This window comes from Enhydra lutris, unplaced genomic scaffold (genome assembly GCF_002288905.1).
Source record: "Enhydra lutris kenyoni isolate GAN:26980312 unplaced genomic scaffold, ASM228890v2 scaffoldscaffold25, whole genome shotgun sequence".
Lineage (NCBI taxonomy): Eukaryota > Metazoa > Chordata > Mammalia > Carnivora > Mustelidae > Enhydra > Enhydra lutris.
Genome location: NW_019154109.1, coordinates 24,151,446 through 24,262,171, shown reverse-complemented (window position 1 = coordinate 24,262,171; position 110,726 = coordinate 24,151,446). Strand labels below are relative to the sequence as shown.

At 48.3% G+C, this 110,726-nt stretch overlaps 1 protein-coding gene across 1 annotated transcript; it reads left to right on the top strand.

Annotated features, from left to right (window-relative positions):
- Window positions 1-22,731: 22,731 nt before the first annotated feature.
- On the top strand, window positions 22,732-91,872 carry LOC111151023 (uridine-cytidine kinase 2). Its single transcript, XM_022508729.1, has 7 exons — window positions 22,732-22,847; window positions 75,782-75,941; window positions 77,008-77,104; window positions 81,839-81,981; window positions 87,998-88,095; window positions 90,242-90,290; window positions 91,564-91,872. The coding sequence occupies exons 1-7, from the start codon at window positions 22,749-22,751 to the stop codon at window positions 91,701-91,703; spliced, it is 786 nt and encodes a 261-aa protein (XP_022364437.1). The 5' UTR covers window positions 22,732-22,748; the 3' UTR covers window positions 91,704-91,872.
- The last annotated feature ends 18,854 nt before the right edge of the window (window positions 91,873-110,726 follow it).

Sequence of the window (110,726 nt, the reverse complement as noted above, 5' to 3'; positions counted from 1 at the left end):
CCCATGTCGGTCTCCCTGCTCCTCCATGCTCCTTTAGAAACCTGCTTCTCCCTCTCCCACTTGTCCTGCTTGTGTTCCCTCTATCGCTGTGTCTCTCTCTCTCTGTCAAATAAATAAAATCTTTTTTTAAAAATATGGCAAAATCAAAATAGGATCAAAATTAGATACAAAAGTGAATACTTATTTGAAAGGGGCTAGTTCAAGTGAGGATCCCAGAAACTTAATTTCATTAACTTCTTGGCAAATATGTCTCTGGGCTTTAACCTGTATGGGGACAAATCTGACACAGTGGCCGGAAGTACAGTCTTTTAAGAGAGGAAAATATAAAAACTTCAGTCTTGGTAATAAACTTCTGTAATATTAGCTAGAAGGGGTCTTTGAAAAAAAAAAAAAATGCCAGAACAAAGCCACCTTCCTTTTCCCATGTGCAAATCTGGCTCATCTTAATAGAAGCCTAAAATCTGATGTGATTTTCCCTATTACAAATGCACACTGTCATGCTTACTCAGCATGCCTCTATCATTGGCCAGTAATTCACTTTTACTCACTATTTAGACTCTTACCCTTCACCTTAGTGGTTCACTTTGCTGCCCAAAAGACGTTGATTTCATTAACGGAGAAACATAAATAGCATAAGTGATACTGTTGACTGCCCACAGCTTCATTTCCCTGACTTTGGTCCTTTTTAGGAGCCCAGTCTTCAACTGACTCATGTACCTGGCAAAGGGCCTGTTTAGTGGGTACTTTCTTTTCTCATTCTCTCTCTCTTTTTTGTTTTTTAGAGAATGTATTTATTTGTCAGAGGAAGGGAGAGAGCACGGGAGGAGGGGGGGTTTAGACAGGAAGAAGCAGGCTCCCTGCTGAGCAAGGAGCCTAATGTTGGATTCAATCCCTGTGTCTGAGCCAAAGGCAGCTGTTTAACTGAATGAGCCACCCAGGTACCCCTGTCTTAAGATATTTTTTAAATTTTCTTTCATTTTTTACTTTGACCATTGGTTGCTCAGTAGTATGTTGTTTAATCTCCGCATATTTGTGAATTTTCCAATTTTCTTCTTGTAATTGATTTCTAGTTTCATACACTGTTTCAGAAAAGATGCTAGACATGATACTAATTTTCTTAAATTTATTAAGGCTTATTTCGTGACCTAACATATGATCTCTCCTAGAGAATCTTCCATGTGCACTTAAGAAGAGTATGCATTCTGCTGCTGTTGGATATAATGTTTTCTAAATGTCTACGCCTACCTGGTATAACATGTCGTTTAAGTGCAATGCTTTCTTAATGGATTTTCTGTCTCAATAATCTACCCATTGTTGAAAGGGTTATTGAGGTCCCCTACTGTTACTATATTGCTGTTTCTTCCTACAGGTCTGTTAATATCTTTTGTATATATTTAGATGCTTCTATACTGGGTACATAAATATTTACAAATGTTGTACCCTCTTTTGGGTATATTATATAATGACCTTTTTTTTTTTGTTTCTTGTTACAGCCTTTGCCTTAAAGTCTATTTTACCTGATTTTAAGTATAGCTACTCCAATTTTCTTTTTATCTCCATTCGCATGGAATACCTTTTTCCATCCTTTCAGTCCACATGTATTTATTTATTTGAGAGAGAGCATGAGTGGGGTGAGGAGCAGAGGGAGAAGGAGAAGCAGACTCCCTGCTGAGTAGGGAGCTTGACACGGGGCTCAATCCCAGGACTCCAGGATCATGACCTGAGCCAAAGGCAATGCTTAACCGATTGAGCCTCTCAGGTGCCCCAGTCCACATGTATTCTTAAAGCTCAACCGAGTCTCTTATAGATAGCATATAGTTGGGGTTTTTTAAAAATTGATTTAGAGGGACGCCTGGGTGGCTCAGTTGGTTAAGCAGCTGCCTTCGGCTCAGGTCATGATCCCAGCGTCCTGGGATCGAGTCCCACATCGGGCTCCTTGCTCATCAGGGAGCCTGCTTCTCCCTCTGCCTCTGCCTGCCATTCTGTCTGCCTGTGCTTGCTCTCTCTCCCTCTCTCTCTGACAAATAAATAAATAAAAAATCTTTAAAAAAAAAAATTGATTTAGATACTTTATGTCTTTTCCTTGGAGAATTTAGTCCATTTACATTTAAAGTAATTATGGATAGGTATGAACTTACTGTTGTCATATTGTTCATTATTTTCTGGCTATTTCATGAGTCCTTTATTCCTTTCTTCTCTTGTTCTCTTTGTGATTTGATGATTTTCTATAGTTTAGAGTCTTTTGTCACTAACTTTTGTGAATCTGCTTACAGATTTTTGATTACTGTGAGGTTTACATAAAACAAAGATATTTTGCTTTTATATCGTTTTCCATTCAAATAATTTTCTTATGAAATGTCTGTTATACCACTCCCCCTGTTGTTTTTTTCTTTCCCAGTTATTAACTGCTGTACTTCCACAACACCCTTATTTTTGTCAGTAGCTTATAATTAGAGAGGTTCTCCCCTATTATTTTCTATGACTTTATGAAAGTCCTACATCTTTTACAAGAGATTTGCAATTTCACTTTCCAGACACTTTGGACTGAATTTGCAAATAAACTGATGGAGTCTGCTCAGATATGTCAAATGAGTCTGCTCAGATATGTTAAATGAGGAGGGATATTTGATGATTTATTTTATAAATGACTGGTTCATTGGTAAATATACGATAGGGAAACTTTTGCATCCCAGTACAGTCTCTTAACTGTGAGGACCTAGGTAATGAAACCCTGACTATTAAGGATCCCTTGCAGGCGTTTAGTGGGGTTCCAGTGAGTCTCATCAGAGATAATGGATGTGAAATGCTTAGCATCTGTTCCTGGCACAAGCAGAATTGATTACTTAATTCTTTGTGTTGCCAAGGCATACTATAATATCACATCACACAGTATTATGATTATCTAATTGTTTAAGTGTATTTCTTGATAGTCTTTGACTCCAAGAAGGTAGAAATTATTTCTTTTTTTTTTTTAAGATTTTATTTATTTATTTGACAGAGATAGATCACAAATAAGCAGAGAGGCAGGCGGAGAGAGAGGAGGAAGCAGGCTCCCTGCTGAGCAGAGAGCCCGATGCGGGACTCAATCCCAGGACCTTGAGATCATGACCTGAGCCAAAGGCAGAGGCTTAACCCACTGAGCCACCCAGGCGCCCAGAAATGATTTCTAATTCATCTTTCGCTCGTGATACTCAGTAAGTGCCTTGTACATGGCAAACATTCAAAACATGTTGAATGAGTAGGTAAAGGAATGAATGAATGGATATCTTCCTTGTCTTTTTGTTTTGTTTTGTTTTACTATTTTTTCCATTATTTTATTTTCTTTTCAGTGTTCCAAAATTCATTGTTTATGCACCACACCCACTGCTCCATGCAATACGTGCCCTCCTTAATATCCACCACCAGGCTCACCCAACCCCCCACTCCCCTTCCTTGTCTTTTTCTTCTTATGATAACATATCTCAGATTATCTATTAGCCTTCCACAAAAGAAATTTATTTTAGGCCATGAAGCTATTTTATTTTGTGCCTTTAATTAAAAAAATTTTTAACAAGGCAAATACCCTTGTACTGATACGGAATGTTCTCCAAGATACAATTATAAAAACAAAATGTAGAACAGTTTGTAGCATATGCTACTTTTTTTTAAAAGAAGATTTTATTTATTTATTTGACAGAGGGAGGGGGAGTGCACAAGCAGGGGAAGCAGCAGGCAGAGGGAGAAGGAGGAGCAGGCTCCCTGTGCGGCAGGGAGCCCTACGTGGGGCCCAGTCTCAGGACCCTGAAATCATGACATGAGCCAAAGGCAGATGCTTAACCAGCTGAGCAACCCAGGCGCCCCTAAGGATAGACTATTGTTTTTTTTCCTTTTTAAAGATTTTATTTATTTATTTGACAGAGATCACAAGTAGGCAGAGAGGGGGGGTGGGATGCAGACTCCCCGCTGAGCAGAGAGCCCGATGCGGGACTCGATCCCAGGACCCTGGGATCATGACCTGAGCCGAAGGCAGAGGCTTAACCCACTGAGCCACCAAGGCACCCCATGCATAGACTATCGTAAGCATATGTGAGAAACCAGTAAGAGTGACTGTTTTGGGGTAGCAACACTGGGAATACACATAGTAAAGATTTACTTTTTGGGGTGCCTGGGTGGTTCAGCTGTTAAACATCTGCCTTCAGTTCAGGTCATGATCCCACGGTTCTGGGACCAAGCCCGGCATTAGGCTCCCTGCTCGGTGGGAAGTCTGCTTCTCCCTCTCCGACTCCCTCTGCTTGTGTTCCCTCTCTCACTGTGTCTCTCTCTGTCAAATAAATAAATCTTAAAAAAAAAAATTTACTTTTTTACTGTATGCTCTTTCAAATTGCTTATTTTTTTTAAACTTTGTGTCTATACTACCTATTTTATATAGGTATAGATATATAGATATAAATTTTATTTTACAAAGTTTGTACCATTTCTGAAACCTAAAATAAAGGGTAAACAGAGAGGCTGAAATGATGTTGGGATATTACTAATTCAAGTTAGAAAAGTATGTAAAAATGCATATACACAAGAATGTAAGAGTTTAAAAATATTTTTTCAGGGTGCCTGGGTAGCTCAGTCAATTGGGTGTCTGCCTTCAGCTCAGGTCATGATCTCAGGGTTCTGGGATTGAGCCCCACATCAGGCTCCTCTGCCTCTCTCCCCTGCTCATGTGCACACACACTCTCTTTCTGTCTCAAATAAATAAATCTTTAAAAAATAATAAAGTAAAATAAAGATATTTTTCTTTGTCCTCATCTACCTGAAGGCTTACATATTGCATACTTCGGGTTGGCCCAAACGTCACAGATATGTAAAAATTGGATGGGATTTAACACTTAACTATTTTTCTAAGTGATTTCCCCACACTTTGTCATATAATTTGGTTTTTCTGAGAGAACCTTTCACCTCTGGCCATACTAAGTTTTGTTTCTGTGCCTTTTCGTTCATCGTGGGGGTTTTTTGTGTATGTTTTTGAAGGTTTTTTTTTTTTAAAGATTTTATTTATTTGACAGAGATCACAAGTAGGCAGAGAGGCAGGCAGAGAGAGAGGGGGAAGCAAGCTCCCCGCTGAGCATAGAGCCTAATTCGGGGATGCGGGGCTAGATCCCAGGACCCTGAGATCATGACCTGAGCCAGAGGCAGAGACTTTAACCCATTGAGCCACCCATGCGCCCCTGAAGGTTTTATTTTTAAGTAATCTCCATATCCAACATGGGGCTCAAACTCACAATCCCAGGGTCAAGGGACGCACAGTCCACTGACTAAGCCAGCCAGGCGCCCCTCATTTATCACGGGTTTTATGGTTACTCTTTCACATACACCTAAAATATGCCAAAGTACCCCAAATTAAATTATCTATATACAGTTTCTTCCTAAAGCATAATAGATTCTGCCAGGGTTCTGTTCGCCCTTGAGTCTAACCTGTTGTATTCACTCTCCCAGCATCCGGCTGCCTGATGTTTTCTGGCACCAAGAGCCTCTGCCATAGGAGCCTAAATGGGTTTAAACTTTAAAGGCAATTTGTCAATGTATCAAAGCCCTTAAAGGTATGCATACTCTTTGATCCAGCAATAGGAAAAAGTCGGGATGGGCCAAGAAGCGTTTTTAAGGATGTTTTCATAACATTAAATTTAAACATTTTTAAAAAGCAAAATATCTAAATGCTAAAAAAAAGAGGACTGTTTAATACATTATAAAAAATGTATGCAACGGAATACCGTTCAGTATTTAAAATTATATAAATGTATATTGAGGGGTGCCTGGCTGACTCAATGGATTAGAGCCTCTGCCTTCAGCTCAGGTCATGATCTCGGGGTCCTGGGATGGAGCCCTGCATTGGGCTCTCTGCTCAGCAGGGAGCCTGCTTCCCTTCCTCTCTCTGCCTGCCTCTCTGCCTACTTGTGATCTCTGTCAAATAAATAAATAAAATCTTTTTTAAAAAGTATTTTGATTTCACTGCAAGTTTACAATATATTATGTGACTCTATTGGTTCATTGGTAAATATGTATTAGGGCAAACTTAGAATTTTATTTTATTTTAAGATTTTATTTATATATTTGACAAAGAGAGCACAAGCAGGCAGAGTGGCAGGCAGAGGGAGAGGGAGAAGCAGGCTGTCTGCTGAGCAGGGAGCCCAATGTGGAGCTCCATCCCAGGACCCTGGGATCATGACCTGAGCCAAAGGCAGATGCTTAACCTACTGAGCCATCCAGGCGCCCAAACTTAGCATTTTAGTGTAATCTCTTAGCTATGGGGACTTGGCTAATAGGATTTTAGCTAAGGGGCACCTGGGTGGCTCAGTCGGTTAAGGGTCTGCCTTCCGCTCAGGTCATGATGACAGCACCCCCTGTGGTTGGTCTCCCTGCTCAGTAGGGCATCTGCTTCTCCCTCTCCCTCTGCCCACTCCTCCCGCCCATCTTTTTTTTTTAAGATTTTATTTATTTATTTGACAGAGAGATCACAAGTAGGCAGAGAGAGGGGGAAGCAGGCTCCCTGCTGAGCAGAGAGCCCGATGCGGGTCTCAATCCCAGGACCCTGAGATCATGACCTGAGCCAAAGGCAGAGACTTAACCCACTGAGCCACCCAGGCACCCCCTTCCTCCCATCTTGTGTGCTTGCACGCACGCACTCTCTCACACTCTATGTATATATGAGAAAAATATATACATATATAATGCATATATATATATATAATGCACAGGAAAACATTTCAAATATTGGCAGTAACTTGTGATTTATAGTCAATATTCTAGATCTTGCATAGGGTAGCGGATGTTTATTAGCCTATTAAATAAATAATAAATAAAGAGGGTCAATGATGAGAATGTTATAAGGGTCATGATCATTTCAAATCTGCACAGTTGAAAGCTGTTAAAGAAATGAAAGGGGGGAACAGCCCAGAGGTTTTACACTGGACTGTTAATAGTTATCTCTGACTTAAACTTTAAGACTGATTGTTTTCTTTTTTACTCATTTAAGGATTTCTCATTTGTTTCTAACTCTATATTATGTAATGAAGATACTAAAAAGTCAAAACCATTGTGTTTAAAATTTAAAGGTATTCAGCAGGGGCACCTGGGTTGCTAAGTCGATTAAGCCTCTGCCTTTGGTTCAGGTTATAGTCCCAGGGTCCTGGGATCGAGCCCTGTTTCAGGCTTCCTGCTCAGTGGTGAACCTGCTTCTCCCTCTCCCTCTGCCCCTCCCTCCGCGCATGCAGCACTCTCTCTCCCTCTATCTCAAATAAATAAAATATTTTAAAAAAAATAAATAAAAGTATTCAGCAATAACAGCAACAGTGAAGCCTTACTCTCCTAAATATACAAAACACTGTTGTCGGTATTGGCCAATTCTGTTCCTTTGTAGGGAATGCAGTACACTGGTTTGTGGGGTAGTTCACGTAGAATACAGCTAAAATATTTCTGTGAACGGTGGATAAGTTGTATTGGATTTGATTCATTTTACCTGTGTCAGGGCACTTTTGCACAACAGTTGGAGAAAATGTTTTGTTGTTTACTACCTACCATAGGAAAAGAAGGAAGCAGTTCCCAGCAGTTAGGAAATACAAAGCCATTTGGGAAATCTCCTGGGTTGTAAGGTATTACTGATATAGTGATGCTGGAGTGTAGCCACTTTTCTAAAGAAAGGAGAAATTATAAATCTTATTGCTTAGTTAAATTGCTTTATATTAAAGTAGAACTGCAGATGTAACTTATTTAAATTTTCCCAGTTTCTGGGTGCCTGGATAGCTCAGTTGTTAAGCGTCTGCCTTTGGCTCAGGTCATGATCCGGGGGTCCTGGGATGGAGTCAACATCAGGCTCCCTGCTCTGTGGGAAGCCTGCTTCTCCCTCTGCCTGTCTCTCCCCCTGCTTGTGTTCCCTCTCTTGCTGTGTCTCTCTCTGTCAAATAAATAAATAAAATCTTTTAAAAATAAATAAATTTTCCCAGTTTCTAATAGTGAAGCCAAGGTTTTTTTTTTTTTTAAGATTTATTTGACAGAGATCATAAGTAGGCAGAGAGGTAGGCAGAGAGAGGGAGGGAAGCAGGCTCCCCGCTGAGCAGAGCCTGATGCAGGAATTTGATCCAGGACCCTGAGATCATGACCTGAGCCAAAGGCAGAGGGTTAACCCACTGAGCCACCCAGGTGCCCCAGCCAAAGGTTATTTTGGCTTCAACTGGAGTGGTTAGATGTCTCTTCTATATATTCCTTAGTACTTTCCTTAGCATCACATTTTTTGTCATGGCTTATTCAAGGACTTGTTTTTCTTTTCTTTCTGGATTGTAAGCTCAGTTAGAGTAGGAATGATATCTGTCTTACTGGCACATAATAGAAACTCAGTTTTTTTTTTTTTAAGATTTTATTTATTTGACAGAGAGAGATCACAATTAGGTAGAGAGGCAGGCAGAGAGAGATGGGGAAGCAGACTCCCCACTGGGCAGAGAGCCTGATGCGGGACTTGATCCCAGGACTCTGGGATCATGACCTGAGCTGAAGGTAGAGGCTTTAACCCACTGAGCCACCCAGGCGCCCCTAGAAACTCAACATTTAATGAAAGAATGTATAAATGAAGGGATGGATACAGTTCCAACTTAGAGCTAGGACATAAAGAGCAGGGGCTTTAAAAGCATAATAGAGACATTCCTTACACATTGATAGAGAAGTGTATGTTACATTTAAGGTTTAAGTGCTTGTTACATTTAAGGTATATTTGGATTTAAGGTGAAATATTAATGTTTGTAGTTGACACCAATTGCAGTAAGTGAAATGCCAAGATAAGAATATTCTAGTAAAAGTCCCTGTGAGGAGTAAGAATGTAAAGAAAGTGATAGGCTACAATGTCACAGTTATATAAATTCATCAATTAAAAGATGAATAGGGGCACCTGGGTGGCTCAGTGGGTTAAAGCCTCTGCATTGGGCTTGGGTCATGATCTCAGGGTCCGGGGATCAAGCCCTGCATCGGGCTCTCTGCTCAGCGGGGAGTCTGCTTCCTCCTCTCTCTCTGTCTGCCTCTCTGCCTACTTGTGATCTCTCTCTGTCAAATAAATAAATAAAATCTTTTTTTAAAAAAGATGAATAAATTGAAATCATACAATTTAAATAACCGATAAGGTTACAGAGTTCATTATTGGTCATTCCAGACTGTGAGCCAGGTCTCCTGATTTGCTAGTCTAGTTCTCTCTCCACCAGACTACAAGAAAGATTGACTATCACCTAAGTTTAGGGGAAGAAGCACAGAGATAATCTTGTTCTTCAAACATGCTGGTCCAGAGTCGTCCTCCAGCCACAAAGACCAACAGAAATGGGAGATCATTAGGAATGGCCTTGTAGATGAAACAAAACAAGACTTCACATTTGGAGTACTATCTGCAGGTCTGTGTCCGTACCACGGGAAAAATACACCGAAGCCAAAGAAGAGCCTTAAGAGGAAGTGAAATTGACCTGACGGAAGGATGGAGAACAGGATAAAAGACATGATGTTTTAGACTGAGCTGTCACAAGAAAGTCTAGCTGTTGGCACTGCACCTGAGACTTTGAAGTTGTCAGCATAGAGGAAAATGAGATCCTTCCACAAAATAGCCAGGGCTGCTGCTGTCGGACTTTCTGCCGTGAATTACATGATCCATGAAACTGATCCGGTATGTTCATTCATATAGTTTTTTTTTTTTTTAAAGATTTTATTTATCTATTTGACAGAGAGATCACAAGGAGGCAGAGAGGCAGGAAGAGAGAGAGGAAGGGAAGCAGGCTCCCCGCTAAGCAGAGAGCCCGATGCAGGGCTCCATCCTATGACCCTGGGATCATGACCTGAGCCGAAGGCAGAGGCTTTAACCCACTGAGCCACCCAGGCGTCCCCATGCATACGGTTTTGTTTACAAAACTCTTTTTCTTCTCATTTAAAGCCCCCTTTATCCCTAAAATCACCACCATGGAGAGGAGAACATGAATGCCTAATTGTTTCCTTCTCTGGTGACAAACGGTGGAGCTTTGGGTAATAGAATGACACACTTAGAGGCCAGTCCTCTATTGATCTTCATTTCATTCCAAGTCCTGTGTTGTTAACAGAAGAGAGATCCCTCCCCCACAGTTACAACTATCAACTGCCCGTGTCTTTTATTCATTTTCTCTTTTGGGCCTGTGAATATTTTTCTGTGTAAGCGCATTTTGATTTATAATACCCATTGTGGAAACTGTTTTGCGATACTGTCAGAGCATTCAAAAGATACATATTTTAAGTATCCTAAAATAAACAAATAAATTATCCCTTTGTTTCACATCTGTGTTGTGTCCTATTTCTTGTTGAAAGTTATCAGATGTCAGCCTTCAGCCTTTTTTTGAGGATTTGTTTCTTCTTTAATCTTTTGTGTTTAACTTTTAATATTCTTCTTTCCCACATATTTTTTCAAAGCTCTAATATTTATTTCATATTTATTTGAAAGCTTAAGCTATTTTGCAATATTAATATGTGCATTTTTCAAGAGATAGCAAAAACTGACCCAACTCTTCCGTAGGTGAATAGTTATTCTAAAAAAACTTTGCAAAGAATATTCAAAACTGAATAATAACACTAAATTGCTGTTAATGATTAGCTCATAGGGAGGGAATTAAAGAGGATATTCACATTCTATAAAAAAATCTCTGCATTGTTTCATATTTTTGTACTAAATACAACTTTTTAAGCCAGGAAACAATTATAATAAGTTATTAATGACTGTATATTAAACATGAGACATCTATCTAATATAAAGCTGAAGTCAATAAATATCCTGCTCCATATAAATAGGTCTCTTAGGACCTTCTCCAAGGTAGTGAAATACTGTTTATTTCCTTGTAAGAGACAATTTCTTGTTTTGACACTTGGTTACTATAGAGAAACATTTCTTAGGGTGTGTTCCACAATACACTGGTTCTGCCCGTTAGTGACAGGCAAACTGGAAAAAAAAATGATTCTCTGGTTTGGTAAGTTTCTTAAGTGCAGTAATTCCAGGGCGCTAAGCATGCTGATGGACATTGGGACTCTCCAAGAAGTTAAGTGGGAACATAGCAGTGCACAGGTTTTTCCAAACTTATGTGTTCCCAGTATCATTTTTCCTCCTAGAACCACTGTTTCAAGTCATATATTTTGGGAAATGCTGCTTTATGGTGTTCAAGAAAGAGTTCTTTTTTTTTTTAATGACTTTTTCTTTTTAAGATTTTTTTTTTGCGGGGGGGACAGTGACAGCATGAGCAGGAGTGGTGTGTGGAGGGGAGAGGCAAAGAGAGAAGCAGACTCCCTGCTGAGCAGGGAGCCCTATGTGGGGCGATCCCAGGACCCTGAGATCATGACCTGAGCCGAAGGCAGACACTTAATGACTAAGCCACCAAGGTGCCGCCCCCCCTTTTTTGACAGAGAGATAGCACAAGCAGGCAGAGGAACAGTCAGAGAGAGAGGGAGAAGCAGGCTCTCTGCCAAGCAGGGAGCCGGATTCAGGCCGATCCCAGGACCCCAGGACCATGACCCGAGCTGAAGGCAGATGTCCAGGAAAGAGTTCTTTTCATAGTGAGGGGTAATGAGGAGCTCTGCCCCTTCTTACTTAGCATAGGATTTATCCATATCTAAAGATACAACGATTGGGGCGCCTGGCTGGTTCAGTCCCTTAAGCATCTGCCTTCAGCTCAGCTCATGATTTCAGGGTCCTGGGATCCAGCCCTGAGTGGGCCTCCCTGTTCAGTGGGGAGTCTGCTTCGCCTCTCCCTCCGCTCCTTCCCCTGCCCACCCCCCCACTCGTGCTCTCTCCCTCCCTCCCTCTCTCAGTCTCTCTCAAAATCTTAAAAAAAAAAAAAAGAATAATCATTGCACATTGTTTTTGAGAGACCTAGATTATTTAAAGTATAGATTTTTCAAATATTAAACTGACCTTACTTTTTGTTTTGTTTTGTTTTGACAGACAGAGATCACAAGTAGGCAGAGAGGCAGGCAAAGAGAGAGGGGGAAGCAGGCTCCCTGCTGAGCAGAGAGCCCTATGTGTGTGTGTGGGGGGGGGGCTCTATCCCAGGGATCATGACCTGAGCTGAAGGCAGAGGCTTTAACCCACTGAGCCACCCAGGAGCCCTGTGACCTTACTTTTTTTAAATGAACAAAACTGGGACTGTGGTGTAATATTAGATTTGGTTTGTCAAAATCGTGTTCGGGATTTTTACATGTTCTCATAAGAGACTCTGGCCTTTAATTTTCCGTTTTTGTAGCATGTTGTCAGACATTCGTGTTATAGAGATGCTGGTCTCGTAAAATGAGTTGTGAAGTGTTCCATGGTTTTCTTCTCTCTGGTGGGTCTGTGTAATCTTGGTATTAACCTTCCTTTGAATGTTGGGGAGAATTCACTGCGGAAAGTATCAGAGCCTGGAATCTCATTTTGTTGGGTTTTATTTCACTGGGAAGTTTTCAATTTTGCAAGACGAGTCAGAGTCCGTTGGGTGTGGGGGCCAAAGCCCCCCCCCCACAGGTTTGCCAGCAATGAGCAGGGGACTGAGGCACAGATGAGGGGAAATCCTTCACGCAGCTCTGGCAGCCCGAAGATGAGGGTCTCCTTCAGAACAAGAGGTGAAGCAGCCAGAAATTTAGTAGGGGTTCCTGGAAGTGAGAGAGACACAGAGTGGCTCAGGTAAACTCCCACATTCTTGGCTGACTCAGATATTACACATGGGTCGAGGGGACCTCAGAGACCCAAGAGAGCCCAGGGAAAAGCAAAAGACAGCCTTTTGGCCAGAACTGCCATCTTCCAGCAATTCACCAAAAAGATCAATACAAAGGGAAAGAGGAGAGGTACCTGCTGCGTATTCTCGAGACCTTTTAGAAAACACAGAGCTGTTCCTTTGGCCGCATACATGTGAATCAACAAGGGGATACTGTGGATGGCGAGAGAATGGGCACTGTTCAAAAAGGAACGCCCACAAGTGGCACCGTGACAAAACTGGAAGGGTCCACAGTGTTGCCCAGCGTGCTGTTGGCATTGCTGTAAACAAGCAAGGGAAAGGCAAGATTCTTGCCATGAGGATGAAGGTACGTCTGTAGCGTATTAATCACTCAAAGAGCCAAGCTAGCTTCCTGAAGCGGTGAAGGAAAATGATCAGAAAAAGAAGGAAGGCCAGGAGAAAGGTACTTGGGTACAAGTATCCAACGTGTTGGGTACAACAACAACGTAGGGGCGCCCGGGTGGGCTCAGTGGGTCAAGCAACCAACTCTTGATCTTAGCTCGGGTCTTGGTCTCAGGGTTGTGAGTTAAAGTCCCGAGTTGAGTTCCACACTGGGCATGGAGCCTACTTTAAAAAAAAATAATAAGACCTCAAGATTGTTCAAAAAAAAAAAAAAAAAAAAAAGACAAGGGAGACTTGAGAGCTGGCTGGATCTTTGAATGCATCCCGCAATAGATAATTCAACAATTTCAGTTGGATATTTTAGTACTTCACTATCAGTATTCGATGGCCTGAAGATATACCTCCAAGAACTCTGCCTACAAAGAATATCGACCAAGAGCCCAGCTCTTGTGCCTGAAATACATGGCTGCCTTTGTTCCCTGGCCATGCTTCCACTGGGCTACTCAGAGCCACCGACTGTGTGTCGTTGGACTACTAAGGTGGGGCCATTTCTAGAGATAGGAGGTTCTTATGTTTGCTAACAAGTTTGACTCAAGGACTCACAACAGGTTGGCTGAAACTTCTTAGTCTCTGTGGTAGTCTAGAATGCTTCGGCCCAGCCTTCCATGTATCTGTCTCTCCCATACTCAGGGTCAAGCCCATATTGTGGTCTGAAGGATCTCTCTCCCAGGCTCTTCTGGCTCCTTCCTATTTCCTCTCACAGCCATTTCCTCTCACAGGCAGTCCCCCGTCTTTAATCCTATTGGCACGGGCTTCTTAGGGTGCCCAGATTACCACAAATGGTATGAAGAGTGGTCCAAGAAAATGGGTGGTCAGATGGGGATTTAGGACTGGCTCATCTCTGACCAACCGAAGAGTAGAATGCTGTCCCGGTTGGGACACGGCACAAGGTGGTGACCCAGCTGGTAGATTTCCCTAGCGGTGACCTGGGAAGATGTCCTGGTAGAAGAGAGAGCTTGTAGCAGGTGCAAAGGCTAAGGCCTTTCAAAATATGGGGACCCGGGGCACCTGGGCGGCTTAGTCAGTGAAGCATCTGCCTTCTGCTCAGGTCATAATCCAAGGTGATCCATAATCCAATGTGAGTCCCATATTGGGCCCCCCGCTTAGTGGGGAGTCTGCTTCTCCCTCTGCCTGCTGCTCTCCCTGCTTGGGCTCTCTCTCTGTCAAATAAATAAATGAAATCTTAAAAAATATATATGGAGGACCAAAGCCTCCAAAGACAGTGGAGTTGGCTTGTTTTAAAGTTGTAGTGATACTCTTCTGTTAGCAAGGAGTCAATGGTTAAGTGAGAGTCAGAACTCTTCTGGTAGCTTCCAAAGAGGCCCTGATCTCTTGCAGTAGAAGGGCAGGGACGTTTGAGTGGCACGCTAAAAAACTAACCGTGAGACCCTTAGGGCTCCATAGCCGTTTGCATTGGTCAGCTAAGGCAGGAGGGTTAGGAGAACGTCAGGGCCTTCATGACAAAAATCGAGGGTCCTAAAATATGGGATATCCGGATGGACGCCCTTGAGCATACCGCCTGTGCAACAACTGTGCCCCCAGACCCTCTGTGCTTGCAGAGGTGGCCCATATTCCCTAAGAAGAGCTAACACTTCTGAGACGCTCTCCTCGGAAGCTGCCCTCACCTCTACTTCCTCTCCTGGCTACCAGACTGACAACTGGGGTGACGTAGGGTCTGAGTAAGTTATACTCAAGATTCTACTTGTGTGCATGCGTGGGCACATGTTTTCCTGGGGAATCTGTTGCTTTTGTTAGTTTTTTTTAGTCTGTGACTAAAAATATTTCTGAAACACTAGCTTTCCTCCCATTAAGCCTTAGGCCTCCTTCCCCCCTGGGAACAGCTGTAATTTCATTACAAAGCAGAATTGAACTAATTTTCCTCCTAATGACCTGGGGAGAGTTCACTTTGGCACACCAAAATAACTGTACAAAGAAATACCACTTAAGAATAAAGAAAGAAAGAAAGAAAGAAAAAGAAAGAAAGAAAGAAAGAAAGAAAGAAAGAAAGAAAGAAAGGAAAAGGGAGAGAGAAAGAAAAAGAGAAAGAGAAAGAAAGACAGACCAGTTGAACCCTGAGCAAAGACTAATTTGCCGGATCTGTTCATCTCCTTTGGCCTCCAACACCAGTTGGAGCTTCAGGCCATCATCTCAAGGACAGTCAGACCGACCATCCTGGGCCACCCGTCTCATACAAGCCACCAGACCAGAGTTAACTACTCCTTTGAGATGGTTGCCATCAGCCACACCACCCTCTGCTTCACTTTTGGCTACTCACCGGGATTGGGACTGGGGTGAAGCAAGGAGGGCTCTCAGAGTCAACCCATAAGGAGGGGCTCGTTCTCAAGGCTGCCCCTACACCGGCTCTTGGTCCCTCTGGAAGAGCTTCCTTACGTTTTGCACCGTTGGGGTCTCCCTTGTCAAACCCTCGTCCCACCCTTGTTCATCCCCAACTCCAGTGCATCACTTATGGTGTGACGGAAAGAGCGTCAGTGCCAGGGTGAGGCGGGGGCCCCGGGGTGGGGGATGGGGCATTTACAGAGAAGATGACCTGGGAGCTCACTGGGGGAGGTGAAGGAAGTCACTGCAGAAGAGCAGGAGAGCAAAGGTTTAGTCTGGGGACAGGAAAAGAAAGGAAGGGTCAGACGCAGGTCTGGGAGAAGCCCTGGGGACAGGATGAAGCTAAAAGGCTTAGAACACGGAGAGTGAACGAAATGGGGTTGCCAGGAGCTTGCTCTTACTGGGCGCCTGGTAGCGTCTGGGCGAGACCCCTAAATCCCTGATGATATCCCAGTCCTACTTTCATAGCATCTTGTTAGAAAATATATCCTAGAATGGGGACCGGAGGCAAAAATTGGAAAATCTCTATGGAACGAAAATCTGTATGTTAACAGTTCTAAGTCTGGGACTCTCAATTTCGGCTCAGGTTGTGATCTTGGGATCATGACATTGATTGAGCCCCATGTTGGCTCTGTACTGGGAGTAGAGCCTGCTTCAGATACTCTTTCCCTCTGCCCTTCCCCCTCCCCCCCAAAATAAAGGCCCTCATATGACTATTATCTTTGCAGGGGAAAGCTGTATGCACAAAAATCAATATGTTGAATATAATGAAATTAACAAAATTTGCATTTATGTAACATCTCAGAGGTTATAAAGTCTTCTGATACTCTTTTTTTTAAAAGATTTTATTTATTTATTTATTTATTTATTTGACAGAGAGAGATCACAAGTAGACAGAGAGGCAGGCAGAGAGAGAGGGAAGCAGGCTCCCTGCCGAGCAGAGAGCCCGATGTGGGGCTCGATCCCAGGACCCTGGGATCATGACCTGAGCTGAAGACAGAGGCTTCAACCCACTGAGCCACCCAGGCGCCCCTCTGATACTCTTTTTAATTCTTAGTCTCTCTGTGCCTTTGCTCATTTCTGCTCCCAGTTCCTAAAAATCTCTTTCCTCTTCTAGCCTACTGGTTGAAACCTAATTTTTAAACAGCTTTATTGAGATACAATTCACATACCATATAATTCATCAATATAAATTCTACAATTCAGTGGTTTTATGAAAATCAAAGTTGTGCAACCACTAAGATAGTCAATTTTAGAACATTTACCTAAAAAGAGGGGGACACATGGGTGGCTCAATCAGTTAAGCATCTGACTCTTGATTTTGGCTCAGGTCATGATTTCAGGGATGTGGGACAAAGCCCCATATTGGGACCCATGCTGAGCATGAAGCCTGCTTAAGCTTCTCTCACTCTGTCCCACCCCTGCTTGTGCTCTCCTTGTCTCTCTAAAAGAAATTTTAAAAAGAAGAATAAAGAGAGGGATGCCTGGGTAGCTCAGTGAGTTATATGCAGACTCCTGATTTTGGCTCGGGTTGTGATCTCAGGGTTGTGAGAAGGAACCCCACATTGGGCTCTGCACCCAGGAGGGAGTCTGCTCGAGATTCTCCTGCCCTTCCTCTGCTCTTCCCTGCATTCTTTCTCTAAAAGAATAAGTAAATAAATCTCTAAAAAATTTAAAAAATTAAAAAGAAATCCTGGGGGCACCTGGCTGACTCCATCAGTAGAACACTGACTGTTGATGTCAGCATCCTGAGTTCAAGCCCCACTTTGGGCGTGGAGGCTATTTGAATAAATAAATAAATAAAAAGAAATCCTGGACTCTTTCAGCAGCCACGCCCCATTTCCTTCCTAACCTCCCTAGCTGTAGGCAACTACCAATCTACTTTCTATCTGTAGATTTGCGTGTTCTGGATATTACCTTTTTTTGTTTGTTTTTCGTTTTTTTTTTGTTTGTTTATTGTTTTTTTACCTTAAAGTGACCTTGGGGATTAGGAATTCTTATCTTTGGAGCTCCTAATTCCTAAATGGTGGGACTTCTACAGGAAGAGCTGTGATCTGTGATTGAATAGAAGGGGAGAGAAATGGCATTTCACAACTGCTGTAGACCCAGATAGACTCTTTATTGTAGCAAGCATCCTACAAGCCCTATTCATTTAAAGGCTGAAGAAACTGAAGTCCATAGAAATGAAGTAACTTGCCAAAGGTTACAAAGTAGCAACAAAGCAGGGGTGTAAACCTTGCCTTCCCAACTAGAGGTCATTGTCTTCTTTCCACTACATCAGTGATTCTCAACCTTAGGTGGGTGCTAAGAGGTACCAGGAGGGCTTATCCAACCCAGATTGCTGGGCTCCGCCCATGAAGTTTTGGATTCTTTTTTTTTTTTTTTTTTTTTTTGCTAAAGAAGGATGAAATTTATTTAAAATGTTAAGTATCTGTGATTTGTGATTTTTTAAACAATCAGCATGAACTCCCTCTCCCATAATTCTAACTGGGAGATGTTCTCTCATTAACAAGGTTACAAAGGAGTACACACCGACTGTGGAAACTTCAGTGGAAGGCACTTAGTCCTTGAGAGTGGGACACAATTCTTTAATGTGACAATTGGAAACGTCATCCTGCCTCTTAGGGGTAGGTTTATAAACATTTTTTTAATTTTAATTTTATTTTTTATAAACATATAATATATTTTTATCCCCAGGGGTACAGGTCTGTGAATCGCCAGGTTTACACACTTCACAGCACTCACCATAGCACATACCCTCCCCAATGTCCATAACCCCACCCTCCTCTCCCAACCCCCCTCCCCCCATCAACCCTCAGTTTGTTTTGTGAGATTAAGAGTCACTTATGGTTTGTCTCCCTCCCAATCCCATCTTGTTTCATTTACTCTTCTCCTACCCCCTTAACCCCCCATGTTGCATCTCCTCTCCCTCATATCAGGGAGATCATATGATAGTTCTTTCTCCGATTGACTTATTTCGCTAAGCATGATACCCTCTAGTTCCATCCACGTCGTCGCAAATGGCAAGATTTCATTTCTTTTGATGGCTGCATAGTATTCCGTTGTGTATATATACCACATCTTCTTTATCCATTCGTCTGTTGATGGACATCTAGGTTCTTTCCATAGTTTGGCTATTGTAGACATTGCCGCTATAAACATTCGGGTGCACGTGCCCCTTCGGATCACTACGTTTGTATCTTTAGGGTAAATACCCAGCAGTGCAATTGCTGGGTCATAGGGTAGTTTTATTTTCAACATTTTGAGGAACCTCCATGCTGTTTTCCAGAGTGGTTGCACCAGCTTGCATTCCCAGAAGTTTTGGATTCTTTAGCTGTGGGATGGGGTCCAAACTTGAATTCCCAGCTGCTGCTGCTGCTGCTGCTGCTAGGGTTTGAGCTGGCTCCATCTTGGCAGCCAACAGCATCTAAGAATGTGATTAAGATCACAGTGCTAGATGTAAGCAGCTCCCCTGTATCACCTGGTCGTCTTTTCAGAACAGTATTTACGATCTGTCCAAGCAATTACTGATTGATAAAAGGCAATACAGGCAACTACAATGTTTCAGAGACAAGCTAAAGTTTTGATAACCTTTTTTTTTTTTTTCCTGGTTTGGAAATGGGATAAGCAATTAGAGAATTAGCCATGGTTTGTGAGGCACCTAGAGGTAGAACTTTTCCAATGGAGATAAAATGTAGGGTTCCCTGTCTGGTGCGGACCTACAGCCACTGAGAGGGAAGGCGGGCAGATGAGGCCTGTGAGCGGCCCTGTCTCTCATCCCTGTCTCTCGTTCTTCGGCTATAGCTGCACACTCATGCTGATTTCATTGCCTTATGTGGACTAGGCCAGAGCTTGATCAGACAGAAATCTAAATATAAATGAAAATGATCACAGATACCTAGAAAATAGTATTTCCTTGAATCTATTCTAACTCTGGATTTTATTGAACACATTTGATTTTTTTCCTGGTGGGAGGGGAGGGAGGACAGTTGGAAATCACTTAATTCAGAATCTGCAGTGGAATTTCTCTAGGAGACTCAAATGTGATTTGAACGTCCCCAGCTATGGGATTTGGTGACCAGGCTCCTGAGAGAGGATGACACAGCACAGGGAATAGCACAGACAGCCTGGCTGGCTTTATAGAGAGCAGAGATGCAAACGTCCTTGTTGAGGTCACCAGTGCTCAGGATACTCTTAATTTAAATGGACTAGGGTAACTTCCTTACCTGTAGGTAAGGCAGCCCTAGGGACAGAAGAGAGTGAAAACAGGGAGTGCAGAGTGCAGCTGGATGTCCTTGCTAATTAGGCCTTACCTTTATATAGACAGCTTTTGTGTTTTTTTTTTTTTTTTTTCAGGGCACTCTCATGTATATTAACTTACGCACAGAGGTCAGAATTATTAAACAAGGTACAGAAGGGGTGCCTGGCTGGCTCGGTACCGCATGTGACTCTTGATCTTGGTTGAGGCTGTGAGTTCAAGCCCCACATTGGGAGTAGAGATTACATTAAAGAAATAAATAAAATCTTGAAATGAATAAATAAAATCTTTAAACAAGGTACAGATAAGTGTAACGAGTTAGCTCAGTTAATGGGTTGGTTCAAGTAGTTCACAGACGCATAATCAAGACCAGTGGTAGACAGTCACTTGGAATGCCAGGAAAAGAGAATATTTGGAATTAAGAGTAGTAACCATGTAAATACTATCGAGGGAATACCACCTTTCATTCCAAAACGGTGGCAGTGAACTTTACTTGTTGGTACTTTTGACCTCTTCCGTAGTCTTCATTGATTCATTCTCAGTGAACACGTCATAAGTGCTTCCTGCCGGCCTGCCATTCTGCTCAGGGGGCCTCGGGAATGTGGAAACGAAACATGGCGTTTCTTCATTTGTTCGACAAATATTTGTGAAGGCCCTACATGTGCCAGAAACTGTTCTAGGTGCTGGGAATATAGTAATTAAAAAAAAAAAAAAAACAAAGAAAGTATAAACCAGTTTGGAGTAAGCCACTTCCAATGAACAAGGGAAAGGCAAAAAAGTACTCCAGGCAAAATGTGCCGGATAGAGGGATGGGTAGATGACTAGTGTGATGAGTATGGTCCAGTGTTCACGGCAGAATCCAGTTGGTGGTTATATCAGTGTTTCCTGTAAAATATTTCAATGTTTGAAAAATTTTTTTTTTCAATGTTTGAAAAATTTTGTGATGAAATATCATGGAAAAAAAGCTAGAGAAAGAAGGAAGGTGGAGATTGGGGCAAAGTTCATAAAGGATGCGGCATTATCTTACCCTCCTCTTCTTTTTCTATCTCCTTAGCTCTGGGTCCATCCCGTTGTCCAAGTTCCAACAGGCTTTATCTTGGGCTATAAAGAGCTCTGCAAAAGTGTTTGAAGACTGTTAGATCTCTTTGGTGGAGAAAAGACATTGGGGAGAAGAGGCAGCCTTATGAATCCGCTAAAACCCACCCATCCACAGCCAGGTGGTAAGGCGCCCTCCTTCTAGCTGACCTCTCCCAACCAGGTAGCCACTCTCTCCATCTTAGCCTCCTGTCTGAGCTTCTGTGCAGTTTGGTTTTGGGTGGGGACACGAAATATTTCAGAAGTGAAAAGAACATTTGTGCTTTCTAATGTTCTTAATTTTCTTTAGCAATTAAAAAATTCTGAATTTAAGGTACCTAAGTTTGAAAATAATGCTGTTGACTTAAGCTCTCTTTTAGCCTGTAGGAGCACATCAGCTCATCAGTTCCAGATTCACAGGGGCAGAGGCCAGAAGCTACTGATCTAGTCCTACCTCTCCCCCTCTGTACCCCAACAAAAGTTCCCTCTGGGGTCCCCAGCCTTGTAGGAGCCTGTTTTCTTCCATCTCTTGCATAGGGCCTAGACTGTGACAGCAGCTATCTTAAGAACTTTTTTTTTTTTTTTTAAGATTTTATTTATTTGGCAAAGAGAGACTGCGAGAGAAGGAACACAAGCAGGGGGGAGTGGGAGAGGGCTAAGCAAGAGCCTGATGCGGGGGCTCCATTCCAGGACACTGGGATCATGACCCCAGTGGAAGGCAGATGCTCAAGAACTGAGCCACCCAGGCGCCCCTATTCTAAGAACTTTATCTGTAAGAATTCATTTAATGCAACAATCCTAGGACGGAGGTGCCATTATTATTCCCATGTAACAGATGAGAACACTGAGGCACAGGGAGATTATGTAACTCACTTGTGCAACTGCATGTGAATGGAGAAATCCGCCCAGAGGTGGCGGCTGCTCTGAGTTCCTGTCGGATCCGGCCTTTCTCATCAAATCACTAATGGCCCATCTCTGAAAAACCAGTTCACTTAAGGGTATTAATGGGTCAAAATAGCATTAATTACTATTTCAATGTTTCCATAAATCCTAATTCCACAGGAACCTCAGTCTTTGTGATTTCAAACTATGGTTTGAAAGGGCCTTGCTTTTTGGAGGGAGTGCGCCCTTCAGATACCCCCCACCCCCAATACCCTTCTCTAGGGACAAGGACTCTAGGGAGTCGCCTACTAAGGAGGATGGTGTTTCCAAGAGAGGAAATATTTAAAGCCAGAGTCTGACATATTTTGGCAAACGGGCGGGGGAAAATTTTTTATTTGGGGAAAACACAAGTTTTTAGCCTGAATAATGGGCAAATGACCTTAACTCTTTGTTTCGTCTTAACCTTCCATGCTTGTTCGAATTTTGCTTCCCAAACCTGGGGCGTTGGCATTCCGCCCTGCTAGCTCTGTGGCCCCTTTGAAAGAGGGGGGCAGCGCACCCAATTAAAGCGCCGAGCGCTTGTTTCTCTGCCCTCGGTCAGCCCGAGGTCCCCGGGGAAAGGGTTAACCCGGCGGGGGGCGGAGGGGGAGGGGGAGGGGGAGGGGAGGGAGGGCCGGGCTCACACCTCTCCGGGAGACCTCGGGCGGCGGCGGGGCCGGGGAGGGGCGGAGGCTGGGGCCGGACGCCTCGCCGCCTGCGCCTCGGCGAATAGCAGCGCGCTGCCCGCCCGGATTGGAGCAGCGGCATCACGCTGACCCCCGCCTGGGCTGTAAACCGAGCCGGCCGCTGCGGGCAGAGGCAGGCTGTCGGCGCCTCCGGGAAAGGCAGCCCCACGGCCGAGCTCCGGGCGGCTCACAGGCAGCCGGGCAGCGCCCAGCCGCGGCCGCGGGGAGCGGGGGAGCCCGACGCGGGCGCGGGCGCGGGCGCGGGCGGGGAGCGTGCGTCGGTCGGCAGCAGCGGGAGGAGGGGCGGCGCCAGCCATGGCCGGGGACAGCGAGCAGACCCTGCAGAACCACCAGCAGCCCAACGGCGGCGAGCCCTTCCTGATCGGCGTCAGCGGGGGCACGGCCAGCGGCAAGGTACGGCGGGGTCGCGGCGCCGCGCTGCGGGGCCCGGGCGGCGGAGCATGTGGCTCGGCCGCGGGCCGTGTCAGTTGCTGCAGCCACCGCGTGGCCCGCGCGCCTCCGCTCCTGGCCGCGTCCAGCGCCCAGTCTTCCCCGCGCCGACTGCGGGCCGGGCGGGCGGGGGTTCCGGTCCTCGGGGGGCCCGGGGAGGGGGCTGCAGCCGACCACCCGTCGCGGGGCTGGCGCGCTCCCGCTCGCTCTTCTTCTCCGCTGCGGTAACTCGTGGCCCGGCTCCTATGGGGGCACCGGCCGGGAAGGCGGATGCTTACTCCGCGGGTCGGACGGTGGGGGAGAGGGCTTTAGGCACGGTCGCCGGCGAGCCCCCGGTGCGCCCCCTAGCCCCCAGCCCCGCCTGGAGGTCCCGGGGATCCGGGGCGGGGCGAGCCGGGGAGCCGGACCCGGCGGGCTGCGAGAACGCGCGAGGCGGCGTCCCGGGGCCGGGAGCCGGTCGTGGGCTGGGGATTGCAGGGCTTTCTGGGGAAAATCCCGAGCGCCGGCTAGGTGCGGTGACATCAACGGAATGCTAATCGCCGGGGCTTCTGGTGTTCCACGGTTCTGAGAGGAAACGTGGCCGGCTTCAATGAGAAAGTTGCACCGGCTCCAGGCCCCTCGGTGTCCGGGGCTTGCGCGTCTCGGGTCCACGGAAAGGGGTCATCCTCTGGGTGTCCGACTCCCCTACGTGCCTTTCTTTGTTTTATCGGCCAGGCAAGGAGAAACTAGGGAAATGGTTTTTTAGCTTTCCCGGGGCTTTTTCTGCAGGTGAAGGGTGGAGTCCTCCCAGATGTTTCTTTCTCTGCTCCCCTGATGCCCCTGAGATGTGGATGCTTGTTTCCCAGGGCGGTTGGCGACCTCGGGGTGCGGCGGGAGCACGGGCTCCCTCCACCAGCCGAGCCTGCGGGCTGGGGCTGTGCGCGCCGCGTCTGGCGACGTGGGATGCTGCCTCCCAGGGCCGGGGAGAGCCGAGCAGGAAGGCTGCTTGGCGCCATGAGGAGCGAGCCACGAGGTTCTCGCGCCCGAGCTGACTCCTCCAGCCCCTCCTCCATTTTGGCTTCGCATTTTCCCCTCCAGGTCTGGACTCCCTTGGCGCGTGGGGCCCGGACCCGGCCGCTGGCTCTCGGAAACTTCTTTATTGATCAACTTAATCTCTTGTCTCTAGCTCCTGGGGCTGGGAATCTGGCAGCGTTAGGCCCCAAAAGCTGATGTGGCATTTGCCCCAGGCTGAATACATTTTTTTTTTTTTTCCAAATAGTACTTAAAAGCAAAACCCACGATGCCCAGCCCTTTGAGGAAGCTTTCCGTGTTCTTTTAGGATTACCTTTCCTCCCCTCTTTCCATAGCACATGCCTGTTGTACGGGACCTTTTTGTTTTTCATGGCTGTCCCAGCTCACCTAGCATGAAGTCTGACACATAGTTGGTCCCAAATACTTACCTGAGGTCCGCCCTCCTGGGGGCAGGGAGACTTGAATTGGCAGATGACCGTGGCATATAGAAACAGTGTCCTTGGCAATCATCTAAATGGTAAAGTCATTATAGAGGGGAAGCTGAGACCCTAAAGGGGGAAATCAGTCCATTCTCCTTGCTTTTGTGGCCCTCAGTCATTTCCTGGTCTCAGTTGATACTCAGTGTTAAGTCCTAAGTGTTACTTCTGTAATGTGTCAAGTGGGAGCTGGTAGTGAGCCATGATGGGAGTAGTAACCGCTGTCCCTGGGATTCTCATCAAGGGGGAAGATTATAGAAACTCTCAAGAAAGGGTCTGTCTTCAAAACCAGATTCTTGTATTTCCTCCAGAAGGACAGGTCTAGAAAGAGCAAGAAGTCAGCTGGAAGAGAAAAAAAGCAAACAGCATAAAGCATATTGTACACTTTGGGCACTGATAAATACTATATCGTTGTCTAAGACTAACCAATTTTTTTAGTTATTATAAAAGAAGTCCAAAGGAGCATTGGACTTCTGGAATTCCATATTGTAGTCCATTTGCTGCAATTTTATCTTGGTTCTCTTATTCCAGTCCTTAGTGCCTTTCCTGCAAGGAATTAAAAAATTAGAAGTTTTTTTTTTTCCCTTTTAGAGGATAATCAGCATCAACAGGCTGGACCTCCTTTGGAAGTCTGAGCATAGTAGGGCAAGAGGATCTGGAAGCCAGATTGATCCTCTGTTCCCTGGGTTTTTATTATGCGCCTGTTTAAAGAATTTGGAGGAAGCCAGAGGATCCAAGAACATCATCAAAACTGACAATTTTAGAGCTAGAAGGAACATCAGAGTCCCAACACTTAGTCCAACACTTAGTCTCATCACTTACAGATGAGGCAAATAATGTATTCAGGTCATATTTTAGGGTTCTAGGCTGGTGCTCTCTGTTGCCTGCTGTTGCTTTGTTAGGGAAGACTTAACTAAGGAAAAGTAAGGCTAAGGTGCTAGGGGCGGGGAGGGACACATGTTTACAACCTTCAACTTGGAAAAGGGCTGCTTGGAAATGACTGGGGAATGGTTTCAGAAGTGTTTGATTCAAAGGGAAATGGAAATGCAGATTGCTTTGTACCCTGGGCCCAGCCCTGTAGATCTGGAGCCCCCTCCCCCATCCTTCCTTTATAAGAAAAAACAGCCCCCAGTTCAGTTTCTCTTGAGGGCTCTAATTTGTGTTAATGTTGTGACTGCCCTAAGTACCAGGATTGTCTCTCAGACTACATTATTTTGGTTGTACAAGGTGAAAATAGTGATTGCGGCTCCGTAGATCACATTTTCCAGTTTGTTTTATAAGTGAGCATGCATTAGAACTGGAGATAAGCTTCACCAGGCTGACATGGCAAGTCATTGTTTAAAAACTCGTCTAAAAATTGTAGTGGGTTGAGAAAGTTGTTCTGATCTGTGTTAAAAACCAGGTTCTCACCTTTCCCCTAAAAGATAGGTGTGGAGAGAGCAGAAAGTCACATTGAAAGAGGGGAAAAAATAGTGTAAACTTCTCTGCTTGCCTGTATGGCTGTGACAGTGGGGGCCATTCCCTCTTCTTGCCGTGACTTCTTCCTTGGCAGACTAAAATAGCTTCTCCATCTGCTTCTTCACACTGCCACGAGAGTGGGCTTCCTTGGCTCTAGTTCTGACTGTGTCACTGTCTTGTCTGGAAACCTTGGGCCGCTCTCCGTCACCCAGACAGCTGGTCAAACATTTTAGCACAGCGCACATGCCCTTGACCCCCCAATGTGGTCGCAGACTGTTTAGTGAACGTTTCCCCCTCCCCTTGTCACCCCCTCCCCGCCATGCACACAAACACATCTGTAGAGCTGCTTTCACTTAAACTTTTGCTGTGGGTCTTGTCCAGAATGACCTATCACCCTTTTAAGCCTTCACTTGTGCAAATATGTCCTCCAGGGAACTCTGTACTCAATTCCTTAGTCAGAATTAACTTTGTGTCTCTAATACTTCCTATAGTTTCACCACATTTTGCCTTGTAATGTGGTTGTGTAGTAGTATAGTTACCTGCTGACTCCTTCCCCCCACCCAAAAAGAAGTTCTGTAAGAGCATCTCCGATATTCGTTATCTGTGCCTTCTGCCCATTTCGGTGTTTGATAACAACATTGGTGTTTGGTGTTTGTTGGGCTGAGTTAGGCAGACCAAAATTTGTAATGACTCTTTTATTATTTAATTCACAAAACTATTTGAACTAGGATTTGAAGCCACAGTGGAAACCCTGTTTAACTCTGTTATTCATGTTGCAATGACCCAAATATTAAGAGCTCCCAAACCCTAATACATTGGTATTGCTTATTCAGAGCCTAGTAGTTATCTAATATGTACTAAGTAGGTCCTTGATAAATGAATGTCATTGTGCAGAATACTGTATTAAGTGGGTTTGTTTTTTTTTTTAAGATTTTATTTATTTGAGAGAGAGAGAAAGAGGGAGCATGGAGTGGGGGGAGCCCGATGTCACGTGGGGCTCAATCCCAGGACCCCGGGATCATTTGAGCTGAAGGCAGACGCTTAGCTGACTGAGCCACCCAGGCATCCTATATTAAGTGCTTTTGAGGAGAAGTTGGGATATGAGGATACCTGAGAGAAAGTCTCTTGGTATTTACAGTTAAAACTTGCTTAAACCACTTTCACCATCAAGCCAGTTTATTTATTTATTTTTAAAAGATTTCTCCCTCTCTCTCTCTCTTTTTTTCTTTTTGGAAGTAATTTCTATACCCAAGTTTGCCCTCAAACCTGTAACCCTGAGATCAAGAGTTGCTCCGCTGACTGAGCCAGCCAAGTGTCCCCAGGCCAGTTTATCTTAAAAGCGTTGGATTCTCTCTCCTTTGAGGCCAGGCAGGTGTGTTCCCCATTCATGGAAAATGGTGGAAGATGAGGTTAGGAGAATTTTTTGTTTTTAAGATTTTATTTATTTATTTGACAGACAGAGACCACAAGTAGGCAGAGAGAGAGAGAGAGAAGCAGGCTCCCTGCTGAGCAGAGAGCCCGATGCGGGACTCGAACCCAGGACCCTGAGATCATGACCCGAGCCAAAGGCAGCGGGCTTAACCCACTGAGCCACCCAGGCGCCCGAGGTTAGGACAATTTTTGACTTGCCTCACCTCACGGGCTGGTAAGTGATACGACTTGGATGGGAAGCCAGAGTTTTCCGAAATCTGTGCTGTTCTGAGCTGTCTCCACAAGCAGCAAGTCCTCTGAGGTATTTTGGGGGAGGTTGGTCTGAGTGTGTATGAGTAATACAGACCAAGAGGGGAAAACTGCAGTCCCCTGGAGGTGTGGGCTGTCGCCTCGGCTCGGCTTGGCTGTGACTCAGCATCTGCTTTTGGAGCCCTCTGGAATGTGCTGTGGGCCTGCCTCTCCTTGGCTCCATCACCCTGTTCCTGAGACCTCAGCAGCCATCCCCATCTGGCCAGCCTGTTTGTTCCACACCCTCCTTCCGTGAGGTACTCCCCAAACCAAGGGACTGGTTTGGTCCTGCTGTTTTACTCGGAGCTGGTGCTGTGTGCTTTCTGTCACCCCAGACTGCTGCCATGATGTGACCTGGCCCTGCAGACCTCTTGCCCCTCTCCCCCTTGCTCCCTCTGTTGCAGCCATATTGGCTGCCTGGTGCGCCTGGCTTTCCCCCTGCCCCAGGAATTTCGGCTCTGCAGGAAATTGTCCTGTTTGGTGTGCCAGCACCTAGTACCGTGCCTGGCAGAGGGAAGAAGAAACAGCAGGTCCCGAGGAGTCAAGTGTGTTCCTCTTCTGCTGCTTGTCTTCCCCCAGCTGTGCCTGTGTCAGCTGCCTTCTCTTTTATTCCTTGCCTAGCATGTCTTTGAAGTGTGGCTTCTGATGCTTGCTTTCTGTGGTCACCCGACTCCAGCTCTGTGGCATTTGCCGAGATCTTCTGCCTGGATGTCCTCATTTCCTTTGTTGAGTCTTGCTTTTATGAAGTTCTGGGCTGGGGACAGATTGTTGGGGGAGTTTCACTGTTGAGGGCCTGACTCTTCTTGCCAGTGGGCTCTGAGATTGTGCTGTTGGACTGTTCTAGATCTGGGAGGTCTTTTAGATGTGTGTCTCAATGTTTGAAACCAGTGAGAAAGCTTGGAGGGTATACTCTAGGTCTGTGCACACGTGCTTGCTTTCTTATCCGTCAAACCATTTTTATGATTAAGCCAACTTACTGAAGCATGTGATCATCTCTTTATCATCATAAGTCATGTATACGTATATATGAATTATATAAGTATAATTTCTCTAAAACAAAAATTGGAATTATAAAACTGAGAAAAATGAAATAAACACTGAAAATGGTGGTTTCTGGGGTGCTGGGTGGCTCAGTCATTGACCGTCTGCCTTTGGCTCAGATCATGATCCCAGGGTCCTGGGATCAAGTCCTGCATCGGGCTCCCTGCTCTGCTCGGGAGACCTCCTTCTCCCTCTCCCATTCCCCCTGCTTGTGTTCCCTCTCTCACTATGTCTCTCTCAAATGAATAAATAAAATCTTAAAAAAAAAATAAAATGGTGGTTTCTTTAATGGTATAAAACCTTTTGATTTTTTTTAAAGATTTTTAAAAAAAATTTATTTGACAGAGAGATACAGAGCACAAATAGACAGAGTAACAGGCAGGAGAGGGGGAAGCAGGCTCAGCAGGGAGCCGGATGTGGGGCTCGATCCCAGAACCCTGGGATCATGACCTAAGCCAAAGGCAGCAGCTCAACCGACTGAGCCACCCAGGCGTCCCAACCTTTTGATTGTTATTAAAATGTTCTTTATTTGTGACTGAAGAGTGTTTTATTTTTACAAATTTTGTTTCATACATGGTGATTCATGGAAACTTAGAAGATCTTCGTGGTATTAGTCTTGGTGACTACAAGGCTGAAGGTTTAGTTCTATGTTTAGTCCTTTTGATCCGGATTTAAAGATCATCACCTTTGAAAAAGTTATCTCCTTAAAAGATCCAGGAACAAGAAACTCCCCAGTTTGCAGTGTTTACCAAATCACAACAGTCCCATCCCCCAAAACCATCTAGAAAATTTTTGTCCTCTATCAGCTGTTTCTGCAAATCAAGATACTCCCTTCAAAGGTTTTTAACTAGTGGATTCAAACTCTATGGAAAGTCCTTATTTGGAATATTTTACAAGTTTTTACAAGTTTCTGTTTACAAGTTTTGTAGGTGCACACATAAGTTTTGGCAACAGAGTTGCTTAACAGTGGAAACATTTTCAAATCTCTAACATAATTTGGTCATCTGACTTTAATAAATGTATTTGTTTTCTTTCACTCCAGTGTAAAGCCAGAATGTAAAAACTTTATTTACTTGTTTTCTTTAAAGATTTTATTTATTTATTAGAGAGAGAGAGAGCAGGAGCAGGCAGAAAGGGAGAGGGAGAAGCTCTGTTGCAGGGTTCATTCCCAGCACCCTGGGATAATGACCTGAGCCAAAGGCAGATGCCTCATGGACTGAGCCACCCAGGCACCAGTCAGAACCTTATTTTTGAAAGAGAAGTATTTCTAAATGAACAAATAACTGCAAAGTTTACATGAAAATAAAAAGGGAAAGATAGGAGTTTTTAGCTTGCCCTTTTTTTTTTTTTTTTTTTTGGACACAGGGAGAGAGCACAAGCAGGGGGAGTAGGAGAGGGGGAAGCGGGCTCTCTGCTGGGCAGGAAGCCTGATGCAGGGCTCAATCCCAGAATCCTGGGATCATGATCTGAGCCAAAGGCAGACACTTAACAGACAAAGCCACCCAGGCGCCCCAAAGAGAGGAGTATCTAAAAGACAAAAGGTCTAACAGTTGTCAGGTGTTGACCAAAAAATACTAATCCGTGTTTAGGTCACATGCATGCAGAAGTGAAGTAAACAGGAAAGTGCACACAGAGAAAGCCAAAGCGTTTACAGTCCTAAAATTACCATCAGTAGACTACTTAACATAATAACCGGAAAAGTCTGAAGAATCCTAGAAAGCGTAGGGGTGCCTGGGTGGCTCAGTTGTTAAGCGTCTGCCTTCGGCTCAGGTCATGATCCTAGGGTCCTGGGATCGAGCCCCGCATCGGGCTCCCTGCTCGGTGGGAAGCCTGCTTCTCCCTCTCCCATTCCCCCTGCTAGTGTTCCCTCTGTCAAATAAATAAATAAAATCTTTAAAAAAAAAAATCCTAGGAAGCATTGAAACTTCCAACCTCTCCTAAGCAGTAATTTGATTAGATATGGGGGCATTGGTTCTAAAGTGGATCACAGGTGCTTTGAGAAATTTTGAATGATGATGGGAAAAAGTGATAATTCCAAAAAAATCGGTTTGCTCTGTTATCTGGCTATTAAAAATGGCCTTTCCATAGTACAAGGAAAAAGCTGTTATTTCCATAGGGTTACAAGCTGTGAAACTGCAGGAAAAGTATCAGGAGTGTCTCTGAACCTCCTATACTTCCTACAGTGACCTTGACTCCCCTGCATAGTAGCCTTTAGTATCCTGTGGAGCAGGTGGACTGCAGGTTTATTCCTGCCCAGTGTGGTCCCCATCTCATTTTTGTGGTATTCCTTTTCACAGGAGTAGTGATACAAGGTTCGGCCACATGCCCTTTGTGTGACTTGTGAAAACATTGGAGGACTTTGGAAGAGTTTTATGTGTGCAGGTGAAGTAGGGTAGTGCTTCTTTATTGTTTTGATCAGTCCCTAACTGTGCTCTCTTGTCTGAAATTTTGGCCTTTTCCCCTTAGCTGAAGGGCCATTCTGTCATTTCCCAACACACATCTGCTGTCAGCCTGTCCTCTGGGAAGCCCCAAGTCTTGCAGATGTCTCTAGCATGGCCTCCATCCGTGTGGTGTAGGGGGAGCTCTGTCTCTGCAGAGCTCTGTCCCGTGCAGGTTGGTTAAGTCTCAGGCTGTAGAGACCGAGCTTGAGGTAGAACAGGATACTAAGAGTCCTGACTTGGAATTGCTCTCTGCTCTTCAAACCTGTTTGCATCTCAACAGCTAAAAGAAGTTCTGGAGAATCCTTTATCCCATCGGGTACTTTTGCCATAAGTTTTTCACCCCGATTAAAGAGTTGCAAAGGATATATTTCTGATATATTGTAAATATGGACACTCTGAAATAATGGTTGTTTCAATCTTCTAGTGTATCTAGTGGGCTCTGCATACTGTAATAATTTGGCCTGTTGTTACCCATTAAAAAATACATGAAAAGGCTCTTATTTGAGCCAGAAAGCTTCGTTGTTTTTTTTTTTCTCTACGAAATCAGACTTTCAATTCCACTTTACCCACAAAATACTAGCTTAATCTCATCTGTTTTTATGCTTGAAAATCTTCTGTTGATCATTCTATCATCCTTACGCAACAAAAATGCATGTGTACATTGGAATGGTTTATTTCCTGTTCTAAGTCTCTTCAGTGTTAATTTCTTTCAGATTATATTACTGTTGTTACTGCCATCAGCTAATCAGAACAGGTAGACAAACATTTTGATGAATTCTTAGACATAAAAGGTAGACATTGGTTGGAAAACAACTTGATGAGATAGATGAAACTCTCCCACCCACTACAACTCATGTGTACTTGTGGGTTATTATGACTTAATGCTAGAGTAAGGTTTTTCTCTCATAGAGATAGAAGCTTTGAGAAGCCATGCTGACATAAGTGGATGGGAATGGAAGGGCTTTTGTTATGTCAAGGTCACTCAGTTTGTACCTTTCAAAATACATGTCAGAACCCAGTATTTTTTGATGAATAAGCCTTGCCACCCACCTCCTGTAATTTGGTCAAAAGCAGGAAGCTGGAGACCTCCAGATTTGTAAAAGGATTTTGTTACCTCATTAGCCATTCACTTTTTAGTACCAGCACTTGTATTTCACATTGCCCCTTCGTATGGCCACCGATGTAGGGAACATGGGTTCTGGCCTAGCTTTGTCATTACCGACTAGCTGTCTTGTTAATATGCATCTCCAGGAGAGGCTCCTGTCATCCCTTGACATTTCTCAGTTCCGTAGCTAGCCTCACGTATTCTCTGTTTTCTCACCATTGGTCACACACCAAGTACTTCTTCCATCCGTACCTGCATAACGCACTTGGTATTTGTGATCTTGTGGTGGGGTCCGGAAAGGCTGTTTCCCTGCCTGGTGCCAGCATCCACTTCAACTGGATATTAACTGGGTTTCTCGTCGATCCTGGGACCCTAGATCTCCCTCTCATAGACGTTGCCGCTCTTCCTAGCGTCCCTCCCTTTTCCTTACCTGGGTAACCCCTGCTTATCTTTCTGTATGTGTTCTCGCGTGGTCTCTCTCGGGAAGTCCTCCCGGGCACGCTAGGATGTCCCTCTTCTTTGTGGCTGAAGCATCCTAGTAGACCTCAGTCGTAGGATTTCAGTCCTCCTGGCTTGCCCAGTCTGTCTTCCTCTCTCCACTGAGTCTCAGCGTCAGAGACTTTGTTTTCCCTCACTGTTCCCTGAGGCTGGCACACGGGCCAAAAAGCCTAGGTAGGTCCTCAGTAAATATTTGTTGACTAGCCAAATATTAAGGACCCCTTTCTCAGACTCCTTGCCATTTTCTCTTGGGATCTCAACCGGAATCTCAGTATGGCCAGTATTTAACTCTGATCTTGCCCTCCCGTGGGTTCAACCTGCAGCCTTCCCAGCTCAGCTGCTGACAGCTTCATCCCTCCGGTTGCGCAGACCTAAATCTTGGGAGTCATTCTTGACTCTCTCTTCTATTGGTTTCCAGTCCATGAAGAGGGCATGCTGGTTCTCCCATCACAGCAGGTCGCCAGTCTGCCCCTGTTCGCTGTCACTGCTTCCCCCTGGTCCAAGCCACCAACAGCTCAGAGTTGGGTCATTTGCCGGCTCCCTCTCCTGCCTCTGTCCTTGTACATTCTGCTGTCCTCATAGCAGCTGGAATGTTCAAGTCAAGGTTGGAGAATAATTGCTCTGCTCTGCTTAAAACCCTGCAGTAGTTTTCCTATTTTACTCCCAACAGAGAAGCTAGAGTCCTTGCAGAGTTCCACAGGGTCCTCAGGACGGCTTTGCATGGGCTGTTCCTTCTGCCAGGATAGCCCTTCCCTCAGATACCAGTATGGTTGGGTCGCTCACCTCCTCATGGTCACATTATATAAAATTGCAGGGGGTCCTGTGTAGCTCAGGTAGTGGAGCGTCTGCCTCTTGGTTTGGGCTCAGGTCCTGATCTCAAGGTCGTGGGATCGAGCCTCATGTGGGGCTCTGCGTTCAGTGTGGAATCTCTCAGAGTCTCCCTCTCCCTCCTGCTTGTGCGCTCTCTCAAATAAGTAAATAAATAAAATCTTAAAAAAAAAAAATCACACACAGTAGGCACTCAGTTACTTGTTGAATAAATGGTTGAAGAATGCATTCCTCCTTTGCTCAATTATCTCTCCTAATACTGGTTTTCATTGTTCAAACCTGCTTGCTTTGGCGGTTGCCGGGAGATGTGGATAGTTGTCTCTTGGCTGTTCCTGTTTGTACTTCTTGAAGTCCCTTTATGTGGGTAGGATTCCTGGCACATTGCCAGTCTCAGAGCTCAGTGTAGGCTTAGGTTCCTGTTTAATGGTGCATTTGTAAAAATATGAAATCAGCTGGAGGGTAACTTTTACATCTTACCAAATTCTTATTATGGATGTCACATTAGATGCTTGTTAATATGAACTGGATCTTTACTTTAACTCAAGAAATGCTGTAAAAATACTTACTTGAGAGAGAAACAGCATGAGTGGAGAGGAGAGGAGGGCGCAGACTCCCCACTAAGCAGAAAGCCTGACGTGGGGCTTGATCCCAGGACCCTGGGATCATGCCCTGAGCCGAAGGCAGACGCTTAACTGACTGAGCCACCCAGGCACCCCGAGAGGACTTGATCTTTTAAGCCAAAATGATCATCTTCCCTATGTTAGGGGAAGACAGATCTATCATCTCTGGAGAAAAGTTATCTCTACTGGGGGCAGCTCGCCTTAGTGTGACGACCAGGCCTTCTGTAGCTTGGGTTGGAGCTGGGAAGTGCTGAGGAAAGCTACAGGTGGGGGCATGGGCGCTTCTCAGCTTCTGAGTTTAGTGTGACTTGTAGGCAGTAGGATATATCCTAATTGAGTTGTAGAGATCCAACTGGACAAAGACACTTTCCAGGGCGCCTGGGTGGCTCAGTGGGTTAAGCCTCTGCCTTCGGCTCAGGTCATGATCTCAGGGTCCTGGGATCGAGGCCCGCGTGGGGCTCTCTGCTCAGCAGAGAGCCTGCTTCCCCAGGCTCTCTTTGCCTCTCTCTCTGCCTACTTGTGACCTCTCTCTCTGTCAAATAAATTAAAAAAAAAAAAAAAAAAAAAAAAGACACTTTCCGAAGCTGTTGTCCTGTTGGGATTATTAATGTTCTTCTTCCTCCACACAGATGATACATAATTACACGTATTATAAAACTTCAGTTTCTGTTATAAAACAGCAGTATTAAGAGCTGCGATGCTGCCATTTAAAACTTTTTTTTTTTTTTTTGGACCAAAGGAATGCAAACACGGTGAACTGGAGTTATTAACGGTCTTAACTGTTCAGGTTGGTTTATGACGGGATCGGCAATGAGAAGCAGTTCTGAGCAGGACTAGAACTCAGAACCTGGGGCGTATACCCAGGGGGGCCGCTGGGGGTCACCATCTGGGTACTCCGGGGTTGGCATCTCCACCAACAGCGGCCTTGGAATCAGTGGCCGCTCACCAGAGCAGCTGTGGCATGACTGCTTTTGTCTCTGGGGGGGCTTCCCAGGGTGTGTTTCTCTCGGATGGCCCTGCTGGTTGTCTGAGAGAACTTTCCCCATGCGTTGAGTCTGGTGAGGAGATTGGCCAAGAGCCTTGCTGTTCAGGGTGAGACCTGTCTCCCGATGGCCTACTGACTTTTCTATAGTTTTTGGCTTTATTTTTCTCCACTTCCTTGGTAGAGAGAGTAGATATTTGAAGACAGACAGGACAGAATAGTATTTGACACATAGTATCAACACAAGAGTATTTGAACGAGAGAGGCAGTGAGTTCTCTTCTGGAAGGAAATGCGGGCCTTAACGCTCTGCTTGGTTCCTGATGAAGGACACAGCCCTGAGGGCCTGCGTGCTGGATGGGCCATTTGGTTTCTAGAGGTTTCTAGAGGCCGGGATCAGGAGACGTCTCGCTTGAGGTGCAAAAGCTTGTGTTGTACAGGTATCCTCTGAGAAGGGCTACATCAGGCCTGCTAGGAGTCTCCTTTTGTGGTCTTGGTGGGGTTTAAGGTCTGAATGGTGTGACAGCATGTTATGAGGCCTCGTCTGGAAAATGCTTTCTTGCCGTAAGTCTAGACAGCTTGATGGGGTGGGATGGAGACAGATTTCAGAGTCCGCCACGCTTGTATCAAACATCCCAGCTCGACCACTTTTTTTTTTTTTTCGTTTTATTTATTTGAGACAGAACGTAAGAGAGCAAGAGCGGGGAGGAGGGGCAGAAGGAGAGACAGAGGCAGACTCCCCGCTGAGCAGGGAGCCCCATGTGGGGCTCGATCCCAGGACCCTGGGATCGTGACCTGAGCCGAAGGCAGACGCTTAACTGACTGAGTCACCCAGTTGCCCCCACTTTAATCTGTTTTCTCCTGAGCCTGTTTCTACATCTGTGAAAAGCAGATACTGTCTGGTTTGGAGAGTGGCTGGGAGGACGCAGTGAGAAAATTCGCACAAGCTTCCCCATTGTGACGTTTCTGCAGCTGGTGGGACCGCAGTCTGTGCTCTGGGCTGGTGTGTGGCCGTCCTGCTGTCTGTCCTTCTAACCAGCTCGGCTTCCTGGACATGTGAGCCTGGTGTGTCCCAGTGTGGTATCACTGATAGTGATGAGAACCTGTTAGGACAGTTTGATTTCCACTCACGGTTTGATTTCCACTCACGCTTGTGATGTTACTTGCTGGAGGCAATGGCCCTTCTTTGCTGATAGTGGGCGCTGAGCTGGTCAGATACTGGCCACTCCCTGCCAGGGGCCGAGGTCACTCTTCTCTCCTTACCAGCTTGCTGGAGGCCTTACCAGTCCTTTTCTGCACTTGTCAAGTTGGAGCTTTTCTTGAAAAGAGTTAAGTGAACTTGTTAGGGGTAGAACGGGTTGCTTCCTAACACTCCTTTTTTAAAACCCTCCTAATGAAAAATGGAACCCGTGGGAAAGTTGCACATTTTAAGTGTATTAAATGGTTCAGTGGATTATTCCAACGTGAACACACCTGTGGAAGTCCTCACCGAGTCCAGGACTCGAGTGTGCCCAGCACCGTGGGCAGCCCCCATGCTCATCACTGCCCTCACTGATGACAAAGCCTGTTTTATGGCTCTGAGGTCACAAAGACTTGTGTGATTCTAGGAACTTGGTCTTGTATGGAAGAAACATTATAAAAAATTCAGTCATCATGTGCCCAGCAGAATCCTGCTGCTTGTCAAATCCAGATCACAGATGTCTCCTAAAGGGTTTACCCTTGGGGATGCCTGGGTGGCTCAGTGGGTTGAGCTTCTGGCTCTTGGTTTTGGCTCAGGTCATGATCTCGGGGTTCCTTGGGTGGAGCCCCGTGTGGGGCTATGCGCTCAGCAGGGAATCTGCTTGAGATTCTCTCCCTCTGCCCCTGCCCCTGCTTGTTTTCTCTTTCTCTTTCTTAAATAAATCTCTTTAAAAAAAAAAAAAAAAAGGCTTTACCGTTATCTGCCCCCGGAAACAATAGGTCGTGTCCTCCTCCATTCATTTGTTCATCCAGTAAATGCTCGGTTGCTTACGAAGTGTCAGGTGCTCTGCTAGGTGCTGGGAATAGGGCAGTGCAGTAGATAAAGCCCGTGACCTCATGGGGCTCCGTGGCTGGGTCTGACTCATGTCTGCTAACCCAGGGTCCAGCATAGCTCCTGACCACGTGGTGGGTGTTTAATGCAACGTCTGCCAAGCCCGACCAAACAGTCCCTCCTCACTCTCCGGTAGCATTCGTCCGTGGGCGGCTGGCGGATCGGTGACTGGATCCCCGGGTCCTGCACAACAGGCCACTCCCATCTGGGTATCCTTAGCCTTGTGCGCAGAAAGGACATCGTTCTGGTTATCGAAGGCATGACGAGGGCCCTGTAAGTGTGTAGTCAGTAAGCAGTCAGAGGCCAAGAGGAGGAAATGTGTTAACAGCTGCTGTAAAGCTTTTCTTGCCAAAGTCACCAGTAAGTCCCCAGTCCCCAAGTCCTGTTAAAGTCCTTGATAGGGAGGTCACTTTTCTGTAACATTTGACAATGACCATTTCCTCCAGGAAACTTTATTTTCTTCCCCACTCTTGACTGGCTTTCTGCCTCGTTCCCTATTTTTTCTCTCTGGGTTCTTGTCTACCTGTGGATGTGTCCTGCCTCAGGACCTCCTGCTTGGGTCAGTGGTTTTCTCCAGCTCCATCTCTGGGTCCTCCCTCTCTCGATGACTCCCACATTATTTCCTGGCCCGAGTTCTTTCCTGGGCTCCTCTCCCATTCATCCAGCGGTCCTGTGTCACCTCACCTGGTAGCATGCAGAGACCTGGCACTGTCTATGTTATGTCTCGGACAAAGGCACGGCTCGGAAACCCGGGGTCCTGCCAGCGCTTCTGCATCTTCTCTCATCCATCCTGGCCCCCCCTGGGGTCCGGTCAGTTCCACTTTCTCACTTTCTCCTGAAATTCACTTCTCTTCCCTACATCCATCATTTCTTGGCCCGGTAACTCTCCATTGGCCAATTTCCCAGCTGCCGGTCTGGACCTTTTTCAAAAACATTCTCCACCTTGCTGTTGGAGCAGAGCAGTCTTTTGAGACAATGCAGCTATGATCAAGCCTGTCACTCCCCTAAACTTCTCTGGGTGGTTCTCCTTCACCTTCGGTCTTGTCATCAGCACTGCCTGGCCCCCCCACTCCCCCACGCCCGTGCCAGCCTTCTAGCTTAGTCTCTCCAGCCTTCCTTCTTGCCGCCCTCCCTGTGCCATCCTGTCCTTTCCCAAAACTCATTGTCAGCTCCTTCCTATTCCCAGATGTCAGAGCGCTCACCTCCATACCTCTGGACATGTTGCTGCTTCTGCTTCATTGACATGCTGTCCCCTCCTCTTTTGTCTGGTCACTTCAAAGCCCGAGGAAGTGTGTCTGTCAGTCCCCTGCTATCTGAACCCAGGTGCCTATCCTGTGTTTCCCCCCGCTGCAGCCCTAAGTGTTGCTGGCCACTGTTTGTCTTTCCAGGAGACTGAGAGTTTTAAGAGCAGCTGCCTTCTTTTTTTTTTATTTTTAAAATTTTTTAAAAAAATTTTATTTGGGGCGCCTGGGTGGCTCAGTGGGTTATGCCTCTGCCTTCGGCTCAGGTCATGATCTCAGGTTCCTGGGATCGAGCCCCACATCAGGCTCTCTGCTCGGAAGGGAGCCTGCTTCCTCCTCTCTCTCTCTCTGCCTGCCTCTCTGCATACTTGTGATCTCTCTGTGTCAAATAAGTAAAATCTTTAAAAAAAAAAATTTTATTTGGGGCACTTGGGTAGCTCAGTGGGTTATGTACCTCTGCCTTCGGCTCAAGTCATGATCTCAGGGTCCTGGGATTGAGCCCTGCATAGGGCTCTCTGCTCAGTGGGGAGCCTGCTTCCCCCTCTCTCTGCCTGCTTCTCTGCCTACTTGTGATCTCTGTCAAATAAATAAATAAAAATCTTTTTAAAAAAATTTTATTTATTTGAGAGAGAGTGAGCAAGAGAGAGAGAGAATAAGCAGGGGGAGAGGAAGAAGGAGACTACCCTTTTGAGCAGGGAGCCCGATACGGGACCCGATCCCAGGGCCCTGGGCTCATGGCTGGAGCTGGAGGCAGTCACCGAACCGACTGAGCCTCCCAGGTGCCCCAGGAGTAATGTCTTTTGGGCGCCTGGGTGGCTCAGTGGGTTAAAGCCTCTGCCTTCGGCTCGGGTCATGGTCCCAGCGTCCTGGGATCGAGTCCCTCATCGGACTCTCTGCTCAGTGGGGAGCCTGCTTCTCCGTCTTTCTCTGCCTGCATCTCTGCCTGCTTGTGATCTGTTTGTCAAATAAATAAATAAATAAATAAAAATCTTAAAAGAAAAAAAAAAGAGTTGTGTCTTTCATCTCTACCCTCCGTGCTTAGAATATCATAGGTGCTCAGAAATACTTGAGGGAGGGTAAAGAAGTGTTTTTGTTTTCTTTTTTTGCCATGAGCTGCAGGATGGGGGTCACATATGGAATTCATCTGGCTTTCTTTTTTTTTTTTTGGTGGTTTTCTTTTTTTGTTTTTTGTTTTTTGCTTTTATTTTGTTTGTGTCAGGCTTTTCATCTGAATTTGAGATCTGAAAAGTTAATCTCACATCTGCGGTTCTTGGTGGGTAATGCTTCTGATCGTCACGGTGGTGGTTCTCCCCGGAGCTGAACATGAGGCTAGCGTGGGTGAGAAGGGTTCTGGCGGGAGGCACACCTGTTTATGTTGGGAACGGTCTACCCTCTGCCTTGATTGTCTCCTGAGTTGGGCCCCACGAGTGTGTAGGTGTGTGGAGGGTTGGGGGGGGTAGGCGTGGGTGGAGGGACGGCAGACGGACTTGTCTGTGTTGCTTTGGAACACAGGACTAGTGCAGAAAGACTTTGCCCTTGTGAGGTTAAAAACTATTAGTTTACGTGAAGAGTTAGAGTATTTCAGTGTGGAATACTCAGCTTTAAGTGAACCCTGCATTTATAGCAAAAACCAGAGCTGTCGGACTTTTAGGCAGATGTTTGAGTTTCAGGTTTGAATGGAGGTGTTTTGAGGGGTGGTGCAGATTTTTAATTTAGTGGAAATAACTTGCATCGTGTTTTGCCTGTTTTCTTTCTCAATCAAAAGTGATATATGCTCTTGCAAAACGTTGACGTCATACTAGTGGATCCCCTCGGCATCCCACTGCCTTATTTTATTTCCTTATTTAATGCCTCCCGAGATTATTTACATAATGTTCATTACCTGTTTCCTTTCAAGATCCGTCTACTACTAACAGCTCACTCCCTGCGCACCCACCCTGTCCTTGGTGCCATTCTCCCGCATTCTAGCTCCTTTAATTCCTCAAAAGCTCCAACGGCTAAATTACTAGGATGGTCTCCAGTTCCCAGATGAGGCGATTGCAGCACAGGGAAGCGAAGCAGCTGTCTGGCGCGGGCAGCCCTAAGTGGTGGGACTGGGATTTAGACTGGAGCCGTGTCGCTTGCTGAGTCCACTCCCCTCTACTGAGTCTGCGTGTAACCTCCCGTCTCAGATCCTCAGACAGTCTGGTTGTCTTCCCCAGCCCAAAGCTCTTTCTTTTCAATTACAAACATATGCCTACTCACAGATAGAGTCTTGCCCCTCTTGGGAAACAGTTTTTTCCCTCCATGACCCCCTGGGGGGCCCTTCCCTAGAGGTATGACATTATCTGAACTCTGCAAAATGAACAGGATCCAAGGTCAATTTATGTTACCGAAATGTCAGTCTCCTTGACATTTGGGAAACATTTAGCCTCATCAGCAGTGTCCTGGGGAGAGGGCTGGGCTTCAGAGGGCGGTGGCCAGGTCTTGCTGTTGATTTTTACTGGTAGGTAAGATGTCATCCCTGTAAAGAAAGTCCGTGTCACTGAATTCTAAGCATGTGGCTGACTTGGAATTCTGAGCACCCTGGTTACTGACTGTGATCTTTTTTCTAGGTTCCTAGAATTGGGCTGATGAGGAAAAAGACCGCTTAAAAATTTTTCTGTATTATTTTATGGTAATAAATAAATAATTGGAAGGTGGTTAAGTCTTGGCTTTCCTTTTCTTCCCCTCCAGCAGGAGCACGGGGTTGTCCTATGGGGCAGGAGTTCTTAGATCAGCCTGGGGGGTCCGTGGATGGGCTTCAGAAGGGTGTCAGGCTCTCGAGACGTGCGTGCAGATTTTTGTCAAGGGTGCACGTTTTGCTGGGGCAGCATTCCAGCCCAGAACCGTGAGGACAGCAAAGAGCCGTCTTCGATATGAGCATTAACACACTCTCCGTCCCAGGCTGCAAGAATCCTGGAAACGGGCTCAATTTAAAGGTTAGAAATCTTCCCCCCCCCCCAGTCTCAGAAAATGAGGCGGTGTGACTAAAACTCTGGAGAGGGCAGTTCAGACTTTTCTTCATTAGGACACAGGAGTTCTCACTAATTGGGTGGATATATGGGCTCAGCCTGTTCCGGGGGCGGGGCACCTATTCAAATTAAATAATCACGTTTTGGTGTGGCCCTCCTGCTAGGCTTCCTATGTCTGCATCTGAGTTTTCTGTCACGGGGACTGGAAATAGCTCCCACCCTCATTGTAACTGGCTCCTCTTATTTCCACTTGCCGCTGCTTGTGTGCAAGTACATGATTAAAAATTTAACCTGGGGGGTGCCTGGGTGGCTCAGTGGGTTAAGCCGCTGCCTTCGGCTCAGGTCATGATCTCAGGGTCCTGGGATCGAGTCCCGCATCGGGCTCTTTGCTTGGCAAGGAGCCTGCTTCCCTCTCTCCCTCTCCGCCTGCCTCTTTGTCTACTTGTGATCTCTCTCTGTCAAATAAATAAATAAAATCTTAAAAAAAAAAAATTAACCTGGGGGCACCTGGGTGGCTCCGTTGGTTAGGTGTCTGACTCTTGAATTTGACTCAGGTCATGATGTCAGGATTGTGAGATCGAGCCCCATGTCGGGCTCTGTGCTGAGCATGGAGCCTGCATGATATTCTCTCTCCCGCTCTGCCCCTGCCTCTTAAAAAAAAAGATTTAACTTTTATACTATTACCTTGGTAGACATTTTTAAAAAGTATATGGTGGGATGCCTGGGTGGCTCAGTCACTTAAGTGTCTGCCTTCGGCTCTATTGCAGGGTCCTGGGATCAAGCCCCATGTCAGGCTTCCTGCTCAGTAGAGTGTCTGCTTCTCCCTCTCCCAATACTCCTCCCCCCGCGTGTGCTCCCCCACCCTCAGATAAATATATAAAATCTTTGGTGGGCGCCTGGGTGGCTTAGTTGGTTAAGTGTCTGACTTTGGCTCAGGTCGTGATCTCAGGGTCCTGGGATGGAGTCGCACATCGGCTCCCCTCTTAGCAGGGAGTCTGCTTATCCCTCTGTTCCTCCCTCCACTTGTTCTCTCTCAAATAAATAAAATCTTTAAATAAATTAAATAAATAAAATCTTTTTAAAAATAAAAAATTTAAAAAGTATATGGTGTCAAAAGATAGTATTGGGTGGCTCTGTTGGATAAGTGTCTGCCTTTGGCTCAGGTCATGATCCCAGGGTCCTGGGATGGAGCCCTCCTGCATCGGGTTCCCTGCTTGGTGGAGAGCCTGTTTCTCCCTCTCCCTCTGCCTGCCACTCTGCCTGCTTGTGCTCTCTGTCAAATAAATAAAATGTTAAAAAAAAAGATAATATTGTCTCAGCTCTGCCACTTCTAGTGCAAGTAACTTGGCTGTGTGCCCCATTTTCCTCATCTGTAAGATGGGTACAGAATAGTAGCCTGCCTCTCAAAGGGTTGGAAGGATTATATGAAGTAATACAGAGAAAGCAGTTGACATGCTGTTTGGTCAATGGGAAATAGCCAGTGTTAGTTGTTATGAAGATCATGAGAGTCAGGACTCTACCCACCCCTTCACTGTGAGGCAAGAAACCAGTCGGCCCTCCTTCATCCCATCCCATTTTCCAGATACTGCCACTTTCCGCTGTTTTGTTCTTTCCTCCTTTTATTTGTTTCCATATCACATGGCATTCTGACCCCCCTTATTTATTTATTTATTTATTTGACAGAAAGATACAGTGAGAGGGAACGCAGCAGGGCGAGTGGGAGAGGGAGAAGCAGACTCCCCGCTGAGCAGGAAGCCGGACACAGGGCTCAGTCCCAGGACCCTGGGATCAGGACCTGAGCCCAAGGCAGACGCTTAACCGACTGAGCAACCTGGGTGCCCCTGATTTCCCTCTCTCAATACCAGGCATTCATTATTGACTTCCTGTGGGAGGTGATTAGGTTTAAGGGCCAACTTTTCCCTTCCCCACATGTCATCCTCTTAGTCTGCTATGATTCTGTCACGGCGGGTTAGAGCGACATGCAGTGTGCTACATTACGGTCACATAAACACTGTTCACAGCTGAGTCACGGGATCACACATGCAAGAGTGTTGGATGTTATCGAACATTCGAACTGCAGCTCTGAGTTGAAGAAAGCCGGAATGGGGAATCGTTGATTTGCCTTTAATTACAAGTGAAGTTAAAGCCGGCCATGTGGTTGCTGTCTCTTCAGGTTTATTCTGTGACACGCTCGTTGTTCTCCTCTAGTGATCAGTTTGTTCGTTCTAGAATCTTAGAAGAACTGGTAGAAGTTAAGCTCCTAGAAGAAATGCGACAGTAAGACAGACCTGGAATTTGGGGTAGCGCTGCACGATCCTTAGGTCTGTGTTAGCTTTCGGGACTGGCGGCCCTTCATGTTCTTACCCTTAGGCTGCTGTCGTCTGCGGCTAGAAAGCTCCACGGTGGGTCACAGTAAGGCACAGAGAGGGGACTGCTGTCTCCGTGGAGGTGGAACAAAGTAAGCCCAGTGTGAGAAAAGGCAGAATGAACGTGGTTATGGAAAGTAAGAACGATAATGGGGAAGAGCAATTTTCTTAAAAGTGCCCTCATCGGGAAGACTAGGCAGATTCCCGTTGGTGGAAGTCAGGATTGATTTACTTGGTACACATTACCAGGGTGGGGGGAGGGGCGGGGAATAAGGAAAAAGGTGGAGTTTGTGGTTTTGTGGTTCCCTTGTGTTTACCAGTGAACCCGATAGAGGAGGTCAGGTGTCCTGCTCCAGGAGGTGTCCTGCTCTGAGAGTCACAACGGGAGGCAAAGCCTTGTGTTCCGGATCCGGGAAGGAGTGGGGAAACCCAGAACAAAGTGGAGTTTCTCTCTGGAGCCACAGTAATGGTCCTAATGTCCGTGGTGGTCCTCGAGGCAACTTGGTTCTGGGACTTTCTGGCCTCGGAGATTTCCAGGGAAGGGAGCAGGGTATGGTGGTTGGGAGGTGGTACAGAAGTGGGAGGAGGAAACCCAGTGCTTGCATACTGGCTATAGTTAAATTAAATTAAATTAACTAACTAATTAATTAATTAATTATTTTTAAAGATTTTATTTATTTATTTGTCAGAGAGAGAGAGAGAGCGAGAGTGAGCACAAGCAGATAGAGTGGCAGGCAGAGGCAGAGGGAGAAGCAGGCTCCCTGCTGAGCAAGGAGCCTGATGTGGGACTCGATCCCAGGACGCTAGGATCATGACCTGAGCCGAAGGCAGCGGCCCAACCCACTGAGCCACCCAGGCGTCCCTAATTTATTTATTTTTTACTAGGCATAGTTTTAAACAAAATTAGGAGATCCAACATGGACAGGAAAATGAGATGAACTTCTGCATCAGACAGTTCCTTTCCCCATCTCGGGCTTTAAAAATTTGTGTCGGGAGTTAATGGCCAGTTTTATAGGGTGATGGTAGTGAGGGAATCTGGAAGATCTGTAAAAACTGGAAAAGCTCGTTTTCGACAGGAAAACCTGTCCCTTGGAGTGAGTGGCAGAGTTTTCTTGTTTGAGGTCATTTTTCTGTGCTTCCTGCTCTCGGTGTAGTGCCTCCACTCTGTATTTCCCCCCAGCCTGTGGCCGGGTCTTGCTGAAAGCTGCCCGCGAGTCACAAGCTTCTTCTGCGTAGACTAAGTGTGATGAGCAGCACGGCGACTCAGAGATGGACTGGCTCACAGGGGAGAGAGTCGATGTGGGGGGACCCGGAAATGGTAGGAACGGCAGAGAACCTGCGATCTCTCCGTGTCCCAGAACAGTCGCCTGGTGCTTACCAGGTGGCGGAACCAGCAGTGGCACAGACTGTCGTCATGTTCCTCCCCACAGCCTAACTATGTCTCCCTTGGGTATTTCACAGCCTGGGACGCACGAGTCACCTTCCTGGGAGCTCTTAACTGGCATTCAAGGCTCTTTGGAGCCACGCGGGGCTTCTGGAATGTCTGTTTTTTTTTGTTTTTTTTTTTTTTTTAAAGAGACAATTCGCAATCACATTATTTATTTATTTATTTATTTTTTTAAAAAGATTTTATTTATTTATTTGACAGACAGATCACAAGTAGGCAGAGAGGCAGGCAGAGAGAGAGGAAGGGAAGCAGGCTCCCCGCTGAGCAGAGAGTCCGATGCGGGGCTTGATCCTAGGACCCTGGGACTAGGACCCGAGCCGAAGGCAGAGGCTTTAACCCACTGAGCCGCCCAGGTGCCCCTGGAATGTTTGTTAATGAGAGGGTCGGACCGAGTTCACTTGAATGTAAAGGTTTCCTCTCGTCAAGTGTCTTCCTTAACATTAACAGTTGGAGCGTCTGGGGTCCTGAGCTTCCTCCAGCCTGGCCAGCCGCGAGTGCAGTCCGAATTCCGTGCTCTCTGGCAGCTGTGAACCTTAGGGCCCCTTTCACGGCTGCCTTCCCTTTGGCCCTGAGGGAGAGGCAGGAAGCATTGAAGCCGGGGATTCTGGAATGGTTTTATTTCGGCACCTTGGAGCGCCGTGGAGGCCTGAGAATCCCTGTGCCGTCCCCGCAGAAAGCCTGAGCCTGGCCTCCGAACCAGCCCTGCAGGAGGGGATGGGAACTTGGGCCTGGGGGCCTGGGATGGCCATTCACTCCATTCGGGTAATTCCACGCAGGCGTGGGAAGGGGAACTGTGCTTACTAGGACCTGATCACTCCGATAAAGCAGGGAACTGACGGGTAGTATTAAGTCTCCATTACTGACCTGACCAGTGCAGCCTTGTACCAGTGTGCAGGTGGCGTTAACTGTGTGCAGGTGGCGCTGTGTGCAGGTGGTGCTAACTGTGTGCAGGTGGTGTTACCTGTGAGCCTCTTAGCGTCAGACCCGTACAGCACCGTGCCCAGCACCGTGCAGGCAGCCTTTTCTGTGAACCGTATCTCCAGCCCGGGGCCCCAACTTCTGCTCTTAGAGTTCCTGGCTCACTCAGTATTTTATTTTGTTTTGTTTTGTCTTGTCTTTTCTTATCACAACCCTGACCTTATGACCTGAGCCGAAATCACAAGACGATGCTCAACTGACTGAGCCACCCAGGCACCCCTGGGTTTTTTTGCCTTCTAAGAGATTTTATTTTGAGGCTGCTTGGGTGTGAAGCCTGCTGAAGATTCTCTCTCCCTCTCTCGGACACGCCTTCCCTTGCTTGTGCATGGGCACTCACTCTCTGAAAAGAACAATTTTAAGTCATCTCTGCACCCAGTGTGGGGCTCGCTGTCTTCAGTCACTGAGCCAGCCAGGCACCCTGGTCTGTCTTCTTCCATGTAATTTTTGAATCTCTTTAGATTAAAAAAATCTGCCTTTTCCTGTATTTATGTCCATTTTTGTTCTGCCTTTCACACCGAAGCTGCTCCCCACTAGCCTTCACTACCCCACACCTTTTCTAGTCCGTAGGTAATACCTTTCTTTACTCCAGTTCTCACACACTTTCCTTTGGGCTTCTGTGTTTTCCATAGCTCCCTAACACTTCTATACTCTGCTTTCAGAGCACCTGATGGACATTTTAACTGGGTTTGAAAAGTTAAATTCTCTTCTGAAGATTCTGAACAAGAATTCAGCCAAGTGGATTTGAAGATCTCATCGGCTTTATTACGTGATTCATGAATGGGCGGCATCCCATCTCAAGGTGGGGGTCTTTGGGGGAGTTGTACAAAATGGAAGGTTTTTTCTTTTAATAGGAACGGGGAGTGAGGGCAAGGAAATTATTAGCAAGAGAAAAGACTGTTCCAGGCAAGGTCACCTTCCCTTAGGGGAAGGACTGGGGGTCTTAATTAGGTGGGTCACACCACAGCTTCCTTGGGGGGGCTGGAGGGGGCCCCTGAGACACATTCCCTCATTGGTGCTCATCAGAAAATTAATGACTGATGGGCTAAGACCACATTTCTGGGGAAGGTGGAAACCACTATTAGGTCTTAAGCCCCGGTTTGGTGTCCGGGCCTGGCCCAAGTGAACCCATTTTGGGGCTGTGGTTTTCTTTTTTAAACAGGTGTTACTAATAATTTGCTAAATGCCTTGAACACATGCACACTGAAGAGAGAAGGGACCGAAATCTGAGAAGTATCTCATGGAGGGGGAAATGAGGATTGCCTTTTTTTTTATCCTTGAACAGTAAGTAGTGCAGAGTGTTTAGCAGCCTGTTTTTTTCTTGTTTTGCGCTGTTCTACCTGGTTGGACGGACACTTGTAAAGTAAATATGTGAAAAGGACACTTTCTCTCTGGAATGACCCAGATCGGAATTGGCAGGGTCCATCCAGCTAGCTCTCTTGAGGACTTCTTTCCAGAAGTAGCCGACCTGAGGATGTGAAGGTTACTTGTAACGGGTCAGGCTTCCTGAATTCATCCTCACTGAATGCCTATTTCCAGTCCCGGTCTAAATCTCCATTTATTTCGCAGCAAAGCTGTCCTGAAATAAGGCGCTTACATCTAGCAGCAGAACCGACATCCTTGCCATGTTGTTTCAGAACAGCTCACCGTTCACACATTTTAACAGGCACAGAATCCACCGGGGTAGGAAGTGAAACCGTCTTCTCATATGCATTGACCCTTCCCAGTTCTTGCATTTTCCGTCGCCAGCGTCTTCTGTCCTGTCTAACAGGGACTCAGCTGTCGTGCACACGCAGGGCTGTAGAATATGAACTTTTTTTTTTTTTTTTTAGATTTTATTTATTTATTTGACAGAGATGGAGAGAGCCAGAGAGCACAAGTGGGGATGGGGGGTGGTGCGGCAGAGGGAGAAGGAGAAGCAGGCAACTCCCCGCCCCAGTGGGGAGCCTGAGATCATGACCTGAGCCAAAGGCACACACTTCCTTGACTGAGCTGCCCAAGTGCCCCAGAATGTGTACTTTCTGAACCTTGCTGTGGGTGGCCGGCCGGGAGTCACCCTGTGTGACCCTGTGGTATGCACAAAGCAGGGGCCACGTGTGAGGTAGAGCATGGAGGCTCCGGGACAGCTGGTGGGTGCAGGAGTGAGCAGGGGGAGTCTGCAGTGTCCCCGAGCTGCCCCGGGCAGGGAAGACCTGGCAGTCTGTTTCCTTGCGGGTGAGCGTGGCAGAGTGGAGCAGTCAGCATTCTGTGACTCTGCTCCTGCCCAGCCCTGCGCGTGCCCCAGTGCAAGCCCGCCAGCCTACAGGATTTTCAGTCCTTGCTGTAAACGGAGGGTGTCCCTGGCAGTGAGGTGTTGAGAGAATAAAATGTGGAAAGAGGTGCAGAAGTGTTTTTGACTCATAAAGCCTCTCCTTTGGCAAAGTGGTTTGTGTCTCCTGGTGCAGAAGGTAGTGCATATTAAACGTTCTGAACACTATGTTACCTGTTGCAGAAATTGTTTATCCATCCCTGCCTCTCATGGGTGATAGAAGTAAGGCTCCAGAAATGTCTGACTGAGTGTGGCACAGCCAGTCCTGCGTCTTTGAAACCTCCTTTCTGCTAAGCTGATTGGGGTTCCCTGAAGTAGTAGGCAGCTAAGAGTTAACGCACTGATTCTTTCAGCAAACGTTAAGTGCCTCTTGTATCCGTCATACCTGACATTTGAGGTATTAAGTGAGTTTTATTTGTTTCTTTGTATTTTTTCCCCTTAGGTAACTTGTAATGAGCTTTAAAGGCTTGAAGACAAAAAAACCTTCCTCTTCGTAACCACTCCACCCCTGTTCCTTCGTCTGACTTTCTTAGTTGACATTCTTGTGTGTATTTATTTATCCCGCAGCTGGCCAGAGGGGTGTCTCCTAGGAAAAGAGACTTGGAGTGACTTCAGTGAGCAGACGAGTTGTGACACGTGTCGCTGGCTTATGTTCGCTTGTCCAGGTGGTGACTGCACTGTTGGCCTTCCCGGCTCCAGCCTTGGGCTCTCACTCTTTATTTTGGCTCAGGTCGTGATCTCAGGGTGGTGGGTTCGAGCCCTGTGTGGGACTCCAAGCTCAGCAGGAGTCTGTTTCCTTTGCCTCTGCCCTCCCATGGCTTGTGCTGTCTCTCTCTCTCTAAAAGGAATAAGTCTTAAAACCATAAAGGGGGGCACCTGGGTGGCTCAGTGGGTTAAAGCCTCTGCCTTCGGCTCAGGTCATGGTCCCTGGGTTCTGGGATCAAACCCTGCATCGGGCTCTCTGCTCAGCGGGGAGCCTGCTTCTCTCTCTCTCTCTCTGCCTGCCCCTCTGCCTACTGTGATCTCTGTCTGTCAAATAAATAAATAAAATCTTAAAAAAAAAAACAACCCATAAAGGGTTACTATTGAAGGGTGAGATGCCATCACCAGGCCAGCCCTGTCATCTGGAGCAGCTTCCCTATGTGTGTGTTTGCTGGAGGGACTGAGAGAGGTCAGAGAGTTCTGAGGATCATGACCTCTAGAATTAGTGATCGGAGGGAGTGAGGGAGGGGAGTGTGGTCGGAGGACTGGAGAAAAGGGGTTGTTCCAGACCATTACAAAAAAATCTAGAGGTAGGCGATGTCCAGGTTTGTGTGTGAGGTGGGCGTAAATGGCACCACCAGCATGTACTGAGCCTTGAGCCACTCTTGCCAGATGCACATACAGATTAAAAGGTGCCTGTTTGGGACGCCAGGTTGACTCAGTCGGTTGAGTGTCTGCCTTGAGCTCAGGTTATATCTCACCGTCCTGAGATCAAGCCCCACACTGGGCTCTCTGCTCTGCAGGGAGCCTGCTTCTCCCTCTCTCTCTGCCTGCTGCGCTGCTTGCTTGTACTCTTTCTCTCTGTGTGTGTCAAATAAATAAATCTTAAAAAAAAAAAAAAAAAAGTGCCCATTTACTTCTGTCCGGAGGTATGAGGCATCGGTCTTCTGTTCAGGGGAGGGAGTGGAGGCTCAGAGAGGTTAAGTATCCGCTCGAGGTGGCTCGGCCAAGGAGGGGTGGAACCGAGCTTCGACATGTGGGTCTGTCCAGTTCTTCCTGTGTGTCTCCTGCACTTCGTGCATGTTGTCATTGGTCTGTTGGCACTGCCCTGGGTGTCACGCAGTGAGTGACTGGTTCCCTGTCTGCCCCCTTGGCAGCCTTGCCCACGAGGCTCAGTTTTGCAGACACATGGACAAGCGAGCAGTTGGCTGCTCTAATAGGCCTGGGAACTGGTCCCTGGGGAGACTGGCCAAGTCTGAGAAGGTTCCATCAGGCTTTGCAGCAGAAGTGTCTGGGCATGTCGGGGAGCTGCTGAGTCAGCAGTACCTGCTCCGTCACCCGTTCTGCAAGGAAGGGTGCAGGTGGTTCCTTTGCTGGCTCCCTGCCTGGTGCTCCTCCTTCAGCCCAGGAAGGGGCCACCAGCGGTAGGGAGAGTTTCAGAGACTTTGCCGGAGGAACGTTCCCTTCCTTCCTTTCCTTACCTTGGAGAAGGTGTTCACGGAGGCCAAGCCAGGCAAGAACAGATGAGTGGCCGATGGGGCGAGGGTGACCTAGGCATTCCAGCTGTGTTCAGAGCAACAGAAGATGACCGTGGGAGCCAGTGCTGGATACTGGACTCACCTGTCTGAGGCCTTCAGGGATTGGCGGTTAGCAAAGTGAGGGTGGAAAGGGGCTGAGTAAACCGGGAATCCGTCCTCTGAGTTGGCCTCTGCTGGGTGACTTCTGCCGAGATTGCTTTTCGTTCCTACGACGTTTACTAACCATCTGACATGTTTAGTAATCATCCGTTTTGAGGGATGAACAAGGTAAGATAGTTCACTGAGTTCGGATACGGGACTGTATGTGGTCCGCGAAGAGGCCTTGTTTGTGGGGCTTGAATGCACGACCCTGAGATCAAGACCTGAGCTGAGGTCGAGTCCGAGGCTAAACCGACTGAGCCACCCAGGCGCCCCAAGGCCTTGTTCTTCACGAGCACGTGGAGCATCTGGGACAGGTGTTCAGGTGGATGCCATCCTCCTGAGGAGGAGGCGGCTGCGGATTGGGGAGTGGAGCTTTGACACCAGTGGCTACCCCGGCATTTGTGCAGTGTCTAGGGAGAGGCTGGTCGCTGTCGCTGTCCTCCTCTGTTGGAGACTCTTGGCCTCCGTCCTTAGCTGCTGTCTGAATTGGTCAACCTCAGCCTCTCTCTGCTGCTGCCTTTTTTTTTTTTTTTTTAAGATTTTATTCATTTATTTGACAGAGAGAGATCACAAGTAGATGGAGAGGCAGGCAGAGAGAGAGAGAGAGAGAGAGAGGAGGAAGCAGGCTCCCTGCTGAGCAGAGAGCCCGACGCGGGACTCAATCCCAGGACCCTGAGATCATGACCTGAGCTGAAGGCAGCGGCCTAACCCACTGAGCCACCCAGGCGCCCTTTTTTTTTTTTTTTTAAAGATATTATTTATTTATTCGACAGAGAGAGACACAGCAAGAGTGGGAACACCAGCAGGGGAGTGGGAGAGGGAGAAGCAGGCTTCCAGTCGATCAGGGAGCCCAATGCAGGGCTCGATCCCAGGACCCTGGGATCATGACCTGAGCTAAAGGCACACGCTTAACCACTGAGCCACCCAGGTCCCCCACACCCCCACCCCCACCCCGCTGCCACCTCTTACTTGGTCTCCTTGTTCTGTGTGTCCGAACGTTCAGGTGGCTGTCATCTGTCCTCTGGGTCTCATCTCTGAACCTTCCCCTGCATTTCTGACCTCGGTAGCACCCTGTTAACAGGGTCGCCTGGATGGAAAGCAAGAGACCCATCCCCAAAACAGTATGTCAGTAGCAGGCAGTGATGGGATTAGCTGTTGTTTATTGACCACTGTAGATGTCACTTACACAGGCCTGTAAGCTAGCTGTCCCCTACTTGGCCATCTTAGGAGAAACTTGGGCCAAAGGAGGTTAACCACCGGGCTCAAGGTTACCCGCTACATCTGGATGGAACACAGACCCCCGGACCTCTGGCCCAGTTTCTCTTCATCGTGCTCTCCTTCCTCCAGGGAAATAATACCGATTTCATGATACCACTTGTATCATTTCAGGAAACTGTGCCACATTTTCAGTAAACTGATAAGTTTTCAGGTGGCCCGTGGGGAATAGAAGGGGTTGGCCAAAGGTCCCCATCGTTTTTTTCCTGTAGTGACTCCCACTTGAAGGTCGTTGCTCATAGGAAGGAGAGTCCTAAGTCCTCCCGTCAGCCTTGGCAGAGATCCTCATTAAACTCGTGAAATACTTGAATGAAACAGGAGAGTCTCCTGCTCTGTGCCCCCAGCAGTCTCTCTGGTCACGTTCAATCTCTTACTCTCCATCTTTGCTTCCTTCCGAGTGGTCTCAGAGAGCAGAGTCCAGGAAGCTAAGCCTTGCACTGTGCTCTGGAGTGTGTCTTCCTCTGGTTTCCCGAACACTCTTGGCTTTGCTAAGGCAGCCCCCAGCCACGACTGAAAATGTCCCCAGGCTGTCTTCCGGCCACACTGCCACTACTCTGAGATCTTTCAGAGGAAAACCCCCATCACCCTGGAAGCTCAAGGCCAGCGGCTTTCAGATAAGCCTCTTTCAAGTCCTGACACCTTTGGAGACTTTAGCTGTAAAGAGAAATGATTGAAAAGGATTCCAGGCACCTTTTAGTGAATGGGATAGCTACAGTCTGAGACTTAGGTCAGCTTCTCTCTATCTCTTTCTCTCTCTTTTTTTCTTTCAGAGACAGAGCACGAATGGGGGATAGGTGCAGAGGAAGAGGGAGAAGCAGACTCCCTGCTGAGCAGGGAGCCTGATGCGGGGCTCGATCCCAGGACCCTGAGATCCTGACCTGAGCCGAAGGCAGATGCTTAACCAACTGAGCCACCCAGGCGCCTCAACAGCTTCTTTTCATTTACTGCCTTAATTGTACAGGTGGCTGCTGGCTGCTGGCCATGACTCATTAGCACCAGCCAGGTGGGGTCTAGTTTCAGCTCACAGGTCTTAATGTCATTGCTGAGTGGCATTGACAGGAAGCTTAAATCTTCATTGAGAATAAACTAGTGTCCTACGGAGATACTCAACATTGTTCCCTTCCCTTTCACTTGGATCTGGAAGAGCAGCTTGTTTGCATATAAAAATGACGCATAAATAACCTCTAATTGAGGATCTCCCTGGGTAGGAAAAAAAACCAAAAGCTTTATTTAAATTAGGGACCTTGATAGGCATTTGGCTATTTAGAGGATTTTTTTTTTTTTTTTTTTTTAAAAACAGTCTGGTTCTTAGCTGCTCCAGTCAGATCTGGAAAGTCAGACCTAGGAAACATGTAATTACATGCAAGCCTTGGGGCTCCAAGAAGAGAGACGCACAGAAAAGAGAGTGCACAGATACCCATTTGGAGGGTACTGCGTTTTCTTGTGCCTGGCGCCAGCGGTGCCAGAGGTCTGCTTTGCACGTTGATCCTAAGGGGTGTGATGCACTTAAGGGTGTCCCCGTGGGAGACGCACAGAAAAGTGGCACGGCAGAGAGGCACGGAGTAGAGCAGTCTAGAGGGAGGTGGCCGGTTGTGTGTTGAACAAGCCGCATCGAAGAAAAAGCTTCTGAAATAGAAATAGCTTTTCTCTACCCTCAAGCACCAGCATTTACTCACTTGCACAGGTACTCTTTTTTCCTCACATCTGACGACTGTGGCGACATGGTTTTCTCTGTTTTGTAGATAGATGGTCAGTAGTTTGTCAGCAGTACAGGTCAAGCTGACATCAGAAGCTACGCTGGGAACCTCATCCTTACTCATGTGCATGGAAAGATGTGTTCCTGCCTTTGCATAGCTGGAGAACTTCCTGGAGGCGGTGTATTTGTGAGTTGCGCTATTTGTAGGCTGTTGTGTAAAGAAGGAGACCTTCTTTTCAAGCCAGGGCCTTCCGCAGGCTATACGGGAGTTGTCACTGGAACCAGAGGCTAAAAAAGCATACCTGAAATTGGTTTTTTTGGGGTTTTGTTTTTTGTTTTTAAGTAGGCATCACACCCATCCTGGAACCCAACACGGGGCTTGGGTTCATGACCCTGGGATCGAGACTTGAGCGAGATCAAGAGTTGAGCACTTAACTGACTGAGCCACCCAAGTGCCCCTAAATTAGTTTTGGAATTGACCTTGATTGGGCTGAGCCTAGATAGCCTCAGACCAGATGTTCTAGAAATGAGGAGTGTTGGAGGCATGGTGATCATCTGGTCTTCCTGACTGCTGGATTGAAGACTTATTCCGTTGTTGATAAAGATTAGATTCTCCAGGGGCACCTGGGTGGCTCAGTGGGTTAAAGCCTCTGCCTTCGGCTCAGGTCATGATCCCAGGGTCCTGGGATCAAGCCCTGCATCTCTGCTCAGCAGAGAGCCTGCTCCCCTCCCACCCCCCGCCTACTTGTGATCTCTCTCTCTGTCAAATGAATAAATAAATCTTAAAAAAAAAAAAAGATTCTCCAAAATGTCTATAGAAAGCACATTAAGGAGGGGGTGCCTGGGTGACTCAGTCAGTTAAGCATCTGACTTTGGCTCAGGTCTTGATCTCAGGGTCCTGGGATGGAGTCCCACATTGGGCTCCCTGCTCCGCAGGGAGTCTGCTTGTCCTTCTGCCTCTCCCCCGCCAGTGCTCTTGTACTTGTTCTCCCTCTCTCAAATAAATAAATCTTAAAAAAAAAAAAAAGAGCATTTATGATATATGTCAGTTACATTATGTGTTTGTTAAACATGGCAGTCACCTTGTATGTATTATAAAGAGTCATGTCATTTATTTTTTAATAGTTCTTGATTTTTCTAATTACCAGGTAAGTAGCCCCACATAATCACGGTTCTGGATCTGACACCTGTTTTTGTACATTCTTTGGCTTTTGTAGCGGTCAAACTGAGGGTGCCAAATGAGAGTAGGAAACCATAGACATTTTCCCATCTCCGCCCAAGCACCATGCATCCTAATGATAATGGATGGTAAACCTCCCCAGAGAGCTCGGCTTTTCCTCTTAGCAGTCATTTTTAAGGGTTGTAAACAGCCTGATTTTTTAAAATAACATTTCAGACACAAATGACATTTAGTGATTTGCATGTGTATCAGGATCTCGTGTGTGGGGTTTTGGGTTGGTCTTCTTGCTGCCTGAGCCATCTCATTTGGTATATAAAAAATAGAAGAGTATAAAGAAAGAAGCAACTTCTTCCTTCACCCAGACCTAATCTTTGTTGAAACGGTTATATTTCTTTTTTTTTTTTTTAAAGATTTTATTTATTTGACAGAGAGAGAGATCACAGTAGGCAGAGAGGCAGGCAGACAGAGAGAGGGGGGAAGCAGACTCCCCGCCAAGCAGAGAGCCCGATGCGGGGCTTGATCCCAGGACCCTGAGATCATGACCTGAGCTGAAGGCAGAGGCTTAACCCACCCAGGTGCCCCAAACTGTTATATTTCTTTCTGAGCTTTAATATGTATACATCCATGAAGCTTTGGATAAGACTGAGAAAAAAATAATTTTCTATCATGTCTCCGGAGTGTTTTCCCATATTACCAAATATTCTTCTTCTTCTTTTTTTTGAGATTGATTTATTTGAGGGAGGACACGTGCACCAGCTTGAGGGGAAGGGGCAGAGGGAGAGAGAGAATCCCATGTAGACTCCCCGAGAGCACAGAGCCTGATGTGGGGCTCTATCTCAGGATCCTGAGGTCATGACCTAAGCCAAAGTCAGACGCTTAACCGACTGAGCCACCCAGGCACCCCCCATATTGCCAAATATTCTATGCAAACATGACTCAGTAGTGTTTTGTGTGTGCCAGAATGTATTTAACAAATCACCCCCCACCCCCGCCCGTTGTTTGACTGTGTAGGCTGTCATCCAGTGTTTTTGTAGGCATGGACACTTGGTTTGTCTAATTGTTCCCTTAAGATCGATTCCTAAAAGTTGAATTATTGGTAAGAAGGATGAACGTTTTTCATACTCTTGCCTGGTGGGCAGAATTCTTGATGCTTGCTGTTGGCAGCGCTCCAAGTGGTTTCCCAGGACAGCTGGGTCCCAGACACCCGGGGGCGGAGGGTGGTGTTGCTAGGGTGGCAAGGTGGTGAGGGCCACTGGAGAAAAAGCTCAGAGAACTGTGGTTCCTCACGTTTTCTGCTGTTGCCTTCTTTTTGTTTTTTAGATTTTATTTTTTTGCCAGAGAGAGAGAGAGAGAGAGAGAGGCCACAAGCAGGGAGGGCCACAGGCAGAGGGAGAAGCAGGCTCCCCGCTGAGTGAGGAGCCTGATACGGGACTTGATCCCAGGACCCTGGGACCATGACCTGAATCGAAGGTAGACGTTTAACTGACTGAGCCTCCCAGGGGTCCCTGTTCTTGCCTTTTATTTATTTATTTATTTTGGAGAAGGGGGCTTGGTGTTCTTTTATTTGTATATTCCTTACATTTTTTTTTCTTTTTTAGTGTAAAAAGATAGGCTTGTATTATATTGTCTCTTTATACCTCTCCCACATAAAAAAGGCAGGCACTGGCCATGCATTCTGTTTCAGTAGGCAGCTCTTCAAAGTGTGTACTGTGAGAGCATCATAAAGGTGATTTGAAACGGTCACACTAGTGATGGTCCCCAGGGACTCCATGAGCACACTCGGAGAAGGAAGGGGCGTGGTTAACTAGGATATCCCTGGTCGTAATAACTAATCACAGAATATCCATAATCAGACTCGGCTCCCATCAGTGGTGACAGAAGTCATGCGGGGATTCTTGGTTCTGTAAAGATGAGACCAGGGACATCTGGGTGGCTCAGTGGGTTAAAGCCGCTGCCTTCAGCTCAGGTCATGATCCCAGGGTCCTGGGATGGAGCCCCGCATCGGGCTCTCTGCTCAGCAGGGAGCCTGCTTCCCTTCCTCTCTGCCTATTTGTGATCTCTCTCTGTCAAATAAATAAATAAATAATTAAAAAAAAAAGATGATGCCAACCTTGATGCTTCCGCCTGCTTCGCAGAAAGCTCTGGTTCTCCTTCACCGTCTCTCACACATACTCGGTGTGTGGCTGGAAAGGGAGTGGCACTTATGGGGAGCGGGGAGAGGAAAAAAGGAGGGCTAGGAGCAAAGGTACTTGCAAGAGGTAGTCTTCTAAATCTTCCTGGAAGAGTGGGGCACCTGCGTGGCTCAGTTGTTGAGCTTCTGCCTTCGGCTCAGGTCATGATCCCAGGGTCCTGGGTTCGAGCCCTGCGTCGGGCTCCCTGCTCGGCAGGAAGCCTGCTTCTCCCTCTCCTACTCCCCCTGCTTGTGTTCCCTCTTTTGCTGTGTCTCTGTCAAATAAATAAATAAAGTCTAAAATAAATAAATATATCGGTCAATCAGTCTTCCTGGAAGAGGAAGTTACCTCTGGGAGATTAAAGTATATGATTGTGTTTTTCCCGCACCAGGAAGTACGTACCCCCTAACAATGTGGCTTGAAGTTGGTAACTAGTAATACAGGCTATTGATTTCTTTTAATTAGGTGTTTATTAATGAAGGAATTGGTTTCTGTAACTGAGGAAAAGGTGGTATGATAAGATCTTTTCCTCCTCTCCCTCCTGCCTCTGTCATTTTTTTTTTAAGATCTTATTTATTTATTTGACACAGAGAGAGATCCCAAGCAGGCAGAGAGGCAGAGAGCGGTAGGGGCGCACAGGCTCCCTGCTGAGCAGAGAGCCAGATGCGGGGCTCAATCTCAGGACCCTGAGATAATGACTTGAGCTGAAGGCTGAGGCTTTAACCCACTTAGCCACCTAGGCACCCCCTCTGTCATGGTTTTAGGTGCTGTGTTTCAGTCCTCGGACCTGGACCCTGGAGGGCGTCTTGGTTTTAGAGACTCTGGGTGAGAAATGTGACTTAGGTTCAGAATACTTTTATTGAACAGTTGGCACTCGGGTAGATGTACAGAGATTAATGAGAGGAGATCCTTGCCCTGATTTAGTGGTAGAGAAGAGAGTAGGAATATAAATAATTGTTTCATTGTGGTAAACGTACATGACATAAATTTATCATTGGAGCCATTTTTAAGTGTAAAGTTCTGTGGCATTACATGTGCTCACATTCTTGTACAACCATTGCTACCATCCATCTCCAGAACTTTCTCGTCTTCTCCATTTTAAACTCTATACTTGTTAAACAATAACACCTCATTTTCCCCTCCTTCCAGCCCCTGGAAACCACCATTCTCCCTTCTATCTGTATGGATTTGACTACTTTCAGTACCTAATGTAAGTGGAATTGAGTAGTATTTGTCCTTCTGTGATTGGCTTGTTTCATTTGGCTTAATTCTTTGGAGAATTCTCTCAAGGTTCATCCATGGCATTGCATGAGTCAGAATTTCCTTCTTTTTTAAGGGTGAATAGATATTTCTTTGTATATGCCACATTTTGTTTAGTCGTCTGTCAGTAGACTTGGTTTGCTTCCATCTTTTCGCTCTTGGGAATAATGCTGCTGTGAACACAAGTATGCAAATAATCTATTCCTTTTGATTTCTTTTGGGTATCTACCTACAAGTGGAATTGCTGGCTCTGTGGTAATTCTGTGTTTAATGTTGCCATATTGTTTTCCACCAGTCGTATACAGGGTTCCAGTTCTCCATATCCTCACTAACCTTTATTATTTTCTGTGTTTTTTTTTACCCCCAGATAGTAGCCATCCTAAATTGGTATGAAGAAGTATCTTACCATGGGTTTGATTTGCATTTCCCTAGTGATTAATGATGTTGAGTATCTTTCAGCTGCTGTCTGTATATGTTCTTGGGTGAAGTGTCTGTTCAAGTCTTTTGTCAGTTTTTTAATTGGTTTGCTGCTGTTGTTGACTCGTAGGAGTTCTTTATATATTGTGGGTACGGTTGGATATTAGATTTGCAGATATTTTCTCCCATACCTTAGTTTGCTTTTTTACTCTGTTGATAGTATCCTTTGATCCCTAAAAGCTTTTCATTTTTGATGAGGTCCATCTCATTTATTTTTTCTTTCGTCATCTGTTTTTGGCATCTTACCCAAAAAGATCATTGTCAAATCCAATGCCATTGTGCTTTCCTCCTGTGTTTTCCTCTGGGAGTTTTACAGTTTCAGCTCTTACATTTAGGCCTTTGATCCATTTTGAGTTAATTTTTGTATATTGTGACATGTGGGGTTCCAGCCTCATTTTTTTTTTAATGTGGATATCCAGTTTTCCTAATATAATTTTAGAGATAATTTTACTATATGAAAGAAGATGCTTAGCTGCTACTCACAGGGGTTACTGAGCCAGTCTCTGGCAGGAGGGTTCTGTTTGAATGATGTAGGAAGAGAGGGCAAGTCTCTCGCTGTGTTCTGGAGAGGTGGCACACTTACAGGACGCTTCCCCAAGGGAACTGAGTACTGTTTCCTGGATATGTGTGGGAGCCATTTCAAGTGAGATGGGGGGGGCGGGGAGAGAGGGAGAGAGGGAGATCATCAAGGGAAGATTACAAACCGTTGGTGTGCAATGTGCTTCTTACTTTCCTGTCTTCAGTTGTGGGTGCATCATTAATAGAAGACTTGTTGGGACCGAAACTCCCCATGAATCTTTAGTTTGTGTGTTTTTTTGTTTTGTTCTGTTTTGGTGGGAGTGTGTTTGCTTATTTTAGGTGTTTGCCATGGTGGGGAGAAACAGGATTTCATAGTCTTACCAGCGTATACTGCATGGGGTGGGAAAAATACACCTCATAAAGAAAGGTAACTTGACGCATGGCCTTCGTCTGTGACGTACTCCACACTTGCTGTGGGATTCCTGCTCTCCTGGGGCCACAGCCTGGTCCCTTAGCCTGTGTGCAGCTGTGGGCCTGAGGGCTGGACGCAGAGCCCATGTCTCTTTCCGGAGGAATTCCAGAGGGACGCAGCTGCAGGTTTTTCTCTAACTGTTTGTATGTGCACAGGAAGTTCCTTACAGCCCACAGCTCTACATCTCATTTCCGTTCCATTGCTTGCCATCCTCGTCCTGGCCATTTGGCTGGAAGCTCCTGGCGCAGAGGGCCCCTGGCCGGGAGCCCTCGTGCCCTCTCGTGGTCCTCCCTCAATCCAGGTGGGATCTTGGGAGTTGAAGGCAAAAGCAAGGATGTGAAGGTCACGGAGGAGAAGACACCGTAGGGGAATTCAGTATAAATTTCTGTGTAAGGAAGTCTTTTCTAACTATAACATGATAAAGAAACTTTAGAAAAAAGTATCCATTTACATAAATAAAATTTTTTATCAGGAAACACCACTTCAAAGTATAAGGACAGTAAACTGGAAAAAACACGGGTGATAGCAATGAGAAATGGCCCATTTTCTTAGTATGTATAAGAGCTTTTGAGGATCAGGAGGAAGAGAAGCGTGGGTAGGGTATCAGCAGCGTGGTTTCAGAAAAACAAAAACAGAAGGCTTTTAGGCATATAAAAGGTATTTACTCTCACTTAAAACAGTGGTAAATTAGGGCGCCTGGGTGGCTCAGTGGGTTAAGCCGCTGCCTTCGGCTCAGGTCATGATCTCAGGGTCCTGGGATCAAGTCCCGCATCGGGCTCTCTGCTCAGCGGGGAGCCTGCTTCCCTCTCTCTCTCTGCCTGCCTCTCTGTCTACTTGTGATCTCTCTCTCTCAAATAAATAAATAAAATCTTTAAACAAGCAAACAAACAAACAAAAAAAAACAGTGGTAAATTAGATAGCTCCTGTGAAGTTAGATACTCTTAAAGAGTTTGAGGAAGTAGGTATGTGTGGATCATTGATGGGGGCTCTCCGGCCTTATGCATGGAAATTTTTAAAAAATGCATATTCTTTGCCTTAGCAAATCTAATACTAGAAACTTGTCCTACTTGTATAAAGCTTGTTTTAGCTTTTATTTTTTGAAGGTTTTATTTATTTATTTGTCAGAGAGAGAGAGAGAGTACAAGCTGGAGGAATGGCAGGCAGAGGCGCAGGGAGCCCCATGGGGGGCTCGATCCCAGGACCTCGGGATCATGACCTGAGGGGAAGGCAGACGCGTAACCCAGTGAGCCACCCGGGCATCTCTGATTCTCATTGTAAAGGCCCTGAAGCACATAGCCAGACCTAGAAGCAACTTCTTGGTCACCAGGCAAACCGTAAGTGAAGTTCAGTGCCGACACTTGTAAGTATAGCCGAAGACTTCAGAAATGGGTTGAATCTGTTGCGGGTGCATGATAATGATTACCCAGGATGTTTGAGGAAGCCAACACTTGATAATGCCAGCCAAAGACAGTCTACTCTGGGAGCAAGCAGAAACACCAGGAAAAATTCTGCGGGAAAAGATCATAAAGTGAAATGGTATATCCTTATGGTATATCCTCTGGAAAAAGAAGAAAAAATGTGTCCAGGAGTTTGTAAGTACAGAAGCTGAAGAAAGTGCTCACATCCTCTGTGATGAAAAAGAGAGAAATCGCGCCCACTAAATCATGACAGGTGCATTCGCTTGCTGGGACAGCAGTAAGAAGTTGCCACATATGTGTGTGAAAAAGGAAATGCTTACTTTCTTACTGTCCTGGAGGCCAGAAGCCCCAAATCTAGGGGTTTGGCAGTGTTGGTATCCTGTGGAGGCTCTGAAGGCAGATCCACACTTCGCTCCCAGTGCTGGTGGAGCTCCTTGGCTTAGATCTGGTCCCCACCCCCGTCCTGACATGGCATTGCCTCTATGTCTGTGTTTTCTCCTTTTCTGTTTTCTTCTAACGACACTTGCCATTGGGTTTAGTACCCGTCCTAATCTGGCATGACCTCAAGGTCCCTAACCTTAGTTACATCTGCAAAGACCTTCATTCCAAATAAGGTCACATTCTGAGGTTCTGAAGGTTGGGACATAGGGGGCCACCATTCAACCCGAAACAGTCTGTTCTTTTGTGCCCCTGCTCCCCAGTCACGTCTGTCCCACATGCAGAATACATTCACTCCATAGCAATTAGTTATTTGGGGTTTGTGAGGGAAAAAGAATTTTGAGAGGAGAGAGCCTGAATTTCTGGTATTGGAGAAGATGGATGGTCATTAATCTTTTTTTTTTTTTTCTTAAGATCGTTGTCAATTCAGGGGCGCCTGGGTGGCTCAGTGGGTTAAACCGCTGCCTTCGGCTCAGGTCATGATCTCAGGGTCTTGGGATCGAGTCCTGCATCGGGCTCTCTGCTCAGCAGGGAGCCTGCTTCCTTCTCTATTTCTCTCTCTCTCTGCCTGCCTCTCTGTCTACTTGTGATTTCTCTCTGTCAAATAAACAAATAAAATCTTTAAAAAAAAAAAAAAAGATCATTGTCAATTCACATACAGTTGTAGGAAGTAATACAGAGGGATCCGGTGGGCCTTTTCCTTAGTTTCTGTGATGGCAGTGGCTTAAAAAACACAACCAGGGGACTGATACATTTAAAAAAAAAATAAAAAAAAATTTATTTATTTATTTATTTGAGAGAGAGAGAGAGAGAGATTGGCAGTGAGAGAGAGCATGAGAGGGAAGGTCAGAGGGAGAAGCAAACTCCCCACGGAGCTGGGAACCCGATGTGGGACTTGATCCTGGGACTCCAGCATCATGACCTGAGCCGAAGGCAGTTGCTCAACCACCCGAGCCACCCAGGTGTCCCAGGGGATTGATATTGATACAGTGAAGATACAGAACATTTTCATCACTGAGGGGTCCCCCCCTCAGGCTGCCCTTTGTTTGCCTCCCCTGTGTTTGCCTCCCCTGCCTTCTCGGCACTCCCATTCCCCCCTGTCCCTAATCCCTGCCAACCACTAACCCGTTCTCCATTTCCATAGCTGTCGTTTCTAAAATGTGATATGAATGGAATCCTACAGTATATATACCCTTCTAGGGTTGCCTTAGTCTCCCTTAGCAGGATTATCTGGGAGTCTATACAGGAGGTGGTCTGTTCCTTTTCATTGCTAAGTAGTGTTCCGTGGCATGGACACATCACAATTTGTTTAACCGTTTACCCCTTGAAGAACATCTGAGTGGTCTCTAGTTTTGGCTGTTCTGTGAGCATTTGCGTACATGTTCTAGGGTGAGCATGTGTTCGTTTCTTTGGGATAAATGCCCAGCAGTACAATTTGCAGGGTCATATGGTAGTTGCATGTTTAGTTTTTTTTTTTTTTTTAAGATTTTATTTATTTATTTGAGAGAGAGACAGTGAGAGAGAGCATGAGCGAGAAGGTCAGAGGGAGAAGCACACTCCCCATGGAGCTGGAAGCCCGATGCGGGACTCGATCCCAGGACTCCGGGATCATGACCTGAGCCAAAGGCAGTCGTCCAACCAACTCAGCCACCCAGGCGTCCTGCGTGTTTAGTTTTTTAAGAAAGTGCCAAATTGTTGGGGCCACCTGCCTGTGTCTGTAGAGTATATGACGCTGGATCTCGAGTTGTGAGTTCGAGCCCCATATTGGGTGTAGAGAATGGGATGAATGAATGAATGGAATGAATGAATGAATGCCAAATTGTTCTCTTGAGTAGACGAACTGTTTGCGTGTCTACCAGCAGTGTATGACTGATCTTTTCTCCCTGTTGTCGCCAGCATTTGATGTTGTCACTGTCTTTTCTTTTGGCTATTCTGATGGGTGTGTAGTGACGTGTCACCTTGATTTGAATTTACATTTCCCTAATGGCTAAAGATGTTGTGTCTATCTTCATGTGCTTATTTGCCAGCTGTGTATCCTCCTGGGTGAAATGTCTCTTCATGTCCCATACTCTAATTGGGATTGATTGTTTTTTTACTATTGAGTTTTGAGAATTCTTATGTATTCTAGATACTAATTCTTTGTTGGACATGAATTTTACAAGTATTTTTTCTCATCTGTAGCTTGTGTGTTCATTCTTTTTTTTTTTAAGATTTTATTTATTTATTTGACAGACAGAGATCACAAGTAGGCAGAGAGGCAGGCAGAGAGAGAGAGGAAGGGAAGCAGGCTCCCTGCTGAGCAGAGAACCTGACTTGGGCTCCATCCCAGGCCTGGGATCATGACCTGAGCCGAAGGCAGAGGCTTTAACCTACTGAGCCACCCAGGTGCCCCTTGTGTGTTCATTCTAAGAGAGAATGTTTCACAGAGCACCTTTTATTTGTGATGAAATTAATTTTATCAGCTTCCCCTTTTATAGGTAATGCTTTTGGTATCAAGCTTAAGAAAATGTTGCCAAGCACTAGATCCTGAAGAGTTTCTCCTGTGTTTTTTCCTTAATAAATGTGATAGATTTTCTTTAAAGAGTTTATTTATTTATTTAAGGGTGGGGGAGCACATGAGTGGGAGGAGGAGCTGGGGGATAAGTAGACCCTCCACTGAGTGGGAAGCCCGTTAGGGGGCTCGATCCCAGGACCCTGTGATCATGTCTTGAGCCGAAGTCAGATACTTAACCAACTGAGCCACTGAGGTGCCCCAAATTTGGTAGATTTTTGCCTGTGCTTCATTTTATTTTATTTTATTTTATTTTATTTTATTTTTTAAATATTATTTGTCAGAGAGAGCTCAAGCAGGGGTAGCAGCAGGCAGAGGGAGAAGCAGGCTCCCCTCTGAGCAAGGAGCCCAATGCGGAACTTGATCCCAGGACCCTGGGATCATGACCTGAGCTGAAGGTAAATGCTTAATCTTTTGAGCCACCCAGGCACCCCTGGCCCTTTCTTTCTTTCTTTCTTTCCTTTTTTTTTTTTTTTTTTTTTTTAAGATTTATTTATTTATTAGGGAGAGAGTGTGAGTGGGGAGAGGGAAGGGGGTGGAGAAGACCCTTAAGTGGACTCCACTCTGAGTGCAGGGACTGACATAGGGCTTGATCCCAGGACCCCAAGACCACGACTTGAGCCGGAATCAAGAGTTGGTGGCCTAATTGACTGAGCCACCCAGGTGCCCCAACCTGTGGTCCATTTTAAGTTACTTCTTACATAAAGTGTGACGTTCAGGTCCAGTTCATAGTTTTACCTCTGGACGTCCCCTTGCTCCAGCACCCTTTCTTGAAAAGGCTCCTGTCCTCTGTGGAATTGCCTTTGTGCCTTTGTCAGATCGGTTGGACATACTTGTGTGGTTGCAGAATGAGTTCGGCCTGTGTTTACTGATAGTAGCTTTGGTTCCACAATTTAAGGAAAGAAAATCATTCTCTTGAAAGGATATTTACTTTAACTCCTCTTAGTCACCAGCATGGATGAGCCCTGCGAATTAATGATGACTTTGAGTGGGATCAGCTTGCTCTCCTTTCCAGAGTCACGTGATGTGTGTCGCTCTGGGAGTTCTTTCATCTATTTTTGGATTCTAGAGGAGTTTGGGGGGCCTAGGAGGTGGTTGATAAATGATGACTCCATCAACACCTAGAAGGGACACCGCAAAAGGATGAAGTCTGCTCATAGAGCCCTTGAACCCCTTTCTTCAAGGCCAGGAAGAATAAATACTAAGTTGAGTTTTCAAAGACACTACAGGACTTTCAGAAAGGAAGGGAAGTGGGTGCTGGGCACACTGATTTCCGTTTCCTTTCCCTGCTGCTCTGTGTTTAGGCCTGGGTGCTGGAGGAGACCTAAAGAGGAAATTAAAAAAAAAAAAAAAACAAAAAACATCTTTTGATAACCAGATAGTTTGGCCTCCGGGTTTCAGCAGCGTGGATGAGGATTGCTGGGGAAGGATGAGGGACCGCAAAGCTCCCCGTGCTGTTAAGGCTTCAGTAAACAGTTGGCCCACGTGTGGCCTTCAATTTGGAAAGATTCAGCAGAGGATCCAGCTGGCACCCTGGGCTCTCCTTTATCCCATTTATTTTATTTTTTATTTTTTTTTAAACTGGGTGAGAAAGTCAGCTTTCTTTTTGTGTCTCTCCCTCAGAGGGACTTAGAGTCCTGGGCGGTCATTTCTGTGCTGGGCATATTACTGTCTCCCCGTAAACCAGGCGGCAGCAGGTGCATGGCTTTGAGTATGGTATGCCTTGCCCAAAGACATGCTTGTCTGTTTCTAAGAAAAGGGGCTTGGTTTGCTGGGTCTTACCCTCTCAACCAGCCTCCTAAGCCCTCAAGTGAAAAAAAAAAAGGTGTGTGTGGGGGAAGTTCCAACCTTACTTGCAACCACGAGGCTAAGAATTGACGCTCCCGCTGACTTCCTCTTTGCGCCCAGCTTTCCAAGAGGGCTTCCGGAGCCGCAGAGTCCTCGAAGCTCGTGGTGATCCCAGATGCTTTCCAGAGTGTGTGTGTATGGGGTCGGGAGTGCCTTTGGGGCTTATCCTGTGGGGAGTCCAGAGACATACTCACAGATTCCATATTCAGGCTCAGAATCAGCGTGAGGAGCCTGGGATCCATCCCTGTCTGTACTGAATCATTTTAATCCAGTTGTGAGGTCTCGTGGCTGCTTGGGGACAAGGACAGTCCTGTCTTGCCCACTGTTTGGCGACAGTTGTTTACCAGGCCGTGGATGAAATGCGCGCTTGGCTTTGCGGGAGGAACGTGGGCACCCCCCCCCCCATTTTTTTTCTTTAAGAGAATTTTGAAGAACTACATCAGTTTTCACTTTGGACGGGTTTGCCTTCCAGATTTCCCCCGTCCTATTCCCGCTTTGGTTACATGGTTATGGTCCTGGCGTGCATACCGGTCTGTGTTCTCTTTCCTGCTTACACATTTATACGTCATCGTCCTGTCTCCTTCCCCGATCCCACTGTGAGTGTGGCGCCTGGTCAGAGAGTAGGAATGTTAGCGGTCCTTTCTCTGCACTTTCTGGAAGGGTTTCTCCACGTGTGTGCATCTGCTGTAACCGCCGAGGCCTCTGCTTGCTTCTGCTCAGACACACCTGCAGGGGCTCCCCGGTTTCCCAGAGCATCCGTCCCGCCTCCTTTAACTTGCATTTAAATACCATTTTCTCCCCCAAAGAATGAATTGTAGGGAATCACAAATGATTTGTCTTGACCTCTTCCTAGTTAATCGTTTGTCAGAAAAATTACCCAGGAAGGAAGTCTGCACGTTGCGAAGCCCTCAGAGAACACGTCGCAGAGCCTTGGGGACAATGTTCTGCTCCTGGCAGCTCCTGTGTCCGCGGTGCTGGCGCTCCTGCGTGTGCAGGGTCCTTGTGACTCGAGGGAAGGGAGGGCGTCTCCACCTCTCGTGTGGCAAGGCAAGGCGGTGCGTGTAGGGCCCAGGTTCGAAGAGCGGCTCAGCTGCGTCCTGGCTGTTAGGTCTTGCGCTGGTTGTGTCATTGCCTCCCTGTGCCCATTTCCTGCTGTGTCAGTGGCGATGATGAGAACCTTCTAAGGGCCGGGTTGAGGACTAAGTAAGGGAGGATCTGCAGAGTCTTGCAAATAGTTGCTGGTGTTTGGTGCGTTCCGTGTAGCTTTTTAAAATAAATTTAATTTTAATTTTAATTTTTTTTTAAAGATTTTATTGATTTATTTGACAGAGATCACAAATAGGCAGAGAGGCAGGCAGAGAGAGGAAGGGAAGCAGGCTCCCTGCTGTGCAGAGAGCCTGATGCGGGGCTTGATCACAGGATCCTGAGATCATGACCCGAGTCTAAGACGCTTAACAAACTGAGCCCCCCCAGGCGCCCCTTCCGTGTAGCTCCTAAGTGTTCCTGTTGCTCATTATCCCCAGTTGATTCTCGAGCAGTTGAAGCTGATGAGTAAGTGCTCCGTGATCGGGTTTTTCAGTAAGCGCTCCCGACTGAAAGAGAGCAGGGCCAAACAAACAATTTTACGAACCCAGAAGTGCGCTCTAGAAATGTCTTTTCTAGGAACGGAGGTTAATGCGATGGGCAGTTCGCGGGAAAAGTCTGGGCAGCATGTTTGTGTTGATGACTGTTGATCAGTGAGGATTTTTCTCATGCAAGTACCCGGGTTTTTCTAGGCTAAACTGCCTTTGCAGCCCCAGCATATGTATCAGGAATTAAAACTGAGAACTTGTGTGTTGGGGAGTTTCTTCTCTGGCACCGTTTAGGTGCTGGGTTTCCCCCCCTAGATACTGCTTCCTCTGTGGAGCTTAGCCTGTAGCTCAAGCCAAGTACTGATGGGGGTGGGGAGGTTGTTGAATTCTGCTGGGGCAGCTCAGGGTAGATACACAGACGGTGGCAGGGGGGTGCCCAGTGGTCTGGGGACCTTGGTTGGGCAAGTGGTCCTCCTCACCCCACCTTTTAAAACTCACATGGACATGATTTGGCTGATGAGATATTCTTGGCTTCTGTGAAGAGTAAGGCAGCCTCATGGCCCAGGACATGAGAATCACTCCTGCTTTCAAGAGAACATTTGCACTGAGGTATACTGGGTACCTGAGGGTTGACCTCAGTATTAGGATCGTTTCGGTTAGAGAGGGCAGAAAACCCAAGTGACTGGGTTTAAACAAGATGAGTCATATCTCACTGTCCTTCCTCTCTCAGCTCTGTAATCCTTGGAGTCTGGGACTCCCTTGATTTAGTTGCTCCACTACCTTTCGTCTCATGATGCCAGGGCTGCGAAGTGGCTGCTTGTGCTCCAGCTATCCAGTCTGCATTCCAGCCAGCAGGGAGGAGAGTCGGCAGGGATCGCGATATTTTAAGGAGATTCCTGGAAGCTGCCCCTCCACACTCCTGCCTATCGGTTTGGTTAGAACTTAGCACAGTCACTGGGAGCAGCAAGGGAGGCTGGGAAGCAGAGTCAGGTGCCCAGCTAAAACTCTGGGGACTGAGATTGAGGTGCACAGCTAGCTGTCCCTGCCTGAGTCCTTTACGATGGAATGGAGGCTCATGCTAATGAGCAGAACAAGCTTTGCTCTTACAGATACCAGGTCTGGGGGCGCCTGGGTGGCTCAGTCAGTTCAGTGTCTGCTTTTGGCTCAGGTCGTGTTCTCAGGGTCCTGGGATCGAGTCCTGTGTCCGGCTTCCCCCGCAGTAGGGAGTCCGCTTCTCCCTCTCCCTCTCCCTCTGCTCTCTCTCTCTCTCAAATGAATAAGTAAAATCGTTAATAATGAAATAAGCAGTTCTGAAGAAATGGAGGTCTGCTGGGGTCTGCTGGATGAATTCAGACATTCTTTTGGTAATCGTGACATACATTTGAGCGAGCCCTGCAGGTGCCCGGTCCTGCCAGGCTCGGGGAGCAGATGCTGAGTCACAGCTGGTCTCTCTGCTCCAGGGGTTGTAGGTTATTGGATTGTCCTGTGGCTGCTTTTTGGTACCTAAGACGCGTTTATTACATAACAATTTAGTGAGTTTCCAACTTAAGTATTTCTATATGTGGGGCGGGGGGAGGGTGGTGGTAATTGTATTCTGGCTGGGAGAACCCACTTGCAGTGCATGGGTTCTGGGGTATCCAGGCCCCTAAGACTGATGGCCTTACAGATATTACCAGAGCCCTCCCTGTTGCTGCCATGCCATCTGTTTGATTGGGAATCCCGTCAGCATGTTTGAGCTCTGTTTTATCTCATCTAAGACAAAGGACTGGCTCTTTAGTTTTCCTGTGCCTGTAAATTAGAGCTTCAGAGCCAGAGGGTGGGGGAATGGGGCAGGGTGGGGTAGGGGGAGGCAACCCCTGCCCCCAGAGGAGTGATGTAATGTCTGGGGGCCAGGGCTGGACGCCATATCAGTTAGCGGTGTGTTCCTTACTTAATGCTAGAGACAGTGAAAGTAACTGTCCAGTGTAATTGGGGTAACTTGCAGATACCCCCAGAGTGACGGAGCTAGAGGGGGTCCCCTTGCTTGAAGAGACTGAGCATCTGGCCTTCTTGCGCTGTTAGCTAGTGGTGGTGGCGAGTTCAGGGCAGGTGTTATGGGACGTCCACAAACCATTCCCAAGGCCCGGGAGGACATGATGAATCTCTGCACTTGACCTGGGGCTGGCTGGCTCTTTCCAGCCCTGGACTGGGGGGTTGCTAGGCTTTTCTCCATCTCCACAGCCCTCCGCCAGATCCTGAAGCAGCTTACTGAGAGTGGGACAGGCACCTGGAGGGGACCCCTAAATGTGGGGCAGCAGTTCCCTTCCTCTGTGTTCTTCTAGAAGGCTGTGCTTACCAAATACTAGCCCATTGCTCTAGGGGCACACCCAGCCTGGAGGCCTCCTGGGCTCTCCGCTGGCCTCCAACCAGCTTCTCAGCAGCTAAGTGTTGAGGGTGGAGGGTTTTCAACAAAGAAGCCACCCAGAGCTCCATTGCCCTGTTTGTTAGTAAGTGTTACTGTCAGCAATACTGGAACTGGGCAGAGGACCTGATGGACACGACCTGACGGACATGTGTGGGGAGCACACACACACACCAGCAGCGGCGCGGTTAGATGGGGTCCGGGCTGTCCGAGCCACCTCCTACGTGAGAACCACTGTAGAGAAATCACACTTCTGCGGCAGGACAGGAACCTGTGGCCCACTCAGCCCGCCTGTCGGAAGGGCCAGCTGGAGGGGCTGCTGCCCACTTGCTTCTGGGGCTTCCCAGAAAGGAAGTGTGTCTCTCTGAGGGACGAGGCTAGCACATCGCTCAGCACATCTGGGGGACTGGCCGATCGTGGGATCGAATGCTGGCATGTTCTCAGAACGACAGAGCCTTCGGGCTCCCCGTTGCTGGCTTCTAACAGCTAGGTTCTTTCAAACAGACTCCAGACTTAGGTTCCAGGTATCTTGAACAGGTGTGTGTGTGTGCGTGTGTGTGTGTGTGTGTGTGTGTGTACGTACGTACTTTCAGCTTCTTTTCCATACACAGATCACTTGGTCTGCCTGTAGTTCTCTGAAATTCTATGACCATTCGTGTACCATTCTGTTGACTCTCACGATGCAGCGGGGCCAAACCTTGTTCTATTCCTAACCAGTTCCCTCCGCGTCTCCTTTTCCCCATCACTGATCTCTGGAAGTAGAATCTATTTATGGAGAACATCAGGGCTCCAGTTCTGGAATACTGAAGAGAACTGGGGCATTTTGGGGCATTTGAAGCTAGAAGAGGTATTACGTTTGAGATTCAGCTGTGGGACCTTGAACAAGGCATTTAACTGATGGGCTCCAAGCTTCAGGTTCCTCATTCTGTAAAAAAGAGAGAAAATAGTTACATCTTGTTGTAATGGAGTTAAAGGAATTGGTGTCTTCCAGTGCCATGCAGGTGAAGAAATTGTATATCTCCTTTACTGGTTATTCCGTGTGTGTGTGTGTGTGTGTGTGTGTGTGTGTGTGTGTGTCCGTCCCCTTTCTAAAGATAACCTCATGTTGACCTGGCCTTCACCTGCTGTATTCAGACAGCAACCCGCAGTCCTAGATGGCTTGTTTTCCACCCCTCTCCCCCTCTAGAAAAATGTGCCGGAAGTGGCAGGAGCAGAATGTATTTGGATAGGTTGCACTGAATACGGAGATGCCACGTGAAACTAAGCCCCGCTCAAGCTCCAGTGGGCGAAAGCTAGTTTGCCTGTGAGGTGCAGCCAGTAAGGGGGTGAGCTCCGGGGTGTGGACCCCTTGGGTTGAGTCCTGGCTCTGCCGCCCGTGCCCTGCGCAAGTCATTTAACCTGTCCTCACCTCAGTTTTCATGTCAGTGGAATGGGTATGATAATCATTTCTATCACATAGGGTTCTTGTAAATACGTGAGATCATTTTAAAATACCGAGCCTAGTACCAACTAGGAAGAAACTACCCATTTTGCTTTTGTTACGATAAGAATGCTTGCTTTTAATTGTGGTAATAAACACTTTTGATAACATTCATGACCTTAGCCATGTTTAGGTGTACATTTCTGTAGTATCAAGTACAGTAACATCGTTGGGCGACCATTCTCCAGAACTTTCCCATGTAAAAGTGAAACTGTATCCACTGAACCACTCCTCACTTTCCCCCCTCCCCCAGCCCCTGGCTACCTCTACTCTGATTTGTTTCTGTGAATTTGACTAGTCTAGAGGCCTCCTTTAAGTGGAGTCCTACAGTGTTTGTCTTCCTGTGACATAATTATTTTAAATCTTAGCCCCCGACTCCCGATCACACCCTTGCCCACTCTTAGCGTTTTCTGTAAGCTTGAGACTGCCTGCCTTCTCCAGCCGTGGTCATTGTCAAATTATTTCCTTTCTTGAGAAAACGAGATACCTTGGGAGTCCCATATCATCCTGCTGAAGAGGGCGGGATTTGGGGAAAGGGAAATTAAAATGAAGGAGCCATAAGAAGAGGACATGAAATAGGGCAAAGACCGTTCACTCGTGGGACAGTGGAGTCTCTGTAGGGCTCCTTTCTCCGATTGTGTGAAAATTCAAACCTCTCTTCAAGGAGAGGAATGGCATAATGGACTCTCGTGTACCTCTTGCCCCCAGTTCAACAGGTATCTAGATTTTTTTTAGAGGCCACTTTGACAAGTTCCGGGAGGAAGAAAAGACTAGAAAAACCTAGACTGACCTGGAGACAGGTGTTTTCTTTGCTTGTTCACGTGGTGGTGTTTATCTCCATGATAAAGGGCTTCTGCCTCGGGAGTTCTAACTACTGCTTAGGTTGAGGATGAAAGGAAACAGGATTGCAGGCGAGTCATTTCACCTGGTTTCCACTTGGAACTTAGGAGGGTGGTTGTCCTGGGGCGCGTGGCCTACGCCCTGACTTACTAAATCAGTAATAGGTGAGGATGGTGTGGTTGTAGAAAGTAAGATCGGGGGCGCCTGGGTGGCTCAGTGGGTTAAAGCCTCTGCCTTCAGCTCAGGTCATGATCCCGCATCCTGGGATTGAGCCCCAGCCTCTGCTCAGCGGGGAGCCTGCTTCCTTTCCTTTCTCTCTGCCTGCCTCTGCCTACTTGTGATCTCTGTCTGTCAAATAAATAAATAAAATCTTTAAAACAAAACAAAAAAAAGAAAGAAAGTAGTATCACCAAACAGGCCCTGAAAACGTGGAGCCAAGACACACAGCTGTGTACTAGCAAAACAGCCAGATTTACCCTTGGTAAGAAATTGTGATGAACACTGGCTTTCGAGATGTGCTCAGTAACCCGATTTTATTGGCCATTGTGTCCATTTGTCCTGGGTTGTACCTGGGTTAAGGGAAATGATTGTTTACCTGCAAAATTAGGTAATATAACTACTTTATATACACTTTTTTGGTAGAGATGGGTCTTCGTATTAAAAAAAAATTTAATGGGTTTTAACTAGAAATAAAAATATCATGATTTCAGTAATCAAGTAGATTAAATACCTTTGGCTCCATGAAGCCCTCTTCATTTTTGTTCTTTCTTTGGACTTCTAGATGTATTTCTATCTGCTCATAAAAGGTACTGGCATAGACTTTGCCCTGCATAGCCTTAGGATGTGGAACCAGATGGAAGTTAGGAAAATGAAATAATGGGCTTGCACCTGTTTATAAATGTATAGTTTATAATCGTATAGAGGCTTTGATTCTTTTGGGTATTTTCATTTTTGAATCTAGCATAAGTCATGTACAAGTTTTATCTTCCTGTGACTTTTTTTTCCTGGCCTAACTGCTGTTCCAAAAATCCTGTTTTAAATGCTTTTCTGTTAATACGTGAAAATGTCAGAAAAGTAAAACGGTTTTCTGTTTTCCTTGAAGATTTTATTTATTTATTTGACACAGAGATCGAGAGAGAGCACAAGCAGGGGGAGCGGCAGGCAGAGGGAGAAGCAGGTTCTCTGCTGAGCAGGGAGCCCGATGCGGGGCTCTGTTCCTGGACCCTGGGATCATGACCTGAGCTGGAGGCAGAGGCTTGACCGACTGAGCCACCCAGGTGCCCCTAGAGTTTTCAGACAATTTAACAACTGAGTCAAAATATCGTTCCTCCAAAGATCCTTACTTGGTTTTGTGTCTCAGTTTGTGCAGCAGGAACTATTGTGCAAATAGTCTCATGGGGATTGACTGGGGCAACAGGAATGTCCAGTGTTCCTTAGGCTTGGACAGATCAAATCCAGAGCTTATGAGAAATGTAAGCTTGCCAAGTGTCCTGGTTTTTCCTTGTTAAAACCAGTTGTTAAAGAAAGTTCGATAGTGAAGCAATCTCCCAAGAAGCCCAAGAAGCCTCTAACTGCGCCACTTTTATCATCCCGTGTAATTAGGTCAGCCGGCTCCGCAAGGCTGGCTATGGCTTGTAGGGGTCTTGTAATGTAGACATTCTTATTTTTAAACTAATCTGTATACGATGGAAAAAAATGAACTCATTTTTGAAATGAACTCACTATCATTCTTTTAAGAGCATATCTTTTTTTATGCTTTTCTTTTTATGAAGAGTATGTACTATGGGAGAGGAAAAAGAGGTAGATTTTAGGTTCTGTACCCAGTTCCAATTCTAGTGTGTGGGGCGGTGGCGGGGGGGCTTCCCCACATCAATAAGTAATTCTCTCTCATGAGCAGGGTATTCGAGAATTCACCCTAATAATTCTGACACTACCTAGAGATCGCATTAATTCCCACGGATAGGGCTCAGTCCTGAGAGACTGCCCCGCATCCCTTCTGCCCTGACATCCGGTGTCCCCTGAAAGCACCTGTTGTCACCTGTCCTGCTGGCTGATTGGACATAGATTGAAGGTTCCAGCTGTCCCTTCTGTAGGTTTGATTAATTTGCTTAAGCAGCACACACAACATGGACATTTTACTTAAAAGGTTATGGGTTGATCGTAAAAGAGTATAAGGCAGGACCAGCCGGGTGGGAGAGATGCCATGTAGCGCAGGTTCTGAGGAGTGGGGTGTCGGTGCTCTCAGAGCCGGCTGCTCTCCACACACTCCATGTGTTCGCCAGCCAGGAAGCTCACCAAACCTCATCGTCTTGGGTCTGTGTGGAGGCTTCATGACAGCCCGTTTTTGATTATATTGTTGGTGTTGGCCTGGGATTCAGCCTCCAGCTCCTCCCCTTCCTGGAGGTCAGGGTGGGAGGGTTGAAAGTTCTAACCCGCTCAGCAATGGTTGGTTCCCCCGGCAACCAGCTCCTATCCTTAGGTGCTTTCCAGAAGCCTCCTCCTTAACATAACAAAGACCGGTGCACCGCTCTCCCTACTTAGGAAATTCAGGGGTTTTAAGAACTCTGCCAGAAAAGCAAGGACTAAATATGCATTTCCCATTTTCACAACATCACCGGTGCGTGTGTGTTGATGGCAACCGGACCCAGAGCGTGTAGGTTTGAGTTCATCCGGAACAGGCTGACCTCTTCGCGGCAGGGAAACCCCATGTTGGTTTAGGTGTTGGTTGTGTTTTATCCCGTGTCACCCCAGCCCGTAAGTGGTGGTATATATTTGGTTTACTGTGGGTGTGAGTGCGGACAAGACCACGGCCAGGCACTAGAGCAGAAGCCGCACAAGCAGGATGCAAGCCATGACCTTGACCTTAACTGCTCACTGGCCGAGTCCTCTGGCCCTGGCTTTGGATTTCACATGGGCTCAGTCCCTTCATGGCTCAGGGGCCCTCTGGGCCATCAGCACATCACCAAGGTGCATTCTTTCCACTTTCTGCTGTTCCCCGAGTGTCCGGACCAGGGCACAAGCCGGGATGAATACATTCTTGTTGCTTTGCAGTAGCGGCTTTAGAAGGGACCGCATGGAAGAGGAGGTAGGCATTACTGCCCTGCTCTCCGCCGCGGCCCCCGCAGATACCTGCGAGTAGGAAGCTGTGTTAAGGAAGGGGGGAAAAGAGACTCTGGGATCCTCCCTCTCAGCAGACTGACTTTCTCCTTTAGCACCTTCTGATCCATCCGACAAGATGGTAGCCTACGGATTCTTCCCTCCAGAAGCCCCTGGCGGAGGGCGTCCGCATCCGGGAGCGACTGTGAGCCCCTTTAATCCTTGCCCTCCTCTTTTCTCCTGCAGTCTTCCGTCTGCGCTAAGATCGTGCAGCTCCTGGGACAGAATGAGGTGGACTGTCGCCAGAAGCAGGTGGTCATCCTGAGCCAGGATAGCTTCTACCGCGTCCTCACGTCGGAGCAGAAGGCCAAAGCCCTGAAGGGCCAGTTCAATTTTGATCACCCGGGTGAGTCAGCGGTTGAGGGAGGGTGTGTGTGTGTGTGTGTCTGTGTGTCTGTGTGTCTGTCTGTGTCTTGCTGTGTCGTGCACTTGCTGGTTCACTGAGGACATTGTTTGACCCCTTGGAATCTGTTTCTTTGGATAACACGGGGATGAAGAAATGACCTTATGGGGTTATGTGGGGCCTGAAGAAGGAGTTTTGAAATGCATTACACAGTTGCATGGTGTCGTGACTAGGGCTTGCGTATGAACGAGGGTGACTCTGTGTGAGCCTGTTACTTGAGACTGGCACAAGCACAGCTGGTTCTTCTGCCTCCTCTGATCTGAAGCAGCTTGTGCCTCCCTCACTCCCCCACCCCCATCCCACACATGCATGCCCATGGCAGACTGTGAAACTCACCCGACTGGCAGAATGGACCGTGGAGAGCCCGGGATGTCTGCTTGTGTGACTTTCGCCTTGACGGTCCCAGACCAGTGCATTGCCCTTCAGCTGGTTTTGGTTCTTTTTTTTTTTTTTTTTTTTTAAAGATTTTATTTGTCAGAGGGAAAGAGAGCACAAGCAGGGGGAGGCAGCAGGCAGAGGGAGAAGCAGACTCCCTGCAGAGCAGGGAGCCCAATGCCCTGAGATCATGATCTCGGACCCTGAGATCATGACCTGAGTCGAAGGCAGATGCTTAACCAACCGAGCCACTCAGGTGCCCCTGGTTTTGGTTCTTGTAACTTGGAATCAAAACCTGGTGCCCCTTACACTCCCCTAGTTGTGTCTATACTTTTCTAGGTTAACATATGCCAGCTGCCAAGACAGCAGCTGAACTTGGAGGAGAGGTGGCTGGGGCTGGAGGGCGGGGAACAGAAAGGTAGAAAAAAGAAGTGAGTCCCTCGGAACGCATTCATACATTCTGTTTTGAGATCCAGGGAGTTTGCCTTCTGTTTTGGGTAGAGATCTGGCTTTTTTCAGTGGGAGCGTATGTGCTCCTCTAGGGTGTGGTACACGTCCACGAAATAGATGTGGATGATTATAGAAGAAGTCGTTTTAAAATTCAGCAACATTTAAACAGTCTGATTTCCTTCAGATGCCTTTGACAATGAACTCATCTTCAAAACACTCAAAGAAATCACCGAAGGGAAGACGGTGCAGATTCCCGTGTATGACTTTGTCTCCCATTCCCGGTAAGTGAGCTCGTCGGGACTAGGCATTGCTCCTCGCAGCTCCCAGAGCCGTCCCAGCTCCCAGGCTGCAGGCTGGGGCCTCCCCTTCCCCGTGCCCACGGCCACCCGTGTGTGAGCAGCAGCGGTGTGCGTCGTGGGTGTGCAAGGGTTGGGGAGTTTACCTGGTGCTTCCTGGAACAGTCTGCTCATCACCTTTTCCTGACTCTGAAAGGACAAGTTCATGAATTTGGGCTCAGGTGAGGGACAATACACTTGTCCTGATTCCCAGCCCCAAGCTGTTATTCCTGGAATCAGATGTGAATGGGCTGGGCAGAGGACATGGGAGGAAGAACAAAGAAAACTGTTCTTTCTTCTCTGCTGGTTGGACTGCGCAGAGAGGTGTGAGGGCACTGAGGTCACCAGAGACCAGATGCTCAACTCTCAGGAGAGTTCCTCAGTCATGTCCTTTCTGCTGATCTGTGTTTATGCTCCCGATGAGGAGGGGCTCATCTTCTTTCCCTCTGAGTGGTTGCCCGAGGCTTCTAGAGGACTTCACGATGCCTGCTGGCCAGGCTCTCAAGCTCCCTCGAGCCTGCCAGGACTCTGCTCACTCTGTGTCTTTGGGACTGACTTCCCAGGCAGACTCTAAACTTCTGAATGGCATTTCAAGCACGTGTCGTTGCTCCTTATTCTTGGCTAGTAATTACTCAGTAAGTGTTTTCAGCGCGGCGCTGTTTTGAAAGTTTCTCCCACCTGCTTTTCATCGTTTCCTCTTGGTTCCTTTCTTGTCATTCTCTCAAGTGGAATTTTTTTTTTAATGGGAAATTAGATTTCATGCATCTTTTGCTACCAAATGTCTCTATAATTAAAAGCCCATCTCTGTCTCCCTGTGTGTTCCTTTAGTACTATCTCAGCCAGTTTTTGATGCGGGATTCCTCACATGTTCTGTGCTTTTCCCAGAACTGGAAGGTGTGGCAGAGATTGGCTGGAGGAGGAGGAGGAGAGTGAACACAGTGTGCTGGAGAAGCCAGGCTGCTCAGTGCCTTGCCCTCATCCCTCCCCAGTATCTTCTCAAGGGTGTCCTACTAAGGATCAGATGCTACTGTGCTGTAAACTCAACAAGGTGCACCTCCAGCATCAAATCATCACAGACCGTGTAGGAATAAAGGGGTTTGGTATAGGAATTGGAGCTAGTAAGAGTATTGAGGGAGGTGCTGGGAGAGCTAAGATCTGGGAGGCTGTGGTCTGAGGCACTGGAGGAGAAGCCAGTGTCCATGGCAAGTCCAAGAAGCTGCCACATCTGAGCCCCAGCCTCCAAGGGGGGCCACTTAGAGTGTCTGCGAAGTAGCCCTGTGTGGCTATTAAGGTTTCTTAAAAATTATATGGGTTTTGTTTCATCTTCTACATTTCCCATTGGCAAAGCATCCTGGGACCCCAGAGGGAAAAGGATTCTGGGAATTGTAGTTTCTAGCCTTAGCAGCAAGTGGTGGTGATGTCCTATCTATGGGAGACAAGGGAGCCCACCAGCTCTCAGGTCCAGGGCAGGGCAGTGCTACAGAATTAAAATGCAGCCCAAGAACTAAAGGGCTCAAGGAGGAGTGTGAAGAAGGGAGGAAGGGATGGAGTATTTAGAGCAGGTTGAATAAAGGAGGTGATATTTAAACTGTATATTGGAAAGCGTAATAAGTCATTGGGGAAGGGGATTTTCAAGGTAATGGGTAGAGAAGCAGTTCAAGGACAAGCTTGGTGGGGAATCAACAGCTGGTTAGGAGGGGTAGGTTGGGCGTGAGTGTGCAGGAAGAGTGGCTGGAGGCCGGCCGGCCCCAGAGACCCAGAGAGGAGAGGCTGGGGATGCCAGGGCCAGATCGTGAGTGTGCTGGGAGTAGGGAGTCACAGATGGCTGTTGGGTGGGAGCAGATGGTTCTGGTGTCAGCAAGAGAGGATCACGATGCTATTTATGAAGTCCTTGGAGTAGTAGCCGAGGTGAGAGCCTCCCATCAGGTGGCGGAAGTCCGCGTGGCCGGCAGGCAGGTTCTCCCCGGACGGAGGGGGTGGGGTCGCGTGTGCCGCGTGAACTCCATCAGGTTCATGCATTAAGCAGCGAAACCCCAGCAGAATTCCCGTCTGGACGTGATGTCCTCCCCTACCCCTGATTCCTTTCACACCATACATTTGATAGCCCCTCTCTTTAGTGGCCCACAGCCCATATCTTTGTGAAACTTCTCTGGACCACTTTTGGCCACAGCAGTCCCTCCGCTTTCAAGGTCCACTTGTCAGGGACCCAGCTGTTCCGAGCTTACGGCTCCTGATGCATCCGCGGGCCTTTCATGGTGATGTACAAACAGATGTTGGACTAAGACCGAGAAGAGTCTTGTTTGCTGTAAATACGCTTCTCTGGCCTTGCCTCTCCTCATAAGCCACCCGAGAAGCTTGGATTTAGGTTCTCTCAAATGCTCTGATTGTCTTGGTATCGTGTGTGGACTTCGCAGCCAGACTCTGAACTTCTCCCCAGAATATTGCACCAGGCAAGCCTCCTCGCTTGTTCTGGGCTGGCAGTTGCCCAGTAGATGTTGTTCTTAGCTGTGGGCTGTTGGAAGGGTTCTCCTCCCTGGATGTACGTGCACACGTGGGACAGGATCAATTCCAGCTTCTTGGGGCACCAGCAACAGCACGGACAGCGATGTTTTCCTTGCTTTCCCAGGATCGGAGAGGCGTGTTTGTTGAGTTGGAAAACCACCTGTTCCTTGTTCATGCTTATCAGCGAGGCGTCCTAATTGCGTTGGATCTGGTGTCAGCGCATGTACACCTAGCACGGTCACGGTGCTCTCCCGGTGTGTGTTTTCCAGACGGAGCCCTGGGAGTCCCCCTTCCCCACACAAACGGGAACATTTCCGTTTCCCAGCAGAGACGTCCCACCCTCCTTTGTGCAGGGCACTTGCCCAGAGCGGCTCCCGTTTCCCTTCTGAGCTCTGTCCAGTTAGTTCGTTATCCTAAACCACAGGGGGCTCCCTGTTTTCTGGTAGCTGATACTCCTCCAGACCAGTGGTCCTCACCCCTGGCCGCACGTTTTATGGTTTTATAAAATACCAGTTTAGTGGTTTTATAAAATACCAGCACTCTGGCTCTACCCCAGATGAATGGAATCAGAGCCCTGCGGGGTGGGGCCCAGGCATACACTTTTTTCCTTCTAAAGATTTTATTTATGTATTTGACAGAGAGCGAGCACAGGCAGAGGGAGCAGTAGGCAGAGGGAGAGGGAGAAGCAGGCTCCCCGCTGAGCAGGGAGCCCGATGCTGGGTCCGATCCCAGCACCCTGGGATCATGACCTGGGCCGAGGACAGATGCTCAACCCACTGAGCCACCCAGGCATCCCAGGCATTTTTTTTTTTTTTTTTAAGATTTTATTTATTTTAGAGAGAGCACACATGGGTGTGTGCACACGTGCGGTGGGGGAGTGGTGTCGAGGGACAGGGAGAGAATCTGGCAGACTCCACACTCAGCACAGAGGCTCAGTCTCGGGACCCTGAGATCATGACCTGAGCTGAAACCAGGAGAAACCAAGAGTCAGTCTCTTAATGGACTGAGCCTCCCAGATGCCGCCAGGCATGCATATATTTTTTTAAAGCTCCCCAGATGGTTATGTGTGCATCCAGAATTACATCACTGCTCTAGAGAGTTTCCTAATCTTACCCGGTCCTCTTCGGTTGCCTTTTCTACCTCCTGTTCTGGCCCTTGGGTAGTGGCTCCCAACAGTTGCCTGCCTTAAAATTTGCCTAGGAACCCCTGGGTCTGAGCAAATAAGGAATCAGAGAGTGTTTATGGGAAGGAAGCTCCGTGCATCCTCTCGCCTGGGCAGCTGCCGACTTCCCTGTGTTTGCACAGATAAACCCATTGTCTTAAGGGTTTAAAAAATTGTTAAAAAATTAAAAAATTGTTTTATTTTACATTGTTTTATTTGGTTTTATTCCTCAGTGTGCACGTGAGTAGTAAACCTTGCAGTGGGAACTGTTACCTTGCTTTTTGTGACTTTGGGGCAAGAGGTTAGGTTAAGATGATGGTTAGGACAGAAGCGGGTGGTGACCCTGTGGGGTAGGTGGAGAGGTCATGCGTACCCCTGCCTCCTTGAGGAGGAGGAGGAGAGCACCTTCAGCCCTGGACCACAGACACACCGCTGCTTTCTTGTGGAGCCAGACCAGATGGAGCTTGGGAGGCTTTCCCTCCCTGTAGGCGCTTCCTCTGCTCTGCAACTTCCTTTTTCTGCCTCCTTCTCTCCCGACCCTTCCTGCCTCCTTCAGTTGCCTCCAAATGGGGGAGGGGTTGGGGCCGTTGGGAGAAGACTGAGTTTCTGTTTGTGAAAGTTCAGCGTTAGCTTCCATAAATGCCAGGCCTGAGAGCATTCCTGGAGACGCCTCCAGAAAAAAGAAGGAATCACATCTGCTTCTGTCTTTCTCTGTTGTGTGTTCAGCAGCATGGGTTGTTTTTTTTTTTTTTTTAAATCCCAAGGAGAGGGACGACTGCCTTCTGTTTCTGCTTTATGGTGAGAGCTCAGAGGAGACATTTGCCCCAGTTGTGATGGCCCTTTGGTTGGCCATCAGTGGGGGTCCGAGGGCTCTGCAAGGCGGCGGTAGCTTCCCCCTTTTGTTCCTGCTGTAGGTCTGCAGGGAGGGGGCCCCAAACCCCCAGACAAATGCTGCTGTCCTCCATCCTTTGCTCACCCTGTCTGGTTTGGCCCATCATCTGCTCTGTGCTTTGCAGGAAGGAGGAGACGGTCACCGTCTACCCCGCAGATGTGGTGCTCTTTGAAGGGATCCTGGCCTTCTACTCCCAGGAGGTGCGAGACCTGTTCCAGATGAAGCTTTTCGTGGACACAGATGCGGACACCCGGCTCTCCCGCAGAGGTGGGTTCTGAAGGCCTCCAGTGGCCCAGTCCAGCTAAGCCAGTTCAGCCCCAGGATGTCCTGCTGCTCAAACACCTGGTGGCATCTGAGAAGGGATTAGTCACTGTGTTGCATAACGAAAGGCTTGTGAGGTCACGGAGATGAATTCAGAAGTTTATGTTGTGGTTTTGCGGGGGAAAACATTGGATTAAATGCCCAGTTCTGTGTGGTTTTCCCACAGGCATCGTCATCAAGATAGGAACTAAAACTAGGATGTCTGGGGACAAGAATCCCTAGTGCCCACAGAGCTGGGCAGCTGGTCGTACCAGCCCGCTTCTGTAGTCTTTATTTCCCAGAAAGCTCTATGGAGGTTTGGTCCCTCTGTCCCGCCAGCTGCGGCGCAGTTGCTGGGTCATTCCCTCCGCAGGCCTTACTGAGGGTGTGCCTGTGTCGGTCTCCGTGCCTGGCGTCCTGAGGGACAGCTGTCCTTTGGTGGGGAGCGGAGCCTGTAATTCAGCCCGGCAGGACATGGAGTGGAGCCCTTGCTTCCACCTGCGGGATCAGGAAGCTTCACGGGGGGTGTGGCAGGGTGATGACGTAGACAATGCAAGAAATTACACGGTGCAAACACAGGCACACAGGGCTTGTTTCAGGAAGCAAGTGGCTGGAGTTCCTAGATGTCTGTCTAGAGAGATGCTGGAAATCGCTAGAGGCAGATTATGGGGTCTGTGGCTTCCCGTTTGGTCCCTGGTCCATGAGGGAGAGCTACCAAGGGGTTTTGAGTAGGGCAAATGAAAGGGCCTCGGCTCTCTGTTGGGAGATGAGTCTGCTGGAGGACATGGGAGTGAAGATGGTAGGTAGGGCTGCTGTAGGAAGTGGCAGGGTTGAGAGGGTACCAGCAGAGTCAGAAAATGACAGCCCCCTGTAGGGGCTGTGGGGATGAGGACAGTGAGCAAGGCTTCCAGTCTTCCTCACATGGAACAGGAATGAGACCCTGGGAGTGACAACAGTGACTCCTAGTCACAGAGCAAATCTTGGGCAGATTGGAATTAAAAAAAAAAAAAAAGATTTTATTTATTTATTTGTGAGGGAAAGAGAGAGAGTGAGTGTGTACAAGCAGGGGGAGCGGCAGGCAGAGGGACACTCAGGTTCCCCACTGCGCAGGGAGCCCAATGGCGGGGCTCGATCCCAAGACCCTGAGATGACCTGAGCCGAAGGCAGATGCTTCACCGACTGAGCTGCCCAGGCGCCCCTGCTGATTGGAATTTTATACGTTCCAGCCCAGAGCCTTCTGACCTCAAAGCCTGTAACATGTTCTCTTTTCAGTTCATGAAACAAATTTGTGCTTTATCCACTTAAGTCCTCTTTGCAAGAACTATAAATGGAACCAGCAGAATATAGAGAAATGAGACCTTGGATTTTTGTCCTCCCAAGGAATAATGTCTATGCTAAGTGAGTTGTTCTTCCACTTCCACTCCGAGGTGGCGTGGGGTTGGGTAGAACTCCTCAATGGAAGAAAGGAGAGTGGGAGGCCTGTATTCTAGTCCCACAGTCTCCAGCTAGCTTTGTGACTTTGGTGGCGCTTGGGACTCGTGTGACCTCCCAGGCTTGGGTTTCTTTATGGATAAGGTGAAGGAGACAGGCCTGTTTAGAGGGTCATGACTTGGGCCAGGAAAGAGTTGCGTGGTGTTTTTTAATAGATCATCAAGGCCCAAGCCTGGTATTCCCTCCTGCACCCGCCTCAGGGCCTGGTGTATCTGTCACCTTAGTCTCCAAACCCAGGTCCTGCCATGGTTGATCTACTCCATGTCCCTGTCAGTCTATCAAATCTGGGAGGCAACATAATGACCCGGGGTGGGGGTGGACAGGTGGGTGGAATTGGAGTCAGAAGAATTCTACTTAAATCCTGATTTCACCATTTAGTCGATGTCTGACCTCGGGCAGGTTATGTTGTAACCTCTTAGTCCCTCATAAATAGGGATACGCGCGTTGGTTGATGAGGTATCGATCAGTACCCCTGGGTTGTGAGGAGGAGCTGTAGGCAGGTTAAACGCCTGCTGGTGCGTTAGCTGATAACTGTCCGTGTGTTAGGTCGGGTCTGCTTTGTCTGAGATGGTAGATGTTCTGTTTTCCCGAGTTTTCCATCAGGACTGGTCAGAACCTCTGAGTGGTCATCTCATCCTCAGGAACGGGGACGCTGGCCTGTTCCCATCATCAGGTCAGCACCTGGTACTGAAGTCCTGGGCGGGGGGGGGGGGGGGGCGGCGGTGTAGTTAAATGCTTGAGGGAGAAGGGCATGTGAGCCGTGGCCAAATAGAACCAAATTTGAGAAATCCAGAATTCAGAATCCTTGAAAATCAGACGATCTTGGCCTCTAATTCAAACGGATCATCATGGCACTGATGGCACAGAGAATTCTCCCTTGCTTTCTTATACTGGGATTCTTGTGCAAAACGAGGGCAAGATAGGAGGTGATGGTGGCTTTCTGTGGGGTTTCTCTGGTCACATCCCTGATGCTCCCAGGGAGGCTGTCGCTTTCCCTCTCAGACCTCTGCCTTCTTGTGTCACCTGCTGGTGAGTCACTTTCCTGATGGACTTGCGGGGCCTTTCCACATGCTGCTTCAACAAGTTCATTCTCTGTCCTTGTAGGACAGAAAACATGCCTGGCATGTGCTTTGTGGGATGGGAGGGTGGGTTAGTCAGGAGCAGCTGCTGGGCCTCAGAACATTCCTGGAGACTTGAGTTAGTGCCATGGTTTTGCCCTTCTGCGTGTCACCGCACCCATGACCCTTGTGGTCAGAGTGTGGAATGGGGGCTTTGCCTTTGAGCCGTGCAGCTTTGGAAACACTCCCATCACGGGAACCCCTCATACTTTGGGGTATTGGCTTCTCCAGCCTTCACCTTCCTGCCATGTGTGTTATTTACTCTAACCCACCCTTGAATTTGGGGACAGGGAAGAACTGAGACTGGGGACCAAAGAGGGCTGACACCTACTCTTTTCTGCTATAATTCTCTGTGTTCAGTCCCCACAGCTTCAGGGCTGCAGTGGACCTTGAGTTGGTTAGTCTGTTACTAGAGCTAACACATTTCCTTGACTAATTTTTAAATTGAAATGGCTGAACCATTGAGGAATTGTATTTATTCTGGGTCTTTCTAAATTTTGTTCTTGGCTTTGGTTGACCAGAGGAGCCCTGGTGGCTTTGGAAGAGCGGCTGTGAGAGCCAAGACGGGAAGGTGGGCAGACGGGTAGTTTCCTGCGCTTTCCCCCTCTTCTGAAAGGGCCTTTTCCTTTCCAAGCAAATGTGCCAGGTCAGAGTGATGATCAGGGAGCCGGTATTGAGTCCCTGGAGTTTCCGGTTTGTGCCAAGACCTTGTTCTGACTCAGTCCTTGGCTTGGTCCTGTTTCCTGACTTTGCCTGAGGAGCCGGGCACTTTGGTGCCGTGAACTGGCTGGCCTTGTGTTGTCCTTGGCTTGAGGTGGGGTCTCGGGCTGTTGGAGGTGGTAACTTAGTGGAAGGCTCTCAGGGAGCAGAGGTGGGTGATGCCGTTTGGTTTTGCACGTTCCCAGTGTCTGGGCAACATTCTCCCCCATTTCCTGTTTCCCTTCCCAGGGTAGAAACTGAAGGGTGGCTCCTCCCTGTCTTCCCTGTTTCTCCCTCTCCACTGTGTCTTCCCGTGCGTCCGTGCCCTGCGGTCCCTCCCGCACGGCAGCCCCCCACTCCCACCTTTCCAGCTGCTCCGTGGGACCCTGGCTCTCGGCTGGGTCCGGCCTGCTCACCTGAGCTCACCTGAGTTCCTCTGAATTCACAGATGCTGCCCTCCCAGGGGCCCCCTGCTCTGTCAGGGAGCTGTCCTTCTCCTGAAGCTTCCCAGATTCGGTTACCATCCTCATGGGTGGTAGAAATTCAGGTTTATCGAATACGTCCCATGCACCAGCCACAGCGCTGAAGACTTTAAGCCCATCCCCCTGTATTCTGGAGTAATGACCTTATGAGAAAGTCTCTGTGTATCATGTCTCTATTTTACAGTTAAGGAAAATGAGATTCATAGAGGTTGGGTAACCTTTCTAAGGTCACAGAAGTAAGAGTGGGATCAGGATTCCAACCCAGGTTGGTTCTGCCTGCCCCGCTCCGGGTGGTGGGCCCAGGACCTAGGGCAGCCTCTGGGTGACTCTTCTGCTCCCCGTGCTTGCCCCCAGCCCTGCACCTTCCCCACGCAGTGGCGTAGGCGCAGGTAACAAGGGAGCCGCTGGCTGGGGCCGGGGGCAGCGGGAGAGCCCCCAGGGAGCCCGTGGGCCCGTGTGTGCATGCCGGGGGAAAGACAGGGGCCCACGCCATGCACGCCAGCCGCACTCATGTGCAGAGCGTGTCTTGTGAAACACACACATCAGGCTTCTGCACGGCTTTTAAGCAAAAGCTATCCGAGTGTGGCCGTGTGTTTGTTTTTTCCCCAGCTGATACCCTTTGCCCTGGCTTCCTTTTCCCTTTGTACTTTATCTGGGAACGTGGAGAAACTGGAGGCCACCCTGGCTGTGTGTTTTGGCCGAGGGGAGCCCGGTCGCCAGCGGGCCAGGGCTCCGGAGGCTGGTGGGGGCGAGCCACGTGGCAGCCCGGCTCCCTGGCAGAGCCTCCGGCCCCACGTCAGAATGCCTGGGAACACCATTTCCTGGCCGGGGGAGGCGCCTCTGCCTGTCCCGGGGCCGGGAGGGGCCGTGGGACAAGCCCTGACCCATCAGCAGGTGCTGATTACCCAAGACCAGGGTTTCTGCGGAGATGTCTTGTAAATGCAGGCAGATGTCTTGTAAATGCAGGCGTTGCTGGGAGAGTCAGGAGGTCTGGCCGTGTCACCTGACCCTCTGGAATGTGGTCTTCTCGCCATCTAATCTCACACATTCCACACCAGCCCGAATCCTAACCACGACAGCCTCCCTCTTTCCTGCCCCTGCCGGTGTGCGTGTGTGCGTGCGTGTGCGGACACACGGAATTATCTAGAGACGTGGCTGTCGGGAAATTCACTTGCAAGTGTGCCCTGGTGCATTTGCAGTGAGGTTCATCCCCTGCTGAGTCTGTAACCTGAGAAATGTTCGAGAGGAGCCAAGGGGCCTTCACGAATGGTTGCTGATGGACAGGGCACCCTCTCAGGGTCCGGGTGGAAGATCGGGCAGCCGTGGGGCTAAGATTTACAACAACACCCGTAGGGAGGCACTGTTTTGACGGAGAGAATCTCCTCCCAAGTTCTCACTGCCGAGTTTGCGGGGAGGCTGAGGCTCAGGGAGGTTGGTGTAGAGTGGCAGAGCCAGGATCCTAGTCCCTAGTCCCTAGAGTTTTTTGACGAAAGACTGTTAAAATAATAAAGGTGTTGGGTTGAAAGCCCTTGAATGACACCGCCCCAGGGGGAGAAGGTCGAAGATGGGGAGTGCAGCCCACTGTTTCCAAAACCAGGGTGTTGTCCCCTCAAACGAGGTGTTTTCTATTTGCAAGCCCCCGTGCTTGAGGTCGGCAGGAGTGGCTGGCCGCAGTGGGACCCTCTGCCTGGCTTCTGCCCCTGTAGGGGCTGGAATGTTGTGGGGGGGGGGTGCAGGCGTGATAAGGCAGCACGTCAGCAGTAGGTCCGCGGGCCGCACGCAGGTAAGTCACTGCAAGGGGACGCCGTCCAGGAGCCGCACCTCCTCTCTGGGCCCTGTCTGCTCCCTGTTATGAGCCCTGCAGGACCGTCCTGCTTTTTTATGTTGTTCACACTGAAATTTTATTTGGGTCAAATGCTGCTTGAAACCAGAAGACTGTTGGCTGAGGCTGGACAGCCTTTTGCTTCAGAAGATCCTTATGTCATCGCCCAATTTGACTATAACAATAAAAATGTAACTTGTTTTTCTTGAAGCTGCTGCTGACCCACTCTTGGTCAAGTCTCTCAGGAATCCAGCTTGTGAATCATCCAGAGTAATCGCAGAGCCTGAACGAGCCTGGTCTGCCTCAGGAAGGGCGGACATGTGTTGGCTCATGCACCATTTTCTTGATTCTTGTTTTTCCTTTTCTTATAGTATTAAGGGACATCAGCGAAAGAGGGAGGGACCTTGAGCAGATTTTATCTCAGTACATTACGTTCGTCAAGCCTGCCTTTGAGGAATTCTGCTTGCCAGTGAGTTGTGTTCTTGGTTTGTTTTTTGTTGAATTTAGCATTTAAAACTAAATCTCATACATACAGGTATGTAAGCCGATGGAGCCCCCGGGCCTGAATTTCATTTCTCTCTGAATGATCCTCTGTCCTCCAGTCCCAAGAAAGGGCAGCCTTTGAGGCGTTGTGCTCTCTGGGAGCTGTCGGCCGCCATCTTTGTCAGAATGGTCCTTCAGGGTCCCGCTGTCTGACTCCGGCAAACTCTGCACTCCTTGCTTGGTGGGCTCACGGTGTGAGGGTGCGCCATACCTAAGCATAGACTCGGCCACTGGGATCTTCAAAAGGTCTGTGATGGTTGTAGTATTGGTGTAGGGAGGGCTCAGCAGTAGGGTATTTCCTTCTGAATCTCTTCTGCCCTCCCCCCACCCCGCCCCTTTGAGCTTGTCTTTGGCCTCTGGATACGTTCCCCAATGGGAAGTGTCCTGCCATGTTGGAATAAGCTTCCTTACTTCTGCCATGGCACAGGCTCATCATTCCTCCTGTGGCAGCTGGGAACTCTCTGGGAGGTGCTTTCAGAGAAGGGAGGTTGGGGATATGGGGAATTTTCAGTGTTTAGTGAGTCGGCCCTCAGCACAGGAAACACTCTTGTCTTCAGGGGACAGAGAGGTGAGTGCTGCGGGAGGCCCACCAGGGACAAGAGGTGCGGTGGTTGTAGTGGTTGGATGGGGGGCAGGGGTAGTGGTAGAGGAAGAGGTAGGAGATGATGTCATTTGAGAAGAAGCGTTTAACTCAGGAGATACCTGCACCAGTGTCGTGTGTCCTCACCAGGTTGACCTCACCATGGTCTAACTGCCTAACGATTTATAATGAACTCTGAGTGAGAGTGGGGAGACATTGGGACTTAGCCTGATCTTAGTTGATCTCTTCTGGGAGACTGGAAGCTGTGGGCATGGAGAAGAGGTGTAGAGTGAGGCCGAGTGTGGGAATTTGTTTCTCCGAGTAATGAACTTCTTTCTTTCTCCTGGAAAAGTATGATCTCCAACTGTCTGTTCCTTCAAGTCTTTTAGTAGGTTTTGCGCCAAACCAGACTAGACTTCTGTTGTTTCAGATTGGGGACAGGTGGATTTTCTGAGTCAGTCTGAGTAACGCTGATGGCCTGTTCATTCCCCTGGAGAGGATTGGGTCACAGGATTAGGTTTCCAGACAGAGGGCAGAGGGAGTGGAGAAGCCAGGAAATTCGATCCATTCGTCTATCTATCTAGGGACGACTCCTCCTCTTTTTACCTTAATAATAGCGCAAGGTAAACTTACCGGACATGAACTAGAGCTAACTGCCACTATCTGCTGTTTCACTTAGTTATAACAGAGCTTAAAGTTCTGCACATTTTTCTGGGTGGTTTCTGCTTGTTCCCATTGTCCAGCCACTCTGTGATCAGGGAAGATCAGGTCATTCATGTGTAAGCCAGGAGCTCAGATCTGATAAATTGTCTGCCTAGTTCAGATTGGGTTTGGGCCTGACACAGTTGCATTTGAATGGTTTTAGTACACAAGATGCCCATGTGCTGAAGGCATCGTTAGGTGGAGGTGGTCTTACGCTAGACGTAAGCTGGGTCACACACCAGAACACAGTTACTTGTAAAGTGGTCCACAAAATCCCAGTGAAATAGGAAAACAGAAAAGGGAATGTATCTAATTGCGGCTTTACTTTTTTTTTTTTTTTTTTTTTTAAAGTGTGGTAACAAAATGACCATGCAAATGGTCATCAGGGGGATTATTTTTCTTGGATTTACCCTTGTGTTAGGATCAGTGGTGTCCCCTTTCAGACTGTATGTAGAAGTCCAAGGTGAACCACTTCCCTTTTCAATTTGGGTTTTTCTAATTCATATTTTTCTTAGTAGGGAGGAGGCAGTTACGAGTTTGGTTTCAAAGACCACATTCTCAGTGCAGGTCCTAAGCTTAAATAGTATTAAACCATTAATAATGAAAGATCAAGAGAGATGATTTATTGTAATTTAGATAAAGGAGCTAAAAAAATACTGTGTTGGCAGCTTCAAACTGCCACCCTCCGGGATCAGTGGTAGGAAGGCTGACCCTTTTCTCATGGCCCCTCAAGAGGGGCGTGGACCAGTTTGTTTCTTCTTTAATGCGTTGTGAATTTCTTTCTCCACAGACAAAGAAGTACGCTGATGTGATCATTCCTAGAGGTGCAGATAATCTAGGTGAGTCCTGGTGGGGAGTCATCCGGTGGAGGCATGACTTCTACCCTATGTCCGTCATACTTTGAGACAGGATGTGGTGACCAAGCAAGGTTCCATGGACGTGGCTGAACCACTGTTCTGTTCCTGGGAGCCAGAAAGGAATTTCTGCTTACGTAGTTGGCCTTGGGAACAGGCCCTTGTGTACATGTGTGTATGGCCATGGTCACAAATAGGAACTCATGCTTCTCTAACAGAAACCAGAGGACTGGACACTGGCCTTTGCTGTCACTCCCAGCGATGACACTTAGAGATGCCTTGCATCCAAGGCCATCTTTTAGCAAAAGCACGCTTTCTTCTTAATTTAATTTAGAATGACTTGCCATCAAGGTAGCCCTTCTGAAAGGGAGCTAGTTGCATTTATTTATTTGTTGGTTTTGGCTTGTCTGAGAAGTTGGGGTACCTCTGGGCTGAGGCAGACTGGGGCATGATCTGTGAGAAGTCCCTACCTTCTCATTCTCTTTTATTAATTAATTTCAACTTTCTTCCATTTAAACAGTTAATTTTTTTTGCTGAGTCATTTGGGAGTCTGTCTTAGCAATGAATATTTCACTGTGTATTTCTTTTTTTTTTTTTTTTTAAGATTTAGTTTATTTTAGAGAGAAAAGGGGGAGAGGCAGAGGGAGATGGAGAGAATTGCAGGCAGGCTCCCTACTGAGTGTGGAGCCCGATGAGGGGCTCAGTCTCAGGACCCTGGGATCATGACCTGAGCTGAAACCAGGAGTCGGATGCCCAACCGACTGAGCCACCCAGGCGCCCCTCACTGTGTATTTCTTAAAGAGAAGGGCATTTTCATTCCTAGCCACAGAACAGACATTCCATCCAGAGAAGTAAAGACTGATACAATTTCCTTTGACAGACTTGAGGCGTGCAGGCCCGTCGTTTTGTAGAATGGCCCTCAGTTTGGGTTCATCTTTGTTTCCTCATGATTAGATTCAGTTTACACAACCCAGGGAGAACACCGTAGGAGAGACGTTGTGTTGCACGGGTTCTTTGTGCAGCATCTCAGAAAGCACTCTGTCTTCATTCCACGTCTGGTGATGGTGATGTCAACATCAGTCACTTGCTTGAGATGAACCGTTTATTTCTAACGCTAAGAACAGAGAGTCCCCATGTTAACCTTTCTGAGCCTTCTGCAGGGATCATTCTACTTGGAATGGGGGGCTGGTGGGTTCCCTGGTGGAAGGCTTGTCTCCTCTCTGCACTGTCCCTAACACAGCCGCTCTCTGCCCCACAGTGGCCATCAACCTCATTGTGCAACACATTCAGGACATCCTGAACGGAGGGCTCTCCAAACGGCAGACCAATGGCTATCTGAACGGCTACATCCCTTCACGGAAGAGGCAGCCGTCGGAGTCCAGCAGCCGGCCCCACTGACCCCTGTGTCCTTCTAGCCCGGCCCCTCTCTTCAAGAGACAGGAGGAGGGATCAGAAGGCACTGTTCATTCGTACATGTGCTTTCCTAGGACATTGCTGTATTTAAGAACACACCATGGAGATGACATGCCTTTGTTTTTCCTTTTTTGTTTGTTTTTTTTTTTTTTTTTGTGCTTTGGAGCGGCGAAACGAGACCGAATTTGACCCTGAGCTTAAATGACAAACTGTGCCAACTACTACTGGTGATGCCTAATTATGAATCCAACGTGTAACCAGTTATAAATACATATATATATATATAAAAGGATCTATTTTTGTGTAAATGTACAAATACTGTAAAGCTGTTTGCTGTAAGTATTGTGCAGGAGGGCCTGTACTTGAGTGTCCGGGGCTTGAGCTGGAGTCTCACCGAGGGGCCGTGGCCGCTGTGTTCCGCCGGGGGCAGGCTCAGGCATGGGTGCGGGAGGTGGACGGTGGAGAAGGGGGGGGCCCCCGGCTCATGGCTCTCGTGCCTGTGCAGCTCGAGGACAGTGGAGCTGGGAGCCTTGGCTTGCCCCTCCCCTGCCAGGGGCCACTGCCTTTGAGCCGGAGCTTAATCATGTGTTCACAAGAGATACTCCTTTCTTTTCTTCTTCTTTTTCTTTCTTTCTTTCTTTTTTTTTTTGAATTGAAATTAGGCAAGACTTCAGCTCAAAAATCAAACTCAGGGAAGAGGCCCACTAAGGAGAACAAATCTGTGTTTTCTTCTTGCCCAGTGCCGCCCCCTCCCCCTCGCAGCTGCCCGGGTAGCTCAGCCACTCCTTCGTGACCCACCTGCTTCTCAGTCTCTCCACAAGCCAGAGCTGCCCCTCTCTCCTTCCCTGATGGGCATGTGACGTGCTCTCTTCTGCAAAAAGGGGGAAGGAGAGAGTCGAATGGGATCTGGTGTTGTGTCCGAGGAAACACTGGGGGAAGTCCGCGATCAGATTCCTTGGGTCTTGTGCCAGAGGGTAGCTCGCACGGTGGCCCCTTGAGTCTGGGCTTTGGTTGAGGACTTCTGCTGGCGGAAGGACAGCCGACAGCCCTTCGCAGGGTGGCAGGGGGATTGAATGGTCGTTCCTGCTCACTGAGAAGCAGGGCCTGGCAGTGGGGTGAGGACAGCACGCACCATGCCAGCCAGGCAGATGGCCAGGTTCCAGGGAGAGCCCCACCTCTCCTGAGGGCTCCCTCTTTGGGAGGAGCACAGATCCCTGAAGATTCTTGGTGGAGGAAGTGGGGGACCAAGTGAGACCCAGGAGGGGTGACGAGAGGGTCCTGAAGCCTCCGCGATTAACCGCGGACGAGCAGGAGCCCTTCACTTCCCCGTTGAACATCTCCGTGCTCTGCAGGCCGTGCCCGCAGCCTTTCCACCACCTGACGCGTTTGGGGGGAACTTCTCCTCCCCATTGCTTTCCCAGCCCGCTGGAGCCATTCAGGTACGTCTGACACCACGTCTCTCTAGTCACACCGAATTGTCCCTCAGACTCATTGTCGTCCAGCTTTGATTCCCCCTTTCTGGACTCTGTGTGACTCTCACCCTGTGTGGCTGTTTGAAAAAGTCCGACCTCCTCCCCAGCAGAGCTTTGCCGCCCCTGAGACACTCAGGAGATAGCTGCAGGCTTGCGGGGGAGCTCCCGAGGGTGGGAGCGAGGGAAGGCTCCCGAGGGGCCTGCGTCTGAGGCCGGTGCTCCTCGGGATGAGTACGTTCTGGAATGCCACAGCATCCGTATTCTCTCTCTCGTCATGCCTTGCACGGTTCTCAGATGAAGGGTGGGTGGCAGGCCTGGGTTAGGATCCTGAGGACCCAAGGCCTCTTGGCCTGGATGGGGCCTCTCTGTGCTCAGGGGCAGCCCACCCCTGTCTGGGGGAGCCTTGGCCTTTCAGTGGGTAGCACATTCAACTTTACTTGAAGCTCCCAGGTGCCAAACCATTTAGTGCCTTGGCTGTCTGTCCCACTGCCCTGGAAGATGGAGTCTTCTCATCTCTGAGCCTTGATGTCCTCACCTGCTTCCTCAACTACTTGTGGTGTTGGGACCAAGCCTCCAGTGTCTCTCAATAGCCCAGTTGCTGGGAAACTGCTCTAGGGCTGCCTTGCCTCCTGGTAAAAAGCATCCCCAGTTCTTGGTGGCTTGGCTTGGGGCACTGGGCTGTGCCCACTGGGCAACGCTGACAACTCCCTTGGTTCTGTGACACACTGTCTGGGGCAAGGAAGGGATGAGAAACTCCATCCCTGTGTGGCCCCCTCAGTATTTAGCCAACTCTCTGAACTTGAGCTTTCTGTGTGACAAATCCTGGACTCGGTATTTTGAGTCATGGGTCTCTGATTCCACTGGAGAGTCAGCGGTGGGACCATTGGGCCAGAAACCATGACCCGAGGCTGCTGGGTCCTCTCTGTGGTCCAGCGGGGAGGTACCAGCAAGCAGGGTGGGGTGATGTCGGTCATGTGTGCGCGGGAGTCCCGTGGCTTCGGAGCTGCCCAGTGGTGCTTGCTGCTGCCCCGCCCCTGCCCAGGTGTTACCCATAGACCAAGTGTGTAGGGAACAAGTATCCACACTTTGTGTCATGGGAAGGCCTGACCTCACACTCCTTCATGCTAATGGAACTTGTGCTGACCCAGGTTTCTTTTTCTTGGGCAGCCTGAGGCCAGTAGGGGCAGAGAGATTGGATGCTGTAGGAGGAGCTCATGAGTGTCTGGAACTTTGGTTTGGGGTGGATAGGGTAGGCGTTTGAAGAGGCAGTGGTCAGACAAGGGGGTCCCCGAAGGACAGGCCAGGGGAGGGTGGCAGGGGAAGGTCTCCAGTTCCTCCTTCAGAGCCCATCATTCCAACAACCCGCTCTGGTCTTGGCTGCCGTGGTCATGTGGATGCCGCCATCCTGCCTCGCCTGGGCTCGGCACTGGACACTTGTCTCTGTGCCCGGGGCAGACGGCCAGTCTCTCATGAGGCCACTAGGTCAGGCTGTGAAGGCTCTCGTGCTCCTTGGCACGGTTGGGAAGCAGGAGGGACTGGAGCCCAGTCGGTTTCTGTATCCCCTCCTTTGCTGTCCTTGTTCTGCTCCCTTGATTAGCAGCCTTGACCTGTGCTAGCACCTGAGGCCAGCGGAGGGAGGCAGTAGCCTCTGGCAGGGCTACTGGAGTCTCGTACCTGCCTGTCAAGGATTCCAGCACCAAGGACTCGCGTTGGTTAGGCTGGCTAGGGAAGGTTCTGCATTGCAGGGCTCTGTTGCCAGAGAGGACCGGCTGGATTTCCCTCACTCCCTTTCACCCTGTCTCAGGGTGAAGTGGGGGAAACGGGCTTGGTGTCCGGTACAACGAGGCAGAGAACATGTTGAGAAAAGCACTGGGGTTGGTCTGGAGCTCAGAGTCCCCTTCGATCTTTTGTCTCTGAGCCCCGTGCTGCCCTCCTTAGGCCAGGTGGCTGGTGTTAGATCAGCTTCCTTGCTGCTCTTAGAGGCGGTGAGTGCCTAGCTGGTCCTGCCTCAGGAACAGGGTGAGTAGCTAAATAAAGACGTAGGCTTTTTTTTTCTTTCTTTCAGATGCTTGCTCTTCCTCCTTCCTTTCTACCACCCTGCCTTTATTGTTAGTAGTTACAAAAATGACCACATACTATGTACTTTGCTGTAAATAAAGACTGGACAAAAAAAGAGCCAATTCTTGTCTCCCTTGTGGTGTTTGGGCAGGAGGAGCAGTGACTGAGGCCAGCGGCCCTGAGGGCTCAGCCACTCAGGATGTGACTAGGAGGCTGAATGTACGCAGCCTCCTGTCACTAAGCCTCATGGTGTGGGCTGGACCCCGGACCTCAGCTGTCCTGGAATGTTGGTGAGACGCGCATTTGTGCATTTCTCGTCTGTCCCTGTCTCTGTCCCCAAAAGCCAGGGCCAAGGTTTCTGGGAGGCTTCTGATCTCTGGGAGGTTCTGGCTCCGAGTCGCCCAATCAATTCCTACCCTGAAGCATTCACCACCCCTTCCTGAACTCCTCCATTGAAACCCCAAGCAGCCTTCTAGAGGAAGAAAACTTCACGGAGGTGGGTGGAGGAAGTGTACATTGACAGTGTGAACAAGAGAGCTTGTGTGTGTGTGTGTGTGTGTGTGTGTGTGTGATTACTCAACATATCGATACATAACACAGATATTCATACATCTCCCTGTTTTTTTCTTTTTAAAAGATTTTGAGAAAAAGTGTGTGAGCCAGGGGAGGGACAGAGGGAGAGAATCTCCAGCGGGCTTCCTGCAAAGCACAAAGCCCGACTCTGGGCTCCATCCCAGAACCCGGGATCATGACCTGAGCCAAAACCGAGAGTCAGATGCCCTACTGACTGAGCCACCCAGGCGCCCCATCCCTGTCCCTGTTTTTAAAAGGCCTAGGTCACCCACCGCCAAAGACTGTAAAATAATTGGCCTTTGTGCTGTTCTCAGCCGCCAGTCGCCCACCAACCCTGCGGCTTCTCTGCCTCCATCCCTTCACCACGGCCTGCCAGACAGCCAAGCAGCCTCACCAACGTGCAGCGAAAATTCATAAAGGGAAACCTCGCTAAAATGGGGTCAGGAGGTCTGGACAGGTGTTCTCGCTCCCCACCCACGAGCCACTCCTCGTCAGCTGCAAACTCGAGAGGAAGAGACGACCCTGCACAGGGATACTACTTGACATTGGGATACCCTCATGGAGGAATAAAGGCTTACTTACCCTCCTCTCCCACCAGCGACAGTCCAGCCAATGGGAGACCCGCACAGATCAGCCAATGAGAGGCCTTGATACTTCCCACCGCCAGTTTACTCCAATGGACTTGTTTGTAACAGCCTTCCCACTTCCGCTTTCCTCTATAAACGCCGGCACCTGTGCTTTGTCCCGGTAGTTGGCGTCTTCTGGTTCGCAAGTCTTTGCTCTTCCCTGGTAAATCCATCTTTTGCTGGTATAATACCTGGCTGTTTTAATTTTAAGGCTAACAGTGTAGAGCCACCCCGCTGTTTCCAGATGCTTGTTTCACGCATACATGCAAACCCATCAAGGACTGTAGCGATCCGAGGGAACCTTCATTTGAGAGGATCCACCCTCAGAAGGCTGCTGTGTTGTAAAATAACACCCAGGTGCCTCTACCACAGCTGGTATTATCGTCCGGCGTGACCGTCCTCTTCAGGCCAGGGAAGGCATGATCAGTCGCGGAGAAGCGCCTTGCGTGGTGTCGCACAGGTAGTGGTTGTGCGAGCCGGTTTGGCTGTGTTCCCCTTTACCTTGCTCCCCACCCCCCACCACAGTCCTTGGTGGACACCCCTGGAGCTGGGTGCTTTGCTTGGGACTCAGCTCGTTCTTCAGGTTTCAGTTCTGCTCCCTTGTAAGTGGGAGGACAATGGGGCAGGCCAGTGAGGCCCTCAGCACCCTGTGTCACAACATCCTCCCATCCACCCTTCTGCTCCTCGGCCTGGAGACGCCCACTGGACTGGTGCTGCTTTGGCCAAACCCTCCTTCCGTTCAGACGAAAAGAAACCTGTTGGAACCTGCTTAAAGGTTCTACAGAAGGGGGACAGGTGGAGAAGGGGCCCTGGGAGATGGGGAAGTTCACAATTCTAACATCATCTGGTGGTGGAAGATGTTTAGAATTTTTTGCTTAAAAAAAAAAAAATTATTGGAGAGAGTGTGCCCGTGTGGTGGGAGGGGTAGAGGGGGAGGGAGAGAATCTCAAGCAGAGTTGGTGCTGATCTCACAACCTTGAGATCATGACCTGTGCCAAAATCAGGAGTCGGATACGAAACTGACCGAGCCACCGGATGCCCAGTTTTGCTGTTGTGGCTGTTTTGTTTTTTAAGATTTATATTTTTGAAGCTGAGTTTCAACAGATCACCTGCCAGAATAAAGTTAACCTAGAATGCAGTTAACTCACTTGCTAAATCTTGGGCTATGCCTCTCTATATACTTAATATTTTTCCGTCAACTGTGAGCCCAAGATAACAGCCAAATGAATCCGCTTGAGTTAGGACTAAACCCAGACAGACAGTGATTCTCAGTTAAATGAGTGGAGAGGGAGGGGCAGGAGGACATGAAACTGACACAAACTCACCTTCCTACAGTCCAGGTCCTGCTCGGCACTGGTTCCCCCGATACTGAGGGTTTGCTTGTCTAGATCAGGGCTTCCTCTGATGTCTGCAGAATGACCGTGGCCTGGGGTTCAGTGCAGTGTTATTGCTGACCGTGGCCTGGGGTTCAGTGCAGTGTTAAGTGCTGATCGCTGGTGGCCAGGGGAAGCCACATGGCCTCTGCCTTTCAATCCTGCATCTCTGTGGTTTTATGCTGAAAAGTCCAGGATTCTCTAATGTAAGGTAGTAACAGCTGTGGATGATGTTTCAAGATTCCTCTTTATCAGCGCCGTGCACTTTCTTTTCAGGTGGTGAAATTCCTGATTTTCATGGCTGTGCTCCCTTTGGACTTCTCCAGCCTTCACCGTACACCTTCACTTCGCCTCGGACCTCCTGCAAGGTATGTAAGAAATGCGGTTCCGCTCGGGTTCTACGGAGGAGCCGAGCGAACGATTTAACCCAGAGCTGCTGGGAAGGAGGCCCCCTGCCAGGTAAGGCTGTCTGGTGCGTGTCTGCCCTCTAGTGGTGGGATTTGGACCTGGCGCTGGGCCGATGTCCTTTGCTTGACTTCTGTGGTTTTAAGAGAGTGTCAGAGGGTCCCCAGACTTCTGACTGCTGATGTGATTCTTCTTTTGTTTCTTCCTGGAGGGTCTTTAATGAGAACCTTCATTAGGGCCGATCAGAAATGACCTTCTTGGTTTCTCTGTTGCGGTAACCTATTGCAAGTGGTTCTCTGAGCTGGTCATCCCGGTCTGTGGAAGTTCGTTGAAAAGATCACTGTGATTCATTCCTGGGAATTCTGATTCTGTAGGTCTGGGGAGAAGATCTTTCATAACAAGCCGTGCAGGTGAATCAGATGCATAGGCAGGGCGGGAAACCAGGGGTCTTGTAGATTTCATTGTACAGACCATTTGGATCCGTGGTGTTCATTGCACTGGGGGCCCATTTCTCCCAGAAATGTTGTCTGTGCTGTAAGCCTCCTCTCTGCCTGTGTGAGGACTGGAAAGAAGGTTTGAGTCTGCTCTTAAGCCCATTCAAGGCCAGCACTACCCTCTCAGGTTGCAAGACCCCCCACCCTGATCCCTAGCCCAGGTGATGCTAAGCTACGGCTGCCCTGGGAGAGTCCCTCAGGATGTCCTCAGGAATTCTGAGTTTTCCTGGAATCCAGGAATCCGAGCCCTTCATTTTACAGATGAGGAAACCAGGGTTTAGAGGCAAAGCGACTGGTCAGGACCGTCCCACCTGGGCACTGGGTCTGCAGTGGACTGATTAGGGCTTTAAAAAAGTGAGTTCCCTTCTGGGTTTCATCTTGGAGCTTCTCCAGGGGCAGCATTGTTGGCAAAAGTTGGGGTGGATCTCTGCTCTTGGACTGATCCTTTTTGGCAGGAAGGAGGACCTAAGTCAGACTCACTTGGTCGGCAGAAGGCAGTAGAATGAGGAGGAAAAGTTGAATGCCTTTTCAAAAGATTAAGTTTAGGGGCGCCTGGATGGCTCAGTGGGTTAAAGCCTCTGCCTTCAGTTCAGGTCATGATCTCGGGTCCTGGGATCGAGCCCCACATCAGGCTCTCTCCTTGGCAGGGAGGTTGCTTCCCCCTCTCTCTCTGCCTACCTCTCTGCCTACTTGTGATCTCTCTCTGTCAAAGAAATAAAATATTTTAAAAGATTAAAAAGATTAAGTTTAGTGTCAGTTGGGTTTTGTGAAAGGGGCTTCATCTGTGTTCAGTGGCTGCTGTGTCATCTAGTTCGCTACCAGGAGAGGCCGCCTGTTGGGGTAAGGACTCAGCAGACCTGGCTTGAAGTATTGGCTCCTTCGCAGAACAGCTGGGTGGTCTCGGGCAGGCTGTAACCCAGGCCCAGAGCCCTCTGCTTGGCCCAGAGTACTGAAGGAGTGTGTGCAGGCAGAGAGGCACAACTGTGCCTGGGGTAAGGTGCCCGGCAGGTGGTGGCTGTTTGTGTGCTCTTGGGATCGGGCTGCGCGGACGAGCCCGAGTTCTGGGAAGGCCATTTCTTCTCTGGAGCTCAGGCAACCTGGGAGAGGCTGGCTGGGTGCGGAAAACCCCTGGACTAGAATTCTCTGCACATGTTGCTCAATTCCTGCCCCGAGGGTAGCCTCCTCTACTGACCGAGGCGGCTTTAGCCAAACCTGAGTAGGCTGTCCTGCTGTGGAGACATGCCCCAGGGCTGTGAGCCTCCCAGGCGCAGACTCACCCCTTTCTGGGTGTCTCCTCAACTCTGATGCTGCTGTGATGAGAGAGGGACGGAGTCAGGAAAGACAGCTGTGTCGTGTTAGCTAGTAATTTAAAATGGATCCGAAAACATAATGGTGTGCTCTTTAAGACCTCAAAATAGTGAGTATCGGACAGTCCTGGCATCAAAACGAAGGGGTCGGATATTGTGTCCTCCGATTCAGTAGCTGGAGTCTGTCCGTCAGGTCGACAAGCTGAGGGGGTGCTGGGCATCTTCAGTGGGACAGCCTGGGTTGGGCCTGGCACACCCTTCAGGACGGTGTCCCCCTCCCGCAGGATGTACCCGGGCTGATGAAAGCACCTCTCTTTTCTCGATTAGGGTTTTTAATTTCTTTTTGTCCCTAGGCCCCTCTAGCACTGTGCCTTCTGAGCACCCCCTCTCAGGATAATGTTTTTACCTACATGAAATAACACCTCAGAACATCGAAGGAGGGGCGCCTGGGTGGCTCAGTCAGTCAAGCGGCTGCCTTCAGCTCAGGTCAAGATCCCGGGGTCCTGGGATCATGCTCTGATTTGCGGGGGGGGTGTCCCTGCTCAGCGGAGAGCCTGCTTCTCCCTCCCCCTCTGCCTCCCACTCTGCCTGTTTGTGCTCTCTCTCTCTGGCAAATAAATAAATAAATAAAATATTTTAAAAAATCGAAGGAAAAAATTAAATATATATATATATATATATACATGTATATGTATATGTGTATTTTTAAATTTTTAAATTAAGATTTTATTTATTTGAGAGAATGTGTGAGCAGAAGTGAGGGGGGGCGAAGGGAGAGGGAGTCAGGCTCCCCACGAGCAGGAGCCTGGAGCTGGATGTGGGGCTTCATTCCAGGACCCTGGGATCATGACCTGAGCCAAAAGCAGACGCTCAACCAACTGGGCCACCCAGATGGCCATATATATATGTATATATACATGTATATATGTATATATATATGCATATATATATACATATATATATATTTAAAGATATTCATTTTATTTATTTATTTGAGAGAGAGAGAGCATGTGCATGAGCAAAGGGAAGGGCAGAGGGAGCGAGAGACTCTCACTCAGACCCTGTGCTGAGCATGGAGCCTGACACGGGGCCCATCCCAGGACCCCAGGATCATGACACAAGCCAAAGTCAACACTCAGGTGCCCCAGGAAATGAATTCTATTGAAACACAGTTACCGAAATGTGGAAACAAATGGCTGATAGGGTAATACATGCGCTTCTTTATTAACCCATCAAATAACAAGATCCTGTGTCAGGTCTAAGAACTACCACGATTATGAAGAATTAATGAACCTAAATGATATTTTGAAATTCTGTTAACAACTATAATATATTATGAAAATGACTGATTTCTGCTGCCCATAAACAAGTACAAGTACGGTTAATATTCCCGTGGTTTGTCGCCTACATTCATAACGCAAGGAAATGCACACGTTTCACAGGCTGGTGAAAATGAAGTTTTAAATTCATTGACTGCCTGAATTTTGACCTTCTGTCATTCTGTCCTTACTCCTCAGACTAAGAACCCCTGGGTGAGATCCAGATCTTCCAAGTCACTGGTGACTGGGGTAGACAAAAGTGTTCCCTTTCACTACGTGTCTTAAGCGAGCCAGGCCTCTGCCCTGGCATGGGGCAGGTAGTGCATGATGGACACGGAGTCGGGTGGCCTCGCTCTGGTCTGAACTTGCCCATGATGTTGGCAGGTCCTATCACTCATCCTGCCAGCCTCTCCATCTGGGATATGAGACTGTAATCTCTGCCCTTCTCCACTTAATGGTTTTAGTACATGATGGGAGAGAGTAGATAGAACCTGGAATTAGAAACAGCAAAAACTATCATATAAACATAAAGCATTTATTTATTTCCAGTGCAAAGTGTAACGAGGCCAAAGTGCTACTTAGAAATGATCAACTTTGACTCAGGCCAAGTGTTGGCGAGGAAAATAAGATGTCTGTGCAGAGCCAGAAAGGAGGGTAGAGCAGATGAAGACAGTGAAGGGGGGTTTCCTGGGGTCAAAGCCTGTAGCAGCCGCTCAGAGACTGTGGCTCTGGGACAGCGTCCGTAACCCGGCCGCAAGCATGAAGACAAGTGTTCACTTCTTTCCCTCTGGCCAAAGTGGTCTATCATCCATTTCCCATTAATTTTTCTTTATGGTGTGGGCTGTAGATAGAAGTTCACTATTTTGCATGCGCTATCCTTCCGTTCCAGCGGCATCGTTGAAGAGACTCTCATCTTTGAATTGGTTCTGCACCTTTCCGAAAGGTCAGCTGTTCGCACTGTGGGCCTGTTTCTGGACTCTGCTCCGCTGGTCTTTTTGTCTATTTTGGTGTCCGCACTGTCTTGATTACTGCCGCTTTATCGTGAGTCTTGACATCAGGGAGCATTTGCCCTCTAACTTTGCTTTCTTTTTCAACATAGTTTTTTTTGGCTCTTATAGGTCCTTTGCATTTCTGTATGCATTTTAGAGTCCGCTTGTCAGTTTTCAGAAACTGTCCTGCTGAGGCTATACTGGGACGGTGTTGAATCCACAGGTTAGTTTGGGGACAGTTGTCATCTTAACAATGTTGTGTCTTTTGACCCCAGCACAAAGTCTGTCGCTCCATTTTCCTTGGTCTTCTTTGATTTGTCTCTGTAATGTTTTGTAGTTTTCAGTTTACGGATCTTGTGCATCTTTTGTCAGATTTGTTTTTATGTATCTTGTATTTTTTGATGCATGGTAAATAGTGTTTTTTTAGAATTCCAAGTTCCGATGTTGTTGCTAGCATATGGAAATGCACATGATTTTTGTATACCGGTCTTTTGTCTTGTGGAACTCCCTGTGGCAATATTATCTTTAGAGTGTTTTCAGGAGGAAGCAAAGATAGAACAGTGGTTTTATCTACTGTGTTTGACCAGAAGTTCTCGAGATTTCTATATTCACTTGTATCCTCTCTACAGGTTTGGAAATTACACATATTTTTCTTTTGTGATTATCTTTTAAAATTAATGTACAAGCATTAGCACACTTGACTTGACAAAATCCCTCACCTCCTCCCAAACAACGTAAGAGCTTTAGAAAGCCTCAACTCTCATCACACTGTCCATCCTACACGTTCATGTTGCTAAAGCATTTTAGTTCCACCTTGCTCTTTTATATCCCTTAAGTTCATTGTCATTACTGGTTTTCAAAAATTGTTACTGCTATATGCTGTCAGTTCTTGTTTGATTTACCCAGAATTTTGCTACTGCCTTTACTTCCTATGTCATTTTGCATTAGTCTTTGTACCGGATTCAGTTTTCTTCCTACAGTACATTCTTTTTTTTTTTTTTTTTAAGATTTTATTTTTATTTATTTGACAGAGAGAGATCACAAGTAGGCTGAGAGGCAGGCAGAGAGGAGGGGGTGGGGAAGCAGGTTCCCCGCTGAGCAGAGAGCCTAATGCGGGACTTGATCCCAGGACCCTGAGATCTTGACCTGAGCCAAAGGCAGAGGCTTAACCCACTGAGCCACCCAGGCGCCCCCCTACAGGACATTCTTGATGCAGTCCCCTCACAGAGGGTGTCAGTGGACTATGCTTTGTCGCAGATGTCTTTATTTCACCTTCATCTAAAAAAATTTTTTAAAGATTTTATTCTTAGATAATCTCTGCACCCAATGTGGGGCTTGAACTTACAACCCCAAGATGAAGAACCACACGCTCTACTGACTGAGCCGACCAGGCGCCCTTACCTTCACCTTTGTGTGGTAATTTAGCTATGTATTTTCTCCCAACGTTTCGAACATATTTTCTACTTTCTCCCGTCTTTTTGTTTGAAAGACTTCTCTTTGTCCCTGATCTTCTGCGTGTGTCATGAAGTGCTGAGGTGTGGATGTATTTTTAATTTTCCTACTTGTGCTTTCTAGTTAGCAAGATCTATGTGTTTCCTCTAGTCTAGAAAATCACAGCTGTCATCTGCTCACCTTTCTCTGTTCTCTCCCTCTAGAGCTCTAGTTACATGGATGTAGGACCCTGTATTCTCTCCCCTGAGTCTCTTACTTTTTTATTTTTCACGTTTTTAGCTTCTCAAGGCTGCATTTTTGCAAAGTTTCTCAGATCTATTTCCAGTTTCCTTATTATCTCTTTAGCCATGTTTAGTCTGCCATCTAAAACGTAGCCATCGAGTTTTTAATTTCATTGACTTTATTTTTAGCTTTCAGGAAAACTACTTCATCATTTAACAAGTCTGCTCGTTGATTTTTCTAGTGCCTTATCCTTATGTTTCAATTCCTATTCTTGGCTGCTGTAAAATATCTTCATTTTCTTGTTCACTCCCCTCTGTATTAAGCAGGGCTTTTTAATATTTTATCTAAAATTTCTAAGTATTTTGTAGCAAGAGGGCTTTCTAGTTATCTGAATCATCCTAGTGGGAAAAAAAACAATTAAAAGTATGCCATTCGTTCTCTCAAATTTTTTGCTCCAGAAAGTTTTTGCTTTGACTTCTGGGTCAAATGTCACCTGGGATTCCCAAACTTCCAGTGCTCTCAGTATGTGGGGTGTTCTGGGATGTCAGTGCTGTGGAGTGTTAGGACTCCAGATTAAACTGTAAGCTCCTTAAGGTCAGGAATTGCGAAGTGTGCTTCTCCTGTATTTTAATGTGCTCTAGGGCATACTTGTCCACATAATCTATGCATGGCAGTTGGATGATTTCCTTATTTGACTTTTCTCTGGAGCCAGACACTGCTAGCATGAGATGCACATATATTTTTATTTTTTTAAAAGATTTTATTTATTTATTTTTGAGAGAGAGCGAGCGAGAATGAGCGGGGGAGGGGCCAGAGGGAAAAGCAGACTGCCTGCTGGGCAGGGAGCTGGACATGGGACTCGATCTCAGGACCCCAGGATCACGACCCAATCAGAAGGCAGATGCCTAACTGACTGAGCCACCCAGGCGCCCGAGATGCCCATAGATTGTTTATGAATGTCGTGGAAATTTGTGTATGAGTTGGTCCTAATCAGAAGGGTGGACTGTTGCCTCGGGGTGGCCGGCTGGCAGATTGGGGTGCGGGGTGGGGCAGGCGCCATCTGTGCGCTGTTTCTCAGAACTGGCCACGAGATGGCAGCAGTGAGCCACAGCCCAGTCAAGTCCTTTCACCTTCAGAACAGCTGGAGGACAGTTGGTTCCAAAATGCCGACTGTTTACCGTGTGCCAGGCCCTGCGCCAAAGCCTCCCAGGCCTCGGGGACCTCACACATGGCCAGGGGCCACTCCCGTATAGACACAGCACTCCCGTGGAGCAGAATGGAGCATCCCCAAAGAGGGATGATCCTGGCTCCTGGATGTAGGGGGTCGCAGGGAGAAACCCTTGACACTTTCCCAGGGAACCCACACTGGTCGGTAAGAAGGAAACCTCCAGCACCTGTGTCACCACCTCTGTCTCACCCAACCCCTTACGTGGTTGTTGCATGTGAACGTGTCTTAGCATTCCCATTAGTGTTTCCTGCTAGAGCCTCCGAGGCCTGGCTTTGCAAGTGACCAGTGGCTTGACCCTGGATCAACAATCGACCCAATTTCTTTATTTTTGGATGACAGGATTGGTCCTTGCTGCTTCACAGGGTTGTGTCATATTTAAATAATAAAGGTTCATGCTTTGAACAGTCATTAGTGCCATCCATTTATGAGGCATTAAGATAATTGTTCATCTCCATTTCCCTAAAGTTTCTTCCAGGCTGGTTGGGTCCATTATGGGCATTTGTTGAGTTGATTAGAACGTAAACTCTCCTGAAAGAGGAGGTCCATAACCCACCGATGCATACCGGGCTGGTTCCGGCCAGCTTCAGAGCGGAGAGAAGAGCCGTGGCATTGACACGCTGGGATTAGCGTCAGGAACTGATACTCCCTGAGAGGATCTAGCCCGGCGTTCAGGAGGCAGTGTGTCTCCCACGGCGGGAGCTCCTGTGTCAGGCCCACCCAGGGCCCTGGAGGAAGGGGAGATGGGGTGCAGTCAGGCTGTAAGGGCACGGGTGAGGGGGCCCAAGTCCCTGAAACACGCTCCCAGCAAGAAAAGCCACAGTCACCTTTCAGGACCAGTGTGACAAGGGCCAGCTGGCTGGCGGGGACCTTCCCATCCCTGCTCGCTCTTGAGGGAGGGAGACTCCTTCTCCAGCTGCTGGGACTTTCAGGTCCCCGTGCAAGGCGCCTGGGAGGAAGAGGGGAGAGGAGGGCAGCCTGGAGAGAGGTCCCCATGCTTACCTTCCTGCCCCAGCAGAGAACATTCCAGTGAGACTGCTAGTCCTTCTGCTGCCAGAGTCTCTTCCCAAAACAGTCTATCGATACGATCACCACCAGGGTTTTAAAACCTCACTTAAAGGGAGGTTTCCACGCAGACACTTTGGTGTGAGTGCGAGCGTGTAGCAGGCTGCTGGGATGGGAGCGGGCGCCAAAGAAAAGGCTGCGTCCGAAGAGCGGTTCCTCTGAGACGGTTCTGGGCAGCTTCACGTTAGAGATTTTTTGTTCTTGCAGAGACCAGCCGGTCAGCAACAGCGACCTCCAGTTCTAACACACGTTCCGTAACGTGGCTTCCGGACACACTCAGATCCAGACCCTTTCCTCTTGGTTGCATTTTGTGTGTGTGTGAGCCCTGGGAGAAGTGGTTAGCACGCGGTCGCCTCTGTTTGTCGCTGTGGCCTCAGGGGGACCTGGCAGAGGGGTACCTTCTGTGTGTTCGTGTGTGAGAGAGAGTGAGAGCGTGTGTGAGACTGAGTATGTATGTGTGTATGAGTGTATGTGCGAGAGTGTGTATGTGGGTGTGCGTGTATGGACATGCATGTGTGCGTGCATGTGCGTGAGTGCATGTGAGCATGTGTGTGTGTGTGAGTGTATGTGCGAGTGTGCATGTGCGTGAGTGCATGTGAGCATGTGTGTGTGTGAGTGTATGTGCGAGTGTGCATGTGTGTGACTGCATGTGCGAACATGTGTGAGCGTGCATGTATGAACACACGCATGAGAGTGTGTGCATGTGAGCATGCGTGTGAGTGTATGTGTGTGCGCATGTATGAAACACGTGTGTGCGTGCGTGTGAGCATGCGTGTGAGTGTGTATACGTGAGTGTGTGCATGTGAGTGTGCATGCATGAGCGTGCGTGTGTGTTTGTTGGCCACAACACCCTGTAAGTCACACCATCTCCTGAACGCTCCTTTCATTCTCCAATGTGTTAGGCTTCAAGACCCCACCAGGGGGCATAACTGGAAATTCTCCCAATCCTTCCATTCACCAATGGTTTTGCACCCTCTCCTACTGTATGTGTGTCACTGTATGTGTGTCGTTAATTTCAAATTGCACTTGACTTCCGTGAAGTGGATTATGTTCCCTCATTTCCTATGAAAGGGATGGAGGTTTAGGAAAGGTCAAGTAACTGATACGAAGTCGGCAATGCATGGAGAAGCTGGAATTTGACCTGCTCTTTGCTGACTGCAAAGCCTAAACTCTCCCCCTCACTCCCGGCCACCCCCTCTGTGTCCTGCTTTCCCAAAGACCGAGTGCTGGTTCCCACGCTCCCCCACCTGGATGTCCTTCCAAGGGCCCTGCCCCCCACGAAGCTAGTCCCCCTCCGAGGCCCCTGCTCCCCTCCCCAGCTGGTGATCATCCCCTTGGCCGCCTCGGGTCCCCATGTAGCATCCCCATCTGGGACGGGAGTGTTCCTGTCTGCGTCATACAGGCCTCATCGCTGACTCCTCCAGCTCCAGCGCCTGTCTTGTAACTGGGTCTGAGCTGAGCGCTGGGCCCCTTTGGGGGCTGCTCCTGGGACCCCAGCAGTCTGCAGGGGCCGGGGGTTACTCCTCTGACCGTTTCCCACACACAGTACCCAGGCGGGAGCAGGGCCTGGATGGTGCTGCCTGAGAAAGTCGGGGGTCGATCTTGTCCTGCGTGGAAGGACTCAGGAAAGATAAGGTTTGCTGAGAGCAGCGTGGCCGGCAGAGGCCAGGCCCAGCGGACTGTGTGCTGCGGGTTTGGCTGAGCTGTGTCTGGGGGTGAAGGGAGCAGAGGGGTTAGGGCTCGTGTTGCCCGGGACTTCGGAAGAACCCGCGTGAATCATGTTCTCAGCAAAGTTCATGCCTTTCTGTTTTGTGTTTTTAGCTTTATAGGAGAACACAGACGGGGGGGAGGGGACGGAGGAGTAGGGGATGCATCTTATTACCCAGCTGAGGAACTGGAATCTTTGTGTTTTATTTTGCCATGTGGCGCTTTCTTTACATCTCACAAACCAGAACGCTTAGCTCTGAGAAGATGGTTAAATCTGTTCAAGGACGTTGCTCGGGGCTGTTGATTTCCTCTCTCCAGAAGGACATCCTTGTCATCAGATCACATTTTCCTGAAGGCGCGAAGTGGGGGAACCCCGCTGACCCGCGGTCTAGCACACAGCCGTGTCCCTGAGCACAGGAGGGCGCTTCTCTAGACAGGCCGCAGGAGGCTTGAGCTTGGGTTTCCAGAACTCTCTTCAGAGTGGTCATGGGTCTGCCGCCAGCCAGCGAGGAGGGCGTGAGGAGCTCGGCCCAGACGGAGATGTGGTTGGGAAAACGATGCCGGCAGCGGCGTACAGACGCGACCAGACTGGTGTTTCCATGCTCCCAACAAATCCCGTTCCCACCCGCACACCTGGGTGCAGATCTCGACTCTGCAAGCACACCTGTGGAGTCAACAGTCAGGACAGATGGAGGGGCTTAGCCTCGGGAAGGGGAGGGGAGGGCTGGGGGGAGCAGGAGCAGGTTCAGACTGGTAAGGTCTGTTTCTTGACCTGCATTGTGCTTTCTCTGTGTGCCTGCTTTGTGAGAACGACCCAGCTACTCACTTGGGGGGTGGGATCCTTTCTGTGTGTGCTGTACATCAGTAAAAACATTTATTTAAAAAAAAAAAATCTCTATTCCTCCCCGTGCTGGCCACGTGGTCTGGTCAGTCCCTTACACCCTCCGAGCCTGGGTTTGCTCACGCTGCCTCCGGTGGCCCGAGGACTCTGAGCAAACGGGTTCTTCTCAGCGTTGCTCAGCAAACAGGAGCTGTTCCTGTCGCGGCTGCTGGTGCTCAGGCCCCACCAGCCCCCCGGGCCCCGGGCAGCCCTGTGCTCTGCCTTCACATCTCGTGCCTCCCTTCACACGTGGTCCTGCCCGGTCGCCCCCTCCCTACCCACTGTCACCAAATCCTGTTCAGGGCACACACCGAAGACCTTTACCTGGTCCCTTTCCCTCCGCCCTGGATCCATCCTTGCTCTTTCTCCTGGGGCCCTGCCAGGCCTCCCCCGCAGCGGACTTTAGAGCCCAGTGCCCCGGTGATGCTCTGCTTGGCACCGCAGCCAGCCCTGGTGAGCAGGTGCCCTTGGGGCATGTAGTGAAATGCAGCGTCACCAGCTTCCCAGTGGGACATAAGGCCCGGCTCCCCCAATGGGAGGGATTTGAGGAGCCTCCCCTGGAGTCGTGCCTTTGTTCCACCGTCTTGCATTCAAGTGGCATGCTGTGTTTTCACTGCTGGGGAAATGTCATCTGAAAAATACACAGCAAGCGCTAGATGGTGCATCTGGCCTGCCATCTTGACGGGGAGGGCTGGGAAGCCCAGGGCAGATGCAGCACTCCCGCGGCTTCGTCGCTGGACTGGGCTCCCTGCTCCCAGTCTTGCCCTTTACAGCCTGTCCCTCCGTAACAGCCAGCTCCATATTTTAAGAATACAAGTCAAGGGGTGCTTGGGTGGCTCAGTTGGTTTAGAGTCTGCCTTTAGCTCAGGTCATGATCTCCAGGTCCTGGGACCAAGCCCCACATCAGGCTCTCTGCTCAGTGGGGAGCTTGCTTCTCCCCCTCTCTCTGCTCTGCCCCTGCTCCTGCTCTCGCTCTCTCAAATAAAGAAAATATTTTTTAAAAAGAGTATATGTCAAATCAAGCCACTCATTTGTCCCATAATCCTCCAGTTCTCGGCACACTTAAAACTAAAACCTCAAATGTGTTCTGTGACTATCCCACAGCTCACCCTGGCCCCCCTCCCACAGTGCCCAGCTCTAAGATCTCATCTTCCGCCACCCGCCTTCTTGCCAGTTTTCAGCCATGTCTTACTTGCTCCTTCTACATCCCTGCACTGCTCTCTTCTCAGGAACTTTGCACTGGCTGTTCCCTCTGCCTGGAATGTTCTTCCCTGAGAGCCCCATGTTCTGGCCTCATTTGGCTCTCTGCTGGAGGTGATACTCCGAGCAGCCATCCTTGACTGCTCAGCCTGTCTCCAGCCCTGGTCTCATTTTTAAACTGAGATTGTCTCGATGCACAGGTCTCGCTCCATCTGCCTACCTTTCCTTCTGCGCGGCTAATTTTGTGGGGTCCGTCTCCTGACTCGCACAGAAGTTTTGTGTTCAGGGACTTTGTAGGGTTTTCCTGCTGTATCCTCTGAGTCGGGGAGACTGGCTCACGGCCACGCTCAGTACATATTTCCTGAGTGGGTGAAGGCGTGCAAGGGGACTGCGTGTGAATTGCCCCAAAAGGTGAAGTGTCACCCCCTTGGTGGGGGTTGTTGTCTGTGCCTCTACCTTCGGGGCCAGTGAAGTGCCCTGCGGGTTGGGCCCTGGTTTCTCGCAGGCTAGTGGTGAAAGTGTGGGCCGTGGCCCCCAGCTCTGCGACTTGTTCCCAGGGTGAGCTTAGAGAAGCTACTGGATCTCGGTGCCTTTGTCCCCTCATCAGTAACTCAGTGCCAGTCCTGCCTGCCTTGGGGCTG

Coding starts and splice junctions, on each gene's coding strand:
- LOC111151023 (XM_022508729.1), top strand. CDS start 22,749: ATGGCCGGGGACAGCGAGCAGACCCTGCAGAACCACCAGCAGCCCAAC. Junction 81,982..87,997: donor CACCCGGCTCTCCCGCAGAG/GTGGGTTCTGAA, acceptor CTTTTCTTATAG/TATTAAGGGACATCAGCGAA. Junction 88,096..90,241: donor TTGAGGAATTCTGCTTGCCA/GTGAGTTGTGTT, acceptor CTTTCTCCACAG/ACAAAGAAGTACGCTGATGT.